This window comes from Felis catus, chromosome B4 (genome assembly GCF_018350175.1).
Source record: "Felis catus isolate Fca126 chromosome B4, F.catus_Fca126_mat1.0, whole genome shotgun sequence".
NCBI lineage: Eukaryota > Metazoa > Chordata > Mammalia > Carnivora > Felidae > Felis > Felis catus.
The window spans coordinates 92971966-93116144 of NC_058374.1; the positions used below are offsets into that span (position 1 = coordinate 92971966).

At 39.5% G+C, this 144179-nt stretch overlaps 3 long non-coding RNA genes across 6 annotated transcripts; 1 reads left to right on the forward strand and 2 right to left on the reverse strand.

Moving 5' to 3' along the window:
• Window positions 1-7606: 7606 nt before the first annotated feature.
• On the reverse strand, window positions 7607-83053 carry LOC123386636. Of its 2 annotated transcripts, XR_006600846.1 has the most exons (4): window positions 76209-83053; window positions 72941-73071; window positions 51724-51858; window positions 7607-7742 (listed from the first exon to the last, which is right to left on the reverse strand). It is a non-coding gene; the product is annotated as an uncharacterized LOC123386636 (long non-coding RNA). The 2 variants fall into 2 exon arrangements; XR_006600847.1 differs by lacking the exon at window positions 7607-7742 and having other exon boundaries at window positions 49159-51858.
• LOC109501652 lies at window positions 30459-39180 on the forward strand. Its single transcript, XR_002159859.2, has 5 exons — window positions 30459-30609; window positions 32411-32479; window positions 33105-33434; window positions 35482-35544; window positions 37664-39180. It is a non-coding gene; the product is annotated as an uncharacterized LOC109501652 (long non-coding RNA).
• Window positions 83054-113063: 30010 nt separating the features above from the next.
• LOC123386638 lies at window positions 113064-129708 on the reverse strand. 3 transcript variants are annotated; one of them, XR_006600849.1, is made up of 4 exons: window positions 129634-129708; window positions 128626-128921; window positions 113521-113733; window positions 113064-113328 (listed from the first exon to the last, which is right to left on the reverse strand). It is a non-coding gene; the product is annotated as an uncharacterized LOC123386638 (long non-coding RNA). The 3 variants fall into 3 exon arrangements; XR_006600848.1 differs by having other exon boundaries at window positions 113064-113733; XR_006600850.1 differs by having other exon boundaries at window positions 113064-113733; window positions 128626-128865; window positions 129634-129699.
• Window positions 129709-144179: the final 14471 nt, after the last annotated feature.

Below are 144179 nucleotides of genomic sequence, written 5' to 3' on the forward strand. Positions count from 1 at the left end.
TGGCCACTGAAGACCAATGCGATCATTCTAATGACGAATCTTTGCCATGCACTCCATTGGTCTGGTTGAAACTTTCCCAGAGCTGTGCTCTTGTCTGAGACTCTTCCTTTCCAGCTCTCCTCTCTCCCCTCTTCCTTTTGACATGTGTCAGACCTGCCCCACTGTCAGAAGGCTCTCTCCTCATGTTCCTAACTCCCTCTCTCTAAATCTTTCTCAGGCATTTCCCCCAACAAATCTCTGCGTATCTGATCCCTTTTTTGTATGTGCATCTCAGGAAACAATTGACACTGTAAGAACATGCTGTATACCTTGTAAAATAATTTGTACCTGAGTTTTTAATCTAAAGTGTTTTTTTTTTTAAAAAGTGGCTATCATGTTTTATGATATTCCTTATAATCACTACAGTTCGACTTGTTTCTATCCTTTTGCACTTGATTTCTATGCATCCTGCTTTTTGTAGGATTTGATTGCTCACCATCCCCCCTCTCTGCCCCCCCCCCTTTTTGGCCATTTTCTGTGTACGATCAGGAAATTTGTACATTCTATTTCTGCTTGTTTCACATGTTTCCAATGGGTCACCAAATGCATATTTAACTTCAGCTCTAAAATTAAACACTACTTTACTCCACTTAGTAATGCAAGGATCTCTAAACACTTCATCTCTTCTCCCTGTACTTCCAATTTATTTACTGTCCCTGTCCAGTACTTAAGGTTTGCATCTTAGCCTGTCAAATTAGTATGCAATGTTTACTTTAAATTTATATCTAGATTTATCATGTTCTTGGTTCATCTTTTTCCTTCCATCCCAGACATTCCCTCTGGGATCATTGTCTTTTCAGAGTACATGTTTTATAAGGTGTTTTCATAAAGGTCTGCTGATAAAATTCAGTTCTTGTTATCTGACAATATTTATTTAGCTTTCACTCTTAAAAGAGAGATGTGATGGGTATAGGATTCTTGGTTGACAGTTACTGTCTCTCAATATTTTAAAGACCTTACTCAACTGGCCCCTGGCTCTTGTTGTTCCTGCTAAAGTTTGCTGTTGGACTGATTCTTCCTCCCTTGTGGTGATTGCTCTTTTCTCTCCGGTTGTTCTTTAGTTTTGATAATAATCTGGTTCATTATGATGTGTCTGGCTATACATGTCTTACTTATCCTGAGTAAATCCCTGAACAGCCTTTATCCCCTTACGTATTCTTCTTCTTTAGGTTATTCTTTTCCTCTGAGACCGATTAGTTATGGTGGAATTTATTCACAGTTGTTACCTTCTTTTTAATATATTTTGTATCTTTGTCTCATTGTGCTGTATTCTGGATAACTTATTCTGATTTTTTTTTAGTTCACTAGTTTTTTAATTGGATTCGGTTTGCAGATTAACTTTTCCCCTGTATTTTTTATTTTAACAAATATTTATTCATTTATAGCATTCTTTTTTTTTTAATTTACATCCAGGTTGCTACAAAGTGTTCTGTTGCTTGCTCATTTTTGTGACTTTATCTTTACTTTTCAAGCATCCCATAAGCTTCAAAACCTGAAGTTCTCAGAGATCTAAATCCATTATGTGCAGTTACCATTAAATATCTCTTATGGTGCCTTGCTTCCTTGTGAGCTTGGCAATCTTTTACCGCTATCTCCTGTTTGTCTTACTATGCAGGCCTAAAATGGATATATTTTCCACCAGAGTGTGTGTCTGTTTCTGCTAGGACCCAAGAAGTACCACAAATATGGAACCACTTTAATGCCCTCATTTTTTTTTTTTTACTAATTGCTATATAGACTTTAACTTTACTTTTTATTTCTTCTTTGATATGAAAGTTACCCAGGAATACATTTATTTCCAAGTACTAGAGATTTTTTGTCACCTTTTAAATATTTGTTTCCCACTTTATTGAATATGAGCAGAACTGTGACCAATAATATGTACGCTAAAACTTATATTAAGATTTTCTTTATGGTCAAATGAATATACAATTTGTATCAAAGTTTTATGAGCATTCGAACAAATGGAATGCCACATGAGTTTCTTGATAAATCATTGTATTCCATATTTTTACTTATTTGGGCTATTAGACCTAATTCTGAATAAGATATGAAGATTTCTGTGTTTTCATATGCTCCTTGCATTTGTAATTTTTCTTCTGTATATATTTAGTTGTTGGATTGTTTTGTGGCATAAAATTTGATGAGCAGTGCATGTTTTTAAGACTCTCTCTCCCTCTGTGTATGTGTTTGTGTTTGTATAAACTATCTTGAATTATATAAATATTTCCATCCCTATCATATTCAAATTTCCCTACATGTTTGAAAATAAGATACCAAATATTATTCCCTGCTTCTTCCTCAGCACTCTGGTGAGAACTTTCTTTGGATAACTTCACTTTCTCCTTCCCCACTGACCAACTCCTGGGTTTGTTTAATTGTTCCATTTCTATGCTCTTATGGGAATTTTCCTTGAAGATTTCCCCTCAAAACTGAAGAGTTCTTAGTACCTATTATTACACTCCCAGGTAGTCTATCATCTATGTGGATTTAGCTGAGTTTCATTGTTCACTACTAGGCCTCCTCTAAATATTTGTGGGACATCAGGACAAGAGGACAAATGGATGTCCACACACCTTACATATAAATATATGAAAGTTATAAATCAAGTTAACAAACTGTTAAATAAAATATGCTGTTTGTTCCAATGTTGGAAATATATACCTGTAAAATGACAAAATAAAAAAATATATATAGGTAAATCTGTGGTTTCAATGACCAAAATTTAGCAAACTATAAAAAGCAACTGAATCCAATTATAGTATATGTCTAAGTTTTCTGTTGAGGAATCAGTAATATTGTAAAATAAAAACACACATGTTCATAAAATATATTTATCCTATAAAGTTTATTTTCTTGCCTTTATTTAAGCAAAATTACTTATTATGTTCTTATAAATTGCCAGAAACAAAATGTGATTTAATCACAAATATAAAAGTTGAATATAATTTCATCAAAACTTAAACTAAGTGAAAAATAATCTAAAATATTTTCTCAGTTCTGACATAGTCACAGATATCTGACCACCGGGACAGAGAGCAACTAACTGGGTATGGGATTTCTGAATCTTGTTCTTTTTGCTGCAAACGATTTGCTTCTCTCTGACTTGCAGCTTTGAGATAATCTAAGAGTAATGGCAACCATATGCATTGCTACTCTGTGCCAGGCACAGTTCTAAGCACTGTGTGTTAACTATTAGTTCATTTAATTCTCATAAGATCTCATGGATTAAGTACAATCACTATCATTATTCTACGTATGAGCAAACAGAAATACAGTCAAGTAATGTACTCAAGATCACTAGGCAGTAAATGGAGGAACAAGAAATTAAAACAAGTTTGTGTCAGGTTGTTGACCTCTCCAAAGTACTGTTTCATTCTTTTTCGTTTGGGTGGTATTTTACTTTTTCTATCTGAAAGAATGAGAAATTTTCTTTTTATGCTTGTAGTTCAAGAATTTTACTACAATATTCCCAGGTAAGCTGTTTTTGTTTGTTTGTTTGTTTGTTTTTTCTTACCAAACCTGCTTGGAATTAAGTATCTTCTTTCAAACTATAAACTCAGGTTTGCCTTTATTCTAGAACATATTTAGTCTATTATCTGTAAAATATTATTTTACTATTATTATTGCCTCTCATCCATCTTTTACGTCTGTCTCTTTGCGGAAAACCTATTAGTAATACACAAAATCTCTAGACTCATCCACGTCTCCCCATCGTCTTTTGTCTCTATTTTTGTTCTGTTTTCTGAGTGATTTCTTTCTCTTGGCATTTCTGGTCAGTAATGCAGGTATCAACAGAGCCCATTTTTTTCTTCAATTCACCTATTGGGTTTTGTTTGTTTGTTTGAAAATCATGTTTGTTTTTTCAACTCCGGAAAACCTGTGGAGTGGGCTCACAGCAGTCTCCTCAGAGGTACTCAGTGTGATTTCTCTGGGCGCCTACCTCTTTGGTTTGGTCTTTCTCTGAATGAGGCCACCACATAGCTGTATTCCTGACTTTTCTGTTGTTGGCTTGTTCAGACTTAGGTCTGATTGCTCTAGTACCAGGTGGTGGTGGTCCACCGAGAAGAAGGCAAAGCATTTTCTAACTCTGGGAACCCCAGAGGCAGAAGAAAAAGCTAGAAGGGAGCCTCCACACCTACTCACCCAGTACAGACCTAGCTCAACCACTCAGTGTTCTTCCTACTTCTTGGGGATTCTGAAGAACAGATGTAATCCTGTGGAGCGAATGCCAGTGTGGTACACTCATTTCTCAGGGAACCCTGGTTCTCTTGCCTTGGGGCTCCCCAGTAAGGGTTTAAAGGCTTTAGCTTAATCCTCAGGGAGAAAGCTCCACGCTAGCTTCCTGGGGAGCATCTACGTAGAGCCCAAGACCTCTCAGTCAGATCCTATAGTTATTCAGGACTGAGAATAGAGAAGGAGAGGCAGTTAGGTTGGCCATCACTTTTCCAGACTCAACGTTATATTCAAAACAACATATATAAGAATCAGTAGTAATGATCAAATTCACATATTTTCCTTCTAAGGTCATCACATTTTCATTCATCTATTATTCAGATATCTCATCAAATTCCACTGCCTTTTTACATCTTTAAAATTCTTTTTAAAGACATTCTATTTTTTTTTTTTAGTGTTTATTTTTGAGAGAGAGAGAGAGAGCGCGCACACATGCACACGCTCTCATTTTGTAAGCTCTCTCTGGGGAAGAGAGATGGAGACAGATGATCTGAAGCAGGCTCTGTGCTGGAAGCAGTGAGCCCAATGTAGGGCTTGAACTCATGAACTGCAAGATCGTGACCTGAGCCGAAGTTGGATGCTTAACCGACTGAGCCATTCAGGTGCCCCACATCTTTAAAATTTTTAATCAGTTGGAATATTTTGATTACAAAAACTTTATACATATACATATCCAGGCATATATAATTTAAGTGAAGACAATTTTAAGGGACAAGATCAAAGAAAAGAAAGGGTAAAGAATGAAGAGAATCAAAAATAAAATCCCAATGAAGCTTCTATAAAATTGCCTAACTTTATGCTTTCAGGGGGTATCTTGTTCCATTCAGTTGTTGATAACCTTATGCTTTTGGTGTAGACATCTCTCAATATGTAAAAATGGCAAAAATTTTCCAGTCCCTGATAGATTAAGGCAGGGCTTAAAATTCCTGTACAGAAGGCCAAAGACTGTCAATACCTTCACCAAAAGCTGGATAACTTTGAACTGCTATCAAGATTCTTTTTTTATTTAATTTTTTTTTTTAACGTTTATTTATTTTTGAGACAGAGAGAGACAGAGCATGAACGGGGGAGGGGCAGAGAGAGAGGGAGACACAGAATCGGAAGCAGGCTCCAGGCTCCGAGCCATCAGCCCAGAGCCCGACGAGGGGCTCGAACTCACGGACCGTGAGATCGTGACCTGAGCCAAAGTCGGACGCCCAACCGACTGAGCCACCCAGGCGCCCCGAACTGCTATCAAGATTCTTAAACAATCACTCCAGAAAACAGGCTGGTGATGGCATAAAGAATCAGAGTAGAAGAGGAGGCAGACAGAAGAGAGGGAAGCAGGGATCAGCAGTAGTTGGGAAAGGGACACTAGACAAGGAAACAGATTGTTATTAGAGGAATATTCTAATCACAGACCAAGAAGTCTCCCAGAGGACAAATAAAAAAAAAAAAAACCTATAGAATGGACATTTTATTTATTTATTCCCTACCTTAGTCAAAGAAAAGTTGAGGAGGGTTCATAAGAATAAATTGAATCTATCAGGATCACATGGTTAGAAGTAAATAGGAAGGAAAAAAGAAAAATGTGCCCTGGAAATATACATAGCTGAGCTTGCAGACCTAGGTTTGGGTCCCGTGCAGCTATTAGCTAGTTGTCTGACCTTAGGAAATTGGCACAGCCTCTCCAGAATTCCATCTCTTCATCTGCAGAGGCTATTAAAAGGACCTTTCTCGGGGCGCCTGGGTGGCGCAGTCGGTTAAGCGTCCGACTTCAGCCAGGTCACGATCTCGCGGTCCGTGAGTTCGAGCCCCGCGTCAGGCTCTGGGCTGATGGCTCGGAGCCTGGAGCCTGCTTCCGATTCTGTGTCTCCCTCTCTCTCTGCCCCTCCCCCATTCATGCTCTGTCTCTCTCTGTCCCAAAACTAAATAAACGTTGAAAAAAAAAAAATTAAAAAAAAAAAAAAAAAAAAAAAAAAAAAAAAAAAGGACCTTTCTCACAAGGTGGTTGTAATAATGAAGTAAAAAAAACCAGACCTAAATGTTTAACACATCACCATGCCTGTAAGTACTCAACACTATTAGAACAATAATAAAAAAATAAATAAACTAAGTCCCTCCCCACTCACCTTGGCAAGCATCCAGAAGGCAGCTATTCTTGTTTGCCAACTAAATAAGTTGCCAACAACTGACCTCCTAGAAAATTGAGCTGGGGCAGAGCTGAGATCTTCTTGAAAATACAGAAGTGCTTATGAGGACAACCTCCAAGACAGGTGGTTTCTTAACTCTATTTGGGGGTGAGTGAAGTTAATATCTACATGTCAGGCCCTAGAAAACATTTATTGAGTCCACTGTAAGCCAGAGATGAATGATAAATTAAAGCCATAGAGTTTCATATCATTTTTATAATTTTAGCCTCAAAAATTTTAAGGAAAATATAGGTAGACAACCACTTCGACTACAAAAAAATTCCATTAAAACACCCATAGTATTGCCTAGCATTAAGTAGTGATACTTCCTGGTACAGTCTCTGAGACTATTTACAACATATACAATTTTCTCATGGAAACCAATGAGATCATTGGCTCCTTGTCATCTTATCAGAAAGGCCTTTCCACTTCCACTCTGCTGTTTTTTCTTCCTAGAACTTGTCACCACCTGACACATACATATACTTGTTTATATGTGGATCGGCAATCCCCCATCCCAACTAGATCGTAAACTCTGTGACAACAGGGACTTTGTTTCATATATTGCTACCTCCCCAGTGCCTAAAAGAGTACCTGAGTTATGACAGATAATTAAATATTTTCTGAATCAGTGACTGACCAGCCGACCAACTGATTATCTATACACCAGGCAAAAGCTGTATTACATCTTCACAAATAATGATTTTGGTTTTGGAGCATTCGATTTATAACATTTCCTTCTTTTACTGATTAAGTCCATCCCTGGATTGAGATAAAAGACCCTAACTTCGGTTTTAAGGAAATGGTTGTTTATACCCTTATTGAGGTGAATAGGGCCCAAAGATAGAGAAAGTATGCATCAAGCTATCCAAAAGGAGTTCACATTAAGAAATGATATTTAAAAAGGGAGGCACTGGGGCGCCTGGGTGGCGCAGTCGGTTAAGCGTCCGACTTCAGCCAGGTCACGATCTCGCGCTCCGTGAGTTCGAGCCCCGCGTCAGGCTCTGGGCTGATGGCTCGGAGCCTGGAGCCTGTTTCCGATTCTGTGTCTCCCTCTCTCTCTGCCCCTCCCCCGTTCATGCTCTGTCTCTCTCTGTCCCAAAAATAAAAATAAATAAATAAATAAATAAATAAATAAATAAATAAATAAAAAGGGAGGCCAGAACATATGCTTGAAAGTATCAATCCATCCAGAATCCTTCCTCTTTGTCCTTTTTGTCATTGTCCTGCTCCTCTTTCTTCTTTTCTGAGATCCCAGGCTATTGGGCATCACTCACTTGATATATCTTGATTTCACTATTGTAAAAGAGAAGAACAAAGCTGCCCTGTTTTAACTATAATTATCTTCTAGCAAAAACTTTTACTATGTACCATATTGTATACAAAAATAATTTATCCCAGAATTTTTTAAAAGCATTTTTTTAATATAACATTTCTCTGATGACCCAATAGCAGTCAACATCAAAGTCTTGTAAAACCAGTTGATCAGACACACTGCCCTTCAGAACATGATCATCTACAGAGCTTAGCTTATCAAGGTTATTTTCACTAATGTCTCGGAATTGGTGAGGCTGAAGCAATAAGAATTAAAGAGATTCAGAAGAGTCATACTTTGATGGCATTTTAAACCATTCTGGTAGAGATTATTTAATACAATATGCAGATGTATTACTTCTGTAGTTACACAATTACTGTTAGACTCAGTAACTGACACGGGTTTTTTTGTTTTGTTTTGTTTTTTGTTTTGTTTTGTTTTTACAAAATGAGTAACTTATGTAAGTTAATCTTTTAAAGGATCTCCCTTCTAATTCTTCATGTATTTGTGGGTTAATGACATGCCAGGTCAGTCAATACAGTCAAGATGCTTGCCAATAATCTTCCATGTAGTGAAAACAGTTAAAAATGTTGGCTTCAGAATTAGTAGGCTTGAGATTGAATCCTGCTTCTGCCATGTAGTTGCTGTGCAATCTTGGGTTTATAGTTTAATCTTTCTGTGCCTCCATTTCCCCTTATGCAAAATAGGGATGATAGTAAGAGCACTCACCTTTTTGGATTATTGAAAAGATTACGAGTTAATTCATCTGAGACACCCTTGACAATGCCTGGCCCGTAACAATAGAGGGTAGGGTTTTTCTGGATTACTTTTGATTTCCCAAGAGGACTCAAAAGGCTTTCAAAACTATAAGATATGGGATTATTAGAATGAACTGTATCTACTTCATAAAGTTTCATGGAGCAGAATAGATTCTAGTTTAGGTTAACTGGTTTTTGTGAGTTTCCATTTACATTTAATTCCTTAAACTGTTCTATATGATTTTTTAGAAAGCAGGAATGACCCTTTCAATTTACCATTTGATTGGCAAAAGTCCCCAGGTTCTGGCCTTGGATGGAGCAGATTCTGCTTAGGACAAGGATATTATGTTTTTGTAGAAAGAAATTATCTTGTGAAGTTTATTTTAGGATTAGATGTCTAACAGAGTCATTGATTTGTTCATTTCTCCTTGACTAATGGAAAGAAAGAGTTTGAGACTCTTGTCTCCCCAAAAGAATACTTATTTCATATTTCTTTAGAACTTTCAGATGTCAATTTGAACACACTGTCCTCTGACAATTAGTATGCAACGTTTTAGAAGATTACAGGGCAGCATGGAAGTTCTCTGCTTCTCTCATCCCTGAAATGTAGCTAGATCAGCCCAAACCATTTTGCACACCTAGAAAATTGATCTGGGCATTAACACAACAATCTGCATAACTTGAGCCACAGAATTGGCAGGTACATGGTGTGGAGAGGTGAACTGGGGGGACAGAGAAACCGTGGAGGGTACAGAGCTGTTTTTGTGGAGAGAGGACAGAGAAAGGGAGGAGAGTACAGGAAAAGCACTCCCCCCCCACCCCCAAGGTGGAAACACCCACAAGTGACTGAACAAGAAAAGGAGAAAGAATAAAGATGAGGGTTTCAATACCGCTGGGACTCTATACACAGGAAAGAAAGCAGACTCTGAAATTCTGCAACTCAGCACGTGGAGGCACTCTGGTGAGAAGGGTAAATCTCCAGAAGCAGGCAGCAAGGTCTAAGGGGTCTGTGAGCCACATGGAGAAAAGCAGTTCCCCTGCTAGAAGCGCATTTGGTAGAGGCCATCCAGCCTCTCCACAGGCAAAGGTCCCAGAAGACCCCAGAGAACAGCCACGTTTGCTGACACTGGAACGAGACGCCAGTTGGTGTGTTGTGATTTACAGTCCCTGAACCTCTGCTGCCACGCAATCGCACAAACTTTTTCTGGGGCAAGCCAGCACCCAGCCACAATCTCTGAGCCTCTGCAGCATCATGATAGCACAAAGGTTCCCAGAAGGAAGCTGGCACCTGGCCATTGCTTGATGAGACCCTCCCCCAGAGGAGTTCCAAGCCACAGGGCCTTCATTAGTGAGGGGTTTGGAAACACAGCCCCATCTGAGATAAGATTCATGAGGGAGGTGCCACCTGGCAGGCTGATGGTTCAGATGTGGACAGTGTAGAAGGGGGAGTGGATGGCTAGAGACAAAGGAGGCATGCTTGATTGCTGGTCAGGGAGAGTACAGTGTTCTGGTGCCAGACATTGGGAAGCTGGGTGAAGCCATTTTCACCTGTCCTGCACATGTGCATACATGCGCATGCTCACCACACCTATCACCACAGTAAGCTTAGCAGTGCCACCTAGTGGATAACAGAGCCATTACACCAAGCCCCATCCAACTGTGCCAACCAAGCCCTAGAGGAACACAAGTCTCTCTGCCTGCTTAGTGTATGGACTATAAAGTGCCTCACAATTTGACTTCTAGAGGAAACTGCATATAATTTCACTAGGATTTCATTCTGTTCACTGGCCCAACTATTCGGTTTTTTCTTTTTTCTTTTCTTATTCTTGGATACAGAAAGAGAAAACAATTATTTTTATATTCTGTTTTTATAAAAATTTTTTTTTGAGGGGTGCCTGGGTGGCTCATTTGGTTAAGCGTCCAACTTTGGCTCAGGCCATGATCTCACCATTCATGAGTTCGAGCTCCACGTCAGGCTCTGCGCTAACAGCTCAGAGACTGGAGTGGAGGCCTGCTTTGGATTCTGTGTCTCCCTCTCTCTCTGCTCCTCCCCCACTCATGCTCTGTCTTTCTCCATCTGTCAAGAATGAGTAAGTATTAAAAAAAACTTTTTAAGTTACTGAAATTTTTTACTATTTTTTTTGTATTTTTTATTCCATTTTACTTTCTTCGTATTATTTTATTCTATTCTACTGTATACATTCATTTGAATTTTTAAAATGTTTTCTTACTATTTTTTTCCTTTTCTTATCTTTCCCTTTATAGCTCTATTCTATCAAGCTTCTTTCAACAACCAGACCAAAACACACCAAGAATCTAGCTTCCTTTATTTGAATTTTTGTGTTGTTTTAAATTTTATTATTTTTCTTTCTCTAAAATGACAAAATGAAGGAATTCACCCCAAAAGAAAGAACAGGAAGAAATGACAGCCAGGGACGTAATCAACGCAGATATTAGCAATATGTCTGAACTAGAATTTAGACTCATGATAATAAACTAGCTGGGGTTGAAAAAAGCATGGAATCCCTTTCTGTGGAGATAAAAGAAGTAAAAGCTTGTCAGGATGAAATTAAAAATGCTATAACTGAGATGCAATCTCACATGGATGCCACGGTGACAAGGATAAATGAAGCAGAGCAGCGAATCAGTGATACAAAAGACAAAATTATGGAGAATAATGAAGCAGAAAAGAGGGAAACTGAAGCAAAAGAACATAATGTAAGAATTAGAGAACTCGGCAACTCATTAAAAGGAATAATATCCAGATCATAGGAGTCTCAGAAAGTGAAGAGAGAGAAAAGGGGGCAGAAGGATTATGTGAGCAAATCTGAGAAGAAAACTTTCCTAACCTAGGGAAAGACACAGACATCAAAATCCAAGAGCCACAGAGAACTCCCATTAGATTCAACAAAAACTGACCATCAACAAGGCATATCATAATCAAATATACAAAATACACAAACCAGGAAAGAATTATGAAGTCAGCAAGGGAAAAAAACGTCCTTAACCTATAAGAGAAGACAGATCAGGTTTGCAGCAGACCTATCCACAGAAACTTGTCAGGCAAGAAAGGAGTGGCAGGATATCTTCAATGTGCTGAACTGGAAAAATATGCAGCCAAGCATTCTTTATCCAGCAAGGCTGTCATTCAAAATAGAAGAAGAGATGAAGAGTTTCCCAGGCAAATAAAAACTAAAGAAGTTCATGACCACTAACCCAGCTCTGTAAGAAATGTTAAGGGGGACTCTCTGAGGGAAGAAAAGATGAAACAAAACAAAAAAGACCAAAAGCAACAAAGACTAGAAAGGACCAGAGAACACCACCAGAAACTCCAATTCAACAGGCAACACAATGGCAATAAATTAATATCTTTCAGTACTCATTCTAAATGTCAATGGCCTAAATGCTCAATCAAAAGACATAGGGTAACAGAATGGATAAGAAAACAAGACTCATCTATATGCTGCTTACAAAAGACCCATTTTAGACCTAAAGATACCTTCAAATTCAAAGTAAGGGGATTGAGAACCATCTATCATGCTATTGGTTGCCAAAAGAAAGCCAGAGTAGCCATACTTATATCAGACAATCTAGATTTTAAAATAAAAATGTAACAAGAGATGAAGAAGGGCATTATATCATAAGTAAGGGGTCTATCCCCCAAGAAAATCTAACATTTATAAACATTTATGTCCTCAACATGGAAGCCCGAATATATAAATCAATTAATCACAAACATAAAAAAACTCATTGATAATAATACCATAACAGTAGGGGACTTCAACACCCCACTTACAACAATGGACAGATCATCTAAACAGAAAGTTAACAAGGAAACAATGGTTTTGAATGACACACTGGACCAGATGGACTTAACAGATATATTCAGAATATTTCATCCTAAAACAGCAGAATATACATTCTTCTTGAGTGCACATGGAACATTTTCCAGAATGGATCATACTGGGACACAAATCAGCCCTCAGCAAGTACAAAAAGATCAAGATCATACCATGCATATTTTCAGACCACAATGCTATGAAACTTGAAACAGGGGAGGGCAAAGAGAATCCCAAGCAGACTTTGTGCTGTCAGTGCAGAGCCTGGTGCAGGGCTTGAACCCACAAACCGTGAGATCATGACCTGAGCTGAAATCAAAAGTTGGTCACTGTCACCAAGGCACCCCAAAGTCTTTAATCCATTTTGAGTTTGTTTGTGTGTATGGTGTGAGGCAAAGGTCAAATTTCATTCTTTTACATGTGGATATCCAGTTTTCCCAACACAATTTGTTGATGAGACTCTCCTTTACCCAAAGGGGCTTCTTATAAGACATCTTTGCAGGGACACTTTCATGGTAACAAAATAGAGACTGAAATTTTGTTGTAATGAATGTTTTCAACCTTCAATTTCATTTATCAAGTTTTTTTCTAAGTAGCTTTATTGTTTAGAATCTCTTCTCATATCTGGAAAAAAAAACAGTGCTCTTATCTGAGCAGAGTCCCTTTTATAAGCAGTTGTTAATGAGTATGACTGCAGTTTTCAGGCTATAGAAAGAGTTGTATTTGCCTAGACTGAATTATAAATATAGTTTCTAAAGTTACCTAGGACTCAATAAAGAAGAATAGGAGACAGACTTTAAGAAAGGCACATTAAAGCTACCCCCCCACACACACACTTCTATATTCCTATGACCCTGAGTGTGTCTGTTGATGTGCCATTGGGTTAGAATGGGTCACATGGAAATAGGAAGCTAAAATATTTTCATGGTGCTGACAAACACTGATTTTGGGAGGTGATGTGGGAGATGTTGCCATTGCCTACCTATGCACTCCCACCTTATCTCCTCAGGTAACAGACTCCTGCTTTATGTAAAGAGAGACCTTCTCAGGAATGAACCATGACTGATCTAAACCAAGCATCCTAATCTTATTCTTTTGGGATGTGATTAGTTGTTGATGGGCACGTGATGTAGTTCAGCCAATGAGGTGTGAAGAAGCCTAGAGAGGACTCCTTTGGTAGACTAAAAAGATAAAGCTCTCTGAAAATGAAAACTTTGACCTCTCTTTCTGTTTGTCTGGAACATGGCTCTGGTTCTTGCAGTACAACAGCTTTTTTTTTGACATGAACAAAAAGCCTAAGGATGATAGTTAAAGATGACAAAGCAAAATGATAGAAAGGATATAGTTCCTTGATGGGATCATGAAACAGCTGAACCTACTCTGAACGGTCTTCTACTGGAATTTTTGTAATAGAAAAAAATCAACCCTTATTTTTTTCCTGTAAGTTTTTATTTAAATTCCAGTTAGTTAACATACAGTGTAATGCTAGTTTCAGGTGTAGAGTTTAGTGTTTCAACACTTACATACAATTCCCTGTACTCACCACAAATGCCCTCCTTCATCCCCATCACCCATTTAGTCCATCGCCCTGCCCACCTCCCCTCTGGTAATCATCAGCTTGTTCTATATAGTTAAGAGTCCATTTCTTGGTTTGCCTCTCCTTTTCCTCCCTATGTTTTTACATTTGTTCCTTAAATTCCACATATTAGTGAAATTATATGTATTTGTCTTTCTCTGACTGACTTGTTTCACTTAGCATAATACTCTCTAGCTCCCTCCACATCATTGCAAATGGCAAGGTTTCCTTCTTTTTTATGGCTGAGTAATATTCCTGTGTGTGTGTGTGTGTGTGTGTGTGTGTACCATATTTTTATCCATTCATCAGTTGATGGACATTTGGGCTCTGCCCATAATCTGGCTATTGTTGACAATGCTGCTACAAACATCAGGGTGCATGTATCCCTTCTAATCAGTATTTTTGTATCCTTTGGATAAAAATCTAGTAGTGCAATTGCATGATTGTAGGGTAGTTCTACTTTTGGGATCACCTTTTTTTTTTTTTTTTAAGTAGACTTCATGCCCAGTGCAGAGCCCAATGCAAATCTTGAACTCACAACCCTGAGATCAAGCCCTGAACGCTTAACCGAATGAACCACACAGGTGCCTGGGTATTCTTCAAAAAAATTTTTTTTAAATGTTTATTCATTTTTGAAACACAGAGCATTAGTGGGGGAGGGGCAGAGAGAGAGGGAGATACAGAATCTGAAGCAGGCTCCAGGCTCTGAGCTGTCAGCACACAGCCCAACGTGGAGGTCGAATTCACAAACCATGAGATTATGAGCCGTAGTCAGATGCCCAACTGACTGAGCCACTGAGGCACCCCGGTGCCTGGTTACTCTTTTAACTTTTTGAGGAAACTCCATACTGTTTTCCAGAGTGTCTGTACCAGTTTGCATTCCCATCAACAGTGTAAGAGGGTTCCCCTTTCTCCACATCCTTACCAAGACTTCTTGTTTCTCGTGTTGTGAATTTTAGCTATTCTAACTGGTATGAGGGGATATTGTCATTTTGTAGTTTTGATTTGTGTTTCCCTAATGCTGAGTGATGGTTGAACATCTTTTCATGTGTCTGTTGGCCATCTGTATGTCTTCTTTGGAAAAATGTCTATTCATGTCTTCTTCCTATTTTTTCACTGGATTATTTGTTTTGGGGGGGTTTTCAGTTTTATAGCTCTTTATATATTTTGGATACTAACCTTTTATCAGATAGGTCATTTATAAATATCTTTTCCCATTCCATAGGTTGCCTTTCAGTTTCCATTATTTCTTTCATTGTGCAGAATCTTTTTACTTTGATGAAGTTCCAATAGTTTATTTTTGCTTTTATTTCTCTTGCCTCAGGAAACAGATCTACGAAGAAATTGCTATAGTCAATGTCAAAGAGAATGCTGTGTTCTCCTCTAGGATTTTAATGGTTTCCTCTCTCACATTTAAGTCTTTAACCCATTTTGCCCTTATTTTTGTGTATGGTGTAAGCAAGTGGTCCAGTTTCATTCTTTTGCACGTTGCTGTCCAGTTTTCCAAACACCATTTGCTGAGGAGACTTTTGTTTCCACTGAATATTCTTTCCTGCTTTGTCAAAGATTAATTGACCATATAGTTGTGGGTTCTGTTCTGTTGATATATATGTTTATTTTTTGCCAGTACCATTGTGTCTTGATCACTACAGCTTTGTAATATAACTTGAAATCCAGAATTGTGATGCCTCTAGCTTTGCTTTTCTTTTTCAAGATGGCTTTGGCTATTTGGGGTCTTTTGTGGTTCCATACAAATTTTAGGACTGTTCTAGCTCTGTGAAAAATACTGGTGGATTTTGATAGGGACTGCATTAAATGTGTAGATTGCTTTGGGTACTATAGGCGTTTTAACAACTTTTGTTCTTCTAATCCGTGAGCATAGGATATTTTTCTAGTACTTTGTGTCCTCTTCAGTTTCTTTCATTAGCCTTGTATGGTTTTCAGAGTACAGATCTTTTACCTCTTTGGTTAGGTTTATTCCTAGGTATTTTATGGCTTTGGGTGCACTTGTAAATGGGATTGATTCCTTGGTTTCTCTTTCTGCTGCCTTATTATTGGTGTATAGAAAAGTATTACCTTGATACCAAGACCAGACAAACATGCCACTAAAAAAGAAAACTAGAGGACAATATCACTGATGAACACGGTTGCAAAAATTCTCAGTAAAACACTAGCAAATCAAATCCACCAGTACATTAAAAGAATCATTCACCACAATCAAGGGGGATTTATTCCTGGGTGGTTCAATATTTACATAAATCAATCAACATGATACATTAATAAAAGAAAGGATATGAGCCGTATGATCCTTTCAATAGATGCAGAAAAAGCATTTGACAAAATACAACATCCATTTATTATAAAAACCCTCAGCAAAGTAAACCCTTGTTTTTTAAAAAGTTACTGAAACTAGGCTTGCTGTTTCTTGCAACTGTAGGTCTGATGTAGGTGTATTCTCCTGAAGGTTGTTGTGAGACCCCATTGCTAACACAGTGAGAATTCTGATATTTCCATTTGGGTTTCCTCAAAAGTAGACTCTGAGACAAGGATTCGGGTGCAAGTAGTTCTTTTCAGAATTGAAAGAAACATCAGTAAGTTTAGGGAAGTGAGACAGAGAACGCAAGGCTGCCAATAAAAGGCACATTATCAAGCCAGCTACAACTGTGGGAAACTTTACAAAACAAAAGAAAACATGTGCCTCAAGGGTAATGAAGCTAGGGTGTTTATACATCAATTCCTATTGTTCATTAGTTGATGCTCCCAGGGAGCATTAATTCCCTGGCATATCTGTCTACCATATGGAGGCAAATTCAGCTTTAGTAGTCAGAATAAGCCCTCAGGAATAGACATGCAGGAACTGGTGGCTGGAAGTCCAGCTTGCATGCAAGCATGCAAGGCGTAGGAGACATGGATGGGGCACCAATGGCATTTGCTATAAATAATGAGCTGCTCTTCCAGGCATAAAGGTATTGAGTTAATGGTTAAATTCCCTGCATTGGTCTCTGTAAGGAATATTTTAGAAGTACTTGAGAGACCAATTGTCTCCTTGCTAACACCAAGTCTAGGTCAAGCGAAATTTTTCCTTCTCTGATAAAAGCTCATAAATGTGCCTCAGCTAAAAGTCATTGGCTATTGCCTTCCTTTACTTAGGCTGATGATAAAATGGAAAAGGCACGTATTCAACACGACCTTTGGTTATCAGCTTGACTTACCTTGATAAAGGTAGGAAAGAAGATTGAGATTTGAGTGACAGGTGAAGAGACAATTTCATCCTTCATCTATATCCACTCTCATGTCCCCTACATACCCTTCCCATTCTGGTTTCAAGAAGGATGACCCTACTCTGTTTCTAAAGCTTAGTCATTTCTGTCTCTCCACCTCTCCCCAATACATTCATAAAACGTGACCGTCCTGTCTTATAATTGTTAGTACATACTAAAAATGAAAACATTAGGACATGCTCTACTTCACTTATGTTTTGTTGGATTTACATATTTTTGGATGTGGCATGACATATATGGTTGATAAAAACAGCACTGGACTAGAAATTTTCTGAATTCTAGTACCAAATTTACTAACACAGGATTTGAATGATAATATGCAATTCACGAACCTTCCCTAAGGCTCAATTTTATGATGAGGAAAATTCAGGTTTTTAACTCAAAGGACCCTTCCAATTCTGAAAGACTAGTTCTTCCATTGACTTGGAGCCTGACTGCCTCTGTCAATATGAAGTCTATTTTACTGTTTGTCTTAGAGTTTTTTCCTCCTAAAAGGCTCTCTCTAGAATTAGGCTCACTAGAGAGTAAAGCAAGAAGTTAATCTCATGGTTCCATTAAGAGGAAACTAAGGGAATCTTTTCTTCAAGTTCAAATCCTACTGCCTGTCATTCCACTAAAGTTTAATTTTTCACATTGTAAAGGCTTAGCCAATTTTACTAAGTACCACATTGGAGAATTAGGCTTACTCTTTAATAAACAAATACCTTAACAGCTGACACTATAGCAGAACACAGTTGGGTGGGGACAGTGATGACAGGTAGGGGAGTAGAGGAGTATGAACACCAGGAGAAAGAAATAAATAATGAAGCTAATAGGGAAGACAGAAGATGTGGGAAGACAAACTGCTTAATTTACTGTTATTGTTGTTGTTGTTGTTGTTCTTGACATCTCTTTTATACAATGCCCAGCATAGCTCCAAGTCCTGTTTGAGTGAGTGATTTTGATGGAATAATGACATGGCACTTTAGACAATGGTGTTTATGAAGGCCAGAATTTATTTGGAAAGAACTACGAAGTTGAAGAAAAATAATGTTTTAGGCTTATTTATCCTGAGAGAGAGAAAGAGACAGAGACAGAGAGAGACAGAGACAGAGATGGGGAGCAGGAGACAGAAAGAATTCCAAGCAGGCTCCGTGCTGTCAGTGCAGAGCCCGACACAGGGCTTGATCCCACGAAACATGGAAGCATGACCTGAACCAAAACATCCATATTTTGGATATCTACCACCAAAAATTTAATGGTAAACAAATGAAATTATTTAAAAAATATATCTTTCAGCAAAATTTATATATGTTTATTAGTTTTAAAGTTATTAACAAGTTGTCTCATTTCCTTATGTAACTCCTCTCCTTTGCTTCTATAACTCTGGTCATTTTATGTCTAAACCAGCTATATGTGCTTCAAAGGAGAATAGCTTGCTATTTAGAGCCTCCTAGCTATCATCACACAATTAGACTGCCACTCAGCACATTGTCAACCAGACAGAAAAGAAATGCCATCTTATCTCTGCAATTTGTCACCCAAATAGCTCTCTGAAACTCCCTTTGCTGCAGAGTGAGGGTGGAAGCTAATCCACCCAACAAGCCAGACATCATTTTCCTAAAAAGGTTAACTTGACGTGCTCCTAACAGAGGCCACAAGCATGTATGCAGCAAGCTACCGACAGTTATCTCAATATCCTTCCAGTACTGTCGCATTTGCACGTGATATGAGAAATTAGCTCAAGCATTGGTGGTGAATCTGTGGGCTGACAGATTCTCCTATCTGCATTGAAAGAAACCACGAAACGTCTCTTGCATCCAAGTTCTATTTGTGCAGTTGGTATGAATTTTTAGTTGGCCTTCTGTTCCCCCACCATAGCCTGAAATCGTAGAAACATTTGCTTCAGCAGGACGGCTAACTCTTCAATGAGCACACTATTGAGGTTTATGATAATAAACACGACATTTGTTTGTCTCTACAGTATTACCCATCTGGATTCTTTACACTAATGCAGAAGGCAGGTGGAAAGAAAGGAAAGGCCCCCCAGGAGAGAAAGCCCCCCCTTTCCAATCTACCTGGGCAGGGATGGATTTACCAGGAGGCTGAAGCTTCAGCGACCTCTTACTTTTTGGAGCTTCTTATAAATATTCAGTTACATATGGTTATGTTTGTGATCTATATTTTTAATTTTTTCCAATAGAAATGATAAAAACTTGACGACCCACAAACTTGGTTTCATGTCTTTTACACTCAGCACTCTGAATGGCCTTTGTCACTACCTGATTCCTGAATTCTAATTTCCGCATTGCTGTGTAGAAACAAGAACCCATAGAGAGAAGCTGAATTGTACAATTATCTGGTGCACTTTATTAACAGTGGGAATTAATGTGGATAATTAACAATCTAGGCAATGTTTAATATTTAACAAAAAGTTCTTTGTGTATATATATATATATATATATATATATATATTTCCACTTGACTTTGTCTATATAGAGGAAGCTTTCAAAGAGTAGTACCTGTGAAATTTTTAGATTATTTTATTCTATGTTATGTCCATGAAAACTTGAGAACTCAAGTTATAGAGTTTGGCAATATTTTAAAGAGATATTCATCTCCTAAGCCATTGCAAATGGGATGGGCAGTAATGATAAATTTATCACAAAACAGAGATAGTATATTAAGAAGCATTTCAAAATTACAAAATTCTAATCTATCTCTCTCACAGATTGACTGTCAAATATATCCCAATGGGGAAACTATTAGTAAAAAAAAAAAAAGACATAATATGCTGATTTGGGATATATTTTATATTGAGCAAGACTATTTAAAATTCTTCACATAGCATGTTCAGGCTGCATTTTAATTAAATGTCATGCAGAAGTGTTCAGCTTTTGAACCATGTGATATTCCCAGGACAATGGTAAATTTCTAGGGAAAAATTGAGCTGCTCAAAAGTCATTTCTGAAATTGTCCTTTGTTCCTTATTATTTCAATGTAGTGACCTTGCTACTAAAAAAATATCCATTTAAAATATTTCTCCAATAAATGACCACCTTGCTTGATATCAAATGTCTTTACAGCATAACTAATATTTGCATCGCATGTTATTTAAAATGATTGTTAAGTACTTTATCTCATTTAAACATCACATCAAACCTATCTGTTCCATTGCCCTTGGTTTTCAGATAAGAACACTGAGACTCGGTGGTTAACTATTTCTGAGTCTCAAGTCAGCATATCACAGGGCCAGAATTTTAACCCCCTTTCTAAAATTTTCTATTAAATCCTCAACTACCCTTTAGTTGTATTATGATCATTTAGCATGAGCCAAATTTTTAAAGTTTGCTGCCATAAGCACTGTTGACGGTTCTACAATACTTGTGTTCCTTTCTTTTCATCACCTCAAAAAGCAAGGCTCAAAACAACTTTGATTTCCAACATTGATAGAGAGATACCAAATGAAAAGAATCAAAAAGTATAAAACCAAGGTAAATAGTATACGGCTATTAAAAATCATGTTTTCAGAGGGAAGAAGGGAGTGAAGAGTTACTGCTTAGTTGACAGAGTTTGGGTTCTACAAGATGAAGAATTCTGGAGACGGATGCTGGAGATGATTGCACAACAGTGTGAATGTACTTAGTGCCGCTGACCTGTACACTTAAAAATGGCTAAGATGGTAAATGTTCAAAGTAATTTTTAAAAGATGAACGGATGCTCATCCTTGGAAAATTTTGAACTCTAGGAGAAATAGGACTAACTGCTAAGAGTCCTGATCCATAAAGGTAGTTATTTATGTTTGGCTTGTATAATTACAACGGAACCAATCTTTAAATGATTAGTGACATGGAAAAATGCTCATGATGCTATACTAAAGTGAGGGGAAAAAGCAAAATACAAATCTATGTAGAATAATAGCACAGTTTTTAAGAATCTGTACAGATATTCAATAGAGATAGAAAAAAAAAGCACCAAAATGATGGTGCTTACTTCTGGATCAAGGGTCAGCAAATTTTTTTCTGTAAAGAGCTAGACAGTAAATATTTTAGGCTTTGTGGGCCCCATAAGGCCTCTGTTTCATGTTCCTCTATATGAGATGGTGGTGGTTATTTACGACTCTTTGAATATGTAAAAATCATTCTTAGCTTAAGGGCAAATAGAAACAGGCCTTGATCAGGACTCAACTCTCTGGGGATTCCTCTTAAATGATGGAGTTATGCGTAATTTTTATTTACTTCTATGCTTTTCTACATTTTCAAAATATTACACTATGGGCATGTGGTAGGTTTCTATAATCAAAAAATAAAGCAGCATTATCTTATGATCTTAAAGATCTCCTCATATTCTGTATGCAGTGTTTTTCTTCTTTCTCCTGAGAAGCTCATAAAAATAGTAAGGTGTGGCTATCATCTGTTATTCTTAAGGAAATTATCCAAGGGGCGCTTGAGTGGCTCAGTCGGTAGGGCGTCCGACTTCGGCCCAGGTTATGATCTCACGGCTGTGAGTTCGAGCCCCACATTTGGCTGTGCTGACAGCTCAGAGCCTGGAACCTGCTTTGGATTCTGTGTCTCCCTCTCTCTCTGCTCCTCCCCTGCTCATGCTCTGTCGCTCTCAAAAATAAGTAAACATAAAAAAAAATTATCCAAGACCTGAGTGCCTCTTCTGAGAAGATGGGCCATACTGAGGGAGGAGAAAATGACAAATTCAGACAAACTCTAGTGCAAAGTCTTTTTGGAGATTGTGTTACTTTGCCTCTTGTGATTCTATTAGGAAAAGGGGGAGAGAGTGGCTAGATGTCACTTTTGAACTAGGATGGAAGCAGGAGGCATAACATCTGGCTTTAGCTTAGCATTGCTTTTATAGTAAATAAATGGTCAAGGAAATAAGCCAGAAAAACAAACAAGCAAACCCTTTGGTTGCTTTGGTCTCATGGTGTCATGGAACTCCCCTTTCATTGTGATTAGAATATGGAAAGTCAGTTTTACTTCAGACGGTGGGGGGGCCTTCTCATTTGGGCAGTATCTTGCCAGTTAAATTTCATGCTCTCTCCGTCCTCACTTCTTTGAGGACTTCTGTACTAGACTATGGACAACTCAGGCCTAGTTTATGTTTCCTTGTCTTCCTGAATCTCTCCCATAAAATTCTGATACTCCCCCAAAACTTTGTTTCTCTATTATTTTCTATTCTCAATCTTTACGTTCTACTTTTCCTAAGTATCCCAATACAAGTGATCAGAAATTCTTGTATCCTGGAACTTAAACTATTGTGCTTGCTAATCAATTTTTCAAAGGGATGTCCCTGACGACTCAGGTTCCATGGAAAGAACATTAGACAGGAGTGAAATACTACATCTTAGGCCCCCTGAGATCATGGAAGTACCCATCATGGCTTTGTGGTGACACTAACCACATGGTGTCTGGACCTTCCCATGTTTCCTCTGCAGCAGCACAAGGTTTACTTACAGCAAAGAGTAAGTGAGGAGCCATCTGACTTGGAAGGTAACTCAGCATTTTACTTACAGGGTCACAGATTTTTTTTTTTCTTTTTGATGATATTAATCACAAACAATAGAGAAGGTACTTACTTGGCAGAACAGCTTGTGGGGTCATGGCTTGTTAATGATTTCTCATTTTTTAAGGGAGACAGGGAGAACTGCTTGCCATAGGCCCTGTGTCACCATCTCTACTATGGGCTAAATGTTTGTCCCCCTCCCCCAAATTGATATGTTGAAATCTTAGCCTCCAGCATAATGATATTAGGAAGTAGGGACGCATTTAAGTCATGAGGATGGAGCCCTCATTAATGAGTTTGGTGCCTTAGGAAAGAAGCTCCAGAGAGATCTCTCACCCTTTTTCACCACATGAGATATTTGTGGCCTATTTCCACATGATGAGAGGGTACCAGCTATGAGCCAGGTCACCAGAACTTGACCATGCTGGCACCTGATCTTAGACTTCAGCCTCCAGCACTGTGAGAAATAAGTTTCTGGTTTATAAGCCAACCAGTCTATGGCTTTTCGTTAGAGCAGCCCAAATGGACTAAGACAATGCCCTTGTGTGCTTTGGTTGTGCAGGATCTGGATTTTTGGAAAGGCAACTGTGATCAGAGATTCTGAAGAAGACTGCATTAACACAGACCGAATTAAAGCCGCTGTCAACCAAAGAGGTTCTCATAGGTCTTCCTCCTTGACCATTCGTTGCCATTCTTTTAAAATCAACTCCTAATGCTTTCAAAACAGCCTGTTCCTGGACCATTCTAAGAGAACATTCCCGCTGTTGTTGTACTTAAGAAAAGAGGGAGGTGGTATTGGAGGCTAACTTGAGCAGATGAATCAGATGTGGGCTCCAGCAGGCATGGGGGCAGGAAGGCTCCAAAGCGCACTGCCAACAGACTGAGTGTAGTCGGATGGACTGTGCTCAGGGTTTTACAGGCTCACTCACAATTTGGAAGTCACTATCTCAAGCGCAGCTCTGCTGTTGTCTCATTAAGAAGCAACCTCTTCCTCTGTATTTCTTTCTTTTTTTTTTTTAACTGTGCTTTAAAGCTTGAAAGGGAAATCAGTTTTGTCACAGATACACCTACAGAATACCCAGTGCTTTATTGCCTCTATTTTCACTTAATCTTTGCTGCTGTGCTGGCCTAGTGGGACTGTGTTCTCTGGCCATGTTCCAGAGGACTCCAAGGCTGACCCCATCTACCTGCAGTCGTTTCCTTCGTGGTTTATTTCCCTGTTTTCCCCTGGTGGCAGCAGCTCTATTAATTGAAGCCACCTGTTTGGTGGCACATCCCCTATTCCCCAAGAGGAGCTGCAACTGTCTGTGTTGCTCCATTGTTAGCTCACCACTGTCTGCGTATGAATTCGATTGCACAAGAGGAGCACAGGGTCAGCCTGAATCCAAATTGATTCTGCTGGGGGTTTGCAAAACTTGCCATTGGAACAAGCGCATAGATATTGCTCTGTAATCACTAGCAGGTCTTGATTTAAACAAATTGAAGTGTGGAAAAGCATAATTTAGAAAACTGAGAAATCTGAGGTGACAATTCTTAGAAGCATAACCTCGGAGACAAAAGGAACGGACGCCACTTAATTCGACCCTTTATTTAATGATCCCTTCTTACAAAGTCTCTTATAAGTGGCTCTCAATATTTGGAGCATCCAGGGATGAGAAGCATATTCTCTCAAGTAGCAGCTCGTGCCATTTTGGGAGACAGAATGAAATTTCTCCCATATATTAAACCAAAATCAATTCCCCTATTTATTCAGCCCATTTACTTGAATACTCACACTTGCTACTACAGATGGTCCCTGACTTATGATGGTTCCACTTACAATTTTTCAATTTTACGACGGTGCAAAAGCAATACACATTCAATAGAAACCGTACTTTGAATTTTTGAATTTTGAATTTTCCCAGGCTAGCAATATGTGTTATAATATTCTCTCATGATGCTGGGCAGTGGCAGCAATGTGGCTCCCAGTCAGCCATGTGATTGTGATGGTAAACAACCAACATTCTGTCCCCACACAACCATTCTGTTCTTCACTGTCCATATTCAATACATTGATATATTCAACACTTCATTATATAATAGGCTTTATGTTAGATTATTTTGCCCAAATATAGGCTAATGTAAGTATGCCGAGTATGTGTGAGGGAGGCTAGGCTAAACTGTGACATTTGGTAGGTTAGGTGTATTTTTCTTTGGTAGGTTAAGTGTATTAAATGCATTTTTGACTTACAATACGTTGAACTTACAGTGGGTTTATTGGGAAGTAACCTCATCATAAGTCAGGGAAGATCTGTATAGAGGAAAATTAAAATTCTACTCCAAATTTCAAATATTTGAAGACAACTAGAATACTCCGCAAATTTTTTTTTCTCCAGGATAAATATTATCAGTGTTTTCAACCTTTCTTTATAATATCATGATTTGCAGATCTTTCTTTTATCATATTGGGGTATTTTTCTTCACTGACAAAATTGCCTCTCCTACGGTGTGGGTCCCAGAACTAGACTGGTGATCTGAATGTTAGGTGTAGAAGGGAGCCTATTAACCAGAAACTATAAGACAGATAGAAAATAATTTTTTAAATGTCAGTAATAAGTTCTTCTTATCAACAATTACTTGAAATATAAGTTAATTAAACTTTCCAATCAAAAGACATAAAGTGTGGGGTGCCTGGGTGGCTCAGTTGATTAAAAATTCAATTCTTGGTTTCAGTTCAGGTCATGATCTCATAGTTTGTGAGATCGAGCGCCACATTGGGCTCTGTGCTGACAGCACAGCACAATGTGTTTGGGATGCTCAAAAACAAATAAATGTTATATGTATATTTAAAAATTTATATATATATATACATATATACATATATATACACACACATATTCAGAGTGGCTGAATGGATGGTTTTTAAGAAGGCAAAATTATAGGTTATCCACAAGAGGCTCACTTTAGATTTAAAGACACACATAGGCTGACAGTAAAGAGTAGAATAAGATATCCCACACAAATACTAATCAGAAGAGAGAGGAGATGGTTAGACAAAATATATTTTAAATTAAAAACTTCCACAAAAGACAAATATATAACAAAAAAAGGGTCAAATCACCAGGAATATGTAACAATTATAAATATATATACACCCAAGATCAAATATATATATATGATAAATATATATATGATATATATATATATATATATATATATAAAGCAAATATTGACAGAACTAAAGGGAGAAATAGACAGCAGCACAATAACAGGAGATTTCAATACTCCACTTTCAATAATGGATAGAAATCCAGACAGAAGGCCAATAAGGAAACAGAGTACGTGAACAATGTAGACCAAATGGACCTAATAAACATATACAGAATGCTTCACTCAAAAGCAGCAAAATACATGTTCCAAGCATATGCAACATATTCCAGGATAGCTCACATGTCAGTTCACCAAACCAGTCTAAAAAAACTTAAAAAGGTTGAAGTTATCCAAAGTATCTTTTCCAACCACAGTGGAATAAAATGGAATCAATAACAGTAGGAACACTGGAAAAAAATCATAAATATGTGAAAATTAAACAACCTACTCTTGAACAATCGATGGGTCATAGAAGAAATCAAAAAGGAACTTGGAAAATATCTTGAGATAAATGAAAAAGAAAACACAACATACCAAAACTTTTGGGATGCATCAAAAGAAGTACTAAAAGGAAATTGTATAGTGATACTTAAATTAACAAAAAGGCTTTCAAATAGAACAACCTAACTCTACAGTTCAAGGAAGTAGAAAAAGAAGAACAAAATAAGCCTAAAGTTAGCAGAAGGAATAATAAAGATTAATGCAGAAATAAATGAAATAGAAAATAGAAAACAATAAAACTAAGAGTTGGCTTTTTGAAAAGATCAACAAAATTTACAAGCCTTTAGCTAAACTAACTACAAATAAAAGAGAGAAGACAAATCAAACATGAAAGAGGAGACATTACAACTGATGCCACCAAAATAAAAAAAAGGATTATAAGAGACTACTATGAATAATTATATGCCAAAAAAATGGATAATTGAGAAGAAATGGATAAATACCTAGATGTATAACCTATCAAGACTGCATCATAAATAAAAAATCTGAACATACCTACAACTAGTAAAGAGATTAAATCACTAATCAAAAACCTTCCAAAAAAGAAAAACCCCAGGACCAGATGGCTTCACTGGTAAACTGTACCAAACATTTGCAGAATTAATATCAATCCTTTTTTTTTTTTTTTTTAACATTTATTTTTGAGACAGGGAGAGATAGCATGAACGGGGGAGGGTCAGAGAGAGAGGGAGACACAGAATCAGAAACAGGCTCCAGGCTCTGAGCTGTCAGCACAGAGCCTGATGTGGGCCTCGAACTCACGGACCGCGAGATCATGACCTGAGCCGAAGTCGGATGCTTAACCAACTGAGCCACCCAGGCGCCCCTATCAATCCTTCTTAAAGTCTTCCAAAAAATTGAAGAGGGGGGAATGTTTCCAACTTAATTTTATAAGGCCAGCATTACTCTGATACCAAAGCCAGAAGACACTATAAACTACAGACCAATGTCCCTAATGAATATAGATGCAAAAGTCTTCAGCAAAATACAAGCAAATCAAATTCAACAGCACTTAAGAAGGATCATATACCATGACCAAGTGCGGTTTGTTCCTGGGATGCAAGTATGGTTCAACATACAAAAACTAATCAATGTGATACACCACATTAACAGAACAAAGGTTAAAAAACACAACTCAAAAGATGCAAAAATCATTTGACATATTCAACACCTCTTCATGAAAAAAACATTTAAAAAAACTGTAAATAGCATGAAATTACCTCAGCATAAAAGTACCATGTATAAAACAGCCCATCGCTAACATCATACCCACAAGTAAAAAATTAAAAGCTTTTTTCCAAGATTAGGTTAAAGGCAAGGATGCCCACTTCTGCCATTCCTATTCAACACAGTATTGAAAGGCCTAGGCAAAATAATTAGGCTAGAAAAAGAAATGAAACACATTTAAATTAGAAAGAAAGTAAAATTATCTCTGCATAAGACAGGATCTTATATGTAGAAAACTCTAAAAGTTGCACCAAAAAAAAAAAACAAAAAACCCTATTAGAACTAATAAATTCAGCAAAGTTGCAGGATAAAAAAATTAACATACAAAAATCCATTGCATTTTGATATACTAATAATAAGCAATCCAGAAAAGAAATTAAGAAAATAATCCCATTTACAAGAGTATCAAAAATAAATAAATAAAATACATAGGAACAAATTTAACCAAAGAAATTAAAGACTTGTACACTGAAAACTATAAAATACTGCTAAAAAAAATTAAGAGACACAAATTAATGGCAAAACATCATGTGTTCATGAATTGGAAGACTTATTGGTAAAATGGTCATGCTATTCAAAGCAATCTATAGATTGAATGCAATCTCTATTAAAATCCCAGTGGCATATTTTACAGATATAGAAAAAACACTCCTAAAATTGATATGGGACCACAAATGAACCTAAACAGTCAAAACAATCTTGAAAAGGAACAGACATAGCATCACACTTTCTGATTTCAAAACTTATTATAAAGCTATGGTAGTCAAAACAGTGTGGTCTTGGCATAAAGACAGACATATAGAACAATAAAACAGGAGAGAGAACCCCAAATAAACCCATGCGGATGATCAACTGATCCTCAACAAGAATGCCCAAGAATACACAATGGAGAATGATAGTCTCCTCAACAAATGATGTTGAGAAAATTGGACAGTCACATGCAAGAGAGTGAAACTGGACCACTATCTTACACCATACACAAAAATAAACTCAAAATGAATTAAAGACATAAACATTAGACCTGAAACTGAAACTTCTAGAAGAAAATATAGGGGGAAATCTTCATGACCTTGGTCTTGGCAACGATTTCTTGGATATGACATGAAAAACAATGAAAGCAAAAATAGATAAGTGAGATTACATCAAACTGAAAATCTTTTGCACAGCAAAATAGTCAATAGAGTGAAAAGGCAATCTATAAAATGGGAGAAAATATTTGCCAACCATGTATCTGATAAGTGGTTAATCTCCAACATCTATAAGGAACTCCTACAACTGAATAGCAAAACAAGAACAAAAACACCAATAACCTGATTAAAAACTAAGCAAAGTACTTGAACTTCTCAAAAAAAAAAAAAAAAGAATATAAATGGCCAACAAGTATATGAAAAGATGCCCAACATCACTAATCATCAAGAAGATGCAAACCACAATAAAATATCACCACAGCTATTAAGATGGCCACTGCTAGTAACTAAATGTTTGTGTGCTCCCCTCCCCCCGCCCCCCGATTCATATGTTGAAGCCTAATCTTTGTTGTGATGCTATTTGAAGGCAGGGGTTCTGGGAAGTAATTAGGTTTGGATGAAGTCATGGAAGTAGAGCCCCCATGATAGGATTGGTGCTCTTAGGAGATGAAGAGCCTAGAGCTCTCTTTCTCTGACCTGTGGGGACACAGTGACCAGACAACTTTCTATGAATCAAGAAGTGGACTCTCACCAGACAACAAATCTGCCAGTGTCTTTGTCTTTGACATCTAAGCCTCCAAAACTGTGAGAAATAAATGTTTGTTGTTTAAGCCACCTAGTTTGTGGTATTTTTGTTAGAGCAGCCTAAAATTATCAAAACGACAACAACACACTAGAAAATAACAAGTGTTGGTGAGGATATGGAGGAATTGGAACACTTGTGCACTGTTGGTGGGATGCAAAATGGTGCAGTTGCTATGGAAAACAACATGGAGGGCCCCTGTAAAATTTAAAATAGAACTACCATAATGATCCAGCAATTCCACTTCTGAGTACATAACTACAAGAATTGAAATCAGTATCTTGAAGAGATATTTGCGCTCCCATGTTTATTGCAGCATTATTCACAATAGCCAAGAGGTGGAAACAACCCAATGAACATTTATCTGCTCAATGACAGATAAATGGGTAAAGAAAACATAGTATACATGCATAATGGAATATTAGCCATAAAAAAGAAAGAAATCTTGTCATATGCTACTATATGGAGGAACATTGAAGACATTATACTAAGTGAAATAAGCCAGTCACAGAAGGACAAATATTTCATGATTCCACTTAAATGAGTTATCTAAAACAGTCAAACTCATTGAAGCAGAAAGTAGAATGCTGGTTGCCGGGGGGCTGGTGAGGGGAAACTGGGAGTTGCTGTTAAATGGGCCTAAAGTTTCAGTCACGCAAAATGAAACAGTTCTAGAGACCTACTATTCTCCATCCAGTCTATAATTAACAATACTATACACTACATTTAAAAATGTATTAAGAGGGCAGATATCATATTGTGTTTTTACCACAGTAACAGTAATTTTTAAAAGCCTACTTGACTTACATGCACATCAATATCCCCAGCAAAAGGAGAAAGCTGCGTGGGAAAAAAAATTAAAAAGCTATGGATTTCCACCATGCCCAGGGATACACCAGACTTTGTAAATAATCTTGCCATTTGGAAGCCCATTCTTGGTCTTTAAAGTACTTAAAGGCTTTGAAAAAGTGCTCATAGGTGAAACAGCAGGAAGCATCTACAACCATTTCAGAGGGAGCCGTCTGCTTCCAGGAATAAAGTCACACATTTACAGGTGCTTCCTGTTTTTTCAAACACCTTGCCCACCTTCTGCACACCAGGCTTGCATTCTGAAAAACGTCAGCCCCACAGGAAGCTGCCTGCAAGTTCAGGGAGCCCTTCTGCGTCTTAACGAGGGCTTGAATATACTTTCAGAGAAATGCCAGCAAAAACTGTAGTCATTTGGGGAAGAATAAGTCTGGAAGAAAAATACACAGAGGACTAGCACCAAGAGGGTGAGAATATTTTTTTCTGTGAAAATGCTGTCTGCAAGTTACGTATTTAAACAAATACATGTGTTTTCTTTATGTTTTGGACTGCTGTGGGTGGAATTAGGAGAACTGACTGAAAGTGGGTGGCGGTTGTCATTTCTCTGTTGTAAGGGAGGAAGGGGAAGGAGGAAGGTGAAGTGGAGAGTGGGAAGGATGGCTGCATGTCTGGAATGCCCCAACTAAGCTCAGGGGAAGAATTACTAGAAGAGCTTTTCTAGTTCGGGATGCTCACAAGCTTGTCCTGAAATTTCAGAGCTACCATCTTGAAATGATCATGTGGAGTGTTGATTAAATTGTGATAGTGTTCACAGTGAGCTTTGATTAAACTATGTTGTGACCGTGCTTAACATGGTCACAGGTAGACTTGGAATGAAAATGGCAGGCTCTGTACTCAGTTTTCAAATGGGTTCAGAGAATAAGTTGTTCAAGGTAATGAATGACAAATCACATATTAACAGGCAAGGAATAATCTCGGGTAATAGATTTTTTTTTTTTTGGGAATTAAAATTCAAAACTGAAGAAATTAGTAATTCCTGGCAACAATATTGGTTTAGCTCCCAAGTTTTATATTTACTTTTGTTTTTTCCACTTTTTTCCCCAATCCATACTATCAAATTAAGTTGAATTGCATAAAGATTTTTATTAAATGGACTCTGATGCTCTTTTTTCCACAATGAAATTAAAATCAGTAACCCCAAAGGTAAGCTTCTTCCAGTTAATTGGCAAAAGGGTTGGATGGGAGAAGTTTCCTCTGCTGGGATTCAAACAAGTGTCTGTAACCTACACTGGACTGAATTGGTCCACATACATCCTAAAGACGGTAGCAGTAAATTAAAGGAACAAAACTAAGGCTGATTAACTTCCTTTTGCTTGCAATAACAAAGACGGAAGAACTAGAATGTATTATGCTAAGTGAAATATCAGTCAGAGAAAGATTAAATATATAATTTCACTCATGAGGAATTTAAGAAACAAAACAGATGAATATAGGGAAAAGGAAGGAAAAATAAGATAAAAACAGGGAGAAAGGCAAACCATAAGAGATTCTTAAAATACAGAGAATAGACTAAGGGTTGCTGGGGGGTGTTAGGTGGGGGGATGGGCTAAATGGGTGATGGGCATTAAGGAGGGCACTTGGGATAAGAACTGGGTGTTATATGTAACTGATGATTCACTGGGTTCTACTCCTGAAATCATTATTATACTATATGCTAACTAACTTGGATTTAAATTAATTTTTTTTAAATATGGAAACACCTGAATATCTTATATAACAAACAAAACCTTTCAAATACCTTTTGTTTGGAAAACTTTATACATCTAAGAGTTTGAAAAACAATGATTTTTTAAATTGTAAAATCTGTTCACAAGAATTTATTCCTCTTCCTGCTGTCTCATGTAGTTTGGTAAAGTATCTTGTTACTGGGGAGAGTATTTATTGAGAATTACAACATGTAAATGCTACAGACTCAAAGAAGTCCTTGTCCTGAGGAACCTGACATCCTCTCTGGACATACATGTGACACAGGAAAAAACAAACAAGCAAACAAACAAATGACAAAGGCAGACAGGATCCTAGTCACTCGGTTCTGTCACTAAATGTCTCTGGGTTTCAATTTTCTCATCAGCAAAATGAGAAAATTGGATGAGGTATTCTCTGAAACCTTTCCTAGCTTTAAAATGTATTGATTCTAGGGTGCCTGGGTGGCTCAGTTAAGCGTCTGACTCTTGGTTTCAGCTCAGGTCATGATCTTGCGGTTCACAGGTTCGAGCCCCGAGTCAGGCCCTGCACTCACAGTGCCACCCAGACATCCCTGCAGCTTCCAGCTTTCAAGTAGGTCTATATGACTCCTACTCCTTGCCCTTTGACCCCATTCTGTTCTCTCAATCAGTTCCTTTATGATCTCTCTTGCTTCCAGGTCAGCTTAGGCTATATGGCCAACTATCTCTAGTATTAGCTCCCATGATCCCATTTCTTTGCTTATCTGCCACCCAACGATCCCATTACTTGTTCTCACTAATTCTACTCCTGAGCTACCGAGCACGGTTGTAGAAAATCAGAACTGTACCGAGTGTGTTTTCGATGCATTTGTTCTTTTTAACTCCAATTAGACTATCGCTGACACTCAACCATTTTTTGACATTCTTCCATAATTACCTTCTTAAAATTTTCACCACTATTCATTTTCTTTATCCTCAGATTCTTACTGTTCTTTTACTCTCTGAAGGTATCTTACATCCCGTATTCCTAAAAATTTTGATGTCACCTGATACATATTTTCTCAACCTTTCCTATCATTTCACCTCAAATTTATGCTATATCTTCACTCAGGTACCTACTTAGCTAACACTTAAAATATTTATTATGATCATTTATTGTGAGCCACATGGTAATATGATACATCACTTAATCTTTTCAACAACTTTGTGAAGTAAATACCATCATCTCTATTTTACAGGTGAATAAGATGTGTGCCCAACACCACCCAGCCAACAAGGAACAAAGCCAGGATTTAAATTTAGACAGTTGCAGCTCAGAGCCTACATTCTTTCTCCTCACCCTGAAGGGAAGTGGGAGAAGGAGTGTTTGTGTTTGGGTGGGGGGTGGGATTTGAACATAGATAGATATATATTATCTTATATCCAAGATCAATCTGTCTCTTCTTCCTCTGCCTTCTACGACATCCTTACTCATCTACTCAAGGACTTTATAACTGCTGTGTCACAAATCACCTCAAAACTTGGTGGCTTAAGACAACAATCATACAGCATTGCTCACAAGTCTAAAGGTAAGCTGGATGTTTCTGCTCGCGTGGGCCAGTGTGGCTAATTATAGCTGTATTCACTCACATGACCAGCTGGAGGCTTGCCTGGGACAGAATGGTCTAGAATAGACTTACATGTCTGGAAATCAGCCTAATGTCAACTGGGTAACAAAAGTGGCTAGTCCATGTGTCACTCATCATCTAGAGCATCCATTAGTGATTACAGGGTCCCCCCCAAGGGCCAAAAGGGAGCAAGCCTCTGTGTGCAAGCACTTTACATGCCTCTGTTTGCCTCACATGTGTTATTGTCCCATTCTTCAAGCACAGTCACGGTCAGGCCCAGAGTCACCAAAGGGAACCACAACTACAAAAGCCTACAGACTTTGATGAATTACATATCACCCCTTCTCTTTGATCTCTCCCATTCTACTGACGCCTTCCCTTTATCTACCAGCTTGGTATAATATACCATTTTAGAAAATTTCCCTCCAATCCCGTTATCCCCTGAGGTACTATGTAGCTGAGTCCATGAGTATGTGATTGACTGAATCATTGAAAGTTCTCTGAACTGACTTCCATAGAAAACAATGATAATGAAAGGATGAGGTAGTTCAAAAATATACAATTACCACAATAATTGTAAAGAAATTAGACAAACAAAAGACTTTGATTCAGGGAGGAATATTGTTTAGAAATGTTAGGGGGCGCCTGGGTGGCGCAGTCGGTTAAGCGTCCGACTTCAGCCAGGTCACGATCTCGCGCTCCATGAGTTCCAGCCCCGCGTCAGGCTCTGGGCTGATGGCTCAGAGCCTGGAGCCTGTTTCCGATTCTGTGTCTCCCTCTCTCTCTGACCCTCCCCCGTTCATGCTCTGTCTCTCTCTGTCCCCCAAAAAATAAATATACGTTGAAAAAAAATTAAAAAAAAAAATGTTAGCGTAGGGTGATAATAAGGAAGCAGAATGACTTTTAGTTGGTTATCTTTCTGTTTTTAAAGTCTCTATAGACAATGCACCCCGCGTTACCTGTGCCTGAGAAAGATGCTCCCACTGCTTGGTCCTTGCACACCAGCACACCACGTTCTTTCTCCTGAGCCTTAGTGAGGGTGCAAGACATTTAACCCTGAAGTTTCATCATCACCTTTTATATCTCAGTATGTTTTTCAAAATGACAAAAAACACCCTAATTTTTCTCTGGCTTTCCCTAAGCTCCATTTAAAGGCATATATACTTTCAGCTTTATGAGAGAGTACATAACTGCCCTGTGCTTTTCCAGCACCGTGTGAGAGTTTCCATTGCTCCACATCCTTGGCCACATTCATTTTAAACCTTTCAGTTTAACAGGTATAAAATAGTATATATTTTATATATATGTTTTTTTTAATTTTTTTTTCAACGTTTATTTATTTTTGGGACAGAGAGAGACAGAGCATGAACGGGGGAGGGGCAGAGAGAGAGGGAGACACAGAATCGGAAACAGGCTCCAGGCTCTGAGCCATCAGCCCAGAGCCTGACGCGGGGCTCGAACTCATGGAGCGCGAGATCGTGACCTGGCTGAAGTCTGACGCTTAACCGACTGCGCCACCCAGGCGCCCCAAAATAGTATATATTTTAATTTGCACTTCTGTGCTATAAAAGCCTTGCATGCTTCATTGTACACAATACTGAAGTGAAGTTTTTTGTTTTTTGTGCTACATCCCTCAGCCTAATTTCTTTTAGGACTAATCTCATTCCTTTCAGTCTGTGATCTTTCAGCTGACAAATGAGTCACCAGTTTTTTTCCCCGGGTAAATATACCTCAAAGCAGGTGTTTACTTCACACAGTAACAGACAAGGTAGATTGTCTGCGTAAGTAGAGGTAATATGGCTGTGCCTATTCTAAGGTTCAGAGAACGTCCCTTGATTTTGTCTACAATTTTTGTTCCCTAATGTCCTCCCACCAGCTGGTAACCACCAGGAGCAGCCAAAGCCGTGTGTAAGGTTGTATTTGTGACATATGCCACTAAGCTTAAGAAAATGAAGTTGCTGTAAATCTGATAAAGATGTGTTTTTGTCACTTTCCTACCCTTGCACAGCAGTGAGAGATTTTAGACATGAACAGAGCTCCACTGGACTTGAATTGCTTTGATAAATCTCAGGTAAGCATCTGAGTTCTAGGGCCTCTTTCAAAACAAGAACTTCTTTTTCTTTATATTTTAGTTCCAGGATTTTATTGGGCAGATGAAGGCTGCTTTGTTCCTTTAGAAAACCTCCCTCTCTGTTTATGTAGCTCCTCATGGACTTTCCTCTCTTATCAAGATTTGGAAGCACAAACTGGTGTTCAATTCAGTGAAAGCATCAAAGTATCCAGCAATGTCAGATTGAATAGAACATTATATAGCTATCAATAGACATTTTGAAGCCTTTTTAAAAAGGTCATTGAGGGAAAATGTCCATGAAATAAGGAAAGGAGTCAGTGGAAATTTGTATCTATATCTATAGATATTTGTCAGTTATGTTTCTATCTTACAAATCTATTTATCCACCTATCTAGAGAAAGGAAATATACCAAAATATTAACAGTGAGTATCTGAGTGAAGAGATTATGAATTAGTAAACACTTAAACATACATTTCTGATTTCCAATAGTTCGACCATGAACATGTGTTTTTGTAATCCAAAATGACTAGAACAAGAAGTACTATTAATAAAAACATAATATGGCAAAAGTTCTGGCAAGACATTCTTATACTATGGAAGCTTTGAGGCAGTAATTTAATATATACGATTATTTATTCTTTTGCTTTCTTTAGTTTTACATTGGTTTGAGAGAATACTAATGGAATTGTAACTTACCAGGTATGTTTTGTGAACATACGTTCAGTAAATTCAGACATGTACAGGCAAGTCTGGTAGCCTGCTGGGTCTTTCTGCATGAAGGAAAGAGGGTCTTGGTAATGAAAAGTTATTATTTCCTTGGAGTTGACGGTTGGTTCCACAATGCCCTCCCCAAACCCCATTCACTGTGGCATCCGGGAATAATCTCTCAGGCATTGGGTGGCATTCCAGGTAACAAAGACACACATCATTACTAGAGTTAGAGTACACAAGCTTAGTTGGGGGTGACCTTGGGAATGAAAAAGAATTCAGTTACACCCTCATACAACAACAACAACAACCTTCCTACTCCTTCAGAGAACAGCCATTGCCCTCAGGAGAGGAAGCTATGAAAGATAATGAGTTAAATTAATGCTTATTAATCAGTTGATACAAAGAAAATAAGTCAAAAGTCACTCAGTTTCATTAATATCATCAAAACACCATTACATCCATCTAGAGGCCCGATAGAGAAGAGAGACAGTAGATAGGTGATGTCATGAGGATCTCCTCCCCTTCTTGAGTTCTTATTGCATCATAAAAAATATCATAAATTCATTTCTTAGATCAACAAATTTAGAGATTTTTAAAATATGGTACTTTATTTTAACTTATTAAAACCCTATATACAGTTTCCTAAGACTAGGGGAGAATTTAAATTTTGCAAAGCAACTGAGCATGTATTTACGAAATGTGTCTAGCACTATACTACATATTGGGGAGGCTAAAGAGATAAGACATTCCCTCTAAAGAAAGATCTTAGGACCTTATTGGGAAGATAACAATACACATGTACATGGCATACAAACAATATTACATAGTCCAGGAGGTATGGTAGGGTGAATTATTGATGAAGAAAGTGGTCTATTGCAATTTTAGAATATAAACTCTGGATTTGGCTCCCCTGAAAATATAAGTTCCATTCCTTTTATTACTATTGGGCAAGATACTTAGTCTCTGTATTCCTCAGCTTCTTCATCTGTAAAATGGCAAAAAATTAAATCTTCTGCGTAAAGTAATCAATATGCCATGTATTCAGAAGAATTTCTGACACATAGATGGTACTCAATAAAAACTGGCTCTTACCACTGCCGAAGGTAAAGAAAAACAGTTCAGAGAATACATCTGATACTTGTAAAATATCAATTGCCAGGATTGGACCAGGGTTTTGACAGAAAGTGATGCCTTTTAGAAATGGCATGATCAGGTTTCAAAGAACATTTTTGGGTTTGCATTTTATAAAAGGCCAGGGATTATTCATCCCAATGACAGCCACAAATCATTCCCATACAGAAAAGAAAGTGGAAAAAACAGGTCAGGTGATTATTTTCTTAAAAAACATCTCAGATCACTTATTTGAGGTTTCTCTTGAAAGTTTGAAAAGTTTATGACCATCCACAGCTCATGATGGTGACAATCCTGAGGATATAGGAAAGTCATTTCCCCTGCAGGAAGAAAAAAAATATCCTATAGGAGAGAGGAGTATGCCAAGGAGCCAAAAAAGGTAAGAAAATAATATCTATTCATTCACTCAGTCAACAAACATATGAAGTACCTACTATGTAAAACATGGCACTAGGATCGAGAATCTAACATTAGTCTGTACCCTCAAGAGTTTAATGACAATTCAGGCATAAAATGGAATGTAATGAGGGTTAGAACAAGTCCCTCCAGAAGGCATGCAAGGGGTATATGTGGCAGGGATTCAGACAGACCTCCTGGAGAAGATGCTGTCTGGATGGGATGCAGGGGGACGAAATACTGCAGGTATTCATTATGGCTAGAGTGTCAGTGTGGGAAAGCATGGCATGGAACTGCACCTGGAGACTGAAGGAGGGGCCCTGTGAAGTTCTGCCTTTACTCAGAGACCCAGGGGAACCCACTGAAAGATTTAAAGAAGGGGGATGACATTTAACTATTTTTATTTCTGTAAGATCACATGGGTTGCACCATGGAAGCAAATTGGAAGGTGGACCAGAACTGAGCGTTTATGAATTTTATAGCCAAAAATCTTGTGTAGTTTTCTGTGCGTATGAAGTCTGTAAAATGCAGTGAAACTCACTCTCTTTTAAATCTATGTGGCTTGCTGGTCCAGTCCAGTGCTATCACCCTTCAGTCAGTCCTTGTTAGACTCCCACTCAGTTCCGTATAATTAGTGATACAGCTGCCACAGTAGACAAAGAGGAGGAGAATGAGGTATGAACTGTTTTGTTTTCCTTCTCTCATCTAGTCAGTGTAAAGAATTTCACTAGTAATTTTTTTTCTTTTGACAAAAGCATTAATATAATTTATTAACATATCAGCCTCCCCCCTCCCAAGATCTTAACGTGGCATTATGGTCTATTTAAAATATTGCATTCCTGATGTTGATCTATGTAAGAACGATCCTGCATTGTTCTTAGTTGCAATAAAACAAAAGAGACAAAAGCAACCCAAATATCCATCAAGAGAAAATAGTTAAGTCAGCTTTTGTCAAATCACACCATAGAATTTATATATGAGCACAAGTGAAGGAAATTTAGCTGCATACTTTATGAGAGATGAATCGTAGGTGTATAATGTTAAATGAAAACCACAGGTCTCTGAGGGCCACGCACAGTATAATATCATTTTTATAACACCCAAGAACAAACAAATCTGAGTTACTTATTACTTAGCAATATATGGATATGTAGTAAAAGTAAAAATAAATAGCCAGAAAATTATAAAATAATCAAGTTAGTATATTCCTCAAAGAGGAGGAAGGTAGGAGCACTGGTAAGGAGCACACAGACAACTTCAAGACATTGACATTGGTAAAGTTGCAGTTCTTGCCTTTCGGAATGGCGTTGATTCCTTAATTTTGAAAACTGTGCTGTATTTAAGTAGAATGTTATATTTAGGGAAGCCGAATAAAAGGTTATGGAACTTTTACACTATATTTTATACAATTGTAATTTTTTGTTAATCTGAAAGGAAAAATTGAAAAAATGTATATTAAAAAGAAAGAAAAACCATTCCAACCCCCTACCATCTCTGGTTACAAAATTTTGTTTCTATTTTTTTTATCTTTTAATTTTTTTTAATGTTTATTTATTTTTGAGAGCCAGAGAGACAGAGTGCGAGCAGGGGAGGGGTAGAGAGGCAGACACAGAATGGGAAGCAGGCTTCAGCCTCCCAGCTGTCAGCACAGAGCCTGAAGATGCAGGCCTCAAACTCGTGAACTGTGAGATCATGACGTGAGCCAAAGTCAGATGCTTAAACATCTGAGCCACCCAGGTGCCCCCAAAGTTTTGTTTTAAAGGGACAACTTAACACCCTCTCAAAATAAAAGGATATTTTTTTCTCAAAATAAAAATGTTAAGAACATTTTCCTTTATGAAAAGGTAAAAAATATACATAGAAAAATATTGTGTATATATATATATAGAAGAATTCAAGTGAAAACACAGCAAGTCCCCAGATTTTACCACCAGAGGGCATAAGACATTAAGAAATAGGGCAAACAAAGCACACTGGCTTCTGAGATTCTCCGATTTTGTGGTTTGAAATCTCTCTTTAGCTACTTCCAGAAATAAACTTATTGGGAAAACAAGAAGTCCTGAGGCCAGGATGAGATTAGGAGGAAAAATTTATTTTTTTGTTAAGGATGAAATTCTCAACCTTGTTCTCAAAAGTGCTCACCTACATCCATTTATTAATTACATTATTGATTTAGATTAAGCACTCCATTCAACACTGAAATAGGTTGGAAGTAATAAATTGTGATGTTTTCTCTCCTGGTGATGTTTAAGAAAAACATTGGCTGGCTAATGCAATCCAATCTAGAAAATGAGGGATGAACTAGTCCAGAATCAATGAGGCCAAGGTCTTTGAGTTCAGTTTGTATATGGACCAATGAACATGTCCCTAAATCACTCTGACCAGTAGATGCACACTGTGGGGTGCAGAGAGAATGGAGAGAGAGTCCATATACACAGGCACCAGCCCAGCCCTGAACTGGAGAACTGAATCAAAATGAGTGTTCATCTTACTGATGTTAGGCTGATGAAATCTCCTTACGTATGTATGGTATTTTAATCTTGAAGTTAGAAATTACTTGGAGTAAAAATTTAAATTTTCCTATTCCTCTTACCATCATTCCCCCAACTCTCTTATTTCTACTTCCTTTCTCACCTAAGCCCCACCCCTTTTTTTCTTTGACTGATACATACATGGAAAAGGTGAATGGTTTTAATTTTAATGGTTTAAAAGTTATTTCAATTCTGCCAATAGTTTTTGCTGAAACAGTCTGAATGGGCAGGTGATAGGAGGCTTGGACTTGGACCCAACTGGTCTATCTCTAACCTCTGCATGACAAGGCACCTTACTTGGGTCTTTGTACTCAGGTCATTTCCTCCATGGTGCATAAAAATACCTAGTGTTCATTTCATAGATGAGAAATTTTGAGAGAAACTGTTTATGTTAGTTGGAATCAATAGGATATTTCTATATCCCAAACCATCCATGTTGGTCTGAGGACGATCGTGACTAATACTGCACTTGTATAGCTGGAAATACCAGTGTACCACGTCTTCCTCCCTTGATGCTTTCAAATCGCTCTAAAAAGGTAAAAGTAAACTACAGAGCTGAGACAATTACCTTGACAATTTAGCCAAAAACTGTGTAAGTATTCTCGATATAAGGGCTCAGGGTCAGGAAGGATGGTGTGTGTTATTTGGAATACTTATTTATACTGTTCTCACATATTTGAGATCATTGCACTGTTGCTTTTTTACTTTTTCAGAGTAGTCCCAAAATGCATTGTCTAAAAAATACTAAAGTCTTTTTTTATTGTTGTTAATAGAGCTCATTGTTTCATTTCTACTTTATCACCTTCAGTCATAAGGTTAAGTTTTCTTCTGTAGATATGAGAGCTGTTGAGCCCTGGCTCTAACTGATACATGAAAATCATCTTTCAAATCTGCCAATTCTGATTACTGCTATGATACCTTTAAGAGCCAAATTCTTCTTTAATGCAGTTGAGTGGAGTTTTCAAAAACAAAACTTGCCTTCATCACATTTTGGTTGACCCAGGACCTCAGTGTGGGCCCACGGAAATTAATCCTATTTTTTTGCTTTAAGCATCTAACTTCTGTGAGTCCATATTGGAAATGACACCGAGAAAAAAAAAAAGCCACACCATGAGCTTAACAGAGTTCACTTTCCCAACTCCCATCACTCCTTTGTCTGCCCATGTGCCCCTCAGGATCCCAGATCACATTCCTCCTTTCCTGAACTCAGGTCAGATGGATTTCTTCCCTTCTCCAGCTTGAATGCCACCTTTGCTCCAATGCTTACAGAATTCTATTGTTTTGGGGACTTTCCACGGCTGAGTTAGTTTTTATGTAGCAACTGTTTGTAGGGCAGCAAGGTTTTGCTGACATCCAAGAACAAAATGTTAAATGCTGGATCTAACTGGATAGAATCTTGTCCTAAGGATCCAGACTGAGACTGAAGTTACACCCCTCACACCTGGGTAGGCTTCAATATGTCCCTCAGGTAGCAGGGCTGGAAACTCCAAATACTACCTAGATGTATGAAGAATATGCAGCTCCTTTATTTTCTATCATATATTTACACATCCTCATTAACATCACCTCACTGGGTACCAGGGGATGGAAAGCACCCCGTTAGGGTTGCCAATATTAGGTATTAGTGTCTCTTCTCTTTTAAACGGGTTCTTCTCTTTTAAACGGGTTCTTCTCTTTTAAACGGGTTCTTCTCTTTCCAACTTCCCCTTTCTTCCTCTGCTCTTTCCAAAATGGGGAGGAGGGGGCTGATGTGATCACATGGCAGCAAGGTCAAGGCATGACAAAGCCCTCTAGATCCTCAGCGAACAGTTTGGTCCCCTCCCAGCTGATGGGTCACTGGGTCTAGATGGGGCTTTTGAATATTTTCCTGGCACATACTCTGGTCCTGACCATTTGCCTCTGGGGTATCTTCTCCCACTATAGCTCTTTGTGCATCCTCGGGCCTCTGCCAATTCTCTGGTCTTCTAAGCACCAACACATCCACTCATTGAGGCCTAAAGGACCTTTTAGAACCCCAGGAGTCAAAGTTCTGCCTCATCCATCTAGCTACTTGCCAACACCACGGTTATTCTATCACTTCGTATGTTGGCAAAGAGCCTTTGCCAGAATTTCAAGCAGTGATAGGGGAAAAATTGGAGTCTTCTTTGAACCTTCTGAGCAGGATGCATATACTGAAAACCTGAGTCCCTGACTTTTCCTTTCTTGCTTAGCTACAGATTGGAAGAGAAAACATCCCATTACCTATAAGGAACTTCTTTTTATATCTTCTTTGCATACCATCTTTTTATATATTTTCTGAGGTGGTATTTTGTAAGTCTCTTTTTCTAAAGGCATAGCAGTAGACAGGTTGCAGAGAGAGAAGCTAATTCATCGACAAAGAAAGATGCATCTGGAGAGATTCCAAAAATATTCTCCCTGTCACACCTAACTTGTATAGAAGTTTTAGTTTCCTCAGCCAAAAAAAAAGAAAGAAAGAAAGAAAAAAGGAGAAAACAATACCTGGACCCACCCTCCAAGGGTAAAGAGCTTTGTCTCCCTCTTGAAATCCATCTGGATAAAAACTCCAGAAAATGGAATTTTATAGACATCCATTTCATAGAGGGCTTGCCCTCTCAGAAAGTCTATGCTAGCACATAATCCTACCTGCCAGATTAGCCATAAAACAGCATGTGACACAGATACACACGCACATGGAACCATTCTCCACTTACACCCTCCCTCTCTTTGGAAATGTCCTTCAACCTGTGTTAGGCTCAAACAGCAAGATGCTGGTTAAAATTTCAATGTAGTTACAAGTCTAATGAGTTGACTCTTCTTAAATGATTCAAAAACCTTAAACATACAACTTACAAAGACAAGAACCTTTGAGAGACAATTACTCAATATTTTTTGAGCATCTACTATGTGACAAGTATTGTCTTGGGTTCTTGGATACATCAGTGATCAAAATAGACCCCAAACCCACAACAAAACAAAGGAGGCAGGGGGAAACTTTTGGAGATCATGTATAAGTTTATAGCATTGATTGGGGCAATGGTTCCACAGGTGTATACTTACCTCCAAACACATCAATTTGTATACATTAAATATCTACATTTTTGGACAGTCATATATCAATATAGCAGTTTAAAAATAGGTTATTACCCTTACGCTTATATCTGACAAGAATGGAAAAAGGGTGAGAAAAAGGTAGGCAGATGATAAGCAATATATTAAAAGTATACATACATAAACAATATTGTACATTAGGAGCAGACAAGTAGATTAACAGGAGAAGTAGAATACAGATTGTTACAATGATAGTTACTGTTGTATACTCATTTAGCATATTAAAAATTACTGGCTCACCTATTCATATTTCTCAGTTAGTCCAGACCTTCTAGTGTCAAGGTACCTTTAACCAACAGGGGAAGAAATATTGTCCCAGACGACAAATGTTACAGTTTCCAGGCTATTATCAATTAATTAATCCTGGGCCCTGGTTGAAATTTCCAGAGTGATTTAAACTTAAAACAGTAGCCATTTTTTTTTTTGCCTTCCCTGCCTGCCTCTCTCCTTTCTAGAGTCACAGGGTACTTGTCAGTGGGTCTTTCCAAGACCACATCTTTCACACAGTTTTGGTTTCTGGCAATCTGTCATGTTTTCCTGAAATGATACGTTCTTAAAGGTTTACTTGGCCCACAAGACATACTGCTTTCGTTATTGTAAACAATTCTGGCATGATTTGTTAGCATTATGATCAACTTATGCTTGTTAGTATCTCTTGATAATTAGTCCAATCATCCAAGAGGCTTTGTTTCCTAGAAGATGAAAGACTGAGTTTACTCTAGGTATGTGGCGAATCTATCTCCTTTCAACCCTCGATTTCTACACATGTTTTCCTACACTTCTGTTCACAACCTTTCTTATTCTTGGTATGCTTCTTACTTTTTCATAACTCCTAGTATTACCCGTAATTCTCTTTACCTTGCCTACATACAGGAAAAGTAAAGATCTAAGTTTAATAAAGGACCATATATCCAATAAAAGAAACCAAACACTCACCTATGTCAATACCACAATTCTCTTAAAATCAATAAAAATTAAGCATATTTAATTATGTTCAACCTTCTTTCACATCACAATGTCTTTCGTGAACTTCACCTGTTCCCATTTTGACTATCATTATGGATTCATGGAATCATGAACTAACCTTGTTTATGACTAATTATTTTTTAATGCTCAAATGGTTTTGAGTTAGATAGTGGAACTACCTCAAAATGGACTCCATTGTCCTTTCAACACTATTCTAGGTATGTTTAAAGCATCCCTGCATTCAGTCTTTAAAGAGCTCTGGCTCCTTTTAGTGGAGTGTTAGAAAAGAACAAAGTCCCAGACATTAGAGAACACATTTGACATTTTATTTCTCAACCTCTTTAGTGATAGAATATGTTAAGAGTCCACATGTATATTTTTAGTTTAGCTTTGATTTCCTAAGTCCATTTTATTTTCTTCTAAAGTATTTTTTTCTATAACATACTTAAATCCAGAATGAGAGAGGACCCTTCAGAAGGGGTTCAGATCAGTGTTATCACCCATTCTAAGCTCCAGCTAAACCTAGAACCCAAATCCTTTTTCTGCAGCTTTTATATTTCTACTTGGAAACTGGGGAGAGCCTCACAAAAGAAATAATAACAGAGTCAGGTCTTGAAGAACCAGAGAAGATACCAGCAGATTGGTGGGGGGTGGAGGGTGGGGGGTAGGGGGTGGAGGGGGAGATATAAAAGGTACTAGATAAAACTGGCCATATATATAGGTACCTCATGTGCAGAGATCTGAGGCATGAGGGAAATGGAATAGAATGATGGGATGAGAAGGCAGTGAGACGAGATGAGGGCAACATGTTAGGTTTGGTTAGTGCAGGGGGGATCTTAGTTTGCCACAGTAAGTAGTTTGACTTTTATCCAATGGGTGATCATAGAACAAAAGTAACTAGGTTATCTTAAGGAATGTCCTGGAAAACTAGTTAAATTTATAATAAACTCAAAGAAATTTATTTGTTTACACCATCCACCTTCCTTCAGTGTGCAAAAAATTCTTCTGGAAAGGAGTTAAAGAGGGAAAGTTTTATGTATAAAACTTTTAACAAATGATATTTTTGTAAGCTGAGGTTGATGAATTGATTCTAATGGAGATATCATCTTGTAAGATAGTACTTATCCATCTCCTTCACCCAAAGAGGAAGACATTGTGCCTTTGTGGTAGGCAGAATTCTAAAATGGCCCCCCGTGATCTATGCCCTTGGTGTTACATGCACGATTCAGTTACATCTTTGATTAGGTTACATTTTACGGCAAGAGTGAAAGGATATTACAGATGTAATTAAGATCCTAAATTAGGGGCGCCTAGGTGGCTCAATCCATTACACGTCCAACTCTTGATTTGGGCCCAGGTCATGATACCACAGTCATGAGATCAAGCCCTGCATGGAGCTTCATGATAAACGTGGAGCCTGCTTGGGATTCTCTCTTTCTCGCTTTCTGCCCCTCCCCCACTTGCACCCACACATGAGCCCACACACTTGTTAACTCTTTCTCTCAAAATAAACATTTTTTGGAAAAGATCCCAACTTAGTTGGCAAATTCATCAGAAAGGAGATTACCCTGAGTGAACCTGACTTAATCAGTTGGAAGCCCTTTAAAAGGATTTTGGACTTCAGTGAGGTCACAAAGTGATCCTCTTCCTGGCCTTGAAGAAGCAAGCTGCCAAAATAAGTCCCACAGCTATAAAGAAATGAATCATGCCAACAATTTTGTGAGCTCAGAAGAGTAACCTGAAACTCAGATGAAACCCATGACCTGGCCAATACTATAGGTATTGTGATACCCTAAGCAAAGACCCAGCTAAACCAAGTCTGGATGCCTGACCCGTGGAAACAGTAAGATAATAAGTGTATACTGTTTTAAGCACTAAAATTTCTGGTAATTTGTTATGAGGCAATAGGAAGCTAACATACCTGTAGAATGGAAGGAAAGGAAAATCACATAGAATCGATAGTTACCTATTAAAATAGGCTGTGTGGATATAGTTAAAGGCTACATGGATTCATATCCCAACACTATCACCTACTTGCCATGTACTTTGGGCATCTTTCTTCATGCTTACATGCCTTGATGCCCTCATTACGAAAAGAGGATAAACATAGGGTTTAACCTCATAGGATCATTTTGAGGATTAAAGGACTTAATTTATGCAAAGTCCCTACAAGGGCACCTGGCATGCAGTAAGCACACTATGAAACATTAGTTATCTTTATATGATGCTTTCTACTAATTATCAATGAATCTAGATATAGCAAAGGCTTTCTTCATGCACACCACCTCTTAAGTATCATCCTATTACAAATATTCAAGGCATCTGATAAAAAGATCAACCATATCACTGCATTGAGTTTCCATAGTCAATTTCAGTCAGAAAAAAAGGTTAAATAAAGGATAAAATAATATAAGGATAAACTTAACCGAAGAAGTAAAAGATCTGCACTCTGAAAACTACAGAAAGCTTATGAAAGAAACTGAAGAAGATACAAAGAAATGGAAAAACATTCCATGCTCATGGATTGGAAGAATAAATATTAAAATGTCAATACTACCCAAAGCAATCTACACATTCAATGCAATCCTTATCAAAATAACATCAGCATTCTTCACAGAGATAGAACAATCCTAAAATTTTTATGTAACCACAGAGACCCCGAATAGCCAAAGTAATATTGAAAAGAAAACCAAAGCTGGAGGCATCACAATTCTGGACTTTAAGCTGTATTACAAAGCTGTAATCATCGAGACAGGATGGTATTGGCACAAAAACATACACATAGATCAGTGGAATAGAGAACCCAGAAATGGATCTACAAATATATGGCCAACTAATCTTCAACAAAGCAGGAAAGAGTATCCAATGGAAAAAAGAGTCTCCAGCAAATAGCGCTGGAAGAACTGGACAGCAACATGTGTTAGAATGAAACTGGGCTACTTTCTTAAACCATACACAAAAACAAATTCAAAATTGACCAAAGGCCTATATGTGAGATGGACTAAAGACCTAAATGTGAGACAGGAAACCATCAAAATCCTACTGGAGGAAACAGGCAGCAACCTCTTTGACATTGGCCACAGCAAATTTTTACTTGACAGGTCTCTGGAGTCAAGGGAAATGAAAGCAAAGAAACTATTAGGACCTCATCAAGATAAAAAGCTTCTGCACAGTGAAGGAAACAATAAGAAGAAAAAAAAAAAACTAAAAGGCAACTGATGGAATGGGAGAAGATATTTGAAAATGACATGTCTGATAAAGAGTATCCAAAACCTATAAAGAACTTACCAAACTCAACACCCAAAAAACAAATAATCCAGTGAGGAAATGTGCAGAAGACATGAATAGACATTTTTCCAAAGAAGACATCGAGATGGCTAACAGACACATGAAAAGATGCTCAACATCACTTATCAGGGAAATACAAATCAAAACCACAATGAGATACCACCTCACACCCATCAGAATGGCTAAAATTAATAACTCAGGAAACCACAGATATTGGTGAGGATGCAGAGAAAGGGGAAGCTTTTTGCACTGCTGGTGGGAATGAAAACTGGTGCAGCCACTCTGGAAAACAGTATGGAGTTTCCTCAAAAAATTAAAAATAGAACTACCCTATCACTCAGCAATTGCACTACTAGGAATTTGTCTAAAGGATGCAAAAGTACTGATTTGAAGGGGCAAATGCACCTCAATGTTTATAGTAGTACTATCAACAATAGCCAAATTATGTAAAGAGCCCAAATGTCCATCAACTTCTGAATAGACAAAGATATAGTGCGCGCGCACACACACACACACACACACACACACACTGGAATATTACTTAGTAATGAAAAAGAATGACATCTTGCCATTTACAACAACATGGATGAAACTAGAAGGTATTATGCTAAGCAAAATAAGTCAGAGAAAGACAGATACCATATGATTTCACTCATATGTGGAATTTGAGAAACAACAGATGAACATAGGGGAAGGCAAGGAAAAATAAAAACAGGAAGGGAGACAAACCATAAGAGACTCTTGGATACAGAGAGCAAATTGAGGGTTGCTGGAGGAGAGGTTGCTGGAGTGATGGGTTGAATGGGTGATGGGAATTTAAGAGGGCACTTTCCAGGATGAGCACTGGGTGTCATATAGTACAGATGAATCACTGGCTTCTACTCCTGAGGCCAAGACTATACTGTCTGTTAACTTGAATTTTAATTAAAAAAATAAAAAATAATGATAATAATATAAGCAAATATGATCTCAATTTTAAACTACAAAAATAGCTGGGGGAGGCCTTACTCTATCTTACTGATCTCCAAATTTTAAGGGAGCATTTACAGTTTCAAAGTAATCACCAAAACACATAAATAGCTACTGAGTTCTTGTGTTGTAATTGCTGTATGTTATTTTCAAGGAATTGTACAGTGCAAATAGTCTATATCTATACAATAAAATTGAAGGAAAATACTTTGAGGAAAGCTATTTAGCTATGGTAGGTAGAAAGAAACATAGGTAGGTAGGTGGATGGATGGATGGACAGACAGATGGAAGGACTGAAGGAAACAGATGACCTGAAATATTGATCATGAGAAGAAACATCTTAAATTCCCTGGCTCAAATGGATTGAATTTTAAATTTTTTTTTTCAACGTTTATTTATTTTTGGGACAGAGAGAGACAGAGCATGAACGGGGGAGGGGCAGAGAGAGAGGGAGACACAGAATCGGAAACAGGCTCCAGGCTCTGAGCCATCAGCCCAGAGCCTGACGCGGGGCTCGAACTCACGGAGCGTGAGATCGTGACCTGGCTGAAGTCGGACGCTTAACCGACTGCGCCACCCAGGCGCCCCTGAATTTTAAAGAAAATATCAAAAAATAAGTGAACCTGTTTCTGAATCAGTAAAAATTGTTGGCCTATTTAAAATTCAGACAAAACTGAAATTGGAAAAACCTTTCCCCAAGATATACAACTAAAAGGATTTAGCAAGGTAAGGGGGGAAAAAGGTCAGTTGTGGAATGAAGTACATAACTGTCAAAGACCAGATACATCAGAATCACTCAGGAGAATGAATTTTAAGAATTATAGATACTTAAGCTTTATCACAAAGACTCTAACCCAGGAGGTCTGGAGACCAGAAAACAGACCAGGAAACTATTTTTCTCTATATCTGTTGAGGTGAGGTAGGCTGTAGCAACAAACAGATTCCAAAAGGTCAGCAGATTAAACACATAGAAATTCATTTCTTGCTCACAAAATGGTTTAAAGGGAGGTTGCTAGGGAGGTTCCTCTCCATACACTCATTCAGTAACCAAGACCGTTTCCATCTTGCAGGCTCCTCCACACCTTAAGGTTTCATTGTTTTTTGCTTCCATCTAACAGAGGGAGAACTAGCATGGAGGAACACACGCGGGAAGTTTTAAATGGACCAGACTGAAAGGGGCATGAATTTTCCCTTTGCTCTCATTCTGTTGAGGACAAGTCAGTCACATGGCCACACCTAAGTTCAAAGGAGGAAGGAAATTACAGTGTGGCTCTTGTGCCAGTAGGAAGAAGTGGATTTCAGGGAGCAGGAAGCAGTCTCTGCCATAAGCACACCTGTGATTTGGATGTGCAACTGGCACATGGTTGAAAATTTACAGGAGAAAAATATAACTTGAGTCAAAATAATCTAGTTTCCAAACTTAGCCACTTGACAGTTGTCTGATCGTAGGCAAAATATTTCCCTTCTCTGCGCCTTAATCTTACCAGTTTTGCATCTTTTAAATGAGGATTTGAAAATCCTATAATTTAAGATTCTTATGAGATTGAGATGAGGTATGTCCAAACTCATTAGAACAATTGGCATTTATTCAATAGTTATGAATATGTCATTCTTACTGTATTGTTGGTTTGGGAAGACAAGAAGCAAGATGTTCTATTATTTGAGCTCAGAAATCAAATGTATCAGCATCAGAATAATTATTCCAATTGAGTTACTGGATTGAGAAGGTTTTAAAGGTAGAATCTTCACACAATAGAAGTTTGCTTCTTGCTATTATAAAAGTTCCTGGGCAAGTGTTCACATTAGCAAGCATCTTCCTCCCATGCGATAATTCAGAGATCCAGTCTTTGTCCATCTGGTGGTTTTCCTAGTCCCTAGGTCTTTATCATCATTTTATCCAATGTGTAGAGATTAACCATGGAAGCAATAGGTGATGTGATTTGAGATAACAATTAGGTGTTTCAACAGAATATTTGAAGCTCACAGAGAGAAAAACTACTATAATTTTAAAATAAAATGAAAGCAACCTTAAAATATTAAGGAATTGAAAGTGTTGATAGTATAACTCTAAAGCAGGAGATTCACAATAATCTAATTATCACATATTTTGATTCAGGTTTGGATATTTTTAGATTTAACTTTTGCCACATATAAATGTGTACCATCAGGGGCACCTGGGTGGCTCAGTCAGTTGGGCGTCTCACTTCAGCTCAGGTCATGGTATCACAGTTCGTGAGTTTGAGCCCCACATGGGGCTCTGTGCTGACAGTGTGGAACCTGCATGGGATTCTCTCTCCCTCTCTTTCTGCCACCGTCCCCCCCCCAATCACTCCATCTCTCAAAAATAAACTTGAAAATTTTTTAGAAGATAAAATAAATGTGTATCCACATACCTAAGAAACCCCATGAACACTCAGGTCCACCATTGGACCTGAGCCAAGCACTGCTTATCCTCTGACGCAAGTGACACTATCATTGATAAGCTGAATTCTGTATAATTGAAAGGAGTAATTTACCGAGTGGTTCTGAAGTCTGGATTACTGTGAAGATGCTGTCTAATCAATGCAGTTATCTATCAAGGGGCAGAGAACAGCCCTTGTTCAGCATTTCCCAAAGTTGAGTTATGTACATACTTCTTTCACAGAAAACTAATTTTCACTAAGCCACAAGAATATATCCATGGTTTTCTGGTCTTCAGATTCCAATTTGAGGAATATATCTTTAATCAAAGGATGTATTGTGCTCAAGAGAGAAAAATATGGCCCTGCATGCCTCATCTTCTTGGTTTCTTCATTGTATTCCAATCTCCCTGATTTCAAATCCCACTTCCTGTACCCTGTTGGCTCACTCACAGACCTTTTGTGCTGTCCTCTCCAATAAGCATCTCAGAACACATCCCTGTCCATCCAATTGCCTTGATTCTACCCAAGTTTACCTCTTAGGTTTATCAGGTCAGCGAGAGTTCATCAAACTAGAACAAAACCTATCAGAACTTGTGCCCTGCACCCCACATGCTTTATTCACTATATGGAGTCCATGTTCTCACTTCAGTACGTTTCCCTGACTCTGAGTTCTTACCTTGGCTGGACCACATATTAGGGAAGAGGGAGGAAGGTCACTCCGGATACCATCCATGTCCCAAGCCTCATGGCATCATTTACTGTCTGGTGTCCTTGGGAAATTACTGGACCCTTTCAGCTTCCTTTCCCACCTCTGAAAAATAGGGATGGTAACAATTTTCTAGGCTCAGATAATAGCCACTTGTTATTTAGGTTTTCACTATGTGCCTGGTTTTCTATCAGGTGTTAAATGTATTATCTCATTTAATCCTTATGCCTGGCCCCATTCTTAGTATCATGCCCACATTTTTAGCTGAACAAATGGAGGCAAATAAAGGGTAAGCAGCTCAATCAATCTGGGAATAGCCCTCGGAGCCTTAGAGTTTCCAGTTGATATCAACCCAGTTCACTTACTTGCTTCCGAAAGTACAGTAACAACAGAAGCTGCTATGACTAGAAGCACACTTACAATAAATGCCATAGTCTCACTGTGTGTACTCACTGGAGCAGCACTGCTGTGGTGGTTCTTTGCCACACCAGCCCACTTTACCAAAAGTCAGGCAATGCAAACTTAAATTTGACCTAGTTTAATCAAAATGTGGGCTGTGGTTCAATTATTTGACAATTGGTTACTAAGAATTTAAAGTGTCTAACCACCACTATAAATGCAGTTTTTCTCTTGTGGTCTCTCTCAGAAACTAACATTGCCATTTCTCACTGCCATGTATACCCTGTAACTCCTCCCAAATAACCTTCAAGTGCAGAGGGAGCTGCATCCTCATAGATTGCATATTTCAAGGGGTGGATTTAAAGAGGCATCATGGGATGGGTCTTGAGACGACATTCCAGCTCATCTCCAAGTCCCAAATTTAGCATTTATGTGTATTGTCTGCAGTATACTGGCAGTAGCTTTGGATCCTTGATCTTCGTGAATAATAGTCTCTATTATTTCCTTCCTATTTAATGAGCAGTCAACCCCACGTGGAGAGGAAGGCAGACTGAACTCAGCAGTGCTAATGTCAAAAGGACAGTCAGACCACAGCAAGCTGACACCCACTGGCTGTTCCCTCCCCTACCAGTACCATGGGGCTGAAGTACGAGGATCAGAGGTGGCCTGACCTTGTGCAAGCCAAGACTCGCCCCTGCCCTGTTGGCCACACCCTAGCTCAATCTACAAGGCAAGAGGAGTTTTGAATGATAGACCAAGATTATACACCAGATTCCAATGCAAGAGCGAGCTGTTGCTTTCCTGGTTCCTGTTTAGGTCACAGATCTCCTTCAGCTACTCTGGAAGGTTAGAACAAGCAATGAGTTTTGAGTTTGGAAAGGTCTGATGTTCCTTTATGTGGGAGTGTTCACTTTATCAGAAAAAAAAAAAAAAGCCAGCCTTCTGCTGTCAGTACCGTAGTGTGGAAATGTAGCACATCCTACTCTGACATTTCTTTTTTGCCTCCTGAGCCCCACTCGTTAGATTGTGGTTTCCAGGTTGTTTTGCTTTTTATTTCTTTCTAATCGGTTTTACTCTTCATGCCAAGTGTCTCAAGTCACATTAACTAAAGATGCAGTGTTTTTGAAGTAACAGGGAAAGTTGGGATCAGCCTCCTGCCGGGACTGGACAGATGGGTTTATAGATGTTTTGCCTTGTGGGAGGCCCTCTAGCTGATACTCCTGGAATGGTGGGCATTGCTAGCGTTGCCCCCTACCTCCATGGCACCCTAATCTCAGAGGGCTAAATCCATTGCCTCCTACTGATCTTTCAGGGAAAGCTGGAAACTTATCCAGACTTCCTAGACTTATCTTTTCCAACCCTTGCAGCAAGGACTGTCCTGGGAGTGCCTAACATATGAGGCTTTGAAGGTTCAACAATGGTCATGTCTACTTGGCAATTACCTCTACTTGGGACCCTAAGCAGTTTGCATGACCATAAAAGGTGGGAGAGAAATTGATATTTTTTAAAATGTTAGATGTTCCATGTCAACGCTTGTTTAAAAAAAAAAAAAAAAAGGACTTTTCTGTGTCTGTATCAGTGTTCTCAACCAAATAGCATTGCTTGGCTCATTCAGCAAGTATTCATCATTTGCCTGCTCTGGATGCTTCACCACCATAAGAAAATAAGAAGAATGCAGATCAACAGTGGCCAAGGCACTTGGATATATCTTAATGCTTCCCAACCTATTACTATTTGTATTCCCATTTTACAAGGGAGGAAACTGAGGCCAGGAGAGGTAAAGACCTTTGCCCAACATCACACAAGACTGTCTGGCTCCAGAGTCCACACCATAACCACCATACTAGGTTGGCTCCATAATCTCCCAGAGTTAGCACACTCTTGATTTTTTTAACCTTTGAGTGTGTGTGTGTGTGTGTGTGTGTGTGTGTGTGTGTGTGTGTGTGTGTAAGGGGGGGGGGAGGTGCAGAGAGAGAGAGAGAGAGAGAGAGAGGGAGAGAGAATCCCAAAGCAGGCTTCGTACTGCCAGTACAGAGTCCAATGTAGGGCTCAACCTCATAAACCGGGAGATCATGACCTGAGCCAAAATACAGAGTTGGACGCTGAACCAACTGAGCCACCCAGGTGCCCCAGCACACCCTAGATTCTAAGGCAGGGCGTCAATCTTGAATTGTTGCCTTTTGTTCTACACTAATGAACTATCTGGAATGACCCAGAAGGAAACATACTTTGCTTCTTGCTCCTCCTGAAAGGCCTGATCCAAAAAACTAACAAGCCACAAGACTCCTGATTCCTCCATTCAGTGCCATACTCCCAGCCTCTGGTATCAGAGAAGCCTGCTCTGTGTTGACCCTGGCACCAGCCAGCACCAGCCCTAGATCAGGGCCAAACCAGATCCCCAAAGGATCTCTTCGTCTCAAAGCCTCAGGAGACTTTAACCCCCCACCCCTTCTATTATTTACAACTCTCAGTCCTCTAAACAGCATGCATCTGCACCACTGCCTTCCTAGCTTGGAGACAGAAGAGAAGGCAGTGGAAGCCAGGAGCCTGGTCTTTCTAGCCTGCTATCAAGGATGGTTTCCACCACACAGGATTTGGGTTCCAATGTCTCTACTAAAAGTCTTCTATGGCCCTTTCTTCACCTATCCTGGAGGTGGTTAGGATTAGGGAATGAAAGGCCCGTAGTGATCCTCTGAAAACAGATAGCAGTTTTAAGCCATTTAGGGTACCTACATTTTTAAAAGAAAAATAAATACCGGAGAAACAGTCTCTAATGAGAGAGGTTTTTGATTTCTGAGATGGAAGAGTTCTAAGTTGTTTGCAATGTCGTGTCTTATCATAGGAATGGGCTGCTATGGTATAGAGATGGGAGCCATCAGGAACCACAGGGCTGGGTGACTCATCCTCACGATTAATGAGGCATCCAGGTCAACAGACAGACATGGGATGGAAGACTCTCTGCATTCAGAGGAGTCACCTAGAGTTTGATACATGACAGCCATGGGACAAGTAGAGGAAAGGCGTGTATGTGGATGGGTCCGTCTCAACAGGGAAGTTACTATTGGGGGGTGCAAGAGGCGATGCTAAACTCAAGGAAATGCTGCCTCTACTTCTCCCGAAAATAAAGGGAAGGGAAGGAATGAGAAGAACATGAACAACTAGCTTCCTCCAGAAAGCATTTCAAAGGAAGTCATGTCAAAGCCACGGACCTAACCTGGGCCAGTGGTTAGAGGAGGTGGAAAGTCTGGATTCCCCAAGTTGGTTTAACTTTTACTAATTCAATAAAACTCAACAAGCATAGGTTTATACACTACTAAAAATATCTACTGTTATCACTTCATGTACACAATGCAATTCCAGCCTGTGGGTAGTTTAATTAGGGAAGGACAACTAATGGCACATAGCACAGGGTGAGAAAGACTTTGCCATCAAGTAAAGAAGGAGGAAAGCATGTATAAAGAAAACAATGAAAGCTTTGCTCTTTCTGTGGCATAACTCCGTTGCATTCCCTGAGGTATTAAGAAGAAACACGATGTGGCAAAAGAGGGAGGTTAAATGTTGTGGCACAGAGAAGTGAAAACAAAATGGAAAGGACTCTCAAGGGAGAAGAGGACGGTAGAACTGGAACCACCAAGCACTGTTGGGGAAAGCTCCGCCTCATCGCAACATGGACAAGTTAACACCTTTGCCTGGGATGCATTTGAAAGCCTGTGGACAGCCAGTTGTCCTATTTTATCGGATTAGTTGGTAGCACACATCTTTCACACTTAGACAAACATTTCATTGCAATTTAGATCTTGAGAACCAAGGTTCGGGGCTTGGAATTCCAGAGAAACAGCTTCCTCCCAATGTGTTGGTAGAGGAGGCAGCTGTCAAGCGAAGCACCACGGAGTTAGGGGTGCCCTGCCTTCATTGGGCAGCAGTTACATAAAGTAAGCAATTTTCTTGACCTCAGGAATTCTCAAAGTCTTTAAAAGATGAATTCACAATATGATACTCCAAGAGGGAGACAGAGTAGGTGACACGTCACATAGAATTTTAACCATCGAAGTCCTTCCATTTTTCATGCCAGTCTATTAACATCTACAATAATGTTCTGTTGAATCCAGTTTGAAAAACAGTAAGCGTGGACAATTAACTTTATGTGTTAACTTGACTGGCCACAGCATCCAAATATTTAGTCAAACATTACTCTGGAAGTTTTTGTAAGGATGTGTGGAAGAGATTTACATTTAAATGAGTAAACTCTGGGGTGCCTGGGTGGCTCAGTTGGTTAAGTGTCCAACTTGGGACTTCACGGTTCATGAGTTCAAGCCCTGCATTGGGCTCTGTGCTGACAGCTCAGAGCCTACTTCAGATTCTGTCTCTCCCTCGCTCTCTGCCTCCCTGCTCTATCTCAAAAATAAACATTAAAAAAATAAATCAGTAGACTCTAAGTAAAACAAATTGCCTTCCACGATGTAGGTGGGCCTTGTCTAATCAGGTGAAGACCTGGATAGAACAAAAGGCTGACTTCACCTGGGCAAGAAGGAATTCTGCCAGTAGACTGCCCTTTGGACTTCATCCACAGCACTGGCTTTTCCTGGTTTGCCAGAAAGCTGCCTTTACACTTGAACTGCAGCCTTTTCCTGAGCCTCCAGCTTGACAACCTTTCCTCTCAAGATTTTCAATTCCTAAAGCCTCCACAATCACATGATCCAGTTTCTTAAAATGAATCTATATCTAATTTCTGTATCTATACATACTGTTGGTTCTGTTTCTCTGGAGAACCCTAACACACTACATTACTATAAATTTGGAAAACAGAATGGAGTCCATTTCCAGGTAGTCAGATTAATGGTTATTCCTGGTTAAAAGAGGAGAGGAGCATATATATTTTTAATGTGCCATACAAAGATTTTGAGATAAAGGTCAGTTAAAAACCCAGGCACTGAGACCAAACATAAAACATGTCAGCACAAACAAAGTGAACCTTAAAAGCAAAAGCACCAATGTAAGAACTGAGGGATCAAAACATCAAATGAAAAAATACAATACTGGATTCTTCCTGAGGTCTTATCTAAGGCAAGCCAGACAGACATAAAGCTTTGAGCTGACACGCAGGCAGAGGCTTCAACTCGGTCTGGCTTATGTGTTCATGCTCTAAAATCAAGGCTACGGAAAGGGGGATTTGGGGTCACATGCTTCTGCATGCTAGAGGCACAGCCAGAGAAAAACTGAAGAAAAGCCACCAGAAGCTTAGAATCAGTGTTACGTTTGGAAGGGAAAGGCCCAAGACAAAGTCCCAGGGTCCTTACTGATCTTGCCCAGCATGAGACAAGGATCCAGGAGGAAGTCATCCCACCCTTCTGGGCAAAGGCTTCATTCACCTTCTTCTTACACATGCTACCTTGAAGCCTCTAGAGTTATTAGAGCTTCTATTAACAATTTCTAAGCACCCACAGCACAATTCTCCTTAACTGTGCTTATGGTCCACCTATTACCTGACACACTGACTATATTTACTTGATTTCGATACTATGTGTTCTCCTAAAAATAGTTTGATGTTTATACTAAAAACACAAGGATATACATTTAAAAAGGAGTCAAAGACAAAAGTCAACAAATAAAGGAGAGAGGGAAGATTATGTTCTAAGAGAAAAGCAATAGAAAAAATAGCTAAACTCAAAATTCAATTAAACAAGCATTTACTATGGACTGCTCTCCAAATCTAATCTCTTGACCAGCAGAGCACAGAGGTTAAGGGGGCTGCCATTTACCTGCTGTGACCTTGGCCCCAATTATTCAACTGCTGTGCAACTCTCTCTACCCATAAAATGGAGGGAACAGGGGAGAAAAAATAAAGTAAAACTTTCCCAGAAATTAGCACAACTTCAAATTACTGCCTATTTCTCCTATTCCTAACCTTGTGAAAGTTTCTGAAAGAAAAGTTGAGAGAGAGAGCCAACATTTATTGTACACCAACTGACTATATGTTAGCACCTCACAAGCGATCTCATTTATCACCAAAGCTTGTGAGAAAAAAATTTTTATCAATATATTCATGAAATTAAGTTTTAGAGACTCCAAAGCTTAGATCAGAAGCTGTGAGTGAGTGGGACGCCTGGGTGGCTCAGTGGGTTAAGTGTCTGACTTCAGCTCAGGTCATGATCTCATGGTTTGTGAGTTCGAGCCCCACGCGGGGCTCTGTGCTGACAGCTCAGAGCCTGGAGCCTGCTTCAGATTCTGTGTCTCATTCTCTCTGCCCCTCCCCCATTTGTGCCCTGTCTCTATCAAAAATAAATAAATGTAAAAAAAAAATTTTTTTTAAGAAGCTGTGAGTGAGTGATCTGAGATCTACTGTCTTGTGAAGCATGGCATGGAGTGATGCTCCACAGAGCAGGATCCCCAGGTCAACCTGCCTTAGAATCACTTAAAATCCATGGGGCGCCTGGGTGGCGCAGTCGGTTAAGCGTCCGACTTCAGCCAGGTCACGATCTCGCGGTCCGTGAATTTGAGCCCCGCGTCGGGCTCTGGGCTGATGGCTCGGAGCCTGGAGCCTGTTTCCCATTCTGTGTCTCCCTCTCTCTCTGCCCCTCCCCCGTTCATGCTCTGTCTCTCTCTGTCCCAAAAATAAATAAAAATGTTAAAAAAAAAAAAATTCTTGTTCCTGGGCTCTTGAGACCTGCTTTATTTCATTGTGTTGATAGTAGCAGAATTTTAATCTCTTGGTGGTAGTGGTTTTAATAATCCACACACTGCCATGATTCTTCTGCACACTCAAGAGCCATTGGTTTATTGGCTAGGAGCATGGACTCTGAAGTCAGGCCTGGTCCTGGTTTTGCTATATTCTAGGTAAATGACCTTGGGCATATATTATTAACCTTTCCGAGATTTTTTTACCCTTATCCAAAATGTGTAGATAATAGAAACTCACAAGTTTACTGCAGTGATTAACTAACAAATGCTAAGTGCCAAGTTCAAGGTTTGGAACATAGTAATTATTATTTCCTCCACATAACATTAACTTGGTTTCCTTTTTGCTTCCTCATTCAACTTCAGGATTCATTAGTTTTGATTTCTTTCCATCACTTAACTGAGACAAGCCAGGCAAAGATCATCAGAGGCCTCCTTGCTAAATGTAGTGACCTCTTTTCCAATCTCATGTAGGTTTGAATCTATTTTATTCATCACTTCTTTATTAAGATTGTATCCTGCATCTGTCCTGGGCCATACACTGGGCCAGGTAGAAGGTACACAATGAATGAATGCAGTGGGTGCAATACCTACCCACATGGAGCTTTCAAGCTTGTGCTGGGAACATAGATTTCAATAAGTAATCATATTTATAAATAGTAACAAATGGTACTATAAAAGAACAGCCTGTCCTAAAAGAAAATGACGGAAGAGATAACTCTTCGTCAAAGAGGGTCAGGGAAGGTCCGAAACCTGAGAAGGAGCCAGGTATGAAAATGATCATGGTCACAGAAGGAACAGGAGGATGTGGGAAGACCCTTTAGGTAGAAAAGAGCTGGTCACACTGGAGGAAGTAAAAGAACATCCACGTGGCTGGACAAAAGGAAGGGCAATAGGAAATAAACTGGGAGAACAGGCATGGGCTCAGCCATGCAGAGCCCTGTAAGCCATGATAAAGGTTTGGAGTGAAGTCCTAGGGCAACTTGAGGCCGTTGGAAGACTGAGTCAGAGGATGATGTAATCGCTGTGGCTGTGATGTGGATGGATTAGATGAGGGACAGAAGACAAGTTGAGAGAACAGTTGGTTTGGATGGCTTGGATTTGGGGGCTAAAATTAGAGGTGAACACACAAATGGAAGAATTTAAGATAAATCTTTGGTGGAAAATTGAGAAAATCTGGAGACGAATTGAATACGAAAAATAAGAGAAAGAGGTGCCACGAGCCACTCTGAAGCTCAGGTTTGAGCAGCTGGTGGGATAGTAGAGCCATTTACCAAGAAGAGGCAGGAGATCACTCCCTAAGGGAAATGCTATGATCTGTACATTTCTAGAAATCTCCCTGGTGATTCTGATGGCTAGCCCTTGTTGAGAAGGGGCAACCTAGAGAGGTGGTATAGAGAATAATAGTCAAATGCAATGGTAACAATTGTATCTTTCTTTGGGGTAGTTTGCCTTGTCTAAGTCTTGTCACTTACTGGCTATATTACTGGGCAAGTTGGTTTCTTCACCTCTAAAGTAAAAATAAGAACAGAACCTGCCTGATAGGTGCCATAAGGTGATTGTCTTCTAAAACATTTGGAACACTTTCAAACTACCATTTTGGGATCAGTTGAATAAACCAGGTGCTTTCACATCTCTAAGGTCCTTGTCCTGCTCTTTAGTTGATGGATTCTTTTTTCCATGTGATAGTTTCCTATATTCTCTTCATGGATAGCTTGTCTTGACTACTCCCCCTACCACTACCAACCCCAGCCAGTCATCTGGGCCATTTCTCCTACTTGGCTGATCATAAAACTCAACATGTCATATTACAGTTAAACGTATTTGCTTGCCTTCTGAATAAGACTTAGAACTCCTGGAAGTAGCTGGTCTTATCTTATATAGATTTATATCCACAGAAATTAGTCTAATGTCATGGCTCGAGGCCCAAAATGAATTTGTCAGATTTAAATGAATTTCGCTAAATTAAAAGCGAGACACCCTGAAAGAATGCATCTCACAAACTAAGTCTCTTTAATTATATGGTATCATATGGATGCAGACACAGCAAGTTATACCCAAGGGATATAAAACATTCACCCTAAATGGCTATTTAGGCCCAACCTTAAGCCTAAGCCAGTCATGCCAAACATAACACCTTTCTTATCTGCCTCTCACCTCCGCTTTGTTCTTCCTGAGCAATGTGGGGCCCATGCCTTTCTGTGGAACAGAAGAAGGGGGTAGAAGGGTGAGGAGGAAGACATACTCCTACAACTTTACAAAACTTTCCTTCACCCCTTAATGGGGGAAAGAAGGTAGAAGAACTGCTAATAAATGTATGTGCCAGAACAGGCACGCTCGAGCCGCTTTGAATGCTTTCTTACCGTGTGGTCTGGTGTAGACAGTCCAAACACTAGGAGGCAAATACCAATATTAACGTTGGAGGGAGCCACCCTGGAAAGAGCTTTGTAGGAGGACTTTCATGCTAACGCTTCTGGAGTTTTCAAAACCCAGGAAGGATGTGTGCCATGCTGGCTGTGCCTTTTAAACCAAAATAATTTCGAAGTTTCGTCTCTCATGCTAAGGTTGCTGGAGACTTCAAGCTCCAGAAAATTACGCAGAGAAGTACTAGTCATACACTTGAAAATAATGTGATAAATGGTTTGAATTCCGGAGGGAAAAGGTAGCAAAAAAATTCACTCTACCCTTTCATCTCAAGGCAAATGGGCAGAGCAGGAGGCAGTTTGACGGTATAAGCAGACAGTTTTTGGTGCCAAACAGACCTGTGTCCGAATCCTGACTCATTCACTTTTTAGTTCTGTGCTCATTAGAGTTGTTAATAAAGTAGCTAACACTTACATATGTTTACCACACCATGCTCTGTTTTATGGGATTTATACGTAGTGACTTACTTCAATCTTAAGAAAGATAAAACCCGGGGCGCCTGGGTGGCGCAGTCGGTTAAGCGTCCGACTTCAGCCAGGTCACGATCTCGCGGTCCGTGAGTTCGAGCCCCGCGTCGGGCTCTGGGCTGATGGCTCAGAGCCTGGAGCCTGTTTCCGATTCTGTGTCTCCCTCCCTCTCTGCCCCTTCCCCGTTCATGCTATGTCTCTCTCTGTCCCAAAAATAAATAAACGTTGAAAAAAAAAATTAAAAAAAAAAAAAAGAAAGATAAAACCCACGAGGAAGACACTGTCATGTTTTTAAGTTTTTAGTGTTTGTTTTTTGGAGAGAGAGAGCGGTCAACACAGAGCCTGCCACGCGGCTCCGACACACGGACCGTGCGATCATGACCTGAGCTGAAGTCAGCCGCCCAACTGACTGAGCCACCCAGGCGCCCCAACACTATCATGTTTTACAGTGAAGAAAACTAAGTCACAGAAAGGTTTAGTAAGTGGTACAAGCTAGTTAACAGCAGAGCCAGGATTCAAACCCAAGCAGTATAGCTCTAAATCCATGTAGTCTCCGGGCACCTATGCCTGTATCCACTGCATTTCCCTGCCCTCAGGTGCCTCAGGAGCACATCATCAGACTTTCGGAATCTGAGTTTCCTTGTCTGTAAAGTGAGACTAATGAGGCCAACTGCAGTGAGGCCTAAAGGAGATAATGTAAATAGAACCCTAGACCCCAGAGGGGCACCCATACTAGGTCATGTGCCTTTGATTTTCAACTTGTATGCTCCTAACATATGATCAGAATTCTAGATAAATTCGAATCAAAGTCAGAATCTACAGGGCCTATGAACAGCAAATGTAATGAGTGGAATGGGCAAATGGGAGGCTTTAAAATGTACTTTCCCCAAACTCTCATTGATTTAGAAGGCAGTCAGTCTCTGAAGCCCACTGTCTCAACACTTCTAAATAAACTTTGGCTTTTACTGACAGAAGCCCGCCAATGGGTAACAACTAGCCAGAGGTAGGAGTCAAAAGCTTGGAGAGCCCAGATGGAGACCAATTATTTAGGGTAGGAAGGGCCAGTTAGAAAAGTCCTTGAAGCATGGTCAAGACATTTCCAGGAAGAAAGGAGAGGAGACCAATGTCGTGAGAGGAATTTTCATGATCAACTGCACTGAGGTGTGAGAACTCCCTACAGACAGTGTTAGAGAGGGTGAGCGAGCATTGAACAACAGCAAGAGTGAAGGAGGCCTGGGAAACTTGCTTGGGAAGAGGCTCTGGCAGGCCTTGAATATCACATGACAGATGTGGGCTTGACTCTGTGCCACCGGAGCCATCGAGGGTTTTTTAAAGGAAAGGATATCATCAGAACTGTGCTTTAGTGAGACAAATTGTGTAGTGTTGTGTGTGAATTAAAGTGAAGAGTACAGATACCAGGGAGACCGATTCTGAAGTAGAGAGTACAAAAAAACACTTGATTTTCTTTTTTGCCAATATATTAAGATATACAGCAAAATACACCAATATCCTAAAAGCTTAAGAGAAGGGCCAAAAGTTATGTCACTGGACTAAAAGTGGAAATACGGCATTACAACCACTAAGGAGGGCTCAACTAAAACATGGTCATTGCTGTTAGCAAACTGCCACACGAAATTTCAGACGTAAGAAGAAATGTAATTGTAGAATTACGCACATATTTCCACCAGAGAATGGAATCTGGACAAAGCGTGTGAACTAAGCAAAGAAGTAAACAAAATGTTCAAAGCTCAAGAAGTGCCTTACTCGTCACCAAGAACGGCCAACGTTGTTTTCTTTGAATCAGCTTTCATATGCCCTTGAAGAGAAGTAGATAGTGCTGTGGAAAACTCAGCTTTTGAAATCACGACAAAAACTGCAACTCTATATGAGGAAACTGCTATTATGTCAAAGTGACAAGTTCCTGAACTTTTGACCCACACACCCAAGAAAGTGGAGTGGAAGAATGTTTCAGAAGAATCAAGCAAGAGTAGTAGAAAACAGCACACGACTTCCCCACCAGACACACTCGATGTTAAGGGTGCGGGAGCTGGGTGATTTAGTGTGGTTGTCCACACTGACCAGTGATTCCCCCACATCATCCCAAACTAAATACCATTTCTTCAGGGTTCCTCTCAAGACCCTCCTTTAAGTGGTATGTCCCCTATTAAATATCTTTCCCCAGATGTACTTGTGTGGGCGATTCGTCTATGTATTTTTCTCAAACATAGCCTTTTAACACTTCTTTAAATATTTTATGTATGCATACTTTATTTCCTCAATTTAACTGCAAACGTTTTAAAAATGGGAGTATTTGGGACTATTCCCGTAATTTTATCATCATGCCTTACATGGCATGGAAAAATCAAAAAACAACAAAAGACTAGTAAAATAATAGCTGAGACTTTTTGAATGCTAACCATGCGCTCAGTGTTGTTGCAAGAGTTGTGCATGTATTAACTCAGTCATTACAAGGATAGGAGGTAGATACCATCACTGCCCCCAGCTTACACTTGAAAAAACTGAGGCATGGGAAGGCTAATTATCTTTACCACACTCACATAGCCAGTAAATGTAAGATCTCAGGCAGTCTGTCACCAGAACTGTGCTCCAAAGAACCCTTCAATATATTTTTCTTGAATTCAAATTCCAAAAGAAAAACAGAAAGAAAAAAAAAATGAAAATTTGAGGGCCTAGCTAGGAACTACAGATAAAATTGGGGATGGGGTAAGGTTTGGCTTCTTAAAAATGTGGGCAACAATCTTCCTATGGTCTCTGCAAGATTTTGTGGCCCGTCATAGTACAGGGTCATCTTTGGCATCGACACCAAAGGAAACATGGCGTCCTGGACCTCTGCCTCTATCTTAATTTGTTGCCACTCACTGGGATCTGAAGGTAAATGTGAGTAAAGTAGATACAGTGGTGGCAAGCAAAAGAAACATCCCCAACAGAAAACAGCTCTATTCCTTACTGAAACAGTAACCTCTTCTCTCACTTTCTGGTTAAGAGCTGTGGTTGGCCTGTGAGAAAAGGGAGGAGGAAAGATCTCAATAGCCCAGGAGGTTTCAGAGCAGAGAACAGAGCATCATCAGTCTGGCACTGTTCTTTGTTACCAAGTCCCCCTGTCAACCACTACAGTATGTGCTTGCCTGCCTTTGGGTCCTGTTAGCCCACACAGCAAACCCCACTGGAAAGTACAGCTGAGCCGTGAGTGCTGTAGGTACAGTCTCCATTCTGTCCTGGTTCTGAGACTTTGTTTCTACGGAGTCTACTGTTTCCACTTCGATTTCCCCAATATTGAAGATATACTGGCTTCTTCTCTTCAGCTCTCAGGTCTCAGAACGCTCTTTAGTTCCATCCCTACAATCACTTGCTGTCCACTTGGCCAGCTACCCATATTCTCACAAAGGGAGAGTTTCACAATAGGTAATATCACATCAGAGTGCAAACTCTGGAATAAACTTCACCTTTATGCATTCTTACTCTTACCATACTCATCACTTACCTTGTGTATGATGCACAAGGCATATTCTGGGCAAAATTTGGGATAGGGAGTTTATTATGCATCTGAGGTCCCATTTGGTAGGCCTTCAATAATGACATGAGAAATATATTGACAGCCCATTGTTTGACAGTTTACAAAGATGGATACAACAGTTCTTTCAATTCTTGTGTATATACCTCTTTGCAATGAGTTTTGTCATTACTCCCATTAAGACAGAGTCTTTTTCCCCTCCCCTAGAATATAAGCTGGCCCTGTGACTTAATTAAGCAGAAGGGGCACCAAATGACTTCAGAGTCTTGGCTTTAAAAGGCCTTTCAGCCTTTGCGCTCAGGCTCTTGCTGCCCTGAGACAACCACATAAGAAAGCCTGGGCCAGCCTCCATGAGGATAAGACTCCCAGCCAACAGGGAGACCCAACCTCAACATCTGTGAGGCAGGTTCTCCACCCTTGGTTGTGCTACCATATGACTACAGCCAAACTGGTGACACCCAGGAAGACCAGCAAAAGAATTGCTCAGCTGATCCCTGCCCAAACTGCTAACACACAGCAATTTATGAGCAGAAAACATATTTTTTAAAGTTTTGGCAAAGTTTGTTTTGAAAAATAGAGACAAGAAACAATACCCCTTCTAGTACCACGATACAACATACTATCTTTTTAACAATAACCATCAAAGTTTTATGTTATCTAACTGCCCTTCCGCTATTACACCTCCTCCTCCTGCGCATGCACGCACGCACACACACACACACACACACACACACACACACGCACGCACACACTTTTCAATCTCCCACCTTTTCTGTTCGTATGTTCTTTTGGGCATTTCATTTCTGTCAATATTAGTGCATTTCCAGCTCAGTGTTTTCTAATTAGCCCTGTTCCCACAGATCCAGCTCCTCTAGTCCATGAAGAGTAACTATCACTTACTATGTGTCAGAAACTGTTCCTCATCATCACTTTATCAGGAAGAATCACCATTATTCTGTTCATTTTATATATGAGAATGCTGAGGTTCAGTTGATTAAGTCTACTTAAAGTCACAGAGCTAATCATGAGTGAGGAGCTAGGATTTGAATCCAGGCAGGAAGGCTCAAGTCCATGCCCTTAAAAACTACACTGTGCTATACTACACTCGCTAGTGACCCCCAGGCACTCCAAACCTTACATGTTTAAAGCAAAAATCACTCTTCTTCTCTCACAAATCTCATTTTCCCTACTTGGTAAGTGATTACCATTTACTTGCATGCCCAACGAAAACTCCTGCACATGTGAGAAGCCACATTCTATGGAATTGTGCTCTCTCATCCATCTCACTACCATTGCCTTATATCAGGAGATCACGGTCTTTATCTTCTACAATTTCAAGTAGGCCTGTTAGGTTAGTCTCTTTACCTGTGATCGAATGGGTCAGTCATTCTCCTTTTTCCTTTTTCTTTCCCCCCAATCCATGTCTACATCACTACTAAGATGAATATACATGGTCAGCGAGGTAGCTTACCTTGAGAGGTACAAGATAATTAGTCATAGTGGTATGATTATGATTAGGTGTCATTGTTAGTGCCTGTGTGTAAGTGTGTGTTTGTAGAAGGTGTTACTTGAAGAGGGTAGGAAGGGTAACTAACTCATTCCAGTTTGCCCTAAACTTTTCCTATTTTAGCACAAAAGTCCTGTATCTCAAAAAACTGCTCACTCTTTGGTCTGCAGACCCTTCATGAGGGAGATGTTTAAGTGATTGAGTGTGGGAGGTTGTGCTGACCTCCTGCCTCCACTAAAGCCAGCTGGAGTTATGGCTTTTCTCTTTTCACAAAATTAACCAGAGAGAGAGGAGATGGTCATACCACCAATTTCATAAACTCATTTAGGTCAACCTATCAGCAGCTTTGAAACAGATGACTGTCCATTCCTTGTTAGAATATTTTCTTCACTTAGTTTCCAACCATTACACTCGCCAGGTTTCTTCTAGATTTAATTTTGCGATCTCCTTTAATGATTCCTCCCCCACCATCTTACTATTGGCAAGCCCCAACTTTCTGTTTGGCCCTATAATTTTCTCTCTTGGTATCCTATCTATTAAATAGATAATCTTATCTAGTAAACCCTCAAGTTCACAATCAATTTCAGGGTAGATACAGAGTCAAAGAGATCAAAATGTCACCTCTATTACTGGACTTTGAAATATTTATATTGCAGAATATAAAGCAGGCAAAGCTCAATTCTAGGTCACAACCATTACATGTGGTGGCCCTTGTCCTTCTGCCTGGAACTCTGTGGAACAATTTTCCCCCTTGAGTCAGAGGGTAACTAGACTTGCTAATATCTTGCTGACTCTCTTATTCAATCATAGAAACATTTGGATAACCACAGGCATCTTCTAACGCAAACGGAGTCTTAAGCTCACAGCAGGAAGATTAGAAAATTTATATTCTCTGAAGGCAGACATCCCAAAAAAGATACAAGAAAATTAGTGAAACTTGGTTCTTTCTCCCAAACTCAATCATTTATGTCAATCCCCCTCCTAGAAAGACATACTAAGAGACCAGTGAGAAGTCAGGACTGTAACACTGATGGAGGTTCCTCCTAGGAACACAGAAACTGGGGAATAGGTGTAAGAAGAATAAAGACAAACTACCAACATTAGGAACTAGAGAAGTGACAGTACAAATTCTACTAATATTAAAAGAAAAATATTATGAACAACTTTATGCCAATCAACTCAACCACCTTAAAAAAACGCACAACTTTATCGAATAGCATGAGCTACCACAGCTCAATCAGGAAGGAAGGGTTAGATTTTGAATAGTCCTGTATCTATTAAGAAGTTAAATCTATTTTTCACTGCAATCTATTAAAGTAGTTGAATGAAAATACTTTCCAAAATGAAAATTCACTGGTAAATTTTACCAAGCACTTAAGATAGAATATCTAAACAAACTCTTCTAGAAAACTAAAGAGGAGGGAATACTTTCCAACTCATTTTTTGAGACTAGCATGGGTCTAACACCAAAACCAGACAAAGACAGTCACAAAAACTAAAGATCAATATCCCTCAGGAGCATAGATGGAAAAAGTCTTAACAAAACTTTAGCAAGTTGAATGTGACAATATAGAAAAAGGACCACAGCCCAACACCAGGTGGGGTTTATCCCAAAGTGCAGGGCTGGAAGAAGAGCAAGGAGACCGGTGTGGCTGGACTGAATGAGCTGGGGAAGTGGGAAGAAATCTCAACAGTAAAGGGATGGAACATGTTCCAGATCATCTGACTTGATTGGTTCCAATGACCCTGAACTAAACAGACAATACTAATGGTGACCATTTTAAACCCTTTTATAGGGAATTTGGGGGGGGGGGGCGTGGAGAGTATATATCAGAATTCTCAACCTCATTGTAAGGACCTGGATTTTCAGTACCAGCAAGAGATACCTAGGAAGCCATTGCAGAGTTTTGAGCGGGAGGAGTGATATACCATCATTTGACTATGTTTTAACAGTCTATTTTGTTGAGAACATATTTTAGTAGAGCAAGGTTAGAATCAGGAAGGCTAATTAGTAATATGTAAATCAAAGCACTTGTAAAGTATAAACAAGTCAATATTAATAATCACTATTGCAATAAGTTGTTTTCCTAGTGTGCCATGTCTTATTTGTTTTTGAGAGAGAGAGAGAGAGAGAGAGAGAGAGAGAGAGAGAGCGCGCGCGAGAGCGCGAGCACACAAGCAGGGGAGGGGCAGAGAGAGGGAGAAAGAGAATCCCAAGCAAGCTCTACACCAACAGCACAGAGCCCAATGCAGGGCACAAACTCACAAACTGACATCATGACCAGAGTCGAAATCAAGAGTCGGCTGCTTAACTGAGCCACCCAGGTGCCCCCCTAGTGTGCCATTTCTGATAAGAAGTCTCTGTAGAGCAGCTTACAAATAACAGTCTTTTGCTAAGATACATTTTGGTGGGGAGGGCTCTCAGGGGAATGCGGGGAACCCTGCTTAGATGTGTACTGAAATACAACGGAGCTCATCATTCATGGTCAGAAACAAAATGTCATGCCAAATGCTAGGACCTTAGAATAATATGGCATTCCTTAATGTGATGTGCTTGGTCCTGACTTAATACCAGAAATACACAGTATTTAATATTTTCCCAAAGAACTGGTCTTCCTTGAACCACCACCTGCAGTCATTGTTACTTTGACTGATGCTATCAGAGACCTTTGTAGGGTTTAATTCCTATTTGTGCCAGAGTAATCCAGAAGAAGCCCCATCCACTACTGGGCACAAATTTCCCAGGACCTGAAGATATTGATAATGCTATTTATCTACAATTGCCCAAGATAATTTAAACCTTTCAGCAAGTAGAGAACCAGAAAGACTGAGAAAATAGAGCTAAGGCTATGACCAGGTAAATGGAACCAAAGATCAAGTCCAAGACATGAAGCACCAGTGGATAACAAGCTCATGTTGAGGAGGAACTGGAATCAGGATTGTGTTCATGGGCAAGGTTGTGACTATGGAATACACAATAGAATTTTTTTTTTTTTTAAACAAAGGATCTGGAGTACGTTTGAGGGTAGGATGGCCATTGGTACCAAGTGGTTTAAAAATGTATATAATCCAATACATGCTTAATTTAGTGCTTTACATTATAATGATTTAATTTTAACACTCTTAAAAGGACAATCCAATGGCAAGAGAATCTGGCTTCTTTACAGGTGGACAGGGAAGATTTCCTTTCGGGGGAAGTAAAGACCCCGTAGAGGTATTTACCTCCACATCCACACGTAAAGTCAATTCTGCTGACACACAGATGTTTTTCATAGGTAAATGCTGCAGTTTCTATTTAGCACATGGGCCTTCCACCTGGGAAAGTCCAGTTTGGCAATGACATTTCGGTCCAGCTCACAAGGTTTACCTATTGGCTGCTTTGTGCTTTATAGTGCCATTTTCTAAAGCTAACAATTATTTGGAAAACAAAAGTGATGAGCCAACTAACCCACATATGTCATATTGAAATCTTAGGAGGAAATTCTGCCTACAAAACACATGTACACGCACATAACCAGTTTTTAATATTTGAGTTTCACCAAGTTCTATTAAATGGCTTCGGAATGTTTGAAATGTATCAAGACTTTCCGAGAAATTTTTATCTCAATATTTTTCCGATAGAAAGGTTTGTGAAACAGAAATGTTTTTCTTTTATTCATTCATACGCTCATTCAGTAAACACTCACTGAAGTCTATCCTCAATACGTAGCACTCAGCTTAAAACAATGAAAACGTAAGTTCCTGCACTCAAGGACTTCAACTTAGTGAAGGACAGAAAGCATATGCGAGTAGCTACAACTCAAAGAGACAAGCTGATCAGAGAAATGAAAACAAGTCCTTGGGGTTAAAAAGAAGGAAGGGACTCACTGCCAGGGTCTTTGCAGACCAACAAAGAGTGATGTAGGACTGGGATCCTAATGGATTGGAAGCATTTTACGAAACGGAGAAGCAGAAACAATGACAGAAGAAACAAAGCCTGGAGGTAGAAAAGCACAGTAAGCCTTCTACCACACTGAAGAAGTCTTCTGCCTTTTGGTACCCCCAGTGTCTAGCACCTAACCAATAATTGTAACCTGTTGACCTTATGATTGGACTAAAAATATGATCACTTTCTGATTATGGAATTATGATGGTGATAATAATGACAAAATAGGATCTTGCTACGGGGCCTGAGCAAAGTGTCCAGGTGGTTGTGCTAACCAGTTACTCACCATATTAATCCACCTGCTTGCATTTTCCATTTCTCAACCCTTCATTGTACTCTGATAAAGTGCTAGCATATATTATGGCTCTCTGTTGAGCCTGAGAGATTAAAGAAGGTTTTCTTCCTATGAAGATACCAGTTCTTTCAAAATAAGTTTATATATTCTAAGTAATTCCTCTCATTTTCAATAAAACACACATACACAAACTAAGTTATGCTAAAATAAATCAGGAAAGTAATAGACATTAAATAATAAAAAACTAGTACAAAAACTAAGATTGGACTAATCCTTTCAGAACGTATTATCCTACGTTCTACAGCATCTGAAATATATATGCATTACTAGGTTAAAGAAATGTACAGCTTAGAACTAGAACCTATTATATGTAGCACTCTAGTATTCAATAAAGGAGACACCACTAATCAATGAGAAAGTGAAGCTTTAGCCAGTAAGTGTCATCTGATCAGTTAGCAATTTGGGGGGGGGGGGGGGGGAATCTATTTAGAACTTCATTTCACATCACACACCAAAATAAATTTTAGATGAAGTAAACATGAAAAACAGAAATTAGTCGAAAAAAAGTAAAATGAATATTTATCAGACGTGGAGAGGCAAAAGGATTTACTAAGCTTAGAAATGATGAAAGAAGGGAAAAAATGAAAGCTTACACTATATGAAAATATAAAACTTCAATATATAAACTGAAAAAAATCATGAGACTAGTATCAAATTGTGAAAATGACTGCTGAAAATATTAAAAATAGCTTACTGTATTATGAGCCTGTATTAACTTGACCAAAACTCCACAGAATAAAAGGGGGAAATACAAATAAATGCAAAATTCACTAAATATGAAGGGGAAGTTAAAATTGTATTTACTAATTGTAACTAATCAATAACCATCTACAACTTCTATTGTAACAGAAACACAATAAAACAGATGTCTTGCTGATATGAATAGGATTTTTGTAATAATATTCAACACAGATATAGAATGGTACTGTGGATAATCTCGGTGTTTGGAAAATGGAGCTGCCATTACTTTTCTCTTCTTGGTTTTTTTTTTTTTAAATGTCTCATGAGGATGTATAACTCTCGTAATTAAAAAATAGAGGTGACATATCTAGAATAATTAAGAAAAATATTTTCAGTGATCTATCGGCTCAAAATGCTTAACAAAATGGTTGTTGCTATATAGACATTTTGGGTCAAAACAGGTTTTTTGAGAAAAGAACAAATAACTGAAATATATATATCCAACAGAGATCTGTGCTGCAGAATTCTAGGCTGTGAACAGGGTGACTGAATCACTAGGAGCTTTGCCTAGAAGTGCTCGTGTGTGAGAGCTTCAGAAAATTTTAGCATCTATTGCTCTTTAAAAAAAAAAAAAAAAAAAAAAGTCGATGGAAGCATTTGAGTTTGTTTCAATATAGTTTTAAATACTTATAAAATCACTTCTACAGTTTGTCAGTGGTGCTCATGGCAGTGGTGGGGGTGTGCTCTGAGGGCGATTCTTAACAGCTCGGGGAAATCCACGATGTGGATAGATAATTTTACCTAGATGGGAAATACAATGTGCTGATGGGACAGAGCAACAGAAGGGGTTAGGGCAAGAGAACGGTCATGAAGGGTCACAAAAAACTCCACATGCTAGTTCCTTGAGCTAAAAACCATTAATGAGTTTCCCCTTGTCCCACCTTGCATAAAACATATGAGAAATCAAGGTCCTTCTTTTAAAATTCATTCACAAAATTGTTGAACCAGCTACACTGAATAGATTTACATTTGTCTTTTTGTAAAACCTATTTAGAGACTACGGTCTTATAAAGCGGTTTTGTAGAATATAGAACCATCAGGACCAGGCCACTATAACCCTGATTATAACCTAGGAGGCAGAAATACGGGGATAGTTGAGGCTGGCCCCCAGGTACTTAATTGGACCATGTAAATCCATCCTATAAAATTGAAATAAACCTACCTTCCTTGGCTTCTATCCACCTGTATACACAGGGAACTTGCCAGACAGTGGGTCCTCATGCATCAGCTGCTATATTTTTCTTCCACTGACCATAGGAATTTCCAGTTCAGGAGTTTGGTGGTCATGCTGTCCTAGGCAGTGAGAGCAGGAGGACCTGATCACACAAGAGCTTATATGTTGCCTTCCTTTCCTACCTCGGAGGTTGGAAAGGTGCTTTAGGAATGGTGATTAATAAAGAAAAAGAGTGAAACTAATTTGAACCTGACTGTAGGAAGGGTTTTCATTTACTATATCCTTTCTGCATCTAACTCAGGGTTGAAGGGTTAAAAAGAAACCACAAAAATTTTCCAACAAAGCTGAAGAAGAATCAACACACACACACACAAAAAGGAAAGACAGAAATCAGAATACAAAGTTTATTAAGTGGCTTGATATAAAATAAATGAAAATCAAGACTTTTCTATATAGTAGCATTAACCAGTTAGAAAATAAAAGGAGAAACATCCTATCCCCTCCCCCTCCCCCACCCCCCAATAGGGAAGAAGGATAGGAAACCTATAAAATTATACTGAGGAACAGTGAACAGAAAGACATTTTTTTTCTTTTTTTTTTTTCAACGTTTTTATTTATTTTTGGGACAGAGAGAGACAGAGCATGAATGGGGGAGGGGCAGAGAGAGAGGGAGACACAGAATCGGAAACAGGCTCCAGGCTCCGAGCCATCAGCCCAGAGCCTGACGCGGGGCTCGAACTCACGGACTGCGAGATCGTGACCTGGCTGAAGTCGGACGCTTAACCGACTGCGCCACCCAGGCGCCCCAAAAGACATTTTTATAAAGTTATCAGTTATGCTCAAATTCATTTTAATGAGACTTAGATCACACTAAAATATTTTTGGTTTTTTAAAAACCAGATAAAAGTTGTAAGTTAATATAAAAATAAATGTAAGAGGGGCGCCTGGGTGGCTCAGTTGGTTAAGCTGCCAGCTTCAGCTCAGGTCATGATCTCGAGGTCTGGGAGTTCGAGCCCCGCGTCGGGCTCTGTGCTGACAGCTCAGAGTCTGGAGCCTGTTTCAGATTCTGTGTCTCCCTGTCTCTCTGCCCCTCCCCCGTTCATGCTCTGTCTCTCTCTCAAAAATAAACGTTAAAAATTAAAAAAAAATAAATGTAAGAGATTGCCTGTAAATTTTTATAAAGAAAATTGAGCCAAGTAGGGTGAATACTTGCTATATAGCTATTAAGACTGTCTACAAAGGTACTGTGATCAAATTACTGTGATACCATGGAAGGAAGAGACAAATTAGTAGCATCCAGAAAACGATCCAGTTATCTATGGTAACCTGATATAGGGCAAAATTAACATTTTCACTTTTGTGAGGAAAATTCAATCTGTTTAATAGTTTCAGGATTGCCGATTCATCTAAAAGAAAGCAAAGTTTGGGGCGCCTGGGTGGCGCAGTCGGTTAAGCGTCCGACTTCAGCCAGGTCATGATCTCACGGTCCGTGAGTTCGAGCCCCGCGTCAGGCTCTGGGCTGATGGCTCAGAGCCTGGAGCCTGTTTTCGATTCTGTGTCTCCCTCTCTCTCTGCCCCTCCCCCATTCATGCTCTGTCTCTCTCTGTCCCAAAAATAAATAAATGTTGAAAAAAAAAATCAAAAGAAAGCAAAGTTTAATTGTTTACCTCACAAATACTAAATACAAAAAAATTCTATATATATATCACATATATGTATATGTGTGCAAACAGTATACACATGCAATTTTTTTCATTTGCATCTTGGACTTTTTTCATCAGTATATATCTCATTCTTGTTTAATGGCCTTTGAATGTAACAATTTAATTCTTTTAATGGACACAAGGGTTGATTCCAATTTTTTAAGGATATATTCTTAGAAGCATAGTTGCTAGGCAAAAAAACCTGAGCATTTAAAATATTACTAGTTATTGCTAAATTTCTGGCACAAATTTTTGAAAGACATTTTTCATGTGGTTTCTTTTTAAGGGATTATTTTCAGTTGATTTATGGATGTCTTAATTTGCCCACTGATCTACTTGATCAAGATAACAAGTATTAAGCACTTTCCTTGCTTCTGACAGTTAACTAAGGGCTGGGCCAGAAGGCATGGGATGGTCAAGGGATACTGTAGAAAGTCCTTACTCTTAAGACTGTTTTTAAAAAGTAAGGAAAATTTGGGGGATGCCTGAGTGGCTCAGTTGGTTAAGCGTCCAACTTCAGCTCAGGTCATGATCTGGTGGTTTATGGGTTTGAGCCCTGTGCTGACAGCTAGGGCCTGCTTCAGATTCTGTGTCTCCCTCTCTCTCTGCCCCTCCCATGCTCATGCTCTGTCTCGATCTCTATCAAAAAATAACATTTAAAAAAAAAAAGTAAGGAATGTTTTTTTACAGGTGTTTAAGTACTAATTGGGTGACAGGGTCTACTATACGGGTTTTAAAAGGATCAGAGAAAATAGATTAAAAGTTTTTAAAAAGAAAATTTGGCTATTTTCTGTAAATATGTTCCCCCCCCCCCAAAAAAAATGATTAGGACTCCAAGTTTATTTGGATCTTAGTATTTATGGTGATTATTATTGATGATGTCCATGATAACTGAATAAACAAGTTCTTCCACACCATAAGAAAGTTCAAAACACGTAAATGATCCTGAGACAAAGCTAATTAACGGGAAGGAAGGAATGTACCCAACACTTATTTAACATGTACCATGTGCCAGTTGCTTTGATTAGTTTTTGTTTTTTTTTTTTTAAAGCTCTGGAATGACTTGGAAGGAGGATCCTTTAGCAGTGATGATCTACAAGAGAGACAGTTCTAGGGACAAAATATTACAAAAGAAAAGCTGGCATCTATAGATGCCCTATCTGCCTTGCACTGGGCTAGAATATCTTGAAGCACACTGCTTCTGTTTCACACACAATACTCTAAGGGAGGCACAAAGATACCTTCTAACTGGACACCAGAGGAGGAAGTACTAAGGATAGAATGGGGTCCTCAAGGACACAGTCGTAAGGAGTTTCCATTTGAGAAGTTAGAAGTACATGAGAATGGTCCTTGGCTGAGGAGAAGTCACCTTACTTACGTACGCCTGGGAGGTTACCCGACCACCAACACAACTGTCACCTGCCCCCACCGTTCCCCATCAGCCAATGGCTGACTGCATGAAATACAGAAGATTGGTCTGCTTCAAATGACGGTAATTCTACTGTACTATTTAGGCTTCAGGGTCCACCCTTGGTCAGACCAGGAGACTTTACCTGTGACTACATCCTTGATGAGCAATTTGCTCATACTTGTTTTGCCTTTCTTGGTCACAGGTTTTTCCTGAAGAGCACTCTCTCAATAAGTCACTTGGCCTAAATTGGTCTCTGGCTTTGCTTCTAGAGAGCTCAACCTAAGACAAAGGACATTTGGGATCCTGTTAATATTTCTATTTATCATACCTAACAATTTCTAGTATCTACAATGACTCATCAAAAGTAGGTGATGTTATTCTAATTTTATAAATTAGTACATTAAGATTGGCCCACTGAGTCAGACTCAGGAAAGAGACAGCTAGATCCCAGAGTAAATAGAAATCAACTACTTAAATAGTACCCCAAAAGACACTGCCAAAGGCTGCCTTAAATAGGAAGGTATCCAGCTATCCAACTCTAGGGTGATCCATTCTAACTTTCTACAGACTTACCCCATCAGAGGTAAATCATACATGAGAGGACACAAGTACATTTTTCAATCCATGTTATAAAGTCAGTGTTCTAAATTTTTAAAGTTTCTATGCATTTCTAATCTATGGCATGTAGAACATACTAAACATTTTTCCAATTAATGAATATTTGAGAACTCAAGGATCTAAACAACAACATAATTTCCTTCGGCTTGGAGTCTCCATTATTTGTACCTGCCCTACAACTAGAACTCCTATCCCTGTAGTGAGCTTGTTGTCCTGAATGCTGATAACCGATAACAGTTCTACTTCCTCTTCCAATTGGGTGGGTCAGGACCAACAATAGATTCATAAATAAGCTTGGAAATCGGACAGCTGAACTCCAAACTGAATGGTTTAGAACTTTCCGGACCAATCTTGCCTTGAGGCAAGACTTCATGTGACTAACAACTGGCAAATAGGTAAGAATGGGAAGCTATATCACACTTGACCGGGTGAAAGAACTTGATTGAGCACAAAGTGGAATTTTCAAGTTTAGATTATGTTGTGTTCTGGTCTACTGGTTGGCTGACTTTAATGAAAGGGTCTACCTATTAATGTTGACAACTAAATCTGAGCTCCTCTCTATAAAGCTACCCAATTAGATTCTACCGTTTGAACTTCCTAAGCCTCAGTGACCTTTGAAGTATCGCCTCTAAATCAGACTAGGGGTCTGGGAACCCTATGCTCTATAAAAGTGAGGTGTAATAGCTGGGAAGTACACTTGTGAGTGGAGTAGAAGTGTCTTTAGAGATAACCCAACACTCTACCCCAGCCCACCCTCAGAGCTGGTTCTCAGAGCATCATATTTTCCACTGATGAGCTACAGATTCATAAGTGTAGTGAAACACTGAAAACAATTGTTTCATTAAGACTTTTTGAAAATTCCTCATGACACAACACTCATAAAACCTTGTCTTCAGCTGCTTCAACATTAAGTTTTCTGAGACTTTAAAGGCCTACTATGCCTTTAATTCCGGAACATGTGTATCCCCCCCGCCAGGTTATTTCCTTACAAATGTCACCATGGATCAGGGGATGTCAGAGGTGGGAGTAATTATATTGTCACAAAGATCATCACTTTTTTCTTTCAATGCTGGAAGCCAGAGCAAGGAATAGGCCATGACGTTATTCAGGAGACAGGAGATTTATAACTACAAGTTTTTAAATCTCCAGGTAGAAAATGAAGAGGCAGAAATGGCATGGCAAGTGAATGCATCTAGGGTAGATTACATGATAGAACAAGAACAATTACTATGTCACAGTAGATGGATGCAGAAATAGTTCAGTCCTCAGGGTCAATGTGATCACAGAAATATGTTTTTCCCCCACAGGTCTCAAGCCTATCTTTGTTCACTTAAAAAAAGACTTGGGAGGAATCCAAATGACCAATATTAAAAGAATAATGTGGGAAATAATGTAAGTACTACCTAATAAATTCCAATTTCCCTGCTAAACCCATAGGCCAGTGTTGCTTGCACCAAACCTGCTTGTATCAGAATCACCCTGGAAGGCTTTTAAAACAACAAAAACAAGCAGATGAAAATCCAGTTAATCATAAGGGAATCTTCACCTAAAATCCTCTCCCCCAGTGATCTAGATTCACACTGAGGTTGAAAATGGTGATTTTGCTCTCAGCGACAGGGACTAGAAAGGCAGGAGCTTGAGAAACGGGATTTTCATCTAAGAACTCTGAGTATCTTACTGCCTCTTTTGACTCTTCACTTGTTACATATCAGCAGACAGGTCAGCAGGTACATAGCTCTTATTCCAGAAAAGACCCCCTTGTGCATAAACTTGGGAAGCCACCTCCTCACTGGCATCCCCTGGCTATAGCCCTGGACCTAGAAGTTAGACAAAAACATTACCCACTTGTGTGAGGTCATTTAAGTAGCTCCCATTCCCACCCACCAGACAAGGGAGCTTAAATCTGAGGTCTCTTGATGCTCAACACGGAGCGGAAAATAGAAAAAGTAAAGCTGGAGGTCCTGTCTGGCAGGTGCCACAGTGCCGCAGGTGAGATCATAAGGGTAACTTTGTGTGAATTTCAATGTTTTGCTTTCATTTTTCTTTCATGTTCCATAGAACACTAGAATGCCCAGAGATAAAGGACCTGAGAATGTTGGAAACAAGTACAATTAGTGATTATGGGCTTGGGCTGGCAACTTCTTGGTCCCCATCTCCATTGCTGGTAATAGCTCTTCACTACACATGCTTTCCAGGAATTTCTGAAGATGAGCTCGAGAGGTTTCCCGGCCATGCTTCCAAAGTCTTTGCAAATGGCCAAGCACATACCCCCTACATCTATGGCCCTCTATTCAACTTGAGCAGCTTTATCTGTTTTACGTAAGAGCTTTCTGTTTCACATTGTGTTTCAAGGGTTCCACTGCCTGCACCTCATTCAAGTTTTGAAAAGCATTTAGATTCCTGAGGTCACTGTTCTATTCTAAGTAACAGTGCCAAGCTGGTACCACATTTATTGGGTGACTCTGTCTAAGCCAGAGCACTAGTAGCATTTCGTCTCAGAAAACAGAACATGTGCTTTTTTCCTTGCAGAATAAGTGTGATGGCGAAGATAAACACCAAAACTACTCAGAAATAAACACTGCGTATTAAGTGTTATAACCACACATCAATAGACTCCATATTAGATTGTGGTTTTAGAGTGTGCACATATTTGAACTTCATTTGCTTCGCTGGTTAATCTACCCCTTTGATAAGACTGGTTCTTCTATTTTTCCTGTGTAGAGAAGGGGTAAAGAGACAAAGGATGTGTGAGTTTGTTTTTTTGTTTTTTTGTTTTAAGATCCTTCAGTTTACTGTGCAGAGAATAGATTATCAGATGGGAAAAGACTAACAATTAGAGAAAGCAGTAAGGCAGCTAGTGCCATAATCAGACAAGAGGTAAAAACCAACACTGCAAATTTATATTTACAAGTGATGTAAATAAACAAGTCTCACATGGATGCCTAACGGATCTACTTTGCCACGTCAGGAAAGGGGCAATAGTTCAGCAGATAGATGTAGAACAAGACTGCCTTGGTTCAAACGCCAGCTTTGGCCATTATAGGACTTTGGAAAAGCTACTTGATTCTTGCAGTTCTATTTTCTTAGGAGACTAGAAGTGGTACCCACACTTCACAAAATTGCCAGGAATAAAAGGAGTAGGTGTATACGAGACGTTTAGAATAGTTCCCACCAGGCAGTAAATTTTTTGCCAGGCACAGGAAAGATCTAAATGGGGCCCCTAGAGGGCAGCAGAGGAAAAGGAACAAAAGGGGAAGCGCAAAGTGTCAGATTCGCATTCGTTGTCAAAGAAAATAAACAATCTGATAAGAAAAAAGAGAGAGAGAAGCCTTCTATGAACCACGCAACATGGACGCTGAGCTTAGGGTCATGTATAGCCTGCTATTTGTTCTTGTCGATGCTTAAGGACAGCAAAATTTTAGACAAAAAGCAATGATTCAAGCAAGTCTGGTAATGAGAAGGATCTAGGCATTCATCTGGGAGCACATTTTTAAATGGCTTACTCACAGAGCCAGCAAGTTGATGCTGGCTGTTGGCTAGGAGTTCAGCTGAGGCCCACTTTTTCTGAGCTTCTCAGTGCAACGGAACATGCTTCCTACGTTTGGAGAACGGCCCACCTTCTCTGCAGCTAGGACACTGGGCTAGGACGTAGTCCCTGACAATTGCACACACCTGAACAGGGTTTTGAATCAGAAGCATGAGTTGCAGAGAAACAGGTGCCATCTGGGGTCCATTCTGGTGAGAATGGCAGCAAGTAAATCAGTTTCCAAGGAGAAGGACGGTCAAGGTCACATGCCAGCAATGTGTCTGTGCCTGACAGAGGAAACAAAGCAGTTTCTGCCAGAGCAGTTCTTCAGTGTGGTTCTGGGCATTTGTCCCTGCCAGGGCCTCCCAACCTGGTTTCAGGCCTCCTAGGAAAAATTATATTCTTCAATGGATTCCTTTTCTGGTCGTGCTAAATTTCAATTAGTAGTAACTGAGTAACAGGCAGGGAGTTTACTCCCAGGCTGCCCCACAGATCAGGCCTGACACCTCTGAAGAAAGGGACTGGAAGCTAGAATGGCAGAAGTGTTAAGAAGTTTTGTGATATTCAGAGTCTGAACAGCAACGCTTTGTTCCCCAGGTGACAAAGTTCTACATGGAGCAGGAAAATGAGCCTTTGTCCACTTTTCCCTGGAACACAGCAGAGTCCTGGCCCGAGGAAGGCTCTGGGGAAATAGTCTTCAAACATCTGTTAGAAGTTCAAATTCTTCCTTAGTAGAATCAAGCTAGAAAAAGACCCCTTACGAACTAGCTGAAAGTAGACTGCTTTGGCCAAAGTGGGACTTGGAGCTCACTGGGGGCCCCAGTAGATCCCCAAGCCCACTTTGAAGTACATCTTCAGAACTCAGTGATAGTGCCTGGCAGGGAGGCTCACGGAGTCTGACACCCAGGAGACCATGGAGAATCTCCTGAGAGGGCAGGTGCATGCCAGAAAGCTAGCAGGTCCCAGGTGAGCACAATTATCTCTGAATACCTTCCCTGAGGGCTCCCAAAAGCCTGGCAGGGAGGAAACTTAGCAGGGACTTCAGGTCTTGTTCCAGAAACTGGGGACAATTCATCAGAAGGATTTCAATATTACACAATTAGTGTCTTTTCTAATGCCGTCTAATAATGAAAGCTGGAGAAATTTTGGTTGCACACCTTTTTATTCAGTTGTATCTGATTAGTGGTATATTATGCATGTTCAAGTTGCCTTAAACCTTAGTAAACTTGTTTATCAGTTTCTGTTGTCAACTCAGCCTTGTGGGAGAACAACTTAACCATGATTCCTCTCTGCCTGGGTCTCCAAGACCCACCCCCTCCCCAACCACTGGAAGGGCCTCCTCCAGTGGCTCCCACCAGACTGGATTAGGTAACCCTTCTCTGCACTTCTAAGCCTGATGTGGGGCTTGAACCCACGAGCTATGAGATCATGACCAGAGCTAAAGTCAGCTGCTCAATTGACTGAGCCACCCAGGCACCCCCAATAGACCTTTTTTAGTATCTACTATGTGCCAGGCTCTATTCTGGGCACCAGGAAATCAGCAGTGAAGAGTTAAAAAGCTTTTGAGAGAGAGTTTGGGCAGCTTGTGTGTATATTTTGAAGTTAGAGCTTTCAGAATTTGTTAAGAAACAGGACATGGCGTGGAAGAGTCAAATCTTCCCGAGTGAATGGGGGAGATGAGGAGAGGAACACGTTAGAATAGATCTGTTTTGAACATGTTGAATTTGAGATACAATTGAGACTCTCATGCAGAGTTTTAATTCAGGGGAGGATTCAAACATATGGAGATTCAGAGATTGGGGAAATACAGAGGACCAAGCAAAGGAGTCGAAGGTGGTCACTGAGGTAGAAGGAAAACCAGGAACTAACGTCTTGAAAGGACTGAAGAGAATCCAAGAAGCAACGAGTGATGGATTATGTTAAATGCTACTGATAGATAAATAGGATAAGGATGGAGAGAGAACCATTGAATTTGGAAAACCTGGCACTTATCAGGGACTCCTGTGGGGTGGTACAGTGGGGAGAAAGGTTTGATTGGAAAGGTTCAAGAGGGAATGGGAAGAATTGGGGCAGCGAGTATAGCCAACTCCTTTGCTAGGTTTCACATTAAAGGTCAACAAAAATTGGGGCTACAGCCAAGGAAAGAAGTGGAGTTTAAGACTTTTTTTTAAGATGGTGAAAATCTACTGCATGCCAGAGAGAATTCACGATTAAGGAAAAAGTTGCAGACGAAGGAGGATAGTACAAGGGCCGGAGCAGATCACGGAGTCAGCAAGAGGGAAAGGATTCCGAGCACAGGGAGGGTACCGGAGCACAGAAGCAGATGGGGAGGAGATGGGGTGTGGGAGCGGGTGGAAATTCACTTCCAGTGCTTCGGCTTTGCCGGTGAAAAGCAAGCAAGTTCATGGTTGAACGTGAAGCCCGAGGAGGAGGAGGTATTGGAGGTAACTGGAGAGAGGACAAAAGCAAACTGCCCACCCGAGAGACTGGGAGAATGCTGCTCTAGGCAAATGTAGTGTGGCCACAGGGCAGCCCTCAGATGCCTTCTGAGATTTAACCGTCACAGGGCTGTGAGTTTTTCTCCCACAGTCTGTGCTAAGGAAGGAGTGAAAGACAGGAGAACAGGGATTTTAGCAGGACTTTAGTTTTTCCAGTGAATATGAAAAAGGCAAGAGAGAGACAGGAGAGTCGAACGCGGATGCTAACGAGAGAGTTTACATGGCCTGCTACCCCACAGCCCATGCGCTTTTTAAAGGCTTCTGGAAGTCCAGCTGTAGTAGTTTCCTATCACTGCTGTAACAAATTACCATGAATTTAGGAGCTTAACACGACACAAATGTATGATCTTACCATTCCATAAGCTGGAAATCTGGCAGAGGTGTCCTTGGGATAACATCACTGTGTCAGCAACGTCATGTCCCTTTATGAAGGCTCAAGGCAATAATCTGTTTTCTTAACCTTTTCCAGTTTCTGGAGATCTCTTTCCTCTGTCTTCAGAACCAGCAACACAGGTAAAGCCTTCCCACGTTGTATCACTGACCTCTCCTTCTGACTCCCTCTTCTACTTTGAAGGACCCTGTGATGCCATTTGGCCCACCTGGGTAATCCAGAATCATCCCTTTAAGGTCAGCTGATTAGCAACCTTAAATCCATCTGCAACCATAATTCCCTTCTGCCCTGTAGCAGCATGTTCACAGCTGCCAGACATTAGGATGTGGCCATCTATCTGTGGGTTTAACATTCTGCCTCCCAGAATGCATAATGCCAAGGTGTCCTACAGAAGCATCACATCCAATCTAGCATGAAAAGGACTATTCACCACTACTTTGCTAGCTCTAGGCATTGTGGGTTTTTTTTTTTCATTTGGCAATTTGTCAGTGGACAATGATATCACACATGGTTTTTACTTGCACCTACTTGATTACTAATAGGTCTAAATATATAGATGAACTTTCATTCTTCTTTTGTGAAGAAAACTTGTACCCTTTGCACAATTTTTAAATGTCTTTTTTGTTAGCTTTTCTAAGAGTTAGGAGATATTAAGCCTTTGTCTTGCATATATCCAGTTAAGTGGGGGGAGGGGGGGTTTCCAGGCCATTATTAAGTTCACAACTTTTTTTTTTTACTACCTAGTCAAATCTGTCCAATTCTGGGGGGTGGTGGGGGTTCTGGCCTTTGTGTTCTGTTTAGAAAAATATTCTCCACTTTGGGAAAAGAAAATTTGCCTGAATTTCTCAGTGCTTTTGTAAAAAAGTCCTAAATCTCCTAAGACATGGAAATATGTATGGTATAAGATAGGGAGTGTTTATTTTCACTTCCCCTGCACACACCATGAGAATTAGATCTGTAACCATTTGTCTAGTAAACTGCTCTAATCCAAAAGGGCCAAATGTCTCTAGCCAGGGCTAGGTACCTAGGAGAGGCCTCAAGGGGTCAGGGAGCTCTTTCTCCTTAGGTAATTACATTTGCGGAAGGAGGAAGCCCAGACTTAGAACACATATCTAGGTCATAAAAGATGCAGAAACCACCATTTCTGTGCTCTTTTGGAAGACATATTTATATTCCAGAAGATTAGAGTCAGAGCCCAGAACACTTTCCACACCTTCTATAAGGAGCAAAGGATTTTGTTCTCTCTCTCTCTCCTTTCTGGACGGGAGAAGGATGGCTGTCTTTCCTCCTGTACATAAATAAGAAAAATCCATTAAAGCTGACTCACTGTGTCCTGCTCTTGTAGGAGTTTGACCTGGTTTCATCACATACCCCAGGGGTAAGGGCTGGGATGAGTAAGCTTTCTCACAATATTTACTGCAAAGTAATTGTAAGAAACCTGTCTTTTACCCAGAACACCTCATATGTGCATTCAGGTTTAAATGAATAAAGATAAATACTAAAAACCCAACAGCCACTCCAAAATTATAAAAAGATTCTATCTTCTGGTAACTTACAGTTTCATTTCATACATTTCAACACTGATCCATCTGTGTTTTATTTGGTGTATGGGTAGAATGAGATATAGATTCAGTTTTTTCCCCACAAATGGCTTTCCGATTGCCATAAGTTCATTTCTGGAAAAAAGCAATTTTTCCTCTATGATTTGACATTTCAGGGAGGTGGGAAGCACAGAGATATTTTATTCCAATTTTATAATTAGGAAATCCAAGGCCAAAAGGGTTAATTGATTTAAGATTACGAAGACCTGTTTGTGAAGCCAGGGCTAAATTGGTCAAAGTTTTCTCTCACTCCCTGCAAAAAAACGAACAAAAAAACCCCAAAAAACAAAAACCACGTTTCTGCAGTCTTTCTCTGGCAACCAATGGGTTGTTGTACCTAAGAAAAATCTACAGGGAAGAGGGATTGGAAGATGATGATATGGTGTGATACGTAGCATAAAACACCAGTCTTGGGACAAAACACAAGATCAGCAGCACTTTCTCCTTACTACAGATTCTCAGGACCAGGTCGACTTTGTGCCATTTTCCTTACCTATAAGCTCTTTCTCCCAATGATAAAAGTTTAGGAAATTTATAAATATACAAATAAACCAAAAAACCTACTTAAACATAAGATTAAAAAAGAAAACTGCTGTTAAAGTGAATTTTGACTTCTATATATTAAAAAAAAGTAAGTAATTAAAAAAATTAACCTGTGAATTAAATTCTTATCCAAGGACCATTATTCAAAACTCCCTAGGAAAAAAGAATTTTTCCCATGACCAACTTCATACAATCACAAACAGATTATTGTCTTGTTGCTAATCCTTTAAAATGTGTTTAATAAGTCTGGTGACTTGTTTACATCCTTTCCTTAAGGATCCCTGAAGATTTCAACTGAAATGGAAAAAAAAAGCATCATGAAAATGATCCTGCCCCAAGCTGAACGCTAAGTTCTGCCACCAACTGTGCAGAAACTCAGATACTTGTGTCCTTAGAAATATCACAGCCTCCGGAAGGTCACTGGCCATGTGCTTGGTGGCTATGTGAAGACCACCAACCATTTGTGACTCTGTCCTCATGACTTAACTTTTTAACTCACAAAATGTAGGCATGCCTGGTGAGTTTTTGCTTGCTTTTTCTATTTGTTTAGACAACTTTCGAATAGCATCAAAAAATATTAAATTAAATGGAAAAACTGCACATATATCACCCTTATAACATCATGTTTTTATTCCTTTTTGTTTTTAATTCATTCAACCAATGTCATTGAACACATTTTGTTTCATATTTATTTATGTGTATTTATTTTATATAATTGTAATTATAGACCAAATAAAATGTTTTACTCATTGTCACTTAACATTACTTTGAGCATGGCATTTTCCACATAGTTATATTTTTATTTGATAATAAATTCAGTGGCAATTAAATAGCCCATTTCACTATAAGATATAATTTGCCTAACTATTTCCCTTTTATGTTCATTTAAATTGCTCTTAGCTTTTTGCTAATGTAATAGTATAATATATAATAATATATGTCATAATATATAATAATATAATGTATGCAATGTTACAGTGCTCCTGGGTGGCTCGGTTGGTTAAGTGTCCAACTCTCGCTTTCAGCTCAGGTCATGATCTCATGGTTCCTGAGATCAAGTTCTGGGTTGGGCTCCGTGCTGAAAGTAGGGAGCCTGCTTGGGATTCTGTCTCTCCTCCTTCTCTGCCCTTCCCCACTTGCATGCGCACACAGCCACGAACAAAGTAGAATATACCCATTTCCCTGCTAAATCTCTGACTTTGGATTTTAATATAAACTCTTGAAATTTTCAAATAATCCTCCATTGTCTGAGTGAATTATTTTTAACCACTGGCAAATCTGAATCCTTCCCAAATATTTTATTTTCCAGATTTCTTCCTTTTTTTAATGTTTATTTTTGAGAGAGTGAGAGGGAGGCTGTGCACCCACGCTGCGGAGGGGCAGAGAGAGGGGGACAGAGGATATAAAGCAGGCTCTGTGTTGCCAGCAGAAAGTCCAATGCAGGGCTTGAACTCACGAACCATGAGATCACGACCTGAGCTAAAGCTGGACACTTAACTGACTGAGCAACCCAGGCACTCTTCCAAACTTCTTTTTAAGTTAATTGTCCATGCCCTTTTTTCCATGTACCTATTGGAATATTGCTGCAGTTCTTGTAAAGTTGTGTGAGCTTTTCACATACCACAGAGCAGAGTTCCTCATCTTTGGCGCTACTGATATTTTGGGCCAGTTTTTTTGTGGATCTGTCCTGTGATTATAGGATGGTAAGCAGGTCTCTATCAACTAGATGACAGTAGCACCACAGCCCCCCAAGTTGTGACCGTCAAAAATGTCTCCACAAATTGCCACATGTCCCTTAGAGGCAAAACTGCCCCAGGTAAAGGAACACTGTCATAAATCATAACAGTTAATACCTATCAATCACTAACGGTCCCCATAAGTCTGACACTGTTCTAAGTGTGTATTCTATACTCCTGCATTTCACACCAACAACAATGCTACAAGTTAGATACTATGAGCCTCAAGAAGGAGAAACTGAGAGACCGATGAATTAAATACCTTGAACATGTTTACAACATGGAGTAAAGGCAGGATTTGGACCCACTGGACTGACTTCAAAGCCCCTTCCTTAACCACCCTTCCTAGACCTTCTTCCTTCCCATTATCAGTTTCCATTCTTCCATTTTATCAAATTCTCTTTTTTTTTTTTTTTTGGTCAGTTTTAATTTTACAAACAATCTTACCTCATCAAAATTGTCTGTATTTCCCCCCATGATTTCTTCTATTGCTTTAATTCTCTCTCAAAAGCTCCTATCTCTTTGACATGTCTGGGCATTACTCTCCTTCTACTTAAAAAAATTTTTAATGTTTTCATCTCCTATGCTGTATTTTGGCACATACCTCTAACTTAATTTTTCTCCACATTATTATCTACTTATTTTAACATTTAACCAAGTTTTCTATAGTCTAAACTTGATCATAAATCTATTGCTATAAACTAAATTGATTAGAATTTCTATTATATTTCACTAAACATTTTAGATAATTTTAGCATTTATATTATACTATTTAACTATTATTGTTACAACATAATCTATCTGTTAGGAATCGTCCTCTCCCATTATTTTTAATTTTCTTTGAAGTATGTCTTGATGTTTTTCTTGTTTAATTTCCAATGCAATTTAAAAAACTAGTTGGTCTAATTACGAAAAGAATGTGAAAAATCTTGTTTGATGTTAAAGCTATGAACTAACTTGATAGAAAACTGTCATTTTTATAAGGTGGCATCTATTATCCAAATGTCCTGGCTAATTTTACAAAATAAATAGAATAAAATGATGGTATTTACATAATACATGAACTTAAAATGGGCATTTTTCAAGCTAGATCTGTAACGTCCACAGTGAAGCAATATATAAATGCCGTGACTTCACAATTCGAGTTCCGAACATTCATTTGAAAATTGATTTTTTTTAGACATCAAAATTTTTGTTCTGGGAAAACAGCATTATATAAATGTTAATTAGTGGCTTCCTGGGTAGCCCACACACAAAAAAAGAAACACACAATATAAAACAAAAACTCTCTTAACGTAAGGAAATACCTAAAGAAGGCCATTACTCTCTGCAAAGGGCACTTGGTGAAATGGGTATTATTTGGAGGTTTCCAGAAATGAAAGTCACATCTTGAGACAGGGGAGCATCTAGGGTTCAGCTTCTGTTGCCCCTGAGAACTCCATGAACACTGCCTTAACCAGACACTTTCAAGATCTCCACCCTCCAGAATCAAATCAAGGAGTAGAGTCCAATAAAGCTTCTGTTAAAACTCTTGGGCTCCATTACACTAGGGCACATAATGGGAAAAGTCTGCTGGAGTTTCATAAGCTTTTTAATTGCCCCATGTTGTATTTGTTATCCTCCAACTTCTCCCTATTGTGATTAAAGTTAACCCTTAAAATGAAGAGAGATTTTCACTGGAGCAACTATATCCCCCTTCACAGCATGGTGAGAAGAGGCTGAGGGGTGGGTGAAGAATCTCTGGAGGCTGAGTGAATGGTGGTCTCGCAAAGATGGAAAAGTTGATGTGCCTCTTGGACCCGTGGCAAGCAAGGATAATATTACCCACCTCCTAGGGTTGGGGTGACGATCAAACTAGTTAACATATACAAACATGTAGAACAGAGCTTGGCCCATAATTGGGGCTCCATATCGTTAGTTGAAGTTACTTAGGAGTAATTATGAGGCCTTAAGGGAAGAAATATCTTCCTGACTCTCCCCACTAAGCTAAGTAAAATTAATTTGTACTAACCCTTTATGCTGACCCGGAGGAACTGTGGCTTCTTACGCTAGAGGAAAAGGAAGGCAAGATGAAGTCATGTGTATTAATGTGCCCAGCTCTGTAGTAGGCACCAATAGTCATTAACTCATTGATTTTCTATGGCCTTACCTCCCTAGAATGCCTCATTTTATCTGATCTCTGAAGCTTATCAGGATTAGTCCTGCCTGATCCTTGATGGGAACTCAATCTCACAGGAAGGCTCTATGGATCAGTGGTTAAGTGCAGTTGTATGACCATCAGAAACTTGCTAAACTTCTCTGCCTCAATTTCTTCATCTGAAAAATGGGGTTAACAGTGGTCCCCACTTCATGGGGCTCTTGTCAGGAGTAAGTGAAACAATACATATGCCTCACATACAGTCTATAGCCATTGAGGGTTAGCTACTATTTTCAACATCATCATTCTTATAATTCTAGGAGTTGGAAATCATTATTTCCATTTTCAGAAGACAGAATAGGCTCAGAAAAGTTAGATAAACTAATTAAGTCACATAGCCATTAGGAAGAAAACCTCGTATTTTAGCTCCAAACTGATTTTAGAAGCCAGGTTTTGCATTTTTGTATTTTTCTTCTTTGCTTGATGTTTCCTTAAGGGAAGACTTGCAGAAGATGTGAGAGTGGTTTGCAGATGTTTCAAGGGTAAGCTCACAGATGGGTGGGACTAGACTTTCTTTGTTGCCTTCAAAAACAAAACTCAATCCCATGAGCAGAAGCTGCAGAGAAGCTCTTTGGGGCTTACCATAAGGAGAAACATTTTACCAAAAGCAAAGAAATTCAAAAGCACATTTTCTCTTTAAAGGGGTAGTAAATTCCACTACCTGAACCTCTTAGCTTCTGTTGGTATGCAAACAGGTTAGACGGCAGCTTGCTGAGAATACTGCAGAAGAGATTCCTGTTAACTGTCTCCAGGGCACCCTGATGGCCCGTCCTCGGTAATATTTTGGGGACCAACCTTCTACCACACCAGAATACCCTCTTTCTTTTGTTACAAGGGCAGATGGACTGACTACCATCTAGGACCAAGGATGAGTGAGGCTTCCCTGGCATCTCCAGGAAGAGAGGTCTTTCTCCTTTGCACATGTGAGATTATTTTGACAGGACCCTTCCTGTCAGCTACCCTAGCTCTGACTCTTACTACAGGGAACCCTGGAGGAAGGAATCCCCAGCTCTCAGGACCTGCCGACTCCTATACTTTGTTTTCTCTCGGCTCCTGCTGAGGGCCTCCCAGCAGACTCTGCTGCAGGTGCAGAAAACACCACCGGGTCCAGCAGAACTGTTTTCAGGGAATGACCATCCCAAGCCCTCAGGAAGCTGTACCACGTTCTGGGGCCAAATAGGGGAAGGAAGAGAATGACACATGACACAGCTCAGTGTTAATCTTTGTCATTGGTGCCCCAAAGTGACATTGCTTGAGCCCAGATACTCACAAGGCTGTTACATTAATGTGGCATTTGATTGTTCACAAGATGTTTCCCAATATTTTCTCTCTTATTCCTCTATACCCACACAAGTATTATTACAGGTAAAGTACCTATCAATTGTGGTTACGTCAGATACATGTAAGAGAAAACGCAATCAACATTAGGTTAACCAAAATAGGAATGTATTTTTATCTCGTGTAAACAAGAAGCCTATGAAGGCAAGGCTGATCTGGTGGTTCTATTGATATCGGGGACCCAGACTCCTTCTCTTTCTGTTTCATCATTTTCAGTGGGTGGTTTCCGTCCTCAAGGTGACCTCACGGCAACCTTAGGTCTCTGGGGTTCCAGTTATCATAATCTTGCTCCGGGTAGAAGGAAGGAGAAAGGGTATATCTCCCAGCTGAGTTTTCATTTAGAGATTTTCCATTGCCCACTCCCATCTGCAAGGAAAGCTAGGAAATGTACTTGGAATTTTTTTTTCTTAATCTGGACACAAATCTATCCCCATCAACATAAAGGTCTACTGCCAAGGAAGTAAGGGAGAACGACAATTGGGTAGGAAAACAGTAATCTCTAGTTAAGGAAGTCAAGGATAATTGGAATTAAATGACTTGGCCAAGGTAAAAACAACTAGTTTCTTGTAGTTGTCTATTTCTTGTCTATTGCCGCACAACCCTCAGGGATACAATGACATCATATTCGGTGTGAACAGAACCCTCTGCACCTTACAGTGATGGGGTGCACGACTTGTGCCATTATGTTTGGCGACCCGACTCCTCCTTCTGCACCTGGTGAAGTTTTTGTGTGAGACCTCTCACCTCCACCCCTAGGAATCCTGCCTACCCTGCTGCAAACAGCTGGAGCCTTATACTTATTACTGCATTTTTTACTGGAGAAGGTCACTGTCCATTTCATGGAGGCCCTCTTTCTACCCAGGAGCAGTAAGTCCTCCTCAAGTCTCTGCACACCTGGTCAGGGCCTTCCTGGATTAGGAGTAGAAATGGGAAGCAGCCACCATCTTTCACTTCTTATACCCAGATGGGTAAGTCAGGGAGTTCAAACTTGCAGGCCTATTTTCAACAATTTGTAGGAAAGAAAGTATATATTAAACACCAGTGTTTGAGGACCTTGCTTATTTATGAGAAGCTCTTCCACTGTAGGCATTACAGGGCTTTTGCTAATATGAATAAAGTAATACTTTGACCTTTTACCCAAGTATGATCCTTGGGTGTATGTTACCCTATTTAGTTAGAACCCTGGTGGATGGAAGGAAATGGCTAATAATACTTTCTTACAAATAAAAGGAACTGTTTGCAGTTATATTTTTTAACTATTACACACGACTACATGTATTATAATACGGGTACATATCATAGAATACGTTAAAAATAAATAAATATATTCCTGAAACAGTTGCTATCTGCTTTCTTCCCTGAAAGTAGAGTTAGGGTGGAGGGTATACTGGTTAATGCAAGACTTGGGTTTGGTGGGTTCTATTATTGGAGATTTCATTGTAACAAGTTATAAGTGCAATAACCTGGGATCTTACTTCCTCACAGAATAAAACATGCTTTCCTAAGTACAGAATTCTATTTTTGAGGACGTGATCGCTGCAGTCGGAAGTTAGAAAATGAGACCAGCAGATCATCCTCCAGCCATCCTGGGGTCTGTCAGTAAACTGAAAGTAACACAATGAGAGAGGAATCTCCAAGAGAGGCCAGGGGAGTGCCACCAGCCCACCACTACAGAGAATTTCAGAGCTAAGCCACTCACAGAAAGAAAAAAAAAAAAAAAAAAAAAAAAAAGCTCAACCACAGAGCGGATGTGCTGCTTTTCACACCCGTCATTTATTTGAAAAGCAAAAGCAGTAAATTCTTGAAGCCCTCACTATGGTAGGATCACTCCAGGAGAAAAGAGAAGATACAGAAACACCGAGCTTCCCCTTCCAGTGTCTTACGTGCTCACTTGTTTCTCCCAGGCAGATTGTTTAAACCTTATTTCCTTACTTTGCAACAGGAACCTATAAAATTAAGGCAATGACTTTCGCCTTTAGGAGTACGCATTTAATTGTGTTCATGGTTATCTCTACAGTATAAAACAGGAAGAACTCCCTGGGACCTGAGCGCAAGTTCCACGTGGACCAACGGCAGGAGAATTAATTGGCTAACCAAACCACTGAGGCTTTAGTTCTAATAGTCTGTTAAATAAATGAGTAATAACAGACTCTAAAAAGAATGAGGCTGTGCTTCAAAAAGCCAGAGTAGTGTAATCAGTTAAGGCCCCAAAAAGCCAATTAAGTGAAAGAAAAAAAAAAAAAAGAGGAATAGCCAAATGTTCTTTGGCATGCTAACGCCATGAGATTTTAACCGTGCTTCCTTACTGTCTGAGAATTACTATAAAAAGTCTTTAAGGTCTTCCTAAGCCTGCAAAGTTTGTTTGGCAAGGGCAGAAGTTTGCTCAATTATTTACCCAGTTTGGATAAGGCTTAAAACCTACTCAAAATATTTCTGTCAAAAGTGTACTCGAATGAAACGGCACGGGAAAAGTTATCTGGAGAGGCTGTTGAGGTGCCAATGATCACCGGACAGCGTCAGCACCATTCAACTCCTGCTGCAACAGCACTGATGGGAATGGAAATTCTATGCATTCAGTTAAATGATTTGCATACTGGAGCAGTAAGCAAATACTGGAACAGAGGCCCCCAGCTGAGGTCTCTTGTGTTTCCCACACTCTTCTCTGAACCCCTGTCTCAGTTATGGTCAATAACACACAGCTTACTGCTTTCCCATGCAGGCCTCTTCTGTTTGGGCTCCCAAGCAGACTGGAAGCTCCATAAGGGACAGAGACCACTGTTACAGTTACTGTGTGTCTCCCACAATTCTTTTATAGACGTGGCCATGCTTGTATGCATTTATTCATCCATTTATTCAACTAACGTGTATTGGGAGCCTGTCAAAATCCATTCTGCACACAGGCTGAGCATATAGACTGCACAAAGTCTCTACTCTTGTAAGGCTTAACTCTGAATGAGGGGCACCTGGGTGGCTTGCTCAAGCATCTGACTTGGTTTCAGCTCAGGTCGTGATCTCACGGTTCAGTTCGTGAGATTGAGCCCCACGTCAGGCTCTGCATTAACAGTGTGGAGCCTGCTTGGGATTCTCTCTCTCCCTCTCTCTCTGCCCCACCCTACTCACATGCACAAGCTCTCCCTCAAAATAAATAAACTTAAAAAAAAAAACTCTGATTCAAGTCACTGAGAACTAGAAGAATGGAACTGTATATTCACTGGATTTCTGTTTCATTAAATACATGCATATGTTTCTCACAGTTCACAAATTAGTCTATCAATGATCACATTATTATTAAATAGAAAATTGAGATGACATCTGCCTAAGAAAGACTGTTATGTACTTGTCTTGACTTATGAAATTCAAGAATCAAAAAAGCTCACTGGCATCTTAATGTGGTTCCCTCGAATAAATTCTATTTGTAGTACATATAAAAAAGTCAAGGAAGGCTTGAAGGAGTGGGACAATGGAGTCCTTTTCTATGTGAGAAAGTAAAATGCTTCTTTTTAAAAAGCTTATTTTCTAACTGCATGGGTACAATAACATATTGTGATTATTTAAAAAAACACAAATATACTCTGCCTCTGCCCCTCTCATGTGCATGCTTGCTCGCTCTCTCTCTCTCTCTCTCTCTCTCTCTCACACACACACACACACACACACACACACCACCACCACCACCACCAACATAAAGCCACCTTGACAACACCCTTCAATCCTGGGGCCTGTCACCAGAAGTCACCATTTGGCCAGTTTTGTGTGAATTCCTTGAGTGTCTTGCTTGCATGTATGTGTGTGTGTGTGTGTGTACATGTGTGTGCCTGTGTGTATATGTGTGCACATGTGTGATAAATGCAACTGCTGCCCAGCCTAGATCCCCTTTCCTTCTGCTGCTGGAGCTGGCTGATAATAACTCAGCTTCCCTTTTCTCTGGACAACTGCCCTTGGCCAAACAGGTGCTGTGAGTGAGTACTCCCCAGAAGCCTGAGGGATCAGGGGAGGCCACCTTTGGTCAATAATGGACAGACACAGGTATGCAAATGGCCTCTAGGTAGGACCCACCTTGGTGCACTCTGTGCTCTGAGCACCCCTGCATAATCAGCAACTGGTCTCCACTCAGGACCACAGTCACCTTCTCCCCCTGTCCTACCATGCTCCTCTCACTCCTCTTCTCCCTGAATTGCTTGAAGAAAAATCACCATCTCACGCTCTGCTTCCACAACTAATACAGTGTATTTCTACATATCCATACATGCATGTGAGAGGAAGTTTTACAAAATGTTAACATAATGTGCCTATCATCAGATAGTTTTTTAAGTAATAGTTTTCTTGAAAAGATGTTGTATTGATATGCATAGATTCATTCCATTTTATTAAGTGTTTATTTATTTATTTATTTGGGGGAGGGGCAGAGAGAGAGAGGGAGAGAGAATATCCCAAGCAGGCTCCACACTGTCAGTGCAGAGGCAGACTCAGGGCTCAAACCCATGAACCGTCAGATTATGACCTGAGTCGAAGTCAAGGGTGGACACTTACCCAACTAAGCCACCCAGGCACCTCTCCATTGTTTTTTTAACTGCATTATATTATTTTGTGGGGTGAAAAGGGTTAACTTATCCATAACTTAAAACATGTTCCAATGCAGTAAATGAACGTCATTCTTGGTTACACTTCCTTGATTACCAGAGTCATCTTGTATGTTTATGGTCCATTTGTAACTCCTCCTCTGTGAATTATTTTCATATTCTTTCAGTGGGATTATTTGTCTTTTCCTTATATATTATCATTAGCTCTTTATAAATTCTGAATATTGTTCATTTGTCTATGGTATGCTAAATATACTTTTTTCCTCCTTGTCATTGTCTTTTATGGGATTTTTTTGGTGTGGTCTTTTGTATTCTTCAAAAGTTTGGTGATGCACTGAAAAATAATTTATATTTTATTCTTAATGCACTTACACATTTACTTTAATAGTTCACTCTACCACAAAGTCATAAACATATCCTCCTCTATTTTCTTCCAATATTTTATAGTTTTCAGCATTATTTAATTCACCTGGACTTTTTAATAAATAGTATTAGGTGTTGATATAATTTTATTGTATTTTTTTTAATGAATAGTTGTCTCATATATACAACAGGCTCATTAGTGGACTCTCAATCCTGTTTTATTGATCTCGGGTTTTTTCCTACTTGAATACCATTCTATTTTTACTACCAGAGATTTGCTATACATTTTGATTCCTGGTGGGCTATGATTTTTTTGTTCATTTTGCTTGTTTGTAAATTTCCTTGGCTATTCTCGTGCATTTATTTTTCCATATTGATTTTAGAATTAGCTGATGAATTTCTTTTAGGATTTTGATTGGGATGTTCTCAAATTCGCAATGTAACTGGGATAGAAATGACATCTTTTACCACTCTCAGACGTTGTATATGTTTTTAACTTTAAATATATAAGGTCTTCGTCAATAAATTTTATTAGTTTTTTTTTAAATATCTTGCATATTCTTTATCGGGTTTATTCCTAGATTCAGCCCCGATTCAGGGCTTGATTCCATGGTCCTGGGATCATGACCTGAGCCAGAATCAAGAGTTAGATGCTCAACCGACTGAGCCACCCAGGGTTCCCTGCTGGAATTTTTAAAAGCTGGTGATTTTTATATGTTAACTCACACCCCTTCTGAATCTCTCCAGTTTATTCTAATAATGTTTTTATTGGTTCCCTAGAAGTTTCTATGTAGACTATCATACATATTACATAAATAAAAATGCCTTGTGTCTTTCTTGATAACAATTATGTGTCTTACATTAAATTTTTACTTTGGTATTACATTGCATAGGCTCTCCAGTACAGAATTAACCAGAACTACGATACAAGGCATCTTGACATTTTTTCTAACTATAATAGAAATGAGTTGAATGTGGTATCCTTAAGCTTATACTAATTTTAAGGTTTTAGTGCACTCTCTAAGAATTTTCTTTTGTTTTTAGTTAGCTAAGAAGTTTTTACATAGAAAAGTTGGATCAGTGGTGAAGTTTAACAAAGTTTAAGTGATTAAATGGCTTTCCTCCTCTCATCTAGTCAATGTAAGGAATTTCACTAGTAATTTTTTTCTTTTGACAAAAACATTAATACAATTTATTAATCTATCAGCAATTTTTTTTCAAGATCTTAACCTGGCATTACTGGTCTATTTAAATGGTTACCCAAAACATCGCATTCCTGAAATAGTACATAATTATCTAATCCATGTAGATAATTATGTATGGATCATTACTTGCCTTTTCTTATTTATTGCCTTACAGGAATTTTCCAAATCCCCCCTTGGAATAGGCACACAGTTTATTATATGAATGCTTTCCCAGGGCACCTGGGTGGCTCAGTTGGTTAAGCGTCCCACTCTTGATTTTGGCTCAGGTCATGATCTCATGGTTCATGAGTTCAAGCCCTGAATCAGGCCCTGCACTGGCAGCAGGTGCCTGCTTGGGATTCTCTCTCTCTCTCTCTCTCTCTCTCTCTCTCTCTGCCCCTCTCTCATGCGCTGTCTCTCTCACTCAAAATAAATAAGTAAGCTTAAAAAAAAATTCTTTCCTAGCAGGCAAGTGATTTGAAGGGAGCTTAAGTTAGTTAAAATTTTAAGTTAAAAATTCTATTTTTAAATTTCCCATCCATTTATTAAGAAAAACACCATAAATTATATTTGCTTATTTAAGTAACGCTAATGAGTAATAACATCTAAAGGCCGCCTAAACATTTTGCTTATCATGCTAAAGATAGACAGTAAGAGAGGATTGATTTTAAGATCAATTAGAAATCTACATTCTCAGCAGCTTAGTCTCTAAAAATGACCAGTTCTAATACACCATGTAAGCAATTTCCAATTTCATCCAAATGGGTTGGTGTCTAAAGTATCATTGTTGAGACAGCTGCCAGCCACACTGGGGGCTTCCTTTATTCCCTACTCATTCTATTGTTCTTTCATTTCAGATGTTCTTTCTGAGAAACACTTCCCTACTTCCTGAAATGCATCCTTTAGACATTTACTTAAGAGTGGTCTAATGGTGGTAAGCTCTCTCAGCTTTTCTTGAAAATGTCTTTATTTCATCTTTATTCTAAAAATATAATTTTCCTTTCTTTCTTGTATCACGTTAAAGATTTTACTCCATTTCTTCTGGCTTCCATTGTTGCTTTTGAAAAGCTGTCTGCAAGTCCAACTGTTGATCGTTTGTAGATAAATTGTCTTTTCTTTATATTTGTCTTTAAGATATTTACTTTAAACTGGAATGCTCAGGGCTCAGACCCCTTCTCCTGTCACCCCCTGTGGTGGAGATCTCAGCCAGTCTCATGTCCACAAATAGCACTTACATGATGATGACCCCAAAAGTATACCTCAAATCCAGACCTCTCTGGCTCTAGACTGGCATACCCAATTGTCTACTGAACGGCTTCTCTTAAAATATCTCAAATACGAAATGCCCAAATCTGAGTACATTATTTTCACCCCTTTCCCCAACATGTTTCTTCAGCAGTCTTCCCCATCTCACTAAACAGCAACACTACTTTTCCATGATCTTAGAACAGAAAGTAATAATTTTCTTTAGACCCCACATTCAGTTCTCCAGAAATTCCATCAGCTCAGCATTCAAAACTTACACAAAATTCAATCACTTCTTGCCACCCACACTGCTCCAAGCTACCATCATGTTTTGTTTGGCTTATTACAATAGCTCCCTAGTTGTTCTCCCTGCTTCTATACTTGACCTCCCTCCAATGCATTTATTCTCAACATAGTAACAAGAATGATGTTGGGGGCACCTGGGTGGCTCAGTTAGTTAAGTGTCTGACTTCAGCTCAGGTCATGATCTCGCAGTCTGTGGTTTGGAGCCCCGCATTGAGCTCTGTGCTGATAGCTCGGAGCCTGGAGCCTGCTTCAGATTCTGTGTCTCCCTCTCTCTGTCCCTCTCCCACTTGAGCTCTCTCTCTCTCAAAATTAAATAAACATTAAAAAATTTTTAAAAATAATGATGCTGTTATCCTGTTATCTCTGAGTCAGATAATATCACTTATCTACTTAAAAGCCCCCAGTGGCTTTCCTTTTGTCTCTGAGTAAAAGCCAAAGTCATTTCAATGGTCTACACAACTCTTAGATGATCTGGCACCCTGCACTTCTCCGATTTTATCTCTTATTTCTCTTCCCCTTAATCATTTGGATCTAGCCACACTAACTTTCTTGCTATCCATCCAACACACAAAGCATATTTATCCCTCAGGGCCTGTATCTATCCATTCATCTCTCAGATAATAACATGACTCATTTATTCACCTCTTCTGTGCCTTTGCTCAATTTTCAGGCTCTCATGGACACTTTACTTGATAACTGTATTTAAAATTACGACGACTACCCCTCCAGCATTCCCTACCTCTTTTCTCTGTTAAATATGTTACATAGAATTTATCACCTTCAGACATACTGTATATTTTAATTATTTATTTATTTTGTGTCTAACGCTCCCTCCCCGACCACACACACACTAGAATATAAGATCCATGCGGAGGGTTTTGCTTTTCCTTTTTTCTTTTGATTGTTGTGTCCTTAATGCTGTAAAATTATCTGGCACATAGCAAGTGTTCAACTCAATAAGTATTTGTTCAATGAATGAATTAATAGTATTTTGCAGTTTCTCTAAAATGTCCAATTATGGATTTTTAAAACATAATCTTTTTCTGAGTTCTGAATGTAAATATGCATTTTATCAAGATCACCAGATGATCTGTATGAACATTAAAACCTGAGAAGCACTTCTCTAAGATCTATGCCTAGGAGTATAACTCATGGGTCAAAGAATATACATACCTCTGCAAAACAATGCAGAATTGCTTTTCAAAGTGATTATGCGGCTTCCTCCAATACAGTGTTAATAAACATTCTAATACTTAGTACCATCAGACCTCTTAATTTTTGTCAAATTAGAAGTAAAATGATATCTGATTACACTTCTAACTTGCCTTTTCATATTAGTGATGAGGTTAGGCACCCTTCATATATATATATATATATATATATATATATATATGTTATGTATATATGATATATATCACATATATAACATACATATGTTTATTCAACACTTCTATATATAATATATAATATATTAATATATATTAATAAATAATATAATGTTAATAAATAATAAATAAAATTAATTAATATGTTAATATAAATATATATATTTATAACATATATATATGCTTATTCAACACTTCTGCCAAATACTTACTTTTCTATTGTGCTCATCTACTAAGTGAGTAGTTACTTCCTTACCAATTTTAGTGCTTTATATATTTGAGACACTAATGCCTTGTTGGTAATACTACAGCTAGCAACTCCTTCCCAGTTACAGTCTATCCCGTCACCTTCTTTGATGAACAGAAGTTCTTAAGTTTTATGTAGTCACATATATCATTCTCTTCTAAAATACTTCATGTTTTTATTTTAGAAATTTAAGATTTAAGAAATTCTTCCCTACCACACAGTGATAGAAGTTTCTCCTATATTTTCTCCTAAAGTTTTAAATCATTATTTTTCATATTTAAGCCATTAAATCACATGAGACAAAATTTCATGTATAGTATGAGACAAGAATCCCATTTCCTTTGTAAGCAACTGTCCCAGCACCATTTCTTGAGCAACCGCACCTCTCCCCGGTGATCTGAAATGCCAACTCTGTAATACCAAGTTCCCATATATCATTTAGTTTGTGCCTGGCTCTCTTCATGCCAGTGGTGTTTTTGTTTTACCACACACAAATACCACACTGTCTTAATTATTATATATTCATAAGTCATGATATCTTATAACCCATCTGCTGGTTGTTCTTTATCAGTGTTTTGGTTTTTCTTGGCCCTAACTTGCCATATTCATTTTAGAATCCATTCATCAAGATCCATTAGAAAAAAATCTGTGAGATACCAGTTAGAATTTTATTGATTCGATAGATTAACTTGTGAAAGGTTGATATATTTAAAATGGTGTGTCTTCTTGTCTATAAATGCTTAAAAGTACAGGATATATCTCCATTTATTTAGATCTTTTTAGTATTTTTTCAATATGAAGGTTTACTATTTTCTCATGGAGGCTTTATGTGTCTTTTTGTAATAGACTTTCAGATGGTCTTCATACCTCTGACTCATCTGTGTGTCTTTCCTGTCCATCAATAGCCAGCTACTATAAAGTGAATTTTACCACATTAACCCCAGGCTCAAAAATCTGTGGTAACCACCTATTACCTATGGGATCAAATGCAAACTTCACAGGCTGAGATTTAACTGGCTCTGTTTACCCCGCCATCATCATGTCTTGCTAGGACTCTACTTCATTTGTTTACTTAAGATGGAATTACAGTATAGAATTGAAGTATAGAAGTGAAGAACTCACTTACATAATAGAATCTAAACAGAATTAGAAACAAGCCTTGGTTCCATTACTTACTGACTATGGCTTGGACAGAGTGACTTAATTCTTTGGGTTTTTCTTCTATAAAACAGGGAAAATATGGATACGGCATAGGATGTGGTAAAAATAAATGAGATAATGCATGTTAGTTATATGGCACTTGGAACTTACTAGATTCATTGCTATTATTGTATTAATGTTATTAGTGACTCCTTAAAAATTAACAGATAATAGCATGTCTTCTCTAAGTGAATAAACATCTCATGCCTACACTGAATTCTCTTTTGCTTATTAAAGTGTCTCTATGCACATTTTTTTCTTTCTGCACAGTTTTAAATTTAGAGCAGAATCTGGAAGAGGAAATGATCATATCTAGATGGTGTTTCCCCCATACTGGGCTGGTGGTGAAGAGACGAAACTGGAAAGATACAGGCCTAGGTTTTGGAGACCAAGTTAGCTTATGAATAAGCCCTGATATACAGGCAGCCAGCATCCCAAAATCATAATTACAAAGAGGCATGCATGATAAATGCAGATGCAGTCCAAGCTGACTTCAACATGCAAGGGAAGCCAAGAGTAACCCATTGGTCATCAGACCACAGGAGTCACCTGGCAATCATAATGCTAAGAGCCAGGTAAGTGGTCACATTGTGGTTCTAGGGTCAGCCTGACTTAAAAGAGTGCTTTATACAGTGTTGAAGACTGGTAATGGCCAGGCAGGTTGGCCAAGCTCCCTTCCAAAAAGAACTTCAAAGTAGGGTTCCAGAATAGGGCTCCCAAAAAGGAAACCAGTGTAAAAGTTTTTCTTTAACTTGGCAAAAGCTCAGCCATTCATATCTAACAATCCCACCAAGGGTAGATAAAAGATTGCAGCTTCTATGAATGCTAAAGCTTGTTATTCCCTTGCTGGCCATTTGACTAGGAAAAAAAATTATTAATGAAGTCCCAAGACTATTTTCTTTTTAATAATACCTTTAGGCACATAGTAGTGAATTTCACTCTCTATTTTGATGATATGACATATATGATGTGACATATCATATGAACTTACACTATGTGTGACACGTGATAGTCAGTCTGACAGTAGTGTGCCCCAGGAAGTCTGTCCATTTGTAACAGGAATTCCCACCAGAGGCAAAACCTGAATCTTAGGGAAAGAGGACTTGTAAGAACTAATCAAGGCTTTGGAATTCTGGTCCATATATGCTTTATGGTGGATCACCAGTCATAGAAGGGACTTTGAGCCACGAGGTAAGAAGGCAAGGCAGAGTAGGATCAAGGAAAAGCTTCAGTCTGCCCTCTGGGCTCACTTAACATGAGGTCAAGTAAACTTATTACTCAAAGGCTATTAAAACATGCAGAGTTCATCTCTGATATCATCTCTGTTATAGGAATATATTAGTACAGTGGATATAGGGTCTGGTTAGTGAAGAAGAAACATTCTTGTCCTTAGATAATGGTGTCACTGGGTTTGACATTTAAGACAGATACTATTAATGGAAATGAGTGAAAACCTGTAGAAGAATCATTTGTTCATTTGCTTTTTCTCTGTATTTTTAAAGATGGAGGAGACCGAGCACATATGGAGGGTCAAAGGAATGATCTGTAGAGGATCCTGAGGAAACCAGAGATGGGGCCAAGGGCACAGAGAAGAGAATGGGCCCTAAACAGAAGGGGAGAAGCCTCATGGTCACAGGGCTAATTAAGCATCACTTCATAAATCAATCTCACCACTAGGACTCGGGAAGTATAGCAGTTGATCAACAATTGCAGCAGTGTCACACAATGGTGGCATAATATCTTGGGCAGAGATGACAATTTGTCTGGGAGTCAGCAAACTCAACCTGATATAGACTCTTGGTCCTTCGATGGTAACTTAAAACCACAAATGAATGGTGTTGGAGCAACTGGACACGGCAAAAGATACAAAAGAATGGAACAAAACCACTATCTTATACCATACACAAACTCAAGATTTGAATGTAAGACCTGAAACCACAAATTTCCTAAAAGAAAACACGGACAGCAATCTCCTTGACATTGGTCTTAGCGATGTGTTTGTGGATCTGACTCCAAAGGCAAGTGAAACAAAAGCAAAAATAAACAGGACTACATCAAACTAAAAAGCTTCTGCATAGCAAAGGAAACCACCATCAAAACAGAAAGGCAGCCTACTAAATGGGAGAAGATATCTGCAAATCATATATCTGATAAGGGGTTAATATCCAAAATATATAAAGAACTTATGCAACTCAAAAATTAAAAAAAAATAAACAACCCAATTAAAAAATGGGCCGAAGACCTGAATAGAGATTTTCCCAAAGAAGACATAAAGATGGACAACAGGCAAATGAAAAGATGTTCATCTTCACTAATTAGCCAGGAAAATGTAAATCTAAACCATAATGAGATATCACCCCACACCTGTTAGAACAGCTATTGTGAAAAAGACAAGAAATAACTTTGAAGAGATTGTAGAGAAGAAGAGAATGCTTGTGCACTGTTGTTGGGAATGTAAATTGGCACAGCCTCTATGGAAAACAGTATTCAGATGCCTCAAAAAAATCTACCATATGGCCCAACTATTCCACTTCTGGGTATTTATCCCAACAATACAAAAACACTAATTCCGAAAGGTATACACAGCCCTATGTTTATTGCTGCATTGTTTACAATAGCCAAGATACTGAAGCAACCTACATGACCATCAATAGATGAATGGATAAAGAGGATGTGGTAGATATATGCAATGGAATACTATTCATTCTTTAAAAATAATGAAATTTTGTCATTTGTGACAGACAAATGCTAAGTGAAATAAGTCAATGGAGAAAAAGAAACATTGTATGATTTCACCTACATGTGGAATCTAAACAAACAATACAATACGAAGACAAACTCATAACACAGAGAACAGATTGATGGTCACCAGAGGGGAAGGGGGTTGGGAGGTGGGCAAAATGGGTGAAGGGGGTCAATGATAGGGCAATGGATGATAACTAGACTTTTGGTAGTGATCACTTTGTAGCTCACACAGATGTCAAATTATAATGATATACACCCGAAATTTATATAATGTTATATACCAATTTTATCTCAATTAAAAAAAACACACATTTGAAAAACAGAGGAGTTTCATGTCATTTTTGCTAAAATATCAGTAAACAGAGTCCAAGTCAATGGCTTAACCCCAACAACTGGGGTTAGGGATTTTCCTCTGTACCTTACTTTGGCCATTTATCTGTAAAATGATAAACCTCAAGCAAAAAAAAAAAAAAAAAAAAGAAAAGAAAAAAAAAAGAAAAAATTTAATGAGTTTTTAAAAATCCCACTGGGTTTTTTTTTTTTTTTCATAGTTTACCTGACCCTCATAGTATTATTTCAATGACAGCAACTCAGTGGCAATAGCTGGGTGGTGGTTGATAATTTTTCTCTCCTACAAGTTAAGGCCAAAGCACTGTGGTGGGACCCACTGAGAAATTCGCTTCCTGTCAGTGCACAGTTTGCTACGAGCAAGCCTTTCTCTGGGCTGCCAGGGCCTGTGGTCTGAACTGTGTGACACTAACATTCAATTACGGTAAAATGTCTATTTAATAACTGACATTTCCAGTAAACTTCTTGTGAGCTCAGTATGCCTTGAGGCTAATTAGAAAAGCTCCAGAGGATACTAAGAAATACTTTGTTGACAAATAATTTACACTCCTTCTCTGATTTACTCTGACCAAAAATATTAAGGATTTTCCTTGTAGATGCTTCATAGCTGGGATAGATGTAGTGAGATGTTTTTGTGTGTTCAAAGCCTGGGAGTTAAGGAGCCTAGCACTATTTTGGGGGGCAGAAAATATTTTCAGCTCCTGAGTCCAGGTCCAGAGAAGCACATGAAGTCCTTCCAGGTCTTCCATGGTCTGGTGACAGATATACATCCATCCTCCCCTGCTTGTACACACTTTAGCCAAACCGCAACAGTCCCTACAAACACTCTGACCTCCAGTGGCCAGCACAGCTCAAAAGAAAACAGACTTTGAGGCGTTCTCCAGTTAAGGTAATCAATGGGATTTGCGTATTCAGGAACTAAGGTTAGGTTTTTCACAAACTTTTCAGCTTCTAGATAGAAGTATTTATCTAGTTAACAAAATAATTAGAAATGCCTATCTTGTAAACTCTTGCGTTTTCTTAGATAGGAAGTTTGAATCATTTTTCTTTTCTTTTAAGCATCTTAAGGAGTTTCTTCAGTTTTGGTGGAGTTTTAAGTCAGGGCATAAAGATTACATCAGAACTGGCTACAGGAACGCATGGACCTTAATTTCAAGAAATCAAGTGTCAAGCTAGAAGGCTGAGTTGGAGAAAGTCAACACAGGCTCATACATTTTTCTATTCTTCTCCAGAGATATAGAGCTAGTAACTTTAAATGAAAATGTGCACTAGATGCGTAAAACTCTCTGGGTAAATCTGTGGAGTTTAAATATTATTTTTGCCTGATAGGTTGGGAACAGCATATTATATTATGTATCACTTCACAGTTCACTATCAAATATATTCTATCATTTGATGCCCAAACATCCCGGTTAGGTAAGCAAGGTACATATTTCCAAATGCATTCACAGACTGGTGTGGGGGTGGGGGAGAAAATTTTGGAGAGTTTAGTGACCAGACCAAGGTTTCAGTTGGAAACTAAGGATTAAGGAGTACATTATAAGATTCAGTCTCTTCTGACTCTTCCAAAGATGAGAGATGCAGTCTTAGGGAATTTAATATGTAATTTACGAAAACTCGAAATGTCTTATCAAGAAGAATCTCCAAATCTAACTTCTTTTTTTTTTTTTAATGTTTTTTTTTCAACGTTTATTTATTTTTGGGACAGAGAGAGACAGAGCATGAACGGGGGAGGGGCAGAGAGAGAGGGAGACACAGAATCGGAAACAGGCTCCAGGCTCTGAGCCAATCATCAGCCCAGAGCCCGACGCGGGGCTCGAACTCCCGGACCGCGAGATCGTGACCTGGCTGAAGTCGGACGCTTAACCGACTGCGCCACCCAGGCACCCCCAAATCTAACTTCTTAAAAGGACACGTTAAACTGGCTTCTGTTCTACACGGGTACCGCTATGCTCGGTATGCTCTGATAGGGCTCAGCCCCTACACTATACTGAACTTGTTCTCAACAAAATTTGTGATGACCTTCTTGCTGCCCGATTCAATGAATAACCTGACTTTACTCATAATTTTCTGTCTTGACCTTACCTGAACTCATGGTGGCATCTGTCATTCACTCGTTTGCAAGATTCCCTTCTTTGACTTTTTTCCTGGCACCACTGTCTCTGTGTTTTCCTAGGAGAGGCAGCCTGGAGCAATTGAAAAATCACTGGACTTGGAATGTCAAAGACAACTGGGTTACAATTCCAGCTCTGCCACTTACCAGCTTTGGGTCTTTGGAAAATTAACCTTAACAAGCCTCAACAGAAATCATTAGTATTACCACCATTACAGGGCAGTTTGGAGATCAGAGGTAGCATACGAAAGCAGGTCGTGCCCAGCCCATCAGTGGGTGGAGGCACCTCCTTGGCTTGTTTTGGTTGAAGCTCTTTCAGTGACCACCCAGATATCAGTAATATCAGGAATCTGATATATTTCAAACTCTGCTCTTTTCACTCTGTATACCAGTGGTGTCCAACGGGACTTTCTCTGATGATGAAAATGTTCTATAATCTGTGCTCATCTAATATAGTAGCCACAAGCCACATGTAGTCTTTGAAAACTTGAAGTGTGGCCAGTACAACTGAGAAGCTGAAATCTGTATTTTACTTAATTTGAATGAATTCAAGGTTAAATTTAAATATCACACGTGGCTGTGGCTCCTGTATCGGACAACGTAGTTGTATACTTTCCCTCGGTGGCTCCATACCACTCCGTGACTTCGGCCACTACCCATACACAAAAGATTCCCAGCTTTAGATTCCAGCTTTGATTTTCACCTGCCTGTTAGCCATGACTGGGCATCTCACAGACGCTCGTAGCGTTCATCATGTTCACAACGGAATTCATCATATTTTCCTTCAAACTTGCTCTTCCCCTTAGGTCCTATATTCCAATCAATAGCACCACAGTCCAGCGTCCAGCTCGGTCCAGTTAAGTGTCCTGGTCATGAACCAGGAGTTACTATACATAGTCCCTTTCTCCACCCAAACTCTATGCCTATCAGCCTACAATCATTTGCACATGTTACATATCCTTCTCTCTCCAACTATGTTGTCATAGGCTTAATGCAAGCCCTCATTACTTCTGACTGAGATTTTATGATGGAGTTCTAACTTGTTGACCTATTTCAAGTCACATGATCAGCTTCCACAAGGCTGTGAGGGTATGCATTCACCCACTGGATCCTGTCTGGAATTTACTCAAAATCTTCCAGTGATTCCTCAGACATTCAAGATGGTCTGACCCCTATGTAGTTCTCCAAGCCCATGTCCCATTACACATCCCAGAAGGAGAAGAGACAGAAAGAAGCAGAAAACTTATTCAAAGAAACAATGGCTAAAAATTGGGAACATATGGCTTTATAGGTAAATTCTATCCTAGTTTTAAGGAAAACGTGACTAGAATATTATTTCAACTGTTCCAGAGCATAGAAAAGGAAGAAAACCTTCTAAATTATTTCTGTAAAATCAGCAAAGTGAAACCAAATCTAACAAAAATGCTGCAGACAAAAAAAAAATTACTGGAGGCAATATCACTTATGGTTGTTATGCAGAGAAAAAATCCAAAGTAGTGAATACTGGAAAATATCCAGCAGCATATTAAAAGAGTAATATATCACAAAAAGTGATTATCTTTATTATAATAATAACCCTAAAGTTCTAAACATCTGTGGATCTAGGAAAGAATGGTTCTACTCCACAACTCCACATACTCATCATGAGTGCACACTGATGGTGGGATCAAACTGATCACTCGACTGTGGTCCAATTCGATGACAGAAGAAGTAGCTGCATCGTCATTGTGTCTATTCTTGGGCTAATATTATTAACAAAACTTTTGGATGGGAGGCCCTGTGGTGGAGTGACTAAGACCACTGCTCAGGATTCAGAGACTGACTGGGGTCAAAACCTGGCTCCACTGCCATGGTCTGTGCAACCTCCGGCTATTATGTCCCTAACATACTCTCCACCTAAACTCCTTTCTCCCTTCCATGACAATTATAGTTTTGGCAACTTTTCCTCATCTACTATCCACATACAATTGATGATTAAAATGTTAAGAGCTGCTATGTTAGCTCGGAACTTTATTTTTCTGGATTGAGAAAAGAAAGAGCATAGTATTTTTTTAATTCAAGTTAGTTAACATACAGTGTAGTCTTGGCTTCAGGAGGAGAATTCAGTGATTCATCTCTTACATAGGACACCCAGTGTTCATCCCGAAAAGTGCTCTCCTTAATGCCCATTGCCCATCGAACCCATCCGCCCCCACCTCCCCTCCAGCAACCCTCTATTTGTTCTCTGTATTTAAGAGTCTCTTACGGTTTGCCTCCCTCTGTGTTTTTATCTTATTTTTCCTTCTCTTTCCCTATGATCATCTATTGTGTTTCTCAAGTATAGATATTTTTAACAGAATGAGAGGAAACAATTAACTCATGAACCCTTCTTCTTACCCCCCACTTCCATCTTCCTTATTTCTTTTTGGTTCTGTCTCCACCTCTCTTACCTGCTTCTCTGTCTCTGTCTTTCTCTTCTTCTCTGTTATTCTCTTACACAAACACACACATTATAATAGGTCATATAAATGTGTCCTTTTTCAAGGTGACCTGTGGAATAAAATTATTTCTAGAGAGGAATCAAACCATATTTAATGCCTAGACTCAACAGGATCTAGTACCGGTAGAAACTCAGTATGCATCTGAGGCTATCCTCTCTCCATCAACCCATAGTTTGTTCTCTATCATTAAAAGTCTCTTGTGGTTTGTTTCCCTCTCTTCTCTTTTTCCCACCCTTTCTACATGTTCATCTGTTTTGTTTCTTAAACTCCACATATGAGTGGAATCATATGGTATTTGTCTTTCCCTGATTGACTTATTTCACTTAGCCTAATACATTCTAGTTCCATCCACGTCGTTGCAAATGGTAAGATTTCATCAGTTGATGGACATTTGGGGTCTCTCTATAGTTTGGCTATTGTTGATAATGCTGCTGTAAACATTGGGGTGCATGTACCCCCCCAAATCTGTATTTTTGTATACTATGGGTAAATATCTAATAGTGCAATTGCTGCTTCATAAGGTAGTTCTATTTTTAGTTTCTTAAGGAACATCCATACTGTTCTCCAGAATAGCTGCAGCAATATGCATTCCCACCAACAGTACAAGAGGGTTCCTCTTTCTTCTCATCCTTGCCAACACCTGTTGCTTCCTGTGTTGTTAATTTTAGCCATTCTGACAGGCGTGAGGTGGTATTCCATTGTGGTTTTGATTTTTATTTTAGGGTTTTATTCTTGAACTTCTCTTCCTAATCAATGTATTCTCCATGGATGATCTCTTTCTTATGGCATTTCCAGGTCTGAATTTCCAATAGTCTCTGGCCTCACCACCATAATGTTCCAAGAGCTACTCAAACAACATGATCCAAACTGAGTTACTTGTCCCCTAGACCAATTTCTCATGCATTCTATGTGGTTTAATTATATCACAATCACCTAACTAAAGTAAAAAATTTGAGTCAACATTGATGTTCTACCTTTCCTTTACTCCTTAGTCGTTACTAGTCATGAAATCTTTGTTAGTCCCAATTCCTAGCCATCTTTGAAATTTGTATGTCCACCTTCTCTCCTCATAGATTGCTTCTCATAGATTGCTTCTCATAGATTTCTCCTCATAGATTGCTTCAAGACTTGATCTGGACAACTGCAATAGCCCATAGTTTATTTTCCTGAACTTTTGTGTCATACTTCTTTAGTCAACTCTGCATGTGATCTGGAGTGATACTTCTAACATATATATCTTATCATGTGTAGTAGGTTGAATAATGGTGTCCCCAAAGTTGTCCACATTCTAGTCCCTAATGCCTGTAAATATTACTTTATAAGGAAAGAGACTTTGCAGATGTGATTGCATTAAAGATCTTGAGATGGGGAGATTATCCTGTATTATCTTCAAGCACACAATATAATCACAAAGGCCCCAGTAAGAAGGAGATAAAAAGGGTCCAAGGAGATGTAATAGAAGCAAGAGGTTAGAGTGATGTGAATGAGTAAGTGTTCATGAACCAAGGAATGCAGGTGGATTTTAGAAGCTGAAAAGGGCAAGAAAACAGATTCTTCCCTAGAACCTCCAGAAGAAATACAGCGCTAGGGGAACCTTGATTTTAGCCTAGTGAGACTGATTTTGGACTTCTGACCTCCGTAACTGTTAGGTTAAAAAATTTGTTTTGTCTTAAGCCATTAAGAATATCCGAGTTTTTAGGAGTGCCTCACTGGCTCAGTCAGTAGGATGTGAAACTCTTGGTTTTGGGTGTAAGTTTGAGCCCCACACTGGGTGTAGAGATTACTTAAAAATAAAATCTTTAAAAAAAGAAGAATATCAAAAATTTTTACAGCAGCCATAAGAAATTAATACATTCATGCAACCATTTTTTTTTTTTTTTGGAAATCAATGGATTCTCATTTCCTCCAGGATACATTCCAGACTTATTAAACTGCATTCAAGAACCCTCATAATCTAACCACAGAGACATTTCTTTCTTTCTGTTTCTGCCCTCTAGGAAACCTCTACTGACAGGAACCAAATTTCCTTTCAAAAGGTGAGCTATATGGTCTGACAAAGAATTATGTGCAACTTCTATGTGTGAAAATTTGGGAAGAGATATAATTTAGACATCAAAATGTTAAGGTTCGGTGGATATGAACAATGAGACAGAATACTTCAATAGCCAAGATGTACTCACTACAATCACATGAGGAAAAAGAAAATATTTTTCGATTCTCTCAGTAATTTTATTGTAACAATTCTTGGACTTCTACATGTTGTCCCTTTTAACTGGATGTTTTGTCCTTTTTGCCTGGTTAACTCCTTCCTACTTATTGTTCAAGACTCAGCTTGATCATCATCTCTGCTGTGAATGGATCTTCATTAACATCCCCTGGTACAGTCATTCATTTTCTCTGTGCTCCTAATTATGCATTTAATATGAGATTTTACCATATCCTTCTGAATGCTAATAATGTAATGATCTATTTATGAATCACCCTTCCCATTAGACTACTTGCTTCTATGATAGTATCCCAACATGGCCCCCATGAACCTCAAATTTTGATGTTCCTGTCTTTGTGTAGTTTTCCCACACTGCAAGCCTTGATTGGCATATGTCAGTGATATGCTGTAGCCAGCTTGCATGAACTTTCAAGAGTTAATTGAACTCATCTCTTCCCAGTTCTGTGTTCACTGACGTTACCTTGGCTGATTTCAAGGAAATTATTTACACCAGGATAATTAGCAAATGTTACAAATTAGTGGAAGGATTTTTTTGTTTGTTTAGAGAGTCAATTTCCTAATATACCTCTGTTTTTGATTCACAGTAACAAACAGAATGCAGTGGAAAAGATTGTGTGTCAATGCTGGACTTAGCTTCTAAGACCAGCAGCTTCTACGTCCTCCCCTTGAATGCTGATTTTTGCCACCTTATAGAAAGATCAGTAACCTGCTAGACACTGAACAGTTCCTTGTGAAGAGGAAGAAGGCTTGAGATTATATGGAAAAGGAGAAAAGCCCATTCATCCCAACATCCCAAGTAAGCCTCCAGATGACTCTAGTCACAGCCCCCATTTCACTATAATCACATAAGAGACATCAACAAAGACCAGGAGAAGAACCACCAGGTCACCTATAGAATTACGAAAAATGATAAATAGTTGCTATTGCTTCAAGCCATCAAGTTTGGGAATTGGTAGTTAAAACCATTATTAACTTAAACAGTTTCCCGTGTCAAGATCATATTTCATTCACCGGTGTATCCGTAGTACCTGAACAGGTACCCAATGAGTACATGCTGGGTAGAGAGTGGATATTGTCTCCTTGTTTTTCCTTGGTACTTCCTTAAAGCAGTACCTACCCATCCATTTCACTATGATGAGGAGTTATACCCCTTCATAATAATGTAACACTGCATGACAATAATTAAAGAAAGAAAACAAGTCTCCAACAAAGATAAATCCTTATTGGACAAACACAATGACCCCTTTCAATATTCCATTAAAATGGCCTTTTAAAATTGACTAACAACAGGTCTACCTTCTCCTCCCCTGATAAGTATCAAAGGTCTCTACTCTCCTACTTTCTTAAAGGCTTTCCTCCCATGATGACATCAAGACGAGATTCCTGAAAGGAGGAAATGTCTGAGATATCTGAGATACGTAAAAAGAAAACCTGTGATTTTGATCTCAGGTGTGGTAGTAATCTAGTTTCTACTTTTGATTACGCAGTGAGTGGCAAATGACAGAATCTTATTTTGAACTGTGAACTTGTTATCTTTTTCTTCCCCAAGAAAAACTGTTTCTCTTTTATCTATTTATTATTTGGTTATTTCCAAACCAACGCCTTCTTTTCTTTGTTCTAGTCTCTTGTTTTTCATGCCTATATATGTTTTTTCTTTTACATGCTGCTATGCTCCCTAGCCGTGTAAATTATCTACTATAGTCATTTTGCAAAATGCATTACACATATCCCATTAATCATTTTACCAACCCCATGACCGATGCATTATTATTTTCAATATATAGATATGACATTCTAGGCTCACAGGAATAAGTAACTAGTTCAAATCTCAGCCAACAGTAAAGCCAGATATATAGCCGATTCCAAATGTACTCAGATCTACACAACTCTAAAACACAAGAAGTGGGAGATTGGTGGTTGGGGGGCACGCCTGGGTGGCTCAGTCAGTTAAGTAAGCGTACGACTCTTGACTTCAGTTCAGGTCATGATATCACAGTTCGTAGGTTTGAGCCCTACATCAAGCTCTGTGGTGATGGCACGGAGCCTGCTTGAGATTCTCCCTCTCTATCTACCTCTCCCCCACTCTCACTCTCTCTCGATATATATATATATATATATATATATATATATATATATATATCGAAATAAGTAAATAAACTAAAGAAAAAAGAAATGAGAGATTGGGGAAGGGGTTAAATATAGTTAATCCATACCTTAAAAAAAAAGAAGGAAATCGAAGAAAACAAGCAGATGTACATTTTGCCTGAAGAAACATAGAAACTTGTTAAACACTGTACAGAGAGACTTACCCAAGAGAAACGTTTGCATCTCCACTTCCACTCTGGTAGTATAGAAGGAAACTATTTTTCTCTTTTTCTTAGAACCCTTACTCTGCAGGATCAAAATGAACAAACAGTGACCACATAAGTGAGAAAGTAAAATAAGATGTGCTTATCACTGCACTCTTGTGATTAACATAAAACTCCACCACAGCCGTTCCTTAGAAGCTACCTCATGGGATCAGACAGACAGGCAAGCCCATTTCTAAACTGTGCATCTGGACACCCACAGTGTGGAACATACCGGTGAGTTCCTTTGTACCCAACCTTAACAGCCACTTCACTACAGCCGCAGGAAACTGCTGAGACTTTTTGTCAAACTCATCGCAGTGGACTCCACAGAGCTGGCAGAGACCTTGTCTAGAGTCGTGGGTGTCCAAGTCTCACAGGTGGTCTCGACAACCTGATGAAGAGGCAGGGATCAGAACTCTTTGGTGAGTTCCATAACCACCAGATGCTGCAACACAAGAAATGGGCCCCAAAAAGTTTCAGGAGGGTACAACTTTGTCTTCGCAATTAATACTTAAATGGGCATTAAATGTTATGGCAAAGTCAATATACTAAATTACATAAAATTATAAAGGACTTACGAATAATAAGGTCGTCAGTACTTGAATACTTATTATATGTCAGGACCTTCACATACCTCATCTCATTCCATCATCGCAACCCTTCAGTGCAGCTGGTATTAATATATAACCTTTTCACACTAGGTAACCAGGCTCTGAGATGTTTAGTGTCTTTCTTAACTGCTAATTGGTTAAGTGGGAGAGTCAGGACAGGAACTCTGATCGTTTGGTTAAAGAGGCAGAATGATATGGTGGTTTGGAAAGCAGAATTCTGGACCCAGATTGCTACCTGAGAATCCCAGCTCTACCACACACTAGCTGTACGACCTTGGTTAAGTCACCGTGCCTCAGTTTCCTCATCTGTAAAATGGGGGATCATGATAGCATCTACCCCATGATACTATTATTTTGTTGTCATTGTTAGGATTGGATTAATATAGACAAATGCATAAATATGTGTTATGTATATATAATACACATAGTAAACACAGAGCCTGACATGTACACTATATAAGCATTACCAATTATTATTGATCCCAAATCCACTAATATATTTCTACCACCACTCCCTTTCATGTGTGTGTGTGTGTGTGTGTGTGTGTGTGTGTGTGTGTAGGGGTTCTAAAACCTGGAATGGAGGTGGAAGGTAGGACTGAGAGGAGAGGACTGGAGATGGCAGCAGAGAGCTACTAGTAGGTCTGTTTAAGCTCTGCCCCAATCGCTGACTAAGAGAAGCTTGGTGCAGTTCTTTGAAGGCGAGAGAGTAAGGAAACCCTAAGGTCTGTAACCCTGTTTTGAGACTAAATCAGTACAGCATCTTCACCCAACCAGGAAATGGAGGTACCTTGGATGAGGCAGCTCTCTCCTGAGGCTGCTCAATCCATTCACAGTTGATCGAAATGAAATCTCCAGAAATTCTGAAGAATCTTTTTACAACTCAGGTCACAAAGTCAATTTTCTGACCTCTCAAGCTCATTATCTGTGCTTTATCTTGAACCCTCTACTCACTTATATTTATAGAAATCTCTGTCTATATTGTTGATTATTTTAGGTTATATACCCAAAAGTATAATTAAGAAAAAGGATTTAACATTTTAAGCCCATCATGCATACTGCCAAATTACTTTCAGAAAAGTTACACCAAATCACACTGGTTCAGCCACTCCTGCCCACCACTTAGCATCATGATTCAAATAGGAGAAATCTTTGCTAGTGTTAAAGGAGAAAATACCATATGGTATTTTAACTTGCATTTCTTTTATTACTACTAAGGTCAATTTTTTCTATGTGGAAACTAGTTTATCATTTATTTTAACTGTATTTTTTTATGTCTTTAGTTAGCTTTTCTGTTGGGAGATTCTGCTTCATTTAATGATTTATGCAAAATCTTTTTATGGTAACATTATTTCTTGGTTAGTTTGGTGGAAAATGCCTTCCCAGTAAGTTATTTGGATATTAATTTATTTACTTTTTAAATTAATTTTTTTTTATTTTAGAGAGAGAGAGAGAGCATACAAGTAGGGGAAAGGGGCAGAGGGAGAGAGAGAGAGAGAGAGAGAGAGAGAGAGAGAGAGAGAGAGAATCTTCAGCAGGCTCCACACTCAGTGCAGAGCCCAACTCAATCCCATGGCCCTGGAGTCATGACCTGAGCCGAAATCAAGAGTCAGATGCTCAACTGACTGAGCCACCCAGGTGTCCCCCTTTTTAAATTTTTTTTAACAGAAGTTTGGAGTCCTTCTCATAAGAATTCAGAAATTAAAAAAAAATAGAATTCAGCTATTACTTTATACCTTCTTATATCAAACTGAGGTATTTAAGAAACATGCCACTCTTCTTTCGGTCAAAATATATTATTTCTTTTTATTTTTCTCTTAAATTTTTGTAATGTTTGTTTATTTTTGAGAAAGACACACACAGAATCTGAAGCAGACTCCAGGCTCTGAGCTGTCAGCACAGAGCCCGATACAGGGCTCCAAGCCTCAAACCCCTGAGATGGTGACCTGAGCTGAAATCGGACACTTAACTGACTGAGCCACCCAGGCACCCTGAAAATATATATTTCTTAAAACAATACACAGAAATAGAAGTTTTACCAGAATACAAGCTCTTCAAAAAAAGAGATCTGACCTGTCCATTCACCACTGTGTTCTCAGCACTTGTAACTGTTCTTAGCACATGGTAGGTGTTCTATCTGTTGAACAAATAAGTGCATTGCTATCTTGCAATTTGCATGAAAGCAGTAAATCAAACTCCCAAAGACTTTGCAAAAATAAAACAATTATTGCTGGCATACAAGGTCTGCAGTGACAATGCCCGCATTTCTGGCTGAAGCATGTTTCATTGTTAGAATATTAGAATGTATAAACTTGGGGCTTTTGTTTTCTCTGTATTTCTAATGTTTTTACCACATAAATGAAAACTCTGCATATCACCTAAGACCTGCCTTACGAAAATATTCCAAAAAAATACCTCCTCTTCCTCTTGATCTCCACTGTCACCACTCGACACTAAGCCAGAATCCTCCTAACCTGGACTCTTGCAATCACCTCTCAGTTAGTTCCCTACTTCCTTTTTTGACGTCTTCTCATATCTTTCCCTATACACCTTGGAACATGAGCATCTGCAATCAGTCTTATCATATTGCCGCCCACTGTTTTTAGGATAAAATTTAAAATCCAAAGCTCCACATGATTTGGTGCAGCCCCATTCCAGGAAGTCTGACCCCACCTGCCCTTGCTGTGCTCAACCACACTGCTGCATTTTAGTTTCCTAAACAGGTCTGAGTCATTCCACCTGGGCCTCCCCACTGTCTGCTGCCTCTACCCAGATGGTTCTTGCACACCCGCTGCCCGGCCACTCCCAGTCATCTTGTCACTTTGTGAGCATCACCTTCTCCGTGACCTACCAGGCTCCCAGGCTGCAGTGGGTCTTACACTCTTCCCATACATATGCTACACTGTACTTGGGCAGCGTTCTTCACAGTCCATAATTGTGTATTTGCTTATGTAATTCTTTGCTTTACTTCCCTCTCCCCAACTAGGTTGTAAGTTGGTGGACACAGGGTTTGGTGTGTGTTGCTCATCATGATATCTCTAGCACCTGCCACAGAGCCTGGCACCTATGCGGCACTCAACAAATACAAGCTGAGTAAATGAATGAATGAAGGAGAACAGCTCAAAACCATCCTTTGCCCGGGAAGCCTTCCTCACTGATGCCCAGGCCACAGGATACTTCCCTGTTTGGTTATCCACTGGCATTCTTGTTTATTTTATGTTGTCCCAAATGACTTCTTAAAGTGGTGATACATTATGTTTCTTGTTTCTATCTTCCTAAGTCTGCTTGTTTTCTCAGCTACAGTGTTCCCCCCTCCCACCCCCCACCCCGCCCTATAGACACACTGGCCTCAGAGCTGGTTCTCAGACACTCTTGGCTCACCCCTACTCAGAGACCTTGCATTTGCTGTTCTCATTTGGAACACTACTCCCCCAGATATTTCAGTGATTCTTGCCCAGTGCATTCAGCCTCAAAGGTCATCTCCTCAGGTAGACTCCCTCCTCTCCAGTAACCATTGCCACCTGGCTGTTCCTCCCGGCTCTCATCGCTACTTCCCATTACAGCACATACTTATACACTTGTTTATTATCTGGTTTCCTCATCAGGACACAGGCCCATGACGACACGAGAATTTGTATGTTTGGTTCCTACCGTATACCTGGCTTACAGTACTTATTATATACCTGGCATATAAATATTTATTAATGTCGGAACACCAGCTCCAATGAGAATCCAAAACTTCCGCTCAGATCAAAATGAGCATAAGTAGATTTCAGCTGACTTCAGGAGCTAACCCAGCCTTTATTTCAGGGTCCTATCTCAGGGAAAGGAGTAGGCATTTCTCAACTGATAGATTGCTTCTGATGCAAAGAGGCAACTAAAGGAGAGGAGAAAGTTGACGAAAAAGAAGGTGGAGAATAGTAGAGGGGAAATCAAGTCAACTGAATGGAGTCAAAGGGGGAAACATTGGAATTGTAAGGATTTGAAATCTTTTCAGCAGCTACATGACAATCAGAAAGTCAAAACTTGAGTTGATCTTCCATTGATAAATGTGGCTCTGAATGAAATGCAACTTCTCTGTTCTGGCAAATCAGCTCAGTGCTCTTGTATTTTATGAGATATGTCATGTAAAGATAGTAACTAGAGGGAGCTCAAAAAAAAAAAAGAAAGAATAAAATGAGAGAAAGAATTTAGATCATAATAAAAAAGGAGTTAGATGCTGATACGGGCAAAAACATTTATAAAATTCTCACAATAAAAATGAGAGAATATTTCCTTTGTTAAACATAACTGATGTTACATTATAAGTGGGCTGATCTGTCCAGAGCTCTTGGAAGGAAAAGGTATTAAGATGTTTCACAATGAAAACCACTCCCAAGTCTATGACTTTACATTTGTATATACGTGAAAATACAAATAAGGAGTGGGTGATAAGGCCTTATTATAACACAGCAGTAAAGACTGTGATAAATTAGAACGAGTGGGAGGGTTTCTGCTCCCACTGTTTGATTGACTCAGCAAGTTCTGGAGCAGTTCTTTCTCTATACTTGATCATCTGATATAAGGTTAGAATTATGTTGGCAGCTTAATATTCAATTCTTAGAGGGTAAATAGCCATGTCTATAAAAATATCAAGTACATAGTTTCAGAATCTGTGATTATCTGAAATAAGCTGGCTTCCACCACCGGCCAGTCAACTAACTTACAGATCTAAAAATTAACTCTTCTCAGAAATAAGGTCTTAATGTTCTCATTTTCTTCCCTGATAAATAAAAGACCCAGGCAATGAAAATCTCAAAATAAAACCGAGAAAAATTTCCCTCTGTTAATTTCCCTTTGTTAAGATGTTGTTATGCATTGTATTAGTCCATTCGGGCTGCTATAACAAAATGCCACAGACTGGGAGGCTTAAACAACAGAAATTTAGTTCTCCAGTTCTGAAGGCTGAGGAGTCCAAGATCCAGGTGCCAGCAAGTTGGTTTCATTCTGAGGCCTCTTCCGTTAGTTTGTAAATGGCAGCCAGCTTGCCATGTGCTTACATGACCTCTTCTTTATGGGTACACAGAGACATGGAGAGCTAGATCCCTGGTGCCTATTTTTATAAGAGCATTAATCCCATCAGACCAGGGATCCTATCCTCACAACCTCATCCTGCCTTAATTATCTCCCAAAGATCTCATTTTCAAACACTATCACATTGGGGATAAGAGTTTCAACATATGAGTTTGAGTTGGGGGGCATTAATATTCAATCACACATGCACCACAAGGCACATATGTCATCCTGTTCTTCCAGTCACTGAATAATATATATTCTAAGGATAAAAATCCAAGGTCCAAATAATTTAGATTACCAAAAATCTGTGTATATATAAATGTATAGTCCAGTTCCTCTAAACAATTTAATAAACACTGATTAAGTGATGAATACTCTATATTCATTTTACAGGTGTCACACTTGAGAACCACAGAACTGATGTCTTGCTCTAGGTCACAGAGCTGATTTGTAATAAGGCCGGTCTGCTGATTACTAGTTCAGTGATCTTTCCAATAAACCCACATCATCCCTAACTGGCACGAAGACATTTCTACATGTCAGCCCAACAGAACATGTCATAACCCTGGGTCATATCAGAATTTGAGTGGTGAGCCCTAGACTCTATACTCCTGACTTCTGGGAGTCCGATGGCTAGCGCTGAGCAGAGAAAGAGGTCAAGCATCTGATCTGTATCCCAAGACGCTACAGAAGGTTGCACTGGCAGATATCTGCCAAGCAACTGAAGAGGGCTTTGAGCGAGTTCCTTAAAACATTTTGCAGACGCCATAACTGCTGCTGGAAGGCCCAGAAACAAGTTCACCTTGAGCAGCATAGGAAACACGTAGTTGTCCAAGTTCCAAAGAACCCAGAAGCCATTTTAAATGGAGACAGACACTGAGACTCAATGGAGGCTGACTGGCTCTGGGAGAAATTTCTGAGAGCCTCTGATGTAAGAGGCTAATTGTAAGTGACAAAGGACTGATGGCACCTCCCAAGGACTGCTATAGCAGGCACTGGCAAGGCCCAGAATTTAGGCAGAGCCACCACAGCAGATGCTTGGTCAGACTAGCCACCTGAGAACACTGGTCCCAGTGCTTCCCTGTCAGAACGGTTCCAATTGCACTTCGTTAATTATGGAATTACATGTTCAAAATCTGTTTTCCCAACTAGATTATAACCCGACAAGGTCAGGAACAATTTATATTATCTTCACATTTCCCCCAACACCTAGATTAGCATCTAGTCTATAGTAACTACTCAATAAACAGTTGTTCAGATGAGGAAAAGGAGTATCAACTACCTTCACTAAAGTCTTTGGAATAGAGAATCACAAGACCCACAAGCTAAAAAGAGGAAATAGAATTGTTAAGCCTTCCATTACCTTCTTCCTGTCTCAAATATGATCAAGTTGGAAGGCCTGAAATGAGTGAAAGCTTGAGTAATTATCATAATAACAACAGAACTCTAATTTACATATTTAAAACACTTCATTCTTCCCAAATAATATCATATACTTATTATTACTTAGTTCTCATGACATAAGTATTCCCGTTTTAAGATGAAGAGGCTGAACTTCAGGGAGGTTATAATTTGTCCCGCATCACAAGGCTAATGAAGCACAGAACCAGGATTCATATCCAGGTCAAACAATTCCACATATGGTATTCTTTCCACTCCAACTACATTAAAATAACAAAAATTCTAATAAGCATTGATTCTGAAATAAATGAGGGAAATAACCATTTTAAAATTAGCAAGCTGCTCTGTCTTCTAGACTAGAAATTTGAATTTATTTTTTGTGTCAGACAGTCCCTTTGTTCTGGGAAAAGCAAAAGGAAAAAAAATACTTGAGAGAGGTTCTGCCGTTATTCAGATAGGAAGCACACGTCCACCCACCCTGCTTGGGGAAGACCCAAGTGCGGTGACACATCCCTAATGTCAATGCTACCTTTATTCACTCCATATTTATTGGGTACCTCTGTGTGCCGGTCACAGTTCAAAATGAGACACTGCGTACCATATGTCGCCTGGGAGCGTCTTTTGACAAATCTTTATTCCTACAAATTACATTTCAGAGAGAGAAATGTTTTCTTCCTGTTAAGCATGCTGTCTGCCCTATCAAACCTGTATCCTATTTGGGCCTCCTTACAGAGTGGGATGTGTTGATCTTTGAGATCTTTGCAGGAGCTGGGATGTTGGGAGGAAGATACCTACATGAGGAAGTGTGGATGTGAACCTCTTTTCTGTCCTGCTGAAGGAAAGACCATGGTGGGGTTTGGAACCACGTAAGCCAGGGTAGTGTGCAGAGTCCCACTGAAGACCTTATTTTAGAAAAACCCAGAAGCTGGAAAGCACTAATGTGTGAGTTGGGTGTTCTGATGATTTGGGGGAGCTGAAGGTTAAACCTATACCAAGTAGGGGTAGGGTTTTCATTTAAGGAAATATATACTCCCAGTAGGATACTCACTGTGGACAGACATTAATTCCAGTACAGTCAGTGTAATCAACATGGTGGCTTTACACAGAATGTGGGAAACCTGGCTTCCTGTCTCTGGGGCCGAGGGGAATTTTGCAGGGTTTCCCTTGCTTGGGACCTTCCTATGTGTGGGGTGATGCGGAGGAACTGTTCTCTGCTAGGTGATGGCCATTTGGAAGCTGAGCGATCTTGAAGGCTCTAAGAAAAGCCACAGTTAGAAGAGTGGTTATTTAAATTTTACTACTCATGTGTTTGGTCTCAATTGTGTTACAGGGGATTATGGAAGGGCCTGCCTCATAGTTCAGAGAGGCTGGCAAATGGAAGAACAGGGGTCAAGGGGAGAGTGTGAAGATGGGCCCCAAGTGATGACAGGGTGACCAAGGCAGCTCAGTCCCGGGACCTAGAGGGGAGCTTTCAGCGTGGTGGGAAAACAGTAGAGGCAGGGGACACTAAATTCTAGAATCTGGTCCAAAAAGAAGGTAGCAGTTTGCACTTTAATAATTCAAGCAGTTAAAATTTTTTAATTAAAAAGATGACTCTATTTTGAAATCAGACTGATGAAGCCTCAGGCATGTGGGGAAAAGCCCTCTGCCCCTAACTGCCCCTCCACGTCAGATTGCACGAGGGCAACAGGCCCGTGGAAAAAAAGATTCCAAAAACTCTGAGACGGAGTCCGCAAAAGATTTCACAGAAGATAAATGTCATGCCTGGAAGACTAACTTATGCCATTGGAGGAATTCATTCACCCTCAGCCATCTCTCCTTCCTAATTATGCTCTCTTTAGCGCCAGGATTCTCTGATAGACTCTGTCTTAAGGAGCCCCTGGGCCTCACCAGAAGCAGGGCCCGGCCCAGCCCACAACAGCCCACCTGCTTCTCCCCCCCCCCCCCCCCCCCCCCCCAGAGCAAGAGGTGATCTCTGGAACATCCTTGAGCAGCAATTAACCACCTGAAGGAATGAAAGGGACTCATCTATTCATCACATGTAAAAAGACTACGATCCCTTCTTCGTGCACCTAATTTAATCCCATTTTAGTGCACATTTTCAGAGTAAATGGACACTCAGCCTCCAATCTGTGTATATGCATGTCTAAAAAATCAGGAAGAGATATAGTAAGCACACCTGCAGAATATTAAGCACAGCCCATTGGTTTCTGTCTAAATGAAACCAAGCTCTCATTAGCATTTCAGAGTTAAGAGCACAGACTTGAATCAGACCTGGGTTTCAATGCCATGCTCCACTATGAATGCCCTAGTATCCTCAGAATAGGTGCTTCTAACCCCCAAGCCTCAGCTGCTCTGACTGCAAAATGGACATGACAATTGTATAATGCCTCAGAGGGTGGCTGTAAGGAGTGAATTATTCAACGCACATAAAACATTAAGAAACATGCCTGGCATCTGCTAAGTGCTCAACCATTTTACTATTCGTATTTCAGTATTTCTAAACTATTGCCAGATTCAGGTGCTAACTACCAGGGCATCCCAAAAGACAGAAAGGAAAGAACTACTGGGTAAGGTTCTGAACAGTACCATAACCGTGCTTTGACTTCACCACTCGCCACTTCCATCTACTGCTTTTTTGGTAGCATGCTGGAAAATCAACCACAGTACGCTAACACCCACACCCAAGCAGCTCTCTAAATCAGTTGTTCTTAAATGAGTCAGCATACACCCAAGCATCTTGGCCACTCATCTGATGTACACAGGCTTCAGGTTCCCAAACAAACTCCCACTAACATGCGCTGGCAGCCTGCCACAGAGGCCAGGGGGCGTGGGTACACAGGTCCACACCCCCCCCCCAGCTCGGGGTTCAGGGTTCTTCAGGTACAGTCACTGAGCCTGTGTCTGCAGGAAGGCAGGCGTAGTGCACAGTGCGCCAGAGCCACCCGGAGGAAGCATCTTCTGCCCACCTTCCGCCTCGCTGTAACCAGCACTCAGGTCCCACCAACATTCACGACCGCCAACTTCACACAATTAGCTGAGCTATATGTAAGAACGTTTCTATCTACTCCTGGGTCTATTTTTCTCCTTGAGTCACTAAACAGAACACTTGTTCAAATTTGATTTGTTTTCCTGGAGTAAAACTGAGGCCATTCTTGTTTTCCATGGGCAGAGGTTATAGGAACAGGAACACCTTCATTTCCAGTTCCTTAGGGAGAGGGCTGGGAGGCTCAAAAAGCAGGGTTAAGCCAAGACTAAAGCCACTAGTGATGAAATCAGGTTTCAGAATGAGTTTAGGAAGTGTGACTTAAACTAACAAGGTGCTTTTTGGATTTAGGCTTTTTAAAAACGATGATACATTCAGGACAGAAAGACACCAGCTTACCGAGGCTTAAACAGAAAGAGAGATCATGGTTGATTAGCCTTAAGATGAGCCGCCAATATAAGTAACGTGCTTGCCAAAAAGTGGCACTTTGCCAGCACTACCGCAGTTGAAAGAACCAGACAAACCAGATCTGTCTCTTTTTTCTCACTTCCCTGTTTAGCCCACGGCTCTCTAAGTTCTGCACCACCCCCACCCCAACACCTCTCAAATTCTGACTGCCAAAGGTCACCAGTGACCACAAATCGGCAAATCAGTGGACTTGTTTCCAGTCTCAGAACCCGCCCCCTTTTGGTCTTCGGTGTGTTGACCACGCCTCATTTTCTTTCTTTAGCTTCTCTGATGCTGCTCTGTGTCTCCTGACACCCCAGCCACTTCTTTTCCGCCCCCTCTTGTCTTTCTGTCCCACAATGTTACCTGTAACTGAAGGTTCAGTCCTCATTCCTGTTCTCTACACACACTACCTGGTGATCTCAGCTACTCCCACGACTTCAGCTATCATGGGGAGGATAAGAAACCCCAGATCTATCAGTCTAGTCCAGACCCTGAGCACCAAATCTGATATATCCAGCTGTAACCTGGAGAGCCACACTTGGTTCTTCCTCCTTCTCTAGCCCTTGATTCTCCTTTGCTTCCTTTTTCTATACTCTTCTCTTACCAAATAGCACCACCAGCCACCTGGTGGTCCAAATCAGAAACCTCAAATCGCTTCAGATTCTCCCCATCCCTTACCTAATGTATTAGGTAAGTGACAAAAATTCTTCTCCTTAGCTTATTTTCTATCTACCTCTTCCTACCTGCCCCCTCACTTGGCTCTATGATTTATATGCAAGCAGGAGGCATCTCTGATTCTTACCCCGTGGGGTCTAAAAAGATCATCTGTTAGGCTGTCTGCCTCAAACTACATCATTCAAAGTCTCTTCTCCTAAAAAGCCTCAACTTTCTACATAGTACTTTACAAAAAAAAAAAATGGTGATCAAAACTATTTTTTCAAAGAATGTAGTACCAGTGCAGATATGGAATAGCTTCTATTCCTTGATCTTAAGGCATCTCGTAGGAACCAACCAATATTAAGAACTTTTCAATAACAAAAGAATGACCGTTATTTACTGATTCTTTCTTTCCACAAATATTCACGGATTCTTTATTTCGAGCTAGGTGTTCTTCTGAATGCAAGACGGTTGAGCTGGGGTAGGTAACGGACGACAAAGAACTCACTAAATGAGAAATAGTACAGTAGTAAATGCTATGCAGAGTATAACAGAGTGCGACTTGGAAGCTACTGTAGCTTGGACAATCGGGTACGGTCTCTCCAAGGGAAAGCCATATAAACTAAGACCTGAACGGTAAAAAAGGAGGCAGCCATGGGAAGATCAGGAGAAAGAGCACTCCATGCCAAGAAAACTGCGTAAAGGTCCTAAGGCAGAAATAAGCTGGGCCAGTTGGAGTAATAAAGAGAAGGAAGCTATGCTTGGAGTTCTGCGAGCAAGGGGTACAACTGGGCCACGTAGGTCAGATATCCATTAACTTCAAAATAATTGTACAGGGGAGTTTTTATTATTACCACTTAAAAGCTAAGGAAATGGAAGCTAAGAAAAATTTAACGTTGTGCAGCGAGAAAGGAAGATTTTTCTTTGCGGTATCTCTGACTCCAAAACATGTTGCTTTCACATAGGGGATGATTCAAGTAAACCCAAGGTTTGTGACATTCTGGAAATTTTCCACATCAGTCTAGCCCCAAACTCTGCCCCAATTTCAATAGCAAATTGGTTTCCCCTCATCTTTTTATAAACAAGGGAGGCTTTTATGACACTTCTCATATTCAACAAAGTCACTGAAATGTGTGAAACTTGGGAAGTCCAGTGGTTACAAAAATAAGCCTAATGTTCTTACTTTTTACAAAACATATTTGTGTTCCCTGAATAAAAACATAATATGTGAATATTTAAATTAAAATAATACAGACATACATCAGGGAGAAAAAATATCCCATGAATCTATTTTTAAAATACATTTGGCTTCTACTTAGGGTTCACAATTTAGTTTTATTTTGTCATATTTGTTTATTATTTAATTTCATGTGATTCTAAACACGCCCAAGGGTATTAAGGATAATACAATAACTATGTCATCACTCAGCTCAAAAAAATGGAACATTATCAATACAATAAAGCTTTTTAAATTTTCATCTCCACTTGTATTTCTTCTTTCCCAGCAAAGATTATCACTACTTTCAATTTGATGTCTGTTATTCCATGTGCTTTTTCATTCTTTTATCCATTTTGTTAAAATACTTTTTCTCAAATGGAAGAAGAGCTGAAGTAGAATAACTGACAAATTGGTGAAGGTCAAGTGAGGGGTAGTGGAACAGCGTGAAGCCCCTGGGGGTCCCAGAAGCTGAAGAACTGTGCACCCTCTTGAAGGCTCTTTCTCCATAAAGATCAAGGGTATTCACAGAAAGACAACATTATACATTGTGGAACTCTCATACATTGTTTGAGAGAGTGCAAAGTTCAGTGAATAGTTTGACCAGTTCCTTATAAATTTAAACACACACCAACCTCACCATCCAAAAATCTACTTTTAGGTATGTACTCGGGAAAAACGAAAACTTATGTTGCCACAAAATCTGCATGTGTGCATTTATACCAGCTTTATCCATAATCAACCAAAATTGGAAATAACCCAGAGATTCTGTACTGGTGAATGGATAAACTGTGACTCATGCATTCAATAGAATGCCATTTAACAATTTAAAAAACAATGAATCTATTCACATAAAAACCTGAACAAATCTTAAATGCATTCTGCTAAGTGAAAGAAGCCAGGGTAAAAAGGCTACATATAATTCCATTTGTATAATGATCTGGAACTACAGGGATGGGAAACAGGTAGGTGGCCACCAGGCATTGAGGGGTAAGAGGAGGGGTTGACTCCACAGGAACAGCACAAGGAACTGGGGGGCTAATGGAACAGAATGGAAATGTGGTGAAAGATACACAGCTCCATGCATTTGGCAAAACCTACAGAACTGTACATCACTGAGTAAATTTAGCCTTCCATAAACTAAAACCAATCAATGAGGATGTGGGAAAGATGTAATGCAGGCTGTGAGTACTACAAACGAACAACATAACCACACTGAAGGAGGATGGAGTAAAAAGGAGCTGATCTAAGTAACTTTGGAAAACAGTGTTTTGCTAGATACTATAAGACTCAAAACAAAAAGAAGTTAAACATTGTACTCTCATTGATAAATTGGTTTCGCCCAAGGGTATGGATTTGCAAACCTAAAGCTACTGTATTTATATACTAGGTTTGAACAAAAACACAAACATATTGCAGATAATGGAAGGAAGATTTCTCACTGTTGGGAGAAAAAGTTAGAAATGAATATCAAAGCTAGAATATGGACTCAATGATTTTTTGATATGTATGCAGATAGATACAGAAATATATATGTATGTGCATGCATAAGTGTACCTACTTATATTTCCTACTTCCCTTCATTGAGAAGAACTAGAAACAGCAATACTTAGCATACCTAGCACGCAGATCTTGGTTTCTAAGTATCATTCTCCAAGAGAAGGGATGTGGTCCTGGCTGACTCCAGCGCTGGGGTACAGAAAATGTAAATGATACTAGAGCATCTTGCGTTGCCAGAAAGTAAGGAAGTGGTAAAACAAAACAAAATAAAACAAAAACAAACAAACAAAACCAACAACCAAAACATAATGAAAGGGCACAGCAGGAGACAACCTTGAAATAGCTCCTAATGGCCAAAGTTAGAACAATAACAACAAAATAAACGACGATACCATTGGATTATAACCCAAATAATTAAACAAAAATCTGTGAATCTATACTCATATTAATATAGAACTAAATTAGTAAATGAATGGGGGAAGAGGGACAACTCTTCCACAGAGGAGAATTTTAATTAATAAACACAGAAGGAACAAGGGAAATTAAGAAAGCATCATTACAGGGGCACCTGGGTAGCTCAGTTGGTTGAGCGTCCTGATTTGGGCTCAGGTCATGATCTCACAGTTTGCGAGAGCGAGCCCCACATAGGTTCTGCACTGACAACTTGGAGCCTGCTTGAGATTCTCTCCCCTCCCTCTCCCCCTCCCCCGCTTGTGCGCACGCACGCACGTGCTCTCACTCTGTCAAAATAAATACACTTAAAAAAAAAAGAATCCGTATTTTAAAAACACATCATTAGAACAGCACAGTAATAATTACCATAGGCAACATCCACTGATAGAAGCTAAAATAAGTAAATCAGAAAAGTACTACACTATCGGCAGTTTCAGCATGAAGAAAAATCAATAGTGACAACTTTCAAAGTTTTTTTTAAGCAGCTATGAAGGTACAGTATCATTTATTGGGCAAGTAAAGTGTCATTAATAATATTAGGAACTTGAGCACATACTTTATTCTAGTCACTGTAGTAAGCACTTTACATGTGTTCACTCATGGAATCTTCCCAGCAGCCCTACCCCATTTGACAAGTGAGAAAGAGATTAGGTAACTTTCCCAAACTTACATGGCTGGTAAGTGATGTGTCTATAATTTAAAAGCAGAACTGTGTTGATAGATAAAAAGACGATAGATTGATATTAGATACTATACAAATATGAGAGAGATAAGATATAGCTATGCGCATTTGTTGGTTTTGAACTAGAGTCAAAGTAAAATCAACCCCACAAGGAAAACATCAGGGTGTCAGAGTGCTAAGGAGGAGAACAAGGAAATACTGGGACGCCACACCTGGCTGATGTTTTGTCTCTTTTTTCTTTGATTGAGAAAACGATGAGGGAGAAGACATGAAAAACTGAGAACCTAGTTTCTTACGAAAACGAGAGCAGCAAGGATGCTTTTTACCTGGCAGGAAACCCAAGTGTTCTGGAAGGCGGTCATCCCTTTTGGAAGATTGGAAATATCACAGAGGTCTTGAGTGGCGAAGCGGCTGAGGAAGCAAGCTGGCATTGGAGGCTCACCTCCACCGTCCCGAGGTCTCTGGGAAGTCTGGCCATTGGAGCCACAGTTATTACTGACTATACCAGTCTCTGAGCCACCATTTACATCAGTTGCAGTCTCGATAGAATGTTTCTGGCTCACTACCTTCAAAATAAGAAGATGCCCTTCTGAGTTCGACTTAATAGAAATAATAGCTCAGCCTGGAAGTGAAAGAGGGGTCACAGCTTAAAATTTCAATTCAAACACATTTTGCTTTCTAATACAAGGACGATAAAAATTTTCTGTCAAATATATACGTATGTGTATATATGCATTTGCACAGATTACAAGTGCAGATATTGACTGGCTGTTTGAAGAAATGACTTCAATCTTTTTAGGTATCATGATAGAATCACGGTTATGTGACAGAAAGACTTACATTTCAGAGATACATATTTACAAATAAAACGATAACGTTCCTGGGATTTATGACAAAATATTATGAAAGAGGAGATAAAAGAGTGCATAGATAAAACAAGACTGGCTATGGGTTGATTATTGTTGAAATAGGATAACTAGTTCATAAGTGTTCAATATACTATTGTGGCTACTTCTGTACATGTGTAAAAGTTTTTATAATAAAAAGCGTTTACAAAGAAATACAGATTCTTTTTCTATTATAATCCAATATGAGTGACATGAAAGAAAAATTACACTCCAAAAACAACAGTATTTGTGGAGAAAGATAGGGGTAGAGAGACCACTTGGAACCATGGCCCCCTCGAAACCAGAGCGCTAAGACAAATGATAACAATCCTAATAAAAACAGCAATATCTTTTTTTTTCCCAGTGTAAAACCTGTAGTAAAGAAATACCGAGAGAAACACAGAGCATTATCTTTTAAAACAACAAAACCAAATTTGTTGGTAAGACCTGCGAAGCCGAGGGGCCGGGCTGCGAGGGACGCGAGACCAGAACGACCGCCCAGGCGCTCCCAAGATGGCGCCGGGGCTGAGCCGCCGGAGGGCCAGGGGGCGACGCTCGCCGTGGCCGGCGGTGCGCAGGCTTCACCCTCCGCGGCTCTCGTCCGGGGAGGAAAACACACAAGTACCGAATGAGACAGTGCACAACCTGGTACGACATACACGAAACGGTGACGTTGTTCCCCCACATAGGAGCACCGGCATTAGAAAATTATCTGTCATGCTAGAACATGCTGTGTTGACTTAAAGGAATGGTATAAAATGTCTAAGTTAGTGCATTTAGTATATTAAACTCACTTTTTTTTTTCCTCAGAAGAGATTTTCTAGTTCAATTTTTATTTTTATTAAAAAAAATTTTTTTTTAACGTTTATTTGTTTTTGAGACAGAGAGAGACAGAGCATGAATGGGGGAGGGTCAGACAGAGGGAGACACAGAATCCGAAGCAGGCTCCAGGCTCCGAGCTGTCAGCACAGAGCCGGACGCTGGGCTCGAACTCACAGACCATGAGATCATGACCTGAGCCGAAGTGGGACCCTCAACCCACTGAGGCACCCAGGCACCCCTCTAGTTCAATTTTTAATGTGTTTTAAAGTAATACGTGCATGTGGAAGCAGAAGTTCTGATACCAGAAGACCTAAACTATAAAGCTGAAGTCTCTCTTTCTTTGTCCCCCTGGTTTCTACCTAGTTTCACTCCCCAAAGAGAACCATTTTTAATTATTTCTGTTTTTTAATTGTTCTGATGTTTTTTATAATTCTAAATAAATGCTCTTTACTTTGATTTATCTCATTGATTTAAACAGGAGTTATGAGCTCCTTTATATGAGATGAAGATTACCTGTTTCCTCCTCCTCCCAATTTTTCTTAGTAATACTTATTTTTACTTCTTTAATGTCATATTTCTATTTTTAACAATATAGGTACTTCTTGATCCATTTTTGACTCCCATTTGTAAAATAAGATAATTGCTTGCTTCACGTCACTATCCAACCTGTTATCTAGAACTCTTTCACATTATCAAGGCTTATTAATATTTACTATCTATTCTACACCAATAGTGAGTTTTTCAGAGGTTTCTCCATAGATTGATTCCTATTCATGTTCAATATATTATAGTTATTATATTATAGTCAACTATTAGTTAACAAATAATGGGATTGAACCCAAAGAAAAAGAGATGCAGCCCTAGGTCACTAAAAATGAACTGCTTGATGAATCAAACGCAAATCTGTTCTCATTTCTTATAGCGCTATAATTACTTAGTTTTGATTTTCTTCATGTTAAGCAATAATTTTTTTCCTAACACATTTTGATTTGTGTTGGGATTTCCAATGACCTCCTTTTTGCCCTAGTTTCTTAATTTTATGTTACAGAAAATTCACTCTCTTCCCAAAGTTGTTCTCCCATAGACTATGACCTTCTGTTCATTTATGGACTAATTTATCTCTTACAACTGTGATTCTGGAATTTTATTTTTGTCATTGGCACTCTTGATTAAATCCCCAGTTTATTGGATCCCATGCCTGCCTTCTTCCTGCATTTCTGGTTTGCTTTGCCAGAGTTCATTTCAAATAATGTTCTTCAGAAAAGATATGTAGAAAGTAAATTTTCTGAAATCCAGAAGAGTTGAGAATACTATTAACTCTGTCTCCACATTGCATTCATCATTTGACTAGGCATACAATTCCATATTTAAAAAATATTTTTCAGAACTTCATGTCTGCTGGTTAATGAGGAGTCTTACACCAATCTGATTCTGATTCTCATTCCTCTGTATGGACTTTTTTTTTTAGCTCTGGAAAACTTTTTTTTTTTTTTTTTGAGGTGGGGAGCGGGGAGAGACAGAGAGACTGTGAGCAGGGGAGGGGCAAAAGGAGAGGGAGAAAGAATCCCAAGCAGGCTCTGTGGACAGTGCAGAGCCCTAGTCAGAGCTCAATCCTACCACCCTGGGTTCATGACCTCAGTCAAAACCAACAGTCTGATGCTTAACCAACTGAGCTACCCATGTGCCCCAGATTATACAACCTTTTATCTTAGGTTTTCTGGAATTCCACATGTGTTTAGATGTAGAATTCCTAAAATTCAAAATGCTGGCAATGCAGTGGGTTATCCAAAGCCATATTATTATTTTTTTTTTTTAATTTTTTTTTCAACGTTTTTTTTTTTATTTATTTTTGGGACAGAGAGAGACAGAGCATGAACGGGGGAGGGTCAGAGAGAGAGGGAGACACAGAATCGGAAACAGGCTCCAGGCTCTGAGCCATCAGCCCAGAGCCTGACGTGGGGCTCGAACCCAGGGACCGTGAGATTGTGACCTGGCTGAAGTCGGACGCTTAACCGACTGCGCCACCCAGGCGCCCCTCCAAAGCCATATTATTGATCAGCTATAGGCAACTTTCTTATATTGTCTCTCTGGCGACTGCTTTCTCTCTAATTTCTCTCTTCACACTTCTGGAAGTCTTGTTAAATTTCTGTTGGACTTCCTAAATTACCCTTCTAGTTTTTTAAACTTTATTTCATCTTTTCCATCTTCTTTTTCATTTTGTTCTATATTATAAGATATTTCCTTCAAGTTTTCTTCTGGCTCTTCTTTGGTTTTTATTTTTAATTTTAGCATTTAAATTTATTAGATTTTATAAATACAATTTTATAATCTTTGAAAATTTAATAAATATGTAATACCTTCTCAAATTGTTCTGAGAGCACTCAGTAAAATGTATAAAGTTCTTTTCTGATCTCTGGAGTAGATTCTTCTGTTTAATCACCTTGGCCTTTATTTGTACTCCTGATTTCCTGAAATAACTGCCAATTCTTTGTGTATTTTCAAATTTACAGTTGAGGGACCAGGTTGATTACTGTAAGTAACTGGCATGTGTTCCTCTATAGATGCCAACACATTATCTACTCAGCTGTTTTTCCCCCTCGAATTTTCCAGTTCCAAGTGCTTGGTGTGAGGGCAGGAGTGTCCTACAACTGCTTTTAATTTAGGTGCATAGACTTTAATTTAGGTGCATAATTTAGGTGCATAGACTGAGAGCCAGCTTGAATGTTCCACCAACCCACATGTCATTTCTCATACTAGTATACACCATCTTCACAGACCGTTTGAAAGAACATTCCCCATATTCAGCAAAGGAACAAACCTTCTCACTGCGTCCATGCTGGATGAAGGCTCATGTGTTATATTCTCTTCACAGCCTCCAGTTACATTTTTTCATTTCTGATCTACTTCCCATTCCTGTTCTTTGTATGCACTGGGGGTGAACTTCTACCTCCTATGCTATAGCCTGTCCTGTGTTCTGGGCTGTGTCTGTCTAGCTCGTTTTTATTTCGTTATGATTCTATTTACGTCTCAGGAGTAATTTGTCAAAATCGTCACATCTTCTGGTGTCTTCCATCATGTCTTTTCAACATTTTATCAAATGTCGTCAGGAATGTATTCACTCTTCTTCTGAAAGGGCACGATGGCAAATGTGGACGTTGGTTAGAACCAAAAGCCCAAATACCTTTTCCACTCTCTTCCAAGTGCACCACTAAGACCAAATTAGGATAATGGTGCCAGATAACTTGCAAAAGTCCAATATCACATCCTAAATTTTCAGTAGAAGAGCACACATGTGTAAAACAGAACCCGTCCCGTTGTCAATAGCCTAATCTACTTCTTAACTGCAGGAAGAAGGGAACAACATAGATTTAGCTGGCAAGAGTTCAAAATGCAAGATTACCAAAGCTAACAACTCCATCAACATCTTTCAGAATATAATAGATAAAATGAGTATTGCTATAGCATCTGTAGCAATACTGAAATGGAGAAGCAGAGCTCTAGACTTTGGTGTCTTTAAAACAGGATCTGGAGCAGATTGTCCCAAGAGTCCTGTTAAGTAACCTACTAGATTAAGCAAATATAACAGGCAGACAACAGGCCCCATGAGATCCTGAGGCTGCAGTTAGTGTGGAAGAAAAAGTCATGGGGCACCTAGGTGGCTCAGTCTCAGAAGCATCTGACTTAGGCTAAGGTCATGATCTCATGGTTTGTGAGTCTGGTGACAGCTCAGAGCCTGGATCCTGCTTTGGATTCTGTGTCTCCCTCTCAGTCTGCCCTCCCCCACTTTCACTCTGTCTCCCTCTCTTTCTCAAAATAAATAAACATTTAAAAAAAATTTTTTTAAGTCACAACATAGCAATGTGGTTTAATAATCAACCAGAGAAATGAGACATGCTGTGAAGGAAATAAACAGATGGAAGTAAAAGAGAGTACTTTGGGTGGCTTGTTTTTAGAGAGCATGATCTAGGAGGGCAAGTCAGAAAGGCTAATATACAAAGTCCTGAAAGGTAACAAGAAGCCATCTTTGGAACAGTGAGGAGGAAACAATTTCCAGACAGAGAAATACCAAAATCAAACACAGATTTCGTGTGATAGCAAGGGGTGATGTGCAGGAGTAAATGAAAGGAGGCGAGTATCTGGGGCACAAGGAACAAAAGAACGGGTAATAGTAGATGATGTTATTAAGGCAGGAAGAGGGTCAGAGGCTTGAAGACTCCTGTAAGACATGGTAATGAATTTGGACTTTATTTTAAGTGCAATGGAAGTCTAAGTGTTACACCAGGGGAATGACATGATCTGATCTAATCTACAAAGTTCTCTTGAGCTGTTATATTTGAAAAAAAAAAAAAAAGGCTCATGGTAGGAGGATGGGGTGAGAAGGGAGTAGGTATGGAGGAAGGGACAACTGAAGCCATAGTCCAGGGAAAAGATGATGGTGGCTTGGACTGGAGGGTCCTGTGTGTATTGAGACAGACTATTGCAGTTGAATTATGATAGATTTCTTTGGCTACCTGTTTTTAGTTGTGCATATTGTAGTTTGTATGATCAGTTGTTTTAAGGTTGATTGTCTCCTTATGCCAGAGAAAATGAATTGTAATCATCAAGTGGTATTTTGTTGGTAGTAGAGGCTTACTTTACCTTTTTTTGGAAAGATGATAATGTAATCCTTATAGCATAGAATTTTCCTCAGTAATCTTAGTGTCTCCCTTAATACTTTACTCAGATATAAAACTGTTTGTTTATTCATCAGCATAAGTTATGTTCTCCTCAACCAAATGAGTGTCTTTGTGTTTGAAAACTGATCTGAGTAAATTTCATAGGTAAAGTTTCCTGTGACATATCTTCACCTTCAGAAAGTGGTTGGATTTTTGTTTGCTATTTTTTTTTTATGATAAAGACTTTGAAAAACTGGTTTTCCTCCCTTCACATTTTTTGTAGGTCCCCTAAGTCTGTCTTAAGGTAACTCTCTCCCTTCTTACTGATGTCACAGTCTGCCCCAGTTTCTCCTTGACAGGTTTCAGGAAGAAAGCAAGAAGCACTCAGAAGAAAGTAAAGATACAGGTGATATTTTGATGGTTCACCTCAGGCTCCATAGGGCACAGAGAAAGGCTTTCAGGAGGTGGGGAAGGATGGGTAAGAAAGAGCCTTACAGAGATTAGAACTTGAGGGTTAAGGGATGTACTGAGAAGCCAGAAACACATCATTTTTCTCTTTCCTTTTTACCTTTGGATATGTTGCTCTATCTGGATGCATCACCCCCAGTAGCAGCAGAATGGAGATTTAATACTTTGTTATTAAACACCCATATGGACAATAAAAAAAAATAAGTAAAACTTCCTATTGAGTCATTAGCTTCCAATTTACATAGAGTCCTCCACAATTTAACAAGACAGGATTCTTCAATCTCAGTTTTTATTTTTTTAAGGTTTTTTATTATTTGTTTTTGAGAGACAGAGAGAGCAGGAGAGGGGAAGAGAGAGAGAGAGAGAGAGAGAGAGAATCTCAAACATACTCCACACTGCCAGCTAGGAGCCTGACCCAGGATTTGATCCCACAAACTGTAAGATATTGACCTGAGTTGAAATCAAGAGTCCGATGCTTACCTGATTGAGCCACCCAGACGCCCCTGAGACACCCCTTCAATCTCAGCTTTTAAAGCCACCTTACATGGCTGCCCCTCCTGCAGTCTATCCTACTCTGTTTGAACACTGTCTTCTCTTCCCTCTGAGTCCTCCCTTCTCTTCATTTCTCCCCTGTTCCTTTCCAAATGAAGAATGGAGAGAATCATCAAAGAAGATTTGGTATTACAGTCAGACTTTTAATGCTGCCAAAATAGGTTTCTTTCTTAATCTATTTGGGTCATAGCAAAATCCATAGACTGAGTGGCATATGAACAGCAAGAATTTCTTTCTCACAGTTCTGGAGACTGGAAGACCAAGATCAAGCACCAGCAGGAGATTCAGCGTCTGCTTTCTGGTTCATAGACAGCTGCCCTTTTGCTATGACTTCACAGGGCAGAAGATGTGAGGGACTGCTCAGGTCTTTTTTATAAAGGCTCTAATACAGACCTGAGGGCTCTCCACTTATAACCTAATTGCCTCCCAATGGCCCTGCGTCCAAACACCATCTTGAAAGTTATACTACAAGAGTCTCTGTCTCTATCCTCACCTTGAATTGCCATAAAAATACTCTTTCATTACCCTGAATTTGGGATATGCCAGATTTCAGGAAGAGAGGAAAGCCAAATATATTGTCCTGTACCTGGAAGCTCCCTCCTCTTCTGTCTCACCTCGTTAACTCTTCCGGGGGCACATCTTTCACTGGCATCTCCAACAGACCTTACTGTGATCTTGCAATTATGTTTGCTTGCCTGCCTTTCCATTAGATGAGGGATTCTTTCAGGGCCCAGGTGGTCTTTTAGAAGTATCCATATCACCAGTGCATATCCATATCACCATGCTTGGTTATGTAGGGGCTCAAGAAATTTTTGCTGGACACATAAAAACCTAGCTCATTTCTGGAGAAGTCGAAATCTAGTTGTAGGATTATAGTGGCAGAAACTGAATTTAAGAGTGAAGTCCTTGTAAGTGGTCTTGAGGTATGTGCTGAAAAAAAAGACTGACATTAAACCTTTTTTTTTTTTTTCCCAAGAACTATATTAGGAAGATGAGGTTAGTGGTAAATACTATTTACAAGGAAGAATTGGTTAGGGAAGAAATATGGGGTCCTTTATTTCATGAAAGAAAACTGTTTTTATCATACTACTTTATGGCATCTGTGTCATTCTGTCAGGTCTTTTACCAGAAACTGGGAGTCATACAGGGTCTTTTGCAAAAATTTTATTTAAATTCAAGTTAGTGAACATGCCATGTAATATTGGTTTCAGGAGTAGCATCCAGTGATTCATCACTTACATATAACACCCAGTGCTCATCCCAACAAGTGCCCTCCCTAATGCCCATCCCCCATTTAGCCCATCCCCCCACCCAACACCCCTCCAGCAACCCTCAGTTTGTTCTCTGTATTTAAGAGTCTCTTATGGTTTGTCTCCCTCTGTTTTTATCTTATTTTTGCTGCCCTTCCCCTACGTTCATCTGTTTTCTTAAATTTCACATATATTCTAGTTCCATCCACATTGTTACAAATGGCAAGAATCCATTCTTTTTTGCATCATTGGCTTTTATTCCATTGCATATATATACACATACCACATCTTCTTTGTCCATTCCTCAGTCGATGGACATTTGGGCTCTCTCCACAATTTGGTTATTATTGATAATACTGCTATAAACATTGGGGTGCGTGCGGCCCCTTCGAATCAGCATTTTTGTATCCCTTGGATAAATACCTAGCAGTGCAATTGCTGGGTCATATGATGGCTCTATTTTTAATTTTTCGAGGAACCTCCATACTGTTTTTCAGAGTGGCTGCACCAGTTGCTTTCCCAACAGTGCAAAATACTCCCCCTTTCTCCACATCCTCACCAATACAAGGTCTTATCAGCACCACCCCGTCTTCTAGTGTGGGGGAGGGAAAAGATTCCTTAGGAGAATAAAAGCTCATAGAGACGATGGGATGTCAGGATTTGTGAATTAAGGAGGCTGCTATTAAAATGCAGCTCTCCCGGGACAACGTTACTTGTAACACTTGAACTATCTGTGACTTTGTGGGAGCCTTACATTACACGTTTGCTTGTCAGCTTTTCCATTAAATTGGGAGTTCCTTCGTGGCGGGAATCACCTCCCGCAAGTATCAATATCCCCAATGCATGTAACTGTGCATGGTTATGGAGGTGCCCAGTAAACTTTGTAGAATAGGTGAAAGCTTTGTTCATTTCTTTAGAGGCCTAAAATCTAGTTGTGGGTGATGGTGGCAGTATTTGGTGATTTGATGGAATTCAGTGTGTGGGGGTTTTACAAAGGATTACATCTTTGTGGTACTGCCCTGAGTTATAGCCCTCTTAAAATTGTCTTTTCCAGGGCACCTGGTGACTCAGTCGGTTGAGCATTTGACTCTTGATTTCAGCTCAGGTCATGCATGATCTTGTGGTTTGTGGTATTGAGCCCTGAGTTGGGCTCTGCACTGACAATGCGGAGCCTCCTTGGGATTCTCTCTCTTCTCCTCCCCCGTTCTCTCTCTCTCTCTCAAAATAAACAAAGAAACATTAAAAAAAAAAAAAAAGATTGTCTTTTTCCTAGAATGGATCCTCCTACAGTGTTCACTATATTCCCACTTGATACACAGAGAGGGACATTTGTTTGTTGAGTATCTTCCTATCTTCCTTCCACAGTACCAGAAATGTATCAGAAATTGTTCTTGTCCCCCCCAAACCTGACAATTTGTTTGAGAGATAAAATACAAAATAACACAGCGTAAAATCCAATGTATTGAAGGCCTTGCATTTCATTTAAAATACTTCCCACAAGGAGCTTGCAGTTTTGCATATGAGCAGACTGATTCTGTCACTGGTGCCCTGTAATCTATGGGATGTGCAAAAATGCCCCCACCCCCTGTTACAGGGCCTGAAGCTCCTCCCTTAGAATTTGATTATTTTAGAATGCCATTGATAGGAATATTCTTTGAAAACATTAACATCCTTAGGATAAGACACTCAAAGGCCTGCATTTAATCCAGCTCCTTAGGAAAAGAATGCCTCTCGGACTTCTTCCCGCTGGGTCAGCAGGTGGGAGCATTACAGAGCAAGTAAAAGGTGTGAAAGGAGAAACAAGGAGGCTGCACGCCAGGCATGAGATCTTGTAGATGGAGGATGGCAGGCTCAAGTGAACAGTGGCACTAAGGAATCCTAGATACACAAAGGGCTTTGAGGTTTAGAACCAGCCAAGCGGTCAGGAAGAAGAGTTACAAAGAGGAAGTGATTGGGCACTGGATACACGTTTCCTATTTGTAAGTTCCCCAGCGTGCTTTCTTTCCCACCTAGCTATATGTTTCCTCTGTGTCCAGGCCTATGAAGCCCTGCCTGAGACTCTGCGGTCATTTCTTCTCCATGGATGCCATCGATAGTTCTCCTGCTGCTGTGGCTGCAGCAACAGCCGTCCACGCTTCTTCCTCTCGCCCCTCCGGAGGCTGTGCTGGGTTGCTGCAGTCCCCAGCAGTGTGGGCAAGGTGGGGTGGGCTATGCAGAGGGCACATCACAGCAGAATACACGGCTACGGGTCCAACCTCTCTGGCCCCGGCCCCGTAGACCCTCTCTGGTCACAGCTGCTGTCTGGACTAAGAGCTTCTCTGCTATGCGAGGGAGACCCACTTCATCTTTGTTGAGTGTATTTCCGGGATGCGCTGCCCAGACGCAAGGCCTCAGCAGGTGCCAGAATCCTTCAGCTCTCGACTGGCGTCCCTTTCTCTCCTTCAGTGTGTCCCAGTGGAGAGCGTGATTTCCGGATCCAGGCTCCCAGGGTTTGAGCCCTGGCTCTGCCACTTCCTAGCTGAGCGGCTTGTGTTATCTTCTTTGCTCTCCCAAACCACCAAGGGGGCGGGGTGGGGGGGAGTGCGAGGTACGCTTAGCAGCTCCGTTTCACAGACTGTATACAAAGTCCCACCTGCTCCCCCTGAGCTGCCGTCTTTCCAGCCCCAGGAGCCATCTGTCTCATCCAACCGTGTTGTCCTGTCCCTGCCTTCCCGCCATCCGATGAGGCACCGATATAGCCCTCCTTCACTTACTCTCACAGCTTCTACCAGGCCGCCTTCCTGTCGCCCCTACCACTCCCATCTAATAAATCTAGATACAAGCTCTCATTTCACTTCTGAGAAGCCATTTCCTGTCATCTCTTCAAAGACTACCTCTTTCCCCCTGCCTGTTTCTAATGAGGAGCAGAAAGCAAACAAGTAGTCCTTCCTTGTCAGCAGACCCAGGAAACGGCTCCTCCAGCCACACCTGAAGTCCCTGCGTTGCCAGGAGCCGGTCCCCTCGCCTTTTGCCGTTTGGGGGAGTTACCGGTTTGGTGAGCGGTATGAAAATTGGCTTTTGACATCAATATCCCGGTGTAAGTCTCTGAGACAGGAAAAAGATGAAAATAAACATGTTTCCACGTTTTACGGTAGAAAACCCAGTCTGCGGTTTCCCTGGCACGGTCATGCCAGTCAGAACCTCAAACCATTCAGCCCTCTAGGCTGCCATTTCTCTTATTTGTTAACCTGCTGTTAAAAAAAAAAAAAAAAAGAAAAGGAAAAAAAAAACTTGGTTTCGTTCATAGCACTTGATTTTGATTTTACTGAAACTTGTGTGGTTAAAAACATTCTTATACTAATAGCTATGTGACCTTTAAGATAGTTGGCAGGGAAAAAAAAAAAAAGCTCGTAAGAATAGAGCCTTGTTTCCCAACTCGGGGTCTTCTCACTTCAGAAATGGAGACCCGTGAAGTCACCTTTTCCCTGACTGTGCCTGGAGTCTGTTCCTCACCCCTCTTGTCTCCTCTCCTACTTCCAGAGGGCCTCCAGGTCACTGCCCCATCATGGAAATGGTAGTTATTGGTCAATGACAAGCTGTCCTGCAATATAAGGTCTTAGGAAATGAGGATGATCTCCTCGGTAGCAGCCACGGACTTGGTTGGAAAAACTGATTTTTTTTTTTTTTTTTAAATTCAGAAATCAAACCAGAATTACAGGAGACAGTTCATTTCTCTCTGATGAGCACCCCGGTTAAAAACCTAATAGCCTGATGTCCTTGGAAAAACACGAAGTCCTAGGTGTGGAGACCACTGTTTGAAAGTCACGTGGACCTTTTGGGTGTTCGCAGGGCGATTCCTTTTTGTTGCTTCTTTCTCTGAGTGTGTCTTCTCTGCTTTTCTGATTCACCTGCAGTCATTTTGAGTCAGGAATTAAAATAAAGTAGAAAATAAACTCAGAGGAAAAAAATCGTTGCTTTTAACTACATGATGAAGACAGACTGTCTTCATCGGTGTTATTCCATGAACTGATGAATGTCATATTGTCCTGTTGTCGTATATACATGGGCACACTTGCAGCTGATAGGGCTCTGGGGTCTGGCCCCTTCAGCTATGCCCAGTTCAACCCAGTGTGGTGGCCTAAAGAAACTGACAGTGGGGATTTCCTAACTCCTGAACCAGAGTTTCCAGTATGTCATTTTCCATTTATGCAGCATTCTCTACTCCGGTCATAGCTCCTCAACTTAATGACAAAAACAAAAATAACTAAGCCTCAGTTACCCAAAATTTCTAGTGTCCCTCAACTCACCCAATGTCAGTTACTTGCAGTTATCATTCCTATTCCCCTGATGTTTTCAGTGTCTTGTATCCTCGATGTATATTACTCAGTGCATGGTACTGTCAGGGAATGAAGAAAATGAATGGAAAGTATTTGAAATTATCTTGTCAAACCCATTGGAAAATGAATCATACACCATGGATTAAAAGAAACAAGAGAAAGGCAAGGCTGCATACAAAGTTCTGGTTTCATAAATAGACACATCGAGAAGGCTCTTTAAAACTCACTTAGTTCAATGTTTTAAGGCTACATGAGGGGTACCCACCTACCCCTGACAAAGAAATTTTGGAAATGTACATGGGCAACTTTGATTGTCACATTGATTCCAGAGGTCCTACTGGCATTTCACAGGTGAAGAAGCCAGGGATGTTGGAAGTCTTGCAATGCACAAAACAGTTCTATGCAATGAAGAATTGCGCCATTTCCCATCCAACTTAATGTGTGTACGTTATCTCCTTTAACATACTCGATCCTATAGATACTACTTTCATCACCATCTGACAAACTACACTGGAGGTTAATGAAGAAGCTTCATCCTTCCTAACTGCTTGCAACTCTCTCTCTCCAGAGTTACTTATTCTGTTTCAATATATCTAGACAATATTCCTCTTTCAGTTTCTTTGGCTTGTTCACATCCCCTCTACAGACCTCCTCTACAGACCTTTGCTACAACATCAAAGGTGATTCACCATCTAAGGTAGTGAGCAATCATTTGGGACACCAAAAGGCTCCTAGAAAGGCTCAAATGTTAATTACTCATGTTATTTTCAAATAGAAACATTCTTGGTAAAATCTGAGACCATCCCTTGAAAGTTCATGCAAAGGTTACAATTGTGTTGATAGTTTTGAGCCATTATCCTATTGGGAGACACTGAGTACACCTCTCAGGTGTTTGCTCCAGGAACGTTGTTTCCACTTCCCACTTCTTTGTAAATCACAAGGTAAAATGCGATACAAAAGATTCACTTATTTTTCCTCCAGCAAATTAAAACATTTCTATTTTCTCTACTGCAGGTATAGGGGATCAATAGGCTATGCCTTAGTAGGCTTTCTGTTCTTGGCAAATAGCAGGATTAAACTTCAAATAAGTAATAGGCTGAAAGTAAATTGTTTTTCTAAGAGGATACGTATTAGGACAAATACTGAGCTGTATTTAAACAGGAAATAGTGTGGTCTTTGAATGGATCCCAATGGAAGAATTGTCTCCTTTCCTTGGTTTTCGGAAGCAGCACAGTGTCAAGGTGCTTAATTAACCCCTATGGTCAAGTAGAAGGGATGTAAAACTTCATAAGCTTTAAAAAGAGAAAAATGGAATCTGCTTTCCCCCATAACCTTAATGACTAAACATTGTAACTAAATTGCACGGGGCAATAGCTAAATCAGCAATTAGCGAAAGACTCCCATTGAATTGACTGATCTTCTACTCACCCTTCTCATGAGGTGTGAGCTTGATTGCACACCCTCACCTTACAAAGGAGTTTGCTTTTCCCTTGAGTCAGCTTACTTCACTTTCCCATGTTTGAAGTCTATTCTGCTGAGACCTCTTTGTTTATTTTATGTCATGTGCTCTTCAAGGCGAAAGACAACTCTTACCTCACCAATCTGAGGTAAAGTAGGACCACCCACACAACCAATGCAACACTACCTGCTCCTTTGTATTTTGTTACCATTAATTTTTTTTTCCATAATATACAATATTGGCTTGTTTTTATGTCACCTGAAGGCCTAAATTATAGATCATTGTGTGCTAGGTCTCTACTAGCTCGCCAATAATTTAATAATTTCAATTTCAATTTAATTTTTAGAAAGATGTCCAGTAGTCTGGGCAAAAGTCCTCAGAGTATCTGAGCAGCAGAGGATTCAGAGATTTGTAAAGCCTCAGAAGTAATAAGTTTGCTGAGGCAGTCCAGGCCCCAGTGAATATGCTAATAACTAGTGCTTCCTAGAATGCAGAAAACTCACCTTCTTAGTGTTAATGATGTGCAAATAATAATGGTAAGCCTAAGCCTCTGTTCGTGGAGGTCCTCTGTTCGTGGAGGATGGATGACAAGAGAGAGACTTACAAACATGGCTGTTGGATTCCAGCAAAAACACACTCTAGCTCACAAAAGCCTCTCCAAGCCTAAGAATGATCATATGTCTATCCATAATTTTGCTGTTGTTTGCCATCCTTGATACACCCAAAGCAGTATGTGTAAATTACATGAACATGGAGAAATTTGTTTTCATTAATCATTAATATTTTTCTCAGGGTCAGGGCATTTATTATTCCTATTCTTGCATGCTTGTATCCATCGTACTATTCTTTAACTGCTGCAGTGACCAGGAGTAGGAAGAATGTCAACCGTATTTGTTTAAGTATGACACAAAATCATATACTAGGGTTTGGTGAGACATAAATAGATTTTTCAGACTGAAATAGACCAGGCTTCCCAGAATGCCTTGTGAAAATCAAGGAAAATGTCCCTTAAAAAATGCTATTTGTTTGAGTCTAGGTGATGTGTGGTTACTTTGCTCAAGCAGAAGCTGGCTGACTTATAGTTACAAACTCTATTCTGGTCCAATGATTCTCTCAGGCTCTTTGTTACCCCAGAGCTCACCACTTTCCCCCCACCACTGTATTTCTAGTTTCCTCTGTACCTTCCAGCCAGGAGAGTCATTGGCTGGTCTCAGGGTCGGGGTAAGCCTTCATCTTCTGGCTTGCGATGTTTTCTCTCTGGAATCATTTGTCTATATCATAAATCTTTATTATTATTATTATTATTATTATTTTAACATTGTAGGCTTTTGCAACTTAAGTAGAGGTGGGTTTTTTCTACTTCCCATGGGTATATCACTTCGCTGAGACAAGCACTGAATGGTCTTTTTCAGTGGGAGGGAAGGTTCAAGGTCAAATACAGGGAAAACAAATGAGTTAAAGATTCAAAACA